Source organism: Phodopus roborovskii, unplaced genomic scaffold (assembly GCF_943737965.1).
Source record: "Phodopus roborovskii unplaced genomic scaffold, PHOROB, whole genome shotgun sequence".
In the NCBI taxonomy this organism is placed as follows: domain Eukaryota; kingdom Metazoa; phylum Chordata; class Mammalia; order Rodentia; family Cricetidae; genus Phodopus; species Phodopus roborovskii.
Window position 1 is genome coordinate 5,003,297 of NW_026126482.1, and position 110,517 is coordinate 5,113,813.

At 46.3% G+C, this 110,517-nt stretch overlaps 5 protein-coding genes across 6 annotated transcripts in view; 4 read left to right on the forward strand and 1 right to left on the reverse strand.

Annotated features, from left to right (window-relative positions):
* Positions 1 to 7,269, forward strand: part of Gkap1 (G kinase anchoring protein 1) — a 23,594-nt gene extending 16,325 nt beyond the window's left edge. Inside the window, exons 7-11 of the mRNA XM_051194184.1 lie at positions 1,884 to 1,985; positions 3,249 to 3,312; positions 4,394 to 4,464; positions 4,748 to 4,825; positions 6,963 to 7,269. Coding sequence (XP_051050141.1) covers positions 1,884 to 1,985; positions 3,249 to 3,312; positions 4,394 to 4,464; positions 4,748 to 4,825; positions 6,963 to 7,010 — 363 coding nt within the window. The 3' untranslated portion in view covers positions 7,011 to 7,269. The remainder of the gene's footprint in view (positions 1 to 1,883; positions 1,986 to 3,248; positions 3,313 to 4,393; positions 4,465 to 4,747; positions 4,826 to 6,962) is intronic.
* Positions 7,270 to 30,922: 23,653 nt separating this feature from the next.
* Positions 30,923 to 63,892, forward strand: Ubqln1 (ubiquilin 1). The gene is made up of 11 exons (XM_051194183.1): positions 30,923 to 31,148; positions 46,653 to 46,804; positions 49,217 to 49,332; positions 51,689 to 51,942; positions 52,961 to 53,119; positions 53,208 to 53,442; positions 58,114 to 58,256; positions 60,397 to 60,480; positions 61,665 to 61,780; positions 61,948 to 62,116; positions 63,381 to 63,892. The coding sequence occupies exons 1-11, from the start codon at positions 30,996 to 30,998 to the stop codon at positions 63,531 to 63,533; spliced, it is 1,734 nt and encodes a 577-aa protein (XP_051050140.1). The 5' UTR covers positions 30,923 to 30,995; the 3' UTR covers positions 63,534 to 63,892.
* Positions 63,893 to 78,019: 14,127 nt separating this feature from the next.
* On the reverse strand, positions 78,020 to 84,795 carry Idnk (IDNK gluconokinase). 2 transcript variants are annotated; one of them, XM_051194177.1, is made up of 5 exons: positions 84,616 to 84,795; positions 81,377 to 81,407; positions 81,136 to 81,222; positions 79,241 to 79,284; positions 78,020 to 78,645 (listed from the first exon to the last, which is right to left on the reverse strand). In XM_051194177.1, the coding sequence occupies exons 1-5, from the start codon at positions 84,663 to 84,665 to the stop codon at positions 78,294 to 78,296; spliced, it is 564 nt and encodes a 187-aa protein (XP_051050134.1). In that variant the 5' UTR covers positions 84,666 to 84,795; the 3' UTR covers positions 78,020 to 78,293. The 2 variants fall into 2 exon arrangements, 1 of the variants encoding a protein (XP_051050134.1); XR_007835117.1 differs by lacking the exons at positions 79,241 to 79,284; positions 81,377 to 81,407; positions 84,616 to 84,795 and having other exon boundaries at positions 78,583 to 78,645; positions 81,136 to 81,245.
* Positions 84,735 to 97,182, forward strand: LOC127229411 (putative protein TPRXL). The gene is made up of 3 exons (XM_051194541.1): positions 84,735 to 84,846; positions 84,966 to 85,133; positions 96,602 to 97,182. Exons 1-3 carry the CDS (start codon positions 84,735 to 84,737, stop codon positions 97,180 to 97,182), a joined length of 861 nt encoding a protein of 286 aa, XP_051050498.1.
* Positions 97,183 to 99,191: 2,009 nt separating this feature from the next.
* On the forward strand, positions 99,192 to 100,188 carry Hnrnpa0 (heterogeneous nuclear ribonucleoprotein A0). Its single transcript, XM_051194176.1, has one exon. It carries the CDS (start codon positions 99,256 to 99,258, stop codon positions 100,171 to 100,173), a length of 918 nt encoding a protein of 305 aa, XP_051050133.1. The 5' UTR covers positions 99,192 to 99,255; the 3' UTR covers positions 100,174 to 100,188.
* Positions 100,189 to 110,517: the final 10,329 nt, after the last annotated feature.

Genomic DNA, 110,517 nt, shown 5'->3' on the forward strand with positions numbered 1-110,517 from the left:
ATTTGAAATACTTAACAGTATATGTACACTATATATTTAATAGTTAATTGTTTTATATAGAAAAGAGTTGTGAGTATAAAAAAATAGGTCCATTATTTTAATAGGAATGGATGTTATTATGGGTTTCTGGAGAGAAGTTAACATTTGAGTTGGAAGATAACGGGAGAGGGATCTGAACATGCAAAGATGAGAATGAAGAAACAGAATTCTTCAGTCAAGATATGGACAGAATGAAATAGAAACCAGTATAAATTAAATGTTGTGTAAGTCTAATGAGGTAGATTAGAAAGGATTGTGGGATACACAAAGCCTATTTTGTAATTTAGTCAATAGTCAGGAAAGAATTTTAGGAAAGTTTTGAGTAGAATAAATGCTTATTTAGTAATAATTTTATTGTAGAGTCTAAAACAGTGAAGGCACATGAAGAGTGTGCATGGGGCTGGGCACAGTTAATTGCAAGGAGACAGGATAGTGACGCATGCTAGGCAGGGTGAGGATTGGTATAGCCATTTGAAAAACAGTGTCAGTATCTTACACCTGAAGCTAGCTGATGGACATGACTTATGCTATAGTAAATACTTCCCATGTTTTTCGAGACAGGGTTTTCTGTGTAATAGCTCTCGCTGTCCTGGAACTCTCTCTGTAGACCCTGCTTCCTAAGCACTGGGATTCAAGGCATGTACCACCATGCCTGTGTGTACAAGTCAGTTTATAGTAGCAAAGTCAGTCAAAACGAATGACTTGTTCCTATAGATAACAACATGGGTTATCACCGTGAATTTTAAAAATACACCATGTATTGAGAAAAGTCACTAAGTAGTAGTTCAATGAGATTACTATATATATTAAAAATAAGCCAGATGTGACTCAGGTCTGTGACCCTAATGTGTGGAAGGCTGAGATGTATCGTCTGACCTCCACGTGTTCCCGTATGCATAGGCATGTGTGAACACACACAATCAGTAAGTATTACCATCAGATTTACATACAGAATGGTAGACTTGAGAATGCATCTGTGTAAGTCAGTGAAGCTTTTAAGAAAAGCAGAGTAAGGAAAGTAGATTCTATTCCAGAGGGAGATGGGGAGATGGGGAGGAACAGCTTTGAAGCCCACAAAAGGAACAAAGGAGCCCAGAAGGTACGGGAACCCAGACAGGCAGCACAGGGAGCCGAAGCCCGCCGAGGAGGAGAGCTGCACAAGCCACTTTGTTAGGTGTACCAGGGTCAAGCCTTCAAGAGAAGGCTGGGCAAGAAACGGACCCACCACCCACCCAAGATGGGAAGATGCTGAACCAACAGATGGGAAAAAACCCCAGGACAAAAGCATAAGACCCTTCCAACGGAGAGCGCCCAAGCTACTGACCTCCTAAACAGTCCGATGTTTTCAGAAAAGGAAGCGTGTGCCCTTTGTCTAGCTTGGCTTTAACTCACGGGCTCTGGTGGTCCTCTGGTGCTAGCCTGCTAGGCACCAGAACCCCAGCACGCCACCACACTCAGCTCAAGGTCTTCATCTTCATGTGCCATCTCCCTCATGACCCTGCAGTTTACATGCATCAAAATAGAGCCGTGTCTGATGTCTACAGAGTGAGTTCCAGGACAGCCAGGGCTGTGCAGAGACCCAGTGAGGGGCACCTCTGCATGTGTTTATTTTAGGATAGACCTGCTGTTTTTTACATACTGTTCTAGAGTATACTTACAGCTTGTCATAAAAATCTTACTTGCTGTCACTATATATAACTAGGATCATGTAATTGAATGAAGGTAGAAATGAAGTAATTCAAAGTTGCCCAAGAAGTAAAGTGTACTTTTACTCTTTACTCAAAAGAATACTGTGAACAACGGTAGGCGCGGCCTGTGTCAGAAGCAGTGTTTTTCTTTTTCAGGAAGTGGGTCTGAAAGACGGGAGAATTGAGAGACTGAAGCTAGAGCTTGAAAGGAAGGACGCTGAGATTCAGAAGCTCAAAACTGCGATCACCCAGTGGGAGGTATGTGTCCATCACTTTTACAGACGAGTTAGGGACTCCACTCTCTGGGGCTGTGTATGTGTTTGTTACTCAGTTACCAGAGATCACCGTTGTTATTCACTCTTTCAAACTGACTACTCACCTGCAGTCTAAACAGTGCTACAAATTTTGTTATAAATATATATTGTAAAATTCAGTGAGCCAGCCGGTGGTGAGCCACCTTTAATCCCAGCACTCGGGATGCAGAGGCAGGCAGGTCTCTGTGAGTTCAAGGTCAGCCTGGCCTACAGACAGCCAGGCTATTACACAGAGAAACCCCTGTCCCTCCTCCCCCCCAAATAAAATATATTTAAATCCCCTGGGCTCTGGAATCATCAGTGGTAGCTCCTTGCTTTGTGCATTTGCTGGGGCTGTAGAAATAAAAATGAAACTGGTAAATTCTGCACAGACCTGGTATACACTGAGAGGGGAAATGACAGCTTTCTTGTACTGATATTTTTAGGCTTTTATCTTTTGGCAGCATTCAATATATATATTGTTTTCACTAATTGCTTATTGGTGTTTGAAAGTATTTGAGAGTACTAAGTGAAATGTTCAGTGAAGAGTGTTTGGGGAAATAATTATCAAAAATACACAGCTCCTCTTACTCATGAGTGTGTGGTGTATTGTTGATTAGGGTTAGAAGAACCAAGGCTTTGGGAAAAGAAAGCGAAAAGCCCAGCATTGGCCCTAGTTCTGTGTGTAACCGTATGGCTTGTAGAACAGACCCTGGGAGTTCAGTAAAACATGCAGGCCAGTCCGGTAAAACACTGGGAGCCATTTTCTTTTTCTTTTTTCTTTTCTTTTAATTGAGATTAGTTGGAATTAAAGTTTTTATTTGGGAAGAAAGAAAAATCTGTCAGGAAATTTTAATATTTTTCTGACTTTTATCCAACCACTACTTTTTTAATATTTAGTTTTATTATTTGTGTGTGTGCACACACGTACAAATACCACAACACATGTAGATTTCAGCTCTGTGGGGTCAATTCTGTCCTCCTACCTTTGTGTGGATTCCAGGAATTAAACTCGTATTAACAGCCTTTACCGAATTACCATCTTGTTGACTCCCCTTTAAGATTTCAAGGTTTAATTAAGTAGTCCTGATTACATCTTCCTCTATTCTGTTTATCTCATAAGTGATTTAAATTTTTAAGCAAGCGTAGAATGCACAACCCAATAAATTAAAAGTAGACCATAATTTATCAGTTACTTTAAAAAAGTTAAAATCTCTTTTATTATTAGGCAAAGTATAAAGAAGTAAAAGCAAGAAATGGACAGTTACTGAAAATGCTTCAGGAAGGAGAAAGTAAGTGTTCATGTGTTCTTAGGGTTGTTTTTAATCATGTTATGTGTATGGGTGTTTTGCCTGTGTGTATGTATGTGGGTTGCGAGTGTGTGTGGTGACTAAAGACACCAGAAGGGGGGATGGACTCTCTGGAACTGGAATCCTGCTTGTGAACCTTGTGGGTGCTGGAAGCTGAACCCGGGTGCCCCATAACAGCAGCCACTGCTACCTAGTTCTGTTTCTTTGAGATGGGGTCTTGCTGTGTAGCTCTAGCTGGCCTGAAACTTGTGTCTACCAGCCTCTGCTTCTCAAGTGCTTGGGTTAGAGGGGTGTGCACCACACTCAGCCTTTGTGTGTGTTTTAGAATTAAAGGCAGTCTTAATATCTGAAGAGAAGTGATCACGTTACATGTATTATCCACACACACACACACACTTTCCCAGAGTGATATAAGTTGGATAGTTTCTTGTAATATTATCGGTGTAAGGCCTCTTACAACACCTGGCTTTATGCTTTTTAAGATTAGCCAAGAAGCCAGGTGTAATGGTTTGTGTCTATAATCAGAACCTTGGAAACTGAGGCAAGAGGATCAGAAGGCCAGGGACCAAATATGCTAACCTGAGCTTGAGCCCTGGAATTTATATGATGGAACGAAACAGCTGACTTTCACACGTTATCATGACACATGGAGAATGTGGTGTGTGTGTGTAATGTGTGTGTAAGTAAGTGTAACAAAAAATAAAAGAAGTAACATGACCTAATAAAAAGATAAATATTCAAGGTATTTAGTTTTTTTTTCCTTGTAATTTTTTTCAGTTTTCTTAATATGCCTATCCTAGTTATTGTAAATTAAATAATTAATCTATTATCTATGCAGCTAGTATTTCAACACCACAGAAAAGCTCAAGTTACTAAAAAACAAAACCTGTTGCTGTAATAATGACCAGAATTTACTAGTGAGAAATAAGGCAGTCAGCTCCAAAAGAGCATGCATTTATTCAGACAGAGGAAGAAATGATTGCTGTGACTGCCCTGTCCTGAAGTCTGTCTTGCTCAGCACTGGAGTGACTGCAACAGTAACTCTGCTGTCTTCCTCCCCCAGTGAAAGACAAGGCAGAGATTCTTCTGCAAGTGGATGAGTCACAGAGCATCAAGAATGAGCTGACCGTGCAGGTACTCAAAGAAAGTTTGTGCTTGTCTTAGTAAACGTAGTGGGTGTGTCCTAAGGAGTTTGAAACGCTGAGGTTGGAGGTGATGGACGTGGACGCCATAGCAGGCATGGTCCCCTCTTCACAGTGAGCAGGAACACCTGTGTAACGTCCGAGGGCAGAGTCTCATGGGAACCACACGAAGGGCATCTCTGGTGCTGACAGTTGTCAAACTTTATCACACTGGATGTGTTCAGAATGAATGCGCATTCCCAAAAAGAGTTCTCTTACTGGGCATTTGGTTATAGGTGACTTCACTTCATGCCGCGTTGGAACAAGAGAGATCCAAAGTGAAAGTATTACAGGCAGAACTAGCCAAATACCAGGTATGTTTTATAATTTTGAAGTTGTCTTTATAGCTATATTTGGATTAGATAGAATGTAAGTATTCACCAGATATGTTAATGATTTTGTTAAAAAAAAAAACAATAAACTTCTTTTTTTTTTTTTTTTTCTGTGTTTGAGTTTGTGTGTGTATGGGGGACAGGTACCTGTAGAGGCCAGAGAGTGTGTTGGATCCCCTGAAGCTGGAGTTAGCAACACTTGTGAGCCTCCTGACCTGAGCTGGGAACTGAACCCAGGTCCTCTGGAAGAGCAGCAAGTGCTCTTAACCACTGAGCTGTCTCTACAGCTCTACGTTAATGTTTCTGTTATTGGCCAGATAATGTACATTCTCAAAAACATAAAAGTAATTCTAGGTATTGCTATGCACAACAGTAACCAAAGTGATTCGGGAAATGCATTAGAGCCATGCAAATGATGTGAACTGAATTATGTAACAGGAAGGCACACATAACAACACACCACAGCACCATGCATTTGATGACTTGGATGTGCAAATTGACATTTGAGATTATGTGACCTTTCACCCAGTGATTTGTCTATCCACTGGTGTTCTTTGCATTCATTATTATTTTGATGATATTTTGGATTCTTCGAGGTTTAGGAAATTAATGTAGCTCTTTTCCTGTATGAAGCAATTCAGAGTAGTCAGAATTTTCCATTAATCAGTGTGTCAGATTCTTTTCCATATGTTCTTACACCTTATACATATAAATCATCAATGTGAAATCATGGTTTTAAAAAAAAAAAAAAGACTTAAAATGCAGTGGTAACATAGAGAATACAAAAAGTTATTTATTCCAGCTTGGCATGGTGGCACACACCTTTAATCCCAGCATTTGGGAGATAGAGACATGTTTCTCTGAGTTCAAGGCCAGCCTGATCATGATGAGATGTTGAAAGCAGTCCTTGTATATCTGTTATTTGGATTTTTTTAAAAAATCTCATTGAATGTTTCACATTGACAGTATCATAGCCAATGATGCTTATCCCAGCTGTTGGTGGTAATTCTTATCATTGAGAAGCATGAGAACACAATAGTAGGGCCTAAGCATAGTGGCTGTTTGCCTTAAAGGAATGTTTTCTAAAAATAATTTTATTTTTCTACTTACAGGAAGTAAATCACTCTTTAAATATATGCTATTACACATTTCATTTCCCACTAAATCAGTACTTTTTTCCCCTAAATGAATAAATCTTTTTGGCCCTTCTGTGTGATCAGGAGTAAAGAACAGTGTTCATATATTTAAGAGTTTTGGGGTTTTCTTTTAATTTAAAAGATTAATGTATTTGACTTCAAAGGGAAGCTGTAAGCCCAAAGGGTAAAAGAGATGGAGAAGCCACTGGCTTTTCAGATGAGCCTGGCCTGACATGCCCCTAATGAAGCTGAGAAATATACCTTTAGCATATTCTTAAACTTTTAAGTATTTATTTTTATTTTATTTTATGTGTGTGGAAGTTTTGTCCTTAGTACCAGCCTAAAAATGAAATTTCTAATGTTGGGCCTGAAGAATTGGCTCAGCAGTTAAGAGCACTGACTGTTCTCCCAGAAGACCTGGGTTTAATTCCCAGCACCCACATGGCAGCTCACAACCTTCTGTAACTTCATCTCTAGGAGATCTAACACCGTCCTCTGTCCTCCCTGAGGACCATAGGAGATCTAACACCATCCTCTGTCCTCCCTGGGAACCAGGCCTTAAAGTAGAACACATATATATGTGCAGGCAAAACACCCATATACAGAAAATGAAAATAAATTTTAAAAATTTAAATTCTAAAACAATAATAATAAAACTATGCATAAAGTATAAATTAAGCTACCAACAAAATAACTAACTGAATTACCAAATTTGCTGATTATATGAAATGAATGAACTTCGTTTTTTACTTTTTAAAGTATTTAAGACAAAGTGAACTCTGAAAAGTGAGATATATTTGTGATCTTATTTAATCAGTCTAAACAGATCTATATAGAAATACTATTACTTTATATAGCATTTGTAAAAGTAAATTGTACAAGCAGCTTGGTAGAATACCTACCTAAGTTTTTGATTTTGTGTACTCCTAAACTAAAGATGCCGGGCTGGTGCGTCTAAAGTAATGTGCTGTTTTTCCTTGCAGGGCGGCAGAAAAGGGAAAAGGAACCCTGAGTCCGACCAGTATAGGTGATTACAGCAGCCTTTGAGATCAGCACACAGTACTTTCAGAATTTTGCAGAAATGTGTATATTTAATGCTGTGCAGCTGCTAAACTGTGCAGTTTTTGTTGAAGGAACTAAAAGCAACTAGCTCACTCATAGTCTACAATGTTATGTTCTTTTGGCTTAAAAGAAAATATAGAATACCAGCAGAGCTTGATCGTTGTTTTTTGTCCAAACTTCTTACGATTTTAGTTTTTCATCAGTCAATAAAATTAATTTACTCTTCCACTGATGTGCCTGGTCTTTAGAGGCTCGAAAGTGTGGTATTGTTATTGCTCGGTTTTCAGCACCTTTGCGTGCAGAGCCTTCCAGGGTGGCACCTTGAGGCTGGTGTCCTCAGGTGGTGGTGAGCAAAGTGAGCAGAAAACAGTCCCACACGTTCCCAAGGGTGCCCACAGTGTACACATGGTCCTCAGTGTTAGCTGAGGAAGCTTACAAGGGATGCTGTTTAGAGAGAATTTTTCCTGTGTATTTGATGAGAAGCATTCTGGTTGAAGGAATAAAAGCTGGACTAGATTTGCTTAAGTAGCAGGCTGGCCTAACACAGTGAGAATCAGACACAGCAACCCTGAGGGTCTTGATGAGGGGAGAGCAACAAATGACTCTTTATTGCTATAAAATTGCTAGAATAATTAGCTGCAAATGGGAACTTGTTTTCTTTAGTATATTCAATGATGCACAATTAGGGTTCATCAAAATATTGCCTTTAACTTTGAAATAGACTGCTGTATGGCAGAAGCAGTGTTTAATATCAGAAGTAACACATGAACACTGATACTAGCCTCTTGAGTCAATGTTACTGAAATACTACATATGTACGCGTGCATGTGCACACGTGTGCATGCGTGCGTGTATGTGTGCATATGTTTGTGCACACGCATGCCTGAAACCCATGGAGGCCAGAGGGGGCATTGGAAGCCCTGAAACTGGATTTAGGGATGTGTGTGAGCCACCATATGGGTCCTGGGAACAGAATCAGGTTCTCTGTAAGAGCCACAAGTGGAGTCATCTCCAGCCTCCAAGGCTCCTTTTGTGACTGTCTGTCTGTCTGCCTTGTTTTTCTCATGTACTGAAGTGGTACATGCTATAGCACATGTGAAAACGTCAGAGGACACAGGCAATAATTCTTCCCTCCTCCTACCATCCGGGTCTTGACTCAGACTTGGGGGTGTTGAGCTTGAGGGCTGGCCTCAACCCGGAACCACTCACTGGCTCTGATTCTTGACAGTGTCTGAGAAACAAACAACAGAAAGCGGTGTTATCGGGAAAGCGGTGTTATCGGGAAAGCGGTGTTAGCGGGAAAGCGGTGTTAGCGGGAAAGCGGTGTTAGCGGGAATGTGACGCGCTGCCACTGTTGCTTGTCTCTGGCCTCTTCCATCGGGTTACATGCGCCTTGCAAAGAGCTGTGGTCTACCATTCCCTGGATTCCTGGTGCTGGTCTGTCAGGAGGCACAGAGTAGATGCTAAAGCAGTGTTTAATTGATAAAGAGGATATCCGGGGGGAAAGGAAAATAAAGCCAAGGATAAAAGAAGAAACCATAAAGCATGATAAAGCAACAGAACCCTTAGAAGAGAGTCTAGCCCAGGGTCTCTTACACACACACACACACACACACACACACACACACACACGGTAAACAGCAAACACTTCTGAGTTATACGCGCCCAGATGACCTTAATTTTGACTAAAGCACGGATGTTTACACAGGATAGCAATTAGAAAGGCAGAAAGATCGTGTGCAGATAGCTGGCAATCCATCTTGAGCTTCACATTAAGAAATAATTTGATAAGTGAAGGGAAATGTGGTGAGATCTTGTTTACACTCGTCTGTGCAGGCAGACAAGTGATCCAGCTGGGAGGGAGGGCGTGGTAAGGTTGGACCCACGTGTAGCCACTGGCTGCACCTCTTTTCATCAATTTGTGGTTCACGCTGGGCGCCAAAATGTAGCATGAGTTCTAATAGGTCTTAATATAAATCCAGAGTCAGCCTGGTTTACATAGCTAGTTCCAAGACAGCCAGATCTATGTAATAGAGATCCTGTCTGGGGGGGGGGTAGCTAATGAATAGTGAGAAAGAAAAAAGAATGTTTCAGAGACAAAAATAAGATCTCCACCCTAAGTGAGAAGGAGCTGACCCTTTGATAAATACTCATCTTCAGAGTGGGAGAAAACAGTTGTGGGCCGATGGCTCCGCAGGTAAAGGGACTTGCTGCCAAATCTGCTGGCCAGAGCTCAATCCCCAGAATACATATAGGAGAAAAAAGACACAAACTAACAAAAATCAGCAGCCCTCCTATACACCAGTAACAACCATGCTCAGAAAGAAATCAGGGAGGGGATCTCTTCACAACTGGAAAAAAACAAACACCTAGAATAAACCAAGAATATGAAAGACTTGAAGGTCCTCCCGTGTTCAAGAATTCCAATATGAATAGTGTGAAAAGGCTAAGCTAAAAGGCAACCCACAGATTCAGTGTGATCCCACGAAAATTACAGTGCCGTTCTTCACAAAAAACAAAAGAACCATGTTAAATTCACATGGTCGCACAAAAGACCCTGATTCTCCAGGCCTTCTCTTACTTGACTCCTTATTATACCATACAGCTGCAGTAGCAACAGCATGTTACTACCAAAACAGTCAGATCTGTAGAGTAAAATGGGAGGCAGATATCAACCCAACACAGCTACAGTCGCCTGATTTTTGAGAAAGATGCTAAAATAGAAAAAAGACTTTTCAACAAACATTGTTGAGAAAACTAGATACCCACATATGAAAAAACTAGATTCCTACCTCTTACCCCATTTAAAAAAATCAACTCCAAATGCTTCAGAAACCTTAATGTAAGTCCTTAAGCTGAAAATGTTACAGGAAAAAAACAACACTTCAAGATGGAATCATAGGCAAGCACTTTCTGAACTATATTTCAATGGTTCAGGAAACGAGAGACCAAATACTGGCAAACAGGACCTCATGCATTAAAGTCTGTACAGAAGACGAAGCCACTATGGAGAGACAGCCAACTGAGTGAGAATATGTTTGTTTGTTTGACAAGATTACTATCTAGAATATTCACAGAACTCAAAAATCTAAATTAATACAACCACTCAAAAGAAATGGGCTAGTGAATAGTTCTTCAAAGAAATTCAAATGACCAGATGTAGACACGCAAATACACATAATTTAAAAAATAATTTTTAAAAAGTTAAAAAAATACCTTGAGGCAAATTAAGCTACACTGAATTTTCATTTGGCCCCAGCCATTATGGCCATCATTAAGAAAACAAAAGGACTGAAGAGAAGCTTTGTCTAGTTCAGCGGCCCTTGTGTCAGGTGTTTCTACACTCCTGGGGGTTTGTGGTTTCATCACACGCATTAACAGATCAAAACGCAAACCTTCATGAGGACCCTGACCAGCAAGACCATCGCCCGAGAGGTGGAACCGGGTGGCACCACATGAAGGACAAGAGCCAGGGTAAAGAGGGCACCTCCCACCCCCACCCCCCACCCCAGCCCCCAGCCAGCAGCCACTCAGCTCTGCAGGCAACACGCAGAAAGAGTCACCCTGCACCTGGGGGTGGCTAGTCTTCATTCTGCGTTATTCCACACTATAGCCCTTCACCCCAATTTAACTTTACAAATTGCAGGTTTCAGTAATAGCTGAATCTCTGTTGGAAAAGTTAAGGTTTTGTTGCATGATTTTTAAAAAGGAAAGAAAGAAAATAACAAGAGGACAGAACTTTGGGACAGGATGGGAGGGGGGCGGTTAAATGATGTTAATGTAATACTCATTATCCAAAAGTGAAAGCTAAACCAAAAAAAGAAAACTTAATGCGGGTGACGATGTGGAGCAAAGAGACACTTAGACGATCCTGGTGGAAATGGGAACTAGTACAGCCACCATGGAAATGATTATGGAGGCTCCCAGAAACCTGAGGATGGTCGTCTACTATATGACCCAGCTGACAGCATCCCTGGGGCCCCAAGTCAGGATGTCAGGAGGGTGAGAATCAATGCCTAGTGCAGCATCATTCACAGGGTCTCATGAGAAACTAGCCTAGGTGCCCAACAGCACAGGAGTGTGAGACAGACCAGTGTGTTCGTCCACAAAGCAGAATGAAGTCTCATTTTCAGCAAAATGGTTGTAACCCAAAATGAATTAAGCCAGTCTCAGAATGGCAAAAGTGTATATCTTCGTCATTTGTTCTTAGATTTTTGATGTCTAAAACCATGTGTGTATGGCATGAATATAGAGTAAAAAAAGTCTAGAGCAAAAGGGGCTTCCAGGAAGACAAGGGAAACAGGAAGATGAAAACTAAGGTCAGGTAAGCTCAAATTTATTATATAATTGTTTGAAAATGTTCTTTTTTAATACCATGAACAATTCATTTCTACAATGAAAATTTTTAAATAAAAACTACAAGAAAGAAAAGAAAGAAAGAAAGAAAGAAAGAAAGAAAGAAAGAAAGAAGAAAAGCTTAATTAAGTCAGGCGGTGGTGGCACATACCTTTAATTCCAGCACCAGGGAGGCAGAGGCAGGTGGATCTTTGCGTTCAAAGCCAGCTTGGTCTACAAATTGAGTTCTAGAACAAACAGAGAAACCCTGTATCTGAAAACCAAAGCAGCAAAAGGGGGTTATTGTCCTCTGATGGGAGTGTCCTTCTGTATGTATGTTTCTCTTACTGGTTGATGAATAAAACACTGATTGGCCAGTAGCCAGGCAGAAAATGTAGGCAGGGCTATGAGACAAGGAGGATTCTGGGTAGAGAAGAGAGAAAAGCCTCAGGGAGACACCATGTAGTACCTGGAAGACAGCTCTCTGGACATTCTCTGGTAAGATGAGACAAAGTGGAAATACATAGTTTAATAGAAATGGGTTAATAATTAAGAAAGAGCTAGCCAATAAGAAACTTAAGCTATTGGCCAAATACTTTATATTTAATATACTATATATTTAATATAAGTCTCTATGTGTTTATTTGGGGCTGAAGGGCGGTAGAACTGGGCAGAACAGGAGCCTCTGTGTACAGTCCTCTGTTCGTGTGCAGTGTGGTGCACTCACCACCCCCACAATAGTTTCCAATGAAATAGTGCACTACTGTTAGGATGGTAACCAGCAGCTTTCTGCTCTCTGATTAGATTTGAGATTGTAAACCTAGTCAAAAATCCATGGTGGAAGAATTTATAGGCCCTAGGAGGTAATGAATACCATAGTGACATAGCAGTAAGTTGTCTTCTAAATATTTATGCTTACACCCTTAATTAGAAACATTCTTTCCAGTGACTGGCTGTGAATGCAAAGACTCAAGGGCTTAAGAGGAAGTGGAAGGCAGCCAGCCCTGGACAACATTTATATAATCCTCTCCTAAGGCTCAGAGGACGTTGGAGAAGAGTGGGTGGAAAGAGAGAGAGAAAAGATAGGGAAAGGACTGCAAAACGTTATGTTCTAGGCAAGACACAAGAGAGGCCCCACTCCTTACAGCGGAAGCAGTCTCCGGAAGATTCAGGGAGAGGAAGAGCCATTGCCTGTGCACGTCCGTGACCACACAAGGGTTCAGTTATCACACAGGTGGCCCTGGTTAACGTGCGCAGGCCACTAACAGCCAAGTGAAGAATGCAGGACTGTAGTGCCAGGACAAGATGGACGGATGGAGTAAGGGTATCAGGTAGAAGCAAGACAGGAGAGAATGGAAGGAGAGAATAACCGGGACATATTACATATATGGAACTGTCAAATAATTAAAAGTTGCATTTCCCATTCCACAAACAAAGCTCCCAGTCCTGAGTATGAGATACCTCTCCAGGAATTATTGGTCAGGAAGGTCCCAAATACCTCCCAAATTATACAAGCTATGGCCATTGCGCCTGCTTGCCCACCAGAACTGGATGGTAAGACACCACTTTTGTTGATGACAACCGCACATCTTGGTCTCAGGATGTAGACAAGCCATGTTGGAACGAACCAGGAAGCTTCCTCACTTCTGGGAGGCCTTTAAGGTACCAGAAGTTGCTATGTAGACAGTTTGGGGAGTAGGGGAAGTTAAAAATGGTATTTCCAAGCTTTGGACCTTGCAAGCTACAATATCGAGTTGCCAGGCAAGGGAAGCGTACTGAAATAATAGTGGCACAACTGTTAACGGCGTAACCAGTTAGTTTCTGATCAGCTCTTGAGACCCTCTCCATTTGAGGGAGCTCATGCCTAGGACTGTGGATCTTGCCAAAGCCCGTTGCTAGGGAGGTCAGAAGCACATTTATGTTGCTCAATGTCTATGTTGTCAAACCAGTCCTGGGCTGTGACCAAAGGCGCTTTTAGCAGCAAACAGCAGTTAAAGCAGACACTGAGAACAAGTGACTTCTGAGTGTTTGGCCTTAAGTGGGGTAGATATATCGTGCCTTCTCACATCAGGGCTCAGGGAACCCTGAAGATGCAAGATCAGTGCAATGTAAGAGCCCGGCGGTAAGGATCACGGCTATGGAAGGAGGTCCTGTCCACATGACATGCCTGTGGCATGCATGAACCCACAACAGCTGTGGGTTGTCTGAATAAGGGCTTGCACAAGACTGAGCCCCTAAACATTCAATCCTAGAAGGGCAGGGGCTCCTGGGATCCCATCCAGGAGCTGTAATGGCAATCACAGGTGGCTGGGGAAGAGGAATTCATTGTCTTCAGTGATGCAATTGTTGGGAATTACCCATGTACCCATGGCTAACCTTATACCAATGCCCATGCAAGTGACACTAGTTAAAGTTATGGGTCACAAAGCAAAAGCTAAGATGTCAAAGTGGAATGAGGACTTGGAGCAGGGAGGAGTGTGAAGTCACAGACAAAAATTGATTTTATAATTAAACATTATAATTATAAGTTATCATTATAGCTTATCATTAATAAGCCTCCCTCCTCCCTGTTCTTTTGGATCTTCTACCTGAAGAAAAGCTGTTTGTTCAACGGGAGCCTCAGTCAACAGCTCCCATGTGTCCTTGGGCCTCACTTGGAGGGCTCAGCTTAGTTGAAGCCTTATTCTGCTGATCTGATCTGCTGATCCAGTTCACTCTCAGAGCTGACACACAGAACCAAAAATGTCCACCATTACACTTATGGGCGGGATTTAAGGCTTACCTATTGTCTCCAGCTGTTGGGAAGTTCAAGACTAGTCCCTTACAGCTCTCTTCCTCCACACCCAGCTGTGGAACTTCCCTGCAAACAAGGTTGAGCAAACAAGGTTGTTTTCAGAACTTTCCGGTGTGCAGTGCCCGTGCCTTGACCCCAGGTGTGGGCGGTGCATGATTTCCTCCTATGCTTAGCCCATCCGCTGGTGTGGGTATATAAGCCCATTACTCTCTAATAAACGGCAGCAGCTTCCTCTTCAATTCTCATGGTGGTCTGTTAATGAAAGGATGGAAAAATACAGCCTACCTCTCCAATGCCCACAGGAAGCTAGAAGTTTAGAAAAGCCCTAAATACCTTAAATTCCAAATCCATTCCCAGGCATTAAGTAGGCAAAAGGTCACATTCTTTGCTGTTTACGACAGGACCTGTGAGTACATGAACTCTGTCACCCCACCCAGGAGCCCGCACAAATGCAGACCTCCAGGGCTATAGAAAGCTGATTGGTCTATAAAGCTCGGGCTTGGAGGGTTTAAATTGATTGGTCCACACTGCGTGGGCTCTGGATGCTATGAGATGACTGGTTTAAAATGTGTGGGCTTTGTTGTAATCCTGTAAAAGCTGTCTCAATTCTGTACTCAGAGTCCTCAGTCCTCTACCCCTGTGTGGCACATGACCGTGGACCCCAGTGCACTTGGAATATAAAGACCTCATGCTTTTACATCAAGACCGCTTCTCATGATTTGGGGGGTCGCCTTTCCTGAGTGGGAGCGTGAAGGTCCACGCTCTACGGGTCTTTCATTTGGTGCATTGGCTGGAAAACTGAGACCACCCCTCTCACCTGAGAACTGACTTGGAGGTATGGGGATCCCCTCTGATGTGTGTGTGGTGACCGGCATCTCTGTTCTGAGTATCTGTTTTCTGGTATCTGTATTCTGGAACGAGTGTTTTTGGTTTCAGTTTGCAGCTGTCCTCTTGGGCCCTAAGGACCAGGGGACAGTGATCAGCAGACGTGCTAGGAGGGTCACAAGCTGTTGCCCTGGAGGAATCTCCAGGGGGGTATAGTGTTGAGCGCTATCGCCTTGCCTGCAAGAACGACGCTCAACAACAGGATTCTTCTGCAGCTATGTTTATTGCGCGGCTCATTACAGCAAGTTGAGGGAAGACCCCGAGGAGGAAAAAGGGCTCTGCTTATATAGAGGAGCTGTGTCTGTTACTGACAGTTGCAGAGGAGCTGTGTCCGTTACTGACAGTTGCAGAGGAGCTGTGTCCGTTACTGACAGTTGCAGAGGAGCTGTGTCTGTTACTGACAGTTGCAGAGGAGAGGAGCTGTGTCTGTTACTGACAGTTGCAGAGGAGAGGAGCTGTGTCTGTTACTGACAGTTGCAGAGGAGAGGAGCTGTGTCCGTTACTGACAGTTGCAGAGGAGCTGTGTCTGTTACTGACAGTTGCAGAGGAGAGGAGCTGTGTCCGTTGCTGACAGTTGCAGAGGAGCTGTGTCCGTTACTGACAGTTGCAGAGGAGCTGTGTCTGTTACTGACAGTTGCAGAGGAGAGGAGCTGTGTCCGTTGCTGACAGTTGCAGAGGAGAGGAGCTGTGTCTGTTACTGACAGTTGCAGAGGAGCTGTGTCCGTTACTGACAGTTGCAGAGGAGAGGAGCTGTGTCCGTTGCTGACAGTTGCAGCCTGCAACGGTCGTAACGGTCACCCCATGACGTGGATCGCACACCCGCGCCTTGCTGGCTTATGGACAGGAAACCGGTGCCATCTTCGGGAATGGCACCGGTGGCTCTCTACACTATAGGAGGCCTGGGGATGCCCAGTTGTTAGGACCAAGCTCTGTTGTTGAAGTGGAAACGTCCTCCACGGCCGATGAGTCTTTACCTGTTTGCGGGAGACGTGGATGGGTCACATGTGTCTGAATCTGTTTGTGCCACTGTGGAGGACACCCCTGGAGGTGAGGAGGCCATTGGCTTCTTCTGTCTGTCGGTTGGTCGGAGGACCAAGTCTGTTGTTGAGGCGGAAGCTTCCTCCGCGGCCATTTGATTCTTTTGCCTGATGGTGGCTTGCCTGTGTCTGGATTTGTGCGATTTCGTTCTGTGTGTCTTTGGTGTCTTTGTCTGTAGTTTTATCCTAGGACTGACTGTGACGGATGACTCCCTTAATTTCACTCTTGACCACTGGACTAAAGTTAAGTCTCAAGCCCATAATTTGTCAGTTGAGATTAGGGAGATTCTGGCAGACTTTTTGTGCCTGAGTTGGCGGACATTCGGTATTGGATGGCGTTTCATTCTGAGATTATCCAAGCTGTTAAGGCAACTGTTTTTTAGTACCTGGCTCTCATCCTGACCTGCCACCAGAGAGCACTTCTGGGGGTCCATCTCTGGATGAGACTGTGAGCATGCCGCTGCCACCGCCAGGGCTGCCAGGGCTGAGCTGCAGCGGAGCAGCCATGGGCAGAGCCACACCGGAATGGACGGACGGGTTATTACCCTGCCCCTGTGCACGTTTGGCCCCCGTGTCAGGTGGCCAGATTGCAGCCTCCAGTGCTGGCCCTTCTCAGATCTTTGTAATTGGAAAACCAATCACCCCCCCCTTTCTCAGAGGATCCCCAATGCCTCACAGGGTTGGTGCAGTCTCTTACGTTTTCTCAACAGTCAACAGCTGCTGCAGATGCTCTTCACTACTGAGGAGCAGCAGAGAATACTATTGTCTTGGGATTACCCTTGACTCACCCTAGTTGGGACTTCAACACCACTGAAGGTAGGGAGAGCTTAAAACTCTATCGCCAGGCTCTGGTGGCAGGTCTCCGAGGTACCACAAGACGGCCCACCAATTTGGCTAAGGTAAAGAGAGCACTCCCTTGTACCCTACCTCAGAAGCCCAGAGAGCTTCGGTGGCTCTGGCCTTCATAGGGCAATCGGCCCCAGATATTAGAAAGAAACTCCAGAGACTAGAAGGGTGACAGGAAGCTGAATTATATGATTTAGTGAAAGAGGCAGAAAATGTGTATTACAAAAGGGAGACAGAGAAAAGAGAAGGAAAAAGGAGAGAGAACAGGTGTGACAGAAGACAGGGAAAAAAATTTACTAAAATCTTGGCCGCAGCAGTTAAAAAAAGAAATGGGAGAGAGAGAGAGTAAAAAATTTAGAGCAGGCCCTAGACAGTCTGAAAACCTGGGCAACAGGACCCCGCTCGACAAGGACCAGTGCGCATATTGTAAAGAAAGAGGGCACTGGGCAAAGGACTGCCCCAAGAAGAGAAACAAGGGATCGAAGGTGCTAGCCCTGGGGGAAGATGAAGATTAGGAAAGACGGGGATCGGACCCCATCCCCGAGGCCAGGGTAACTTTGAAAGTGGAGGGGAGACCACAGGGCAATGGCAGTACTCATGGACTACCCGAAGAGTGGACCTTGGCGTGGGCCGGGTATCCCACTTGTCCAAGGTTACATCCCACCAGCCAACAGTATTTGCCTTTGAATGGAGGCACCCTGACACGTGCAGAACTGGGCAGCTCACCTGGACCCGACTGCCCCAAGGGTTTAAAATTCCCCGACCATCTTTGATGAGACCCTTCATAAAGATCTGGCTAGCTTCAGGATCCAACACCCCCAGGTGAACCTCCTCCAGCGTGTGGGTGACCTACTTCTAGCGGGAGCCACCCAACACGATTGCTTGGAAGGAACAAAAACACTGCTGCTGGAACTGTCTGACCTAGGCTATCGAGCCTCTGCCAAAAAGGCCCAGACTTGCTGAAGAGAGACCCCAGACAGATGACCAACACCCGCATGACTCACTACCAAAGCCTGCTTCTCATCGGGAGGATTGTGTTCGCTCCACCAGCCACCCTCATCCCACCACCCTTCTGCCTGAGGAAACTGATGAACCAGTGACTCCCAACTGCCATCAACTGTTGGTTAAAGAGACTGGAGTTTGCAAAGATCTTACAGACATCCGTCTGGCTGGGGAGGCGCTGACCTGGTTCACTGATGGGAGCAGTTACCTTGTAAAAGGTAAAGGAAGGGCGGGGGCAGGGGTGGTGGACAGGACCTGCATGGTCTGGGCCAGCAGCACGCTGGAAGGAACCTCAGCACAAAAAACTGAGCTCGTGGCCCTTACGCAAGCCTTGCAGCTAGCCAAAGAGAAGTCCGTAAACATTACACGAGCAGCAGGTATGCTTTTGCAACTGTACATGTGCATGGGGCTATCTGTACATTAAAGGGGCTGCCTCAACCATGGTGGCTAAAAATTACTGAAGAAAAATTTCCAAAGATTTAAAATACCTAAGGTAGTAAGATCAGACAATGGTCCAGTTTTTGTTGCCCAGGTAAGTCAGTAACTGGCCAACATATTGGGGATTGATTGAAATTATATTGTGCATGTAGACCCCCAAAGCTCAGGGCAGGTAGAATGGATGAATAGAACCATTAAAGAGACCATCACTAAATTGACCACGGAGACTGGTGTTAATGATTGGATAGCTCTCCTACCCCTTGTGCTTTTTAGGGTTAGAAACACCCCTGGACCGTTTGGGCTGACCACCTATAAATGGCTCTATGAGGGGGCCCTCCACTGGTGGAAATTGCCTCTGTACATAGTGCTGATGTGCTGTTTTCCAGCCTCTATTTGCTAGGCTCTATAGGTGCTCAGACAGCGAGCATGGAAGCAGCTCTGGGAGACTTATTCGGCTAAAGGAGACTTAGTTCCACATCACTTCCAAGTTGGAGATTAAGTCTACATTAGATGCCACCACACAGGAAACCTTGAGACTCGGTGAAAAGGCCCACTTTGTGGCCGTTCCAGAATATGTCCTCTTCCCCTGGACCCACCCCCACACCACTCAGTTATAGGACCCAGGAACAGCCTCTTACAGCTGCTCATTTTTATCCCTATCTTGTTGCTTACTGTTAGAAAAATTGTTACTGTTAGAAAACTGGTGAGTGGGTCCAGATCATGGTACTTTGACATCAGTACAAGAGCCTTCCGAGCAAAGAGGAGGCTGCCCTTTAGTTAATCCTCCAAGTTCTAAGATCAGAACTACTAACAGGAGAAGAAGTGGGGAATGAAAGGATGGAAAAATACAGCCTACCTCTCCAATGCCCACAGGAAGCTAGAAGTTTAGAAAAGCCCTAAATACCTTAAATTCCAAACCCCATCCCCAGGCATTAAGTAGGCAAAGGTCACATTCTTTGCTGTTTACGACAGGACCTGTGAGTACATGAACTCTGTCACCCCACCCAGGAGCCCGCACAAATGCAGACCTCCAGGGCTATAGAAAGCTGATTGGTCTATAAAGCTCGGGCTTGGAGGGTTTAAATTGATTGGTCCACACTGCGTGGGCTCTGGATGCTATGAGATGACTGGTTTAAGATGTGTGGGCTTTGTTGTAACCCTATAAAAGCTGTCTCAATTCTGTACTCAGAGTCCTCAGTCCTCTACCCCTGTGTGGCACATGACCGTGGACCACAGTGCACTTGGAATATAAAGACCTCATGCTTTTACATCAAGACCGCTTCTCGTGATTTGGGGGGGTTGCCTTTCCTGAGTGGGAGCGTGAAGGTCCACGCTCTGTAGGTCTTTCATTGTTTCAATCCCGCCACCCTCCACCAAGGGCACGGCATCTAACCAATTGTGATGGTTCCATTTGACAAAATGCCCCGCCAGGTTGGCGTATGGTACATTTTCTTTATTGATGATTGATGTGGGAGCATTGGAACCTGCCTCTGAAATGGGGTGTGAGGATTAAAGGAAAAACAGAAGCAAGACAAAGAGTTGCACAAGGGAGGGTTGTCAGTGAATACTGCCGCTCCAAGTATATTTCCCTCGGTGCTTATATACAGCTCAGAAATAGGCAACATTGTTACAGACTTCTTTATCTGAAGGTAAGCAGTTCAAAACATCCTGTTTTCAAGGAGGTAACTTTTTCTTGGCAAAACATCCTGCTTGTCCTATTTCAGCAAAGCCTGAGCAAAACAAGTATGTACTTTTGTTCCATCAGACCATGATGGAGTCAATAAGACTCCCACAGGGGAAGACACAGCTCACTGTGGACAGTGCCGCCATTGTGCTGGAGGTTCTGGGTACTATAAGAAAGTAGGCTGCCTAAGCCAGGAGGAGCAAGCCGGTGAGCAGTGTTCTCTCATGGCCTCTGCTTCGTTTCCTGCCTCCAGGTTCCTGCTATGCTGGACTTGGTGCCGGATTTCCTTCAGGGATGGATTGTAACGTGGGGCTGTGAGATGAAATTAACCATTTCCTCTACAAGTTACTTTTGGTCACAGTGTGTTATTACAGCAACAGAAACCCTGAGACACCAATCGCCATCTTTATGAAACTGTATTTGTTCTCACTCCTGAATTATTACCAGTGGCCTAACTGACTTGGCATACTAAAGACTACAATATTGAAAATAGTTTTGTGACTATGAATTATGAAAATGAATCATAGCTGCTGACCCAACCACATTTCAACACATGTTTATGGTAAGGGACAATTCTCCTATTGTGGAATATTTCTTTACACTGTGTGGAGATATGCCACTGTAACTGGATTAATAAAAAGCTAAATGGCCAATAGCTAGGCAGAATTTTCAGGTCAGAGAGAGCGCTGGGAAGAAGATGGCAGAGTTAACAGCTGGATGAGGAATAAGCAGGATGGGAAATACTGAGATGAAGTAATAAAGCCACAAGGCAGAAAACAAATGAACAGATATGTGTTATGAGCTGGTTATAAATAAGCCTAAGCCATCTACCAAGCTTTCATAATAAATAGTAAGTCTCCATGTGGTTATTTGGGAACTGGCGGGCAGGACAGAGAAAGACTCACTACATTCCTTGATGAACTTATGGCCAGATGAAAATGCTGCCTGTGTGTATTGATGTGCTAGGTACAATACCATCCATCAGCTGCAGCGGCTGTCACATAGGCCATTCTGTGACTCCTAATGCAAACTCATACATCTGCTTCACAAAAGGAACCATGCCCTTAGTGTATTGCTCACTGGAGATCTCTGGTATCCTCCAGGGATACAGGTGGTGCCGTCTGTGGTTGACATTTGTTCAGTCTATTGTGTTTCTAATCCACCACATCAGTTTATTTTAGCCACATGGTTACATGGCTGTGGCTCTTAATGCTAATGTGTCTTTTACAAAAAATCCTTTGTGTTTTTTACAGCTTTCATTGCAAAGGTCACTCTCAAGAGTACCAATGGTCAAGGTTCTGTGGCTCCCATCAGTCACTGGATGTTCCATTGTTGAGTACTGGAATATTTGTCAAAATCATCTCAGCCAAAATCATTTCACATTCCATCTTCATTACTTTTAGTTCACCCTCTTTCGAACTAGATATTTTAATCCCTAAATATGGCTTTCCCCAGAAAAGGATAACCTCTTCTTGGCCATTTCCTAGAAGGTAATGAATGATAAGGACAAAAGAGGTAGGATAGCAAGCTTGGAGATTTACTTTGAAAATCCAGAGTTGCTTGGTGTGGTAGTCTGAATGTAATTGGCCCCCACAATGTCATGGAGAGTGGCACTATGAGGAGGCGTGGCTTTGTTGGAGGAAGTGCGTCACTGTGTGGGGAGTGAGAGGGCTTTGAGGTCTGATGCCCCAGACACACCCAGTGCCTCAGTCTACTTTCTGCTGTCTGTATGTGAGCATGCAGCAGGCTCTTGTCCAGCACCAGGTCTGCCTGCATGCTGCTGTTTGCCATGAAGCTCTTCAGGTGACGCCTGGATTGCCTTCTAGACCACAAGTTGTTGGAGATGCCAGGGCCATGGGAACCCTGCGAAGGAGAGCTGCTTACAGGGAGTGGAGACAGCCCAAGAGAGAGAGGTGTGTTCCAGGCCAAAAAAAAAAAAAAAAAAATAATTAGAAAGAGTTGGAGGTTTGGAGTCTGCCCAGCCGGGTTCCGTCCTGCTCTGGTCCAGGATCTCACCACGCTCCCTCCCCTGTGTTTTGGAATAGTAATGTATGTCCTGTGCGATATGTTAGAAGCATGTGATCTGCTTTTCTATTTTGATTTTACTGGAGATTACAGTTAAAAGATTCCATGAATCTCGGAAGACACTTTGAACCTTAGACTTTTAAATACATTTGAGACTTTTATGGATTATGAGGACTTTTGAAGTTCAACTGAATGCATTTTTACATAATGATTCAGCTGCAAGCCTTTGGTGGCCAGGAGGTGGAATGTGGTGGTTTGAAAGAAAATGGCCTGCAGCATGAATTTAATTGTCCTAATCATAAAAACCCAGGGTCAGATATAATGGGGTGAAAGATGAAAGATCAGAGAAGTAAATTTAGCAGCCAGCCACTAAAGTTCTTACCCCTACGAAATCCTCAGACCGAAAAGAGACTGAGTTCCTGTCCCCTCCCACCTTATAGTCCCTTCTCTGCCCAGCCATACCATTTCCTGTCTCCACCTCCCTAGTGCTGGGGTTGAAGGTGTGGCCGCTACTGCCTAGTGTCTATGGTTAACTAGTGGCTGGCCCTACACTCTGATCTCCAGGCAAGCTTTATTATCACCACAATGGCCCCCAAAGGTAGCTGCACTATTAGGAGGTGTGGCATTGCTGAAGTAGATGTGGCCTCAGTGAGGAAAGTGTGTCACTGGGGTGGGTGATTCTGACCAGTGGCTCACAACACTTCCTGTTGTTTGTGAGTCAAGACATGAGGGCTCCTTCTCCAGCACCATGTCTGCCTGCACACAGCCTTCTTTCCTGACATGGTGTTAAGGGACTGAACCTCTGAAAATGTAAGCCCCCTGTGTGGTGGCCAAGCCCTAATGGCTTAGTAAATACTTCCTGAAAGCCAACCTGAGTCTCCCTGGGGCCTTGACAACAGCTGAGCTGCGGCAGGAGATGACAAGGAGAGTGGCCAGGGTACATCAGCAGACGCCAGCACAGCAGTATGTAAGGCTTACAGATACACACACACACATACACACTGCGGTGTGTAAGGCTTACAGATACACACACACACATGCACACTGCGGTGTGTAAGGCTTACAGATCCACACACACACACACACACACACACACACACACCCTGCAGTGTGTAAGGCTTGCCCCTTCCTTAATAGACTTGGCTTGTTGCTTTGACCTACTCCAGGTGTCTGTGCTGTTGACTCCACACATACTTGCCCCCTCCCCAGTGGTAGACCTGTGGGACCCTGCAACACCTCCCCAATTAAATGCTTTTTCCTTTATAAGAGTTGCTGTGGGACTGGAGAGATGGTTCAGTGATTAAGAGCACTGGGTGTTCTTCCAGAGGACCCAGGTTCAATTCCTGGCACCCATATGGCACCTCACAGATGTCTAACTCCAGTTCCAGCTCACACAGACAAACATGCAGGCAAAACACCAATGCACATTAAAAAAAAAAAAAAAAAAAAAAAAAAAAAAAAAGCCAGATGGTGTTGGCACATGCCTTTAATCCCAGCACTTGGGAGACAGAGGCAGGAGGATCTCTGAGTTCAAGGCCAGCCTGGTCTACAGAGTGAGTTTCAGGACAGCTAAGGCTACACAGAGAAACCCTGTTTGGGATAGGGTAGAGGGTTGCATGGTCATGGTGTCTGTTCACACAATAAAAAAACCTAAGTGGAACAGTGAAGCTTCCGGAGGTTCTCCTGAACTGGCTGGGTCTGCTGTATGCATCAGACAGCTCCTGCCACAGTCAATAATCAGTCTTCTCAGGCTGCTCTTAAGAGCGAGAACAGGGCCAGCGTTGGTGGCTCACGCCTTTAGTCCCAGCACTCGGGAGGCAGAGGCAGGCGGACCTCTGTGAAGTCGAGGCCAGCAATACAGAGGAACCCTGTCTCAAAAAACAAAAAAACAAAAACAAACAAACAAAAAAAAGTGAGATGGTTTGGCAAGATGGCCCAGTAGTTAAGAGCACTAGCTGTTCACCCAGAGGTTCTGAGTTCAATTCCAGCAACCACATGGTGGCTTACACCCATCTGTAATGAGATCTGCTGCCCTCTTCTGGCCTACAGGCAGACACACATGTCGGCAGAACATTGTATACATAATAAACAAAGGAGGGAGAGAGGAGGAGAGAGAGAGAACAGATTGCAGCAAGTTTCACGAGGATGACTGTCTCTCAGAGATAAGGGACAGGCCTTGCATCCTGCCCACTAAGTAAGACAGCAGGGAATGAGCTAACTCCTGCCCCTCTATGCAAAACATATGTTCATACTTCTGAATGTCTTTGCTATTCGCATCCCTGTTTACCCTTTGCCAGCCATTCTGTTGGATACATGAATGCTATTGCCACACCCACATGACCACAGTACCAAGAGTACCCCGAGCTTGGCAAAGAGTGTTGGGATTGAAACACTTAACAGACCACCATAAGAAGTGAAGAAGAAGCTGCTGCCGTTTATTACAGAGAGTAATGGGCTTATATACCCAAGCCAGCGGATGGGCTAAGCATAGAAGGAAGTCATGCACTGCCCACACCTGAGGTCAAGTCACCGGATGGGAAAGTTCTGAGAACAACCTTGTTTGCTCAACCTTGTTTGCACCGAAGTTCTACAGCTGGTGGGGAGGAAGAGAGCTGTGAGGGACAAGTACTTACATTTCCCAACATGCTACTTACTGGGTAACATAGACAACATATTTTGAATTGATTACTTACACAGTTTCTCCATAAAAAACCTAGACAGAATATACAAACTAAGGTGCAGTTACCAACCATCTTGGAGATCCTGCATTTCCCAAGTGATACAGGTCACAATTCTGGCTCTACTACTCACTACCATTTTCTTTCCAGGTGCACCATGTGAGTCACCAGCACTGTATTATACAAAAGTCATCAGTGATATCCTACTCTGGAAACACAGTGATTGAGGGCTAGTCATAAGAGCGCAGAGTTCAACAGATCTCTGGTAACTTAGAAAACTATCTAAAAAGGAGACAGGTTGGGATCATTTCAGGAAGTATCCCAGAGGGGTGATCAGTTGGTATTTATGAGATTCTTGTGTTAGGTCCTCAATATGAACATCCAACTGTAAGAGATGGGACAAACTGTGACCTTATTTTAACAGGAACCATCAATGATGTCATATTATCCTAGGAGAATATTCCAGTTGACTGCAACTCGTTGTTGTTGTGTGTAGGTCCTGCATGGACCCTGAGGCACCTTGAGCAAGTCTGAAGCTGCTGGTCAGAACTCCTTGCCCCAAAGCTGTTGTTGGCACTCTTCCTGTTTTGATAACACACACCTTGTGGGGAGGAGCTAAGCCTGACAATCCTGTTATTTTCCACTGTGCTGTCAGTATTTAAGCCTGTTCCATCCCCTCAATAAATGGCATTTGGCGTTCCGAAATTGCCATTGAACGAATGGCCCGCTGTCTTGTCTCTTTATTTCAATCTCTAGGCCTTTACCGGATTCGAGATCGTAGCGCAGGCACTACAGTTGTGACCAAGAGGATTGCCCTAGATTTCTTCCTTGCAGGCCATGACAAAGGGTACTGGATGCAGTACATGGACTAATGCTTTGAGTCAAGTAGAAAGTCAACACAGATATCCAACATGAAAAATAAAAGACTCTGACACTGATATTGGAGTTCAAACTTCAAGCTGAAGTTTAGAAGAGCAAAGCAGCCTTCTGAGTGCTAGAGGGCCACTAGCTCTCACCTCTAGCTCAGGCTGAAAAGGCTGATCCACGAGCTCTTCACCAAGCCTCAAATTGCTGCCTCTCCTCGGTGTGGCTGGAGAATGAATGTCTCCTATTGAATACTGAAGACCCTGCTTCTATATTTTATAATCTCTAGTACTGGGATTAAAAGTGTGTGATGTGTTACTCTTTTAGACTGATTCAATTTCATGTATTCCAGGGTGGCTTTGGACTCACAGAGATCTGTCTACTTCTTAATCCCGAGTCCTAGGATTAAAGGTGTGTAGCACCACCTTCTAGCTTCTGGCATTAAAGGTATGTGCTTGGCTTCTATGACTTGTGGATGATTTTGCTTTCTGAATCCCCAGGCAAGCTTTAATAAATCATAACGTATCACCACAAAGATACAATTAGGAAGCGCTAGAGTAGATTCTGATGGTTTATGGTTCTTGCTCAGATAGCACGGGTCTGGAGCACTAGAGAATACGGTAATTTTGCAGGATGCTCTTGTCTAATAATGTGGACAGTAGCCTTATTATTGCAGAGTAAAACAAATTGAATGGGTTTGTTCCAAAATTTAGAGTTCAGATTGATCAGTGACCAGAGGACTGTCATCCGCATGAGAAAGCTTACTAGCAGTCAAGGCTGCTGAAACAATGAACAGATACTTGAAATACAATTCTTCATGGGGTCCTCCTGCTTGCATGTTGTTACGTGACAAAACTTTCCTAGGGAGACACAACACACACACCTACTCACTCCAGATAGGGATCCCAAGACAGACCAAAGCCAATGAGTTTTATGGGGTTACTTACAGGAATATGTGTGGTATTACTTACAGTAGCAGACATGACTCAAAGCCAGCTGCATCAGCACCCACTCCGGCATGGGTGACAGCTCACAAAGCTGGGGACCTGAAGCTCACTGCACTGACTACAGGCAAGTCAACATGTTGGAGTGTTAGTTCTTGGTGCCTCCCCTGGCATAACTGTTGTCTTTTCTGCAGCGTGGCTTTCCGAGAATCTTCTTTGCAACTTTGTTCCTATTGCTTACTCTGGCAGGGAGGGGACCTAGACAATCTGGTAGGTTTCAGGAACTTCCTAAAGCTATTTTGAATTGTTTACTTTCCTAATTAAGGAGTTTCCCTGAGGGGTGGAATGTTTCAATCTCAGAGGAAACTGTTTCACATCTGTCCAAACCTACAGAATTCTTGGCTACATTGTTGCATGGGAAGGCAAATACAGAGCAGAAAGTGGCAACTGAAGTAGAAATTAAATAATGTAGCCAACAAGTCACAGAACGTGGGTACCCTCCTCCCCAGTGCTGCAGAGAGAGGTAAGGCCTTCCTTTCCTTACAGACCTGATTTCTGTCCTGAAGACCTTTCTCCCTAAGCTCCTTGTTATCATATTTACTTCATCAAACATTTTGAAAATTTGTTACTGTGGAGCATCCACCATTTCCAGATTATCTGATTATGGTTTCCACAATATATAGCAGCAAAATCTTTACATAGAGGAGCTCAGGAAACACATCTTAAATCCAATTGTTTGGGATAAAGCTGTCATCGGCAAAGAAATTACTAGGCTTGCAATTTTGAAAACCAATCAGACTGGAGACAGAGCATATCTACCAGAGCAGTTACACTGCGTTCCTAGTTTCCAGGAGAACCAGTCTGACAACTTCTATGAGAAGGGCAGCACCTACAGGTGTGTCCCCATAATCAGCAGCACCGTGTGCAAGAGAAGATGTCACTGGGGTGTTCTTAGGCCTCTTCCCAAATCCCAAGTAAATCCCAGCCGGATTTAAAAAAAAAAAAAAAAAAAAAAAAAAAAAAAAAGATGACCATGACATACACCTGAAATTAAATGTAAGTTTATAATGGGACCTTGACAACACTACAGACTGGGAAAACCACACTAAGATTTATTCTGAGTGTTACACAGATATGAAACTAAAGGAGCTTTCATAAAATGTCGTTTTTCTGTTTTACTTTTTTTCTTTTAAAGTGGGCCTCAAACTGTGTATCTGAAGATGATCTGAACTTCAGATCCTCCTGCCTCTACTAAAGTTCTTGGGCTTTATTTTATGCAGACTGTATGATAGGGAAGTGTCCTCGTTAGTGGTACTATTGCTGTGATGAAATATGACTAAAAGTAACTTGGGGAGGGAAGGGATTATTTGGGTTACACACACACCACTGTTCATCATCAAAGGAAGTCAAGACAGGAACTCAAAGAGGCAGCTGCTGATGCAGAGGCCATGGAGGGGCGCTGCTTACTGGCTTGCTCCTCATGGCTTGCTCAACCTGCTTTCTTACAGAACCCAGGAGCACCAGCTTTGGGTGGCCCCACCCACAGTGGACTGGGCCCTCCCACATCAGTCACTAATTAAGAAAATGTACAGCCTGATCTTATGGAGGCGTTTCCTCAATGGAGGCTCCCTCCTCACTGATGACTAGTGTGTCAAGGTGACACACAGCTAGCATAGGGAATAACATGGAGAGTGCATGTTACTTCTGCCTCCCATCTGACCTATGCATGATACTGTATTTCAGTTACATTAATTCTTATACACAGGCTTAGAATAAACTTGCTCAATAAGTTCCTGTTGATTAACTCATGTTGTCAAGGAATACTCCCCCACAACACAAGGTTTTTCTGTGTAGCCCTAGCTGCCTTAGAACTTGTTCTGTAGACCAGATTACCTTTGACATCAGAGATCTGCCTGCTCCTGCCTCTGCCTCTCACGTGCTGGGACTAAAGCTATGAGCCATCATCTAGCTGGGGCTACTCAAACTAGGTTGTGAGAACTAAATGGGCCAATTCCAGGTGTTTTATGACCTAAGTGTCCTCAAGTTGGTAGTTTAAATTGTACATCTGCACAAAATTGGGAAATGCTCTCTACTAATCCTTGATTCAGCAAATGTACAACTGAAATATGTTCTAATTACCTTCAGACCAACAACTTAATAAAAGCCCCCCCACCAAAAAAAAAAAAAAAAAAAAAAAAAGGTCAGCAATGTGTCCTCAAAAGGTATTTTGTACCGAGACTGTATGGCCCACTGGACCCCTATCCTTGGAGAAAGTTTACAGATCTCTTATCTCGAAACTCCCTGTCCACACTGCCAATGGTCCTTTATATTCATTATTCTGTCAGGTTAACACCGTGAGGATGGGTAATTAATGATGCCCTACCTTGCCTGAGATGGTTAACTTTGACTGTCAGCCTGATTATATACACCCAAGGCATCAGTGAGGCCCATTCTTGGCTGTACCTACGTTTTGATTAAAGCAATGAAGAAAGCAACTGACATACTAAATACTTCATACACTACGCCACATATGTCTCCTTCTCAGGGACAACATAAGAGCAATGGCTCTAAGGTCTCAAAACAAACTGAGGGAAGGAAGGTGATCCTGGAAAGCCTTATGTAGCAGCCATGAGCCCTCCCCTAAGTGTCTCCAGAGCCTGTTTACCCTAGCTCTTCTTTGGGGCCCGCGTGCATTGAGGGCAGCACAATAAACACTGGTGGTAGGGAATGGCTAGAGGCTCACTGAGGACTCTCCCCACCACTCCAGATGGGGCGTGGCAGTCAAGGCCAGCTAGGGCCAACCTTTCCCAAGAGAAAGCAGCTGAACTCCCCAGGGTGGTGGTTGCTTACCTGATGGGGAGAACAGCCACTCACAACATGCTATTTTAAAGACGTTTAGAAATCAACTTAGGCTGGGTGGTGCTGGTGCACGCCTTTGATCCCAGCACTCAGGAGGCAGGCAGATCTCTGTGAGTTTGAAGCCAGCCTGGTAGTCAGAGCGAGTTCCAGGACAGCCAGGGCTGCAGAGAGAAACCTTCCCCCAAAAACGAAAGAAAAAGAAGAAAGAAAAATCAATATAGACAATTATAAGGCTATCCCATATGTACACAGCTAGAGGTTAGGCCCTAAAGTCAGGGGAATGTAACGTGAGGATAAACAAACGTTGGCAGGCTAAGGTAAGGGAGGTCACTGTAGGCATGAGACAGCCCAGGGAAAAAACACTGGGAAAATAATGCACGAAGGAAAACCTGACCGCAGCAGTGAGCTAATGAAGTTGGGAAGAGGTTTTACTTAAATGTGCACGAGAAAAGTCCAAAATACTTGCTTGCCCGATGGTGGAACTTCCTACCCCAAAAGTAACAATCTTCTCAACACCTAGACATAAGCCTCGTAACCTCTTCCTGTTGCTGAACAATACTGGCAGACATTAAAGTGATACCATGTGATACCTGTATTGCAATTTATACCTTCCAAACTCTGACCCAGATTTCAAAGGGCTCTGCTGAGGAGTGTTTATGCAACAGTAGGTAATCACAGAACAGGGTTCCATGGCCTGAGAGCAAAAAATATGGAATGTGTCTGCACATTTGGGTCACAGTACGCGGTCGGAGCTCACGTTTGTGCAATACCGATTAATACAAAGTGTCGGAATGTATCACAAGTTATCTTTACGAACAAATGGCGCGGGATTCACACCTTGGACCTACACTATGCTGAGAATCGCTTTCGCAGCGATTATCCCTCAAGCCTGGGCGCACGGTGCGGCACAGAACTGTAAAGGCGCACGGCAGCCAGGCCGCACCCCGGGCCACCCCGCGTCTGCCGCACACAGCTCGGCAGGCACACGAGGGATGCCCTAGCTCCCGACCAGACCGGGGAGGACACGGGGGGAGGGGGGCCGCCAGCGGGCCAGGCCGGTTCTAGCAAGTTCGCAGGCCGTGACGTCATCTCCGTGCAGCCCGGCGGGGCCTGGCGGGCGCCGCGGCTGAGCTCTCCCAACGAAGAGCGGGCTGAGTTCCGCTGCCCCGCCGGGCCCAGCGCTGCTGCCTCCGGGCCTCGTCGTCCGCCAGGCGGCCGGCCACGAGAGGAGCGAGCCGGGCGGGCGGGCGGGCGGGCGATGACTCGGCTCCCTCGCCGACGCGCTACCCGGCGTGCCTCGCGCAGCCGGCCGCCATGAGCCTGCGCGGCGGCCAGCGCGTTACCCAGCGTGCCCCGCGCGGCGCCGGCGACGGACGTGGGGGAGGTGCGGGAGGAGGAAGCGGCGGCGACGCCGACAGTGCCCGCGTCCGCCGCGTCCGCACGGCAGCCGGTCGATCGCCCGCCCGCCCCGGCCCGCAGCCGCGCCCCCGCCCCGCCCCGCCCCGCCGCGCCGCCCCGGCCGCAGCCCCCAGGGTCCCGGCCGCAGCCGCCTGAGTCACCGCCATGGCCGAGAGCGCGGAGAGCGGCGGCCCCCCGGGCGCGCAGGGCGGTGCGGCCGACGGCGGCCCCGCGGAGCCCAAGATCATGAAGGTCACGGTGAAGACGCCGAAGGAGAAGGAGGAGTTCGCTGTGCCCGAGGACAGCTCGGTCCAGCAGGTGAGGCCGCGCAGGGCCGGGCCGGGCCGGGCGCTCGGCGCGGTGGGGAGGCCAGGGCCGGGCGGCAGCGGGGCCGGGCGGCAGCGGGGCCGGGCCGGGGTCTGGGCGGCCTGTGCCGCCTGTGCCGCCGAGCTCCGGGCCTCGGGGCCCCGCTCCTGACAAAGGAGCGGCCGGCGGGCGGGCGGGCGGGCGGGCGGGCGGGCGGCTCTCGGCCGGCCTTTGGCCCGGCTGGCTTGGGGGTGGGGTGGGTGGTGTCATTGTTTTACCTGCCTGCCAGTCTGAGAGGTTTGGGGGTGAGGAGCACGTGCAGGCGCAGATCTGGGATTTGAACGCCGAAGTCTTTCCCACCTGGCAGCCTTTTATGCGAAGCGTTATGACGCGGAGGTCGTTTTCAGTCACATTGTTAATAGCTCACGCCTGATGGAGGAGGAGAGTAACCGGCTTGGGTTCACAGGCGACTTGATGTTTGTGTTTGGGTGCACTCGCCATCGCTCAGCTGCCTGTCGCTGGACAGGCTATTGTTTGGTTTTGGGGTGGGGGGACCCGGCTGGGTGTTTAGTGGTCGCAGCCGAACGCCATGGGACAACATTGGTGTTAATGGGAAATCTTACTGGACAAACAGTTGCTTTAAACAACGTTCAGGCAAAACAGATTTTGCAACTCATTAAGAGTCCCGGTAGAATGTATCGCGTTTATCTGTTCAGCACATTCTAGAGCACTCGAATTGTTGACAGTCTGAAACATTGTGAACAGTTTTATGCTAGGACGCAATTAGCAAGCTCTGGAATGTGCGTCTAGGTTCTCTGAACGTTTATCCAGTTCCAAAGGTGAAGTCGGTTTTTGTGAAACAGGAGGGTGTGTGGCGTCAGCTGAAAGTACTGTTGACCCAATCATCATCCTTCGTTGTTAACGCGGCTATAAAAAGTGTGTTTTCCATCATGTGTGTACATCGTGCACAATTGACATTTTCCTGCACTCGCCCTATTATGTGTCTCTTATTCTAAAATACACCTTTAAGTTGTAAATATACCAGTATTGCCTTATAAGGCACATAAGCCCTGTGTTTGTGTGTTAACTTGGGAATATAGATTTGAGGTGCAGTGAGATGCACATGGTTGCCTTAATCAGTTTTCACAAATCCATCTACACCTGTATCAGCCAAGTGCACAACTAGGTGTAGCCTGTTACAGTTGATCTGAAAGCTTTGGAAAGTCTCACCTTTTAAGTCACTCGTTTTGTCTCCCCCACCAGAGACTGAGTTTTCCTGTCCGGAAGATCACATAAGCAGGGTCGTCGCATATAATGCAGTCTTTTGGGGAAGACCTTTTCCCCCCTCAGTCACTCAGCATATTTTTTTTGAGATTCATCCTTGTGAATGTTGCCCCCCCCATATTTGCGCAGTAGGCGCAGGCTCCAGTCTGCCACTGAATCATGTCCCCAGCTGAGGGCCTAACTGCTGCGTGGTTTTCCATAGCACGGATATGCCACAATCACTGCCCAGGGTCTTTTTTTCAGCTGCTTGTAGTTCCTGTTAATAGTCTCATAGAAGTCAGACTATGTGCCTTTATCTGCATTAGAGTAGTTCTGTTTACTTTTGAGGTTTGGTTTTTTTTTTTTTTTTTTTCTTGGTTTTGGGAGACAAGAAGAGCTTCTCTGTGACACAGCCCTGGCTGTCCTGGAACTCTCTCTTAGGCCAGCTGGCCTCCAGCTCATAGAGATCCACCTGCCTCTGCCTCCCTAGTGCTGGGATTAAAGGGCTGTGCCAAGGTGTCCTGCTTTTTTGTTTTTGTTTTATTTTGAGACAGTGTTTCATCATGTAGCCGCAGATGTCCTGGGACTTGCTTCATTGTCCAGGTTGGCTTCAAACTCAACAGATTGATCTGCTTCTGCCTCCCAAGTGCTGGGATTAAGAGCCTGCACCACCTGGTCCAGCCAGTTCTGTGTCTGTTTAGTTTTATAAGAAACAACCAACAGCATATGGATGTGTTTCTCATGTTCTGTGTTTTTGTTAATATTTGCTATGAACAGGTTTTTTATTGTAGCCATTTAATTAATGTGTAGCACTATTAAATTATGAAGCTCTTGAGTCTTATAAGACTTCCCAGTTTCCATCATCCTGACAACTTCCACATTTTATTTCAGGACATTAGAAATAATACAAATGAAAAAAAGTATGTGAAGATCTGTAAGATTTTTTTTTCTTTTTTGTAAGAGTGACACTAAAATTTTAAATTCCATGGAAGTTTATATTTTACTATGCTGTAACTAAAAATGATTTAACAGGTAAAAGTAAAGCTTTCCTAGAGTAACTTATTCTGATATTGCTTAATGTTTAAAGTTTTGTCTGTTTTCTGTGGAAACAGAAAATGTGATAAAAGTTAAAAGCTTACACCTGCACTACAAATTTGAAAGCACATCAAATTGCCGAGTGGGTAAGGGGTACACTTAGAAATGTACAAGAAAAAGATAAAGCGTAGATAGGGGCTGTATTTGTAAAATTCTATTTGTAGCATAAGACAAGGTCTACCATTTTGTAACTCAAAATTTTCTTCCAGAACTTAGTAGGTTTGATGTTTGCTGTAGACTAGAGTTTGTTCATGAGTAGTATTTGGTGGCAGTAGGATTTCCTTTAAAAATGCTTAGTGATTGTGAATGGAGCTGGGGTCATGTTCGGTGTTGGAGCGTGTGGTTCAGATATGGGAGGCCCTGGCTGAGCCCCCAGTGCCCCTGACATCTCAGATGGCAGCTGATGTTGGGAAATACTTTATTCTGAAAACTCTTAACCTGTGAGGGTGGGGAGGAAAAGAATAGTAGTGCAAGCTTACGCTGTTCGGCAAATCATATTTGTTTGTTTGGGGTTTTTTGGTTTGTTTGTTTCTGTTTCTCTATGTAGCCTGGCTATCCTGATTGGAACTCACTCTGTAGACCAGGCTGGCCTCAAATTGAGGCCTTCTGCCTCTGCTCCAGAGTGCTTGGATTACAGGTGTGTGACACCACCCACCCTGCTGGCAAATCACACTTAAAACGCCACCCACATGTGGCTCCTAGCATCAGGATGAGCATGGGACATGGGAGTTCTATACCCTCATGACTTAATGCCAGGGTTCTTTGTGACCTACAAGTACTGTAACCTACCTCATCAAAAAGGGCCCACCTTCAACAGTTATGCTCAAGTTCCCCTCCATTCCCTACACCCTCCTTTCTCTGAGAATCTTGGAATTCTCAAAGCTGCCTGTAAGAACTCATAAGTAGCAGGAAAAGGTCTCATACATAAAGCCACTACAAACATTCATGGGCTTATATAATCCCCACCCCCACAAAGAAACCCTATACTCTTCCTTGTTTTAGGTTGGGACTTTTTAAGGGTTTTTTTGTTTTTGTTTTTCAAGACAGGGTTTCTCTGTTAACAGTCCTGACTGTCCTGGAACTCATTCTGTAGACCAGGTTGGCCTCTAATTCACTGAGATCTGCCTGCCTCTGCCTCTGGAGCACTGGGATTAAAAGCTTAAAAGCTTGCACCACCATCGCCGCAGCCACCAGCATCCTTGTTTAGTTTTTGAAGCAAGTTTTCCCTGTAGAGCCCAGGCTGGCCTTCAACAAAGCATTTGTTTACTTTCCATATGTGTAATTTGTGTGTATGGCAATCAGAAAGGTAATGTGTGGGTCCTAGGGATTGAAGTCATGGTACCAGGTGTGAAATCAAATACCTTCTGAACTATCTCAAAATTGCTCCAAGTATTTCCTATATATTATTGTTAGTAATATGCCACTGTATGGATGTGTATCGCATTTTATTTCTTCATCACCTATTGGACGTGTAAATTTGGTTTTTTGGGGTTTTTTTGTGAATAATGTCTCTGTGAACACTCATTCTACATGTGCTTTTATTGTAGCCATAAGATTTCGTTTTTCTTGGGTATAGACCTGGAAGTGGAGTTGCTGGGTCACACAGTGACTGTATGTTTGGCTCTCTGGGAAATTGCCAAAGTATTTTCTGAACAGGCTGTTTCAATTACTACTTTCTCATTGACACTTGCTATTGTCCGTCTTTGATTATAACTGTCCTAGAGGCTGTTGAGTGCCACTAAGATGTTGTTAATTATTACTAATACCCTTTTAGGATGGCTATGTCATAGTAATTTTGAGATGTTGTGGTTTGTTTTTGTTTGGGTTTTGTTTTGTTTTTTGAGACAGGGTCTCTCTGGGTAGCCCTGCCTGTCCTCAAACTCACAGAGATCTGCCTGCCTCTACTTCCCAAGTACCAGGATTAAAGGTGTGCACCACCACCGATGGGCTAGAGATGTGGGGTTTTTTTGTTTTGTTTTGTTTTGTTTTGTTTTTGTTTTAAATGTCACAAATTATTTTTGGCAGGTTTTGAGATTATGGATTAGTTGCAACACACTGGAAAAACCAGCTGTCACTTGTTGAAGTGATTTTCAACATTGACTGGCTCGATGGTCCGGTGGTTAAGGACTTGTCAGTCCTGGCAGCCACAGTTTTGAGTTCCAGCTTTGTGTGGTGGAAGGAGAGAGCTGACTCAGGTTGTTCTCTGATCTCCACTGTGCATCTTGTCCTGTGTGTTCTCCTCCCCACAGCCTTGTGAGTATAGAAACAATTTAAAACAGTGCCAAAAAAAAAAAAAAAAACAAAAAAAAAACAGCTTTAATGTGTGGATGTTTTGTGCATGTACGTCGATGTACTACATGTGCCTGGTGGCTGTGGGGGCCAGAAAAGGGTGTTGGATACTCTAGGACTGGAGTTGGGATGGTTGTGAACAGCTATATGGGTCCTGAGAACCCAGATCCCCGTAAAACAGCCCTTGCTCTCAACACTGAGCTCTCTTGGTCACCTGGGTACAACTTTCTCTACTAGAAAATTGCAGCCTTTTCTGAAGACTAGTAATATGGAAAGAGTTTTTGAATTGACATTTTAGATTTTAGTTTCAATTTCCAGTATAATACCAGTAGATGAGATGTGCATAAACAGCTCTTGGGTGAAATGGTGTGTCCATAACAAATTGCTGGAGCAGTGTAATTAAATGACAGGTAATCGCTTAAGACATAAGAGCCTGGCCCACTAAGTTACCATGGCTTCTTGCCTGGGAATTACATTGTAGCTTACTGGCAGTCTCTGACTTCTCTTTATTTCTCCCCTCCCATTTATTCCAGAGTACAATTTGAAAATCCCTCACCAAAATTAAACTTCCATTTATCTTAAAATCTAAGCTAGTGGCAGGGCTCCTTGATCTTTTTGGTTAGCCCTGCTGTCTCTGTACCCTTGACCTGCTATTCCATTTACTCCCTCCCTGTCTTGGGACGAGTACAGCTTGCTCTAGCCTGCTTCCTACTCTTTATCGGCTCCCACCAATCCCTTGAATTGCAGAACAGAGGTCAGTTTCCCAGAGTATCCCTGATTGCCTAGGCTAGATGCCATTAACACACGCATGTGTGTCATAATTTACTGCAGTTCAAAATTACATAGTTATGATTACTTAATGCTTCTCTGCTAGGAAAGGGCTGTGATTATTTGTTTTGTTCCTAGAACCTGGTGCATAGTATCGACGCCATCCATAAACATTGTGTTTATGGATGAATTTGGAACATTTTGCACAGTAATATGTAGTTAATATTACATACCCATTGTAGAACTTGTACTGAGTGAAGCATATACAAATGGAAGCCTCATCTTAAGCTTTTCTTCCTTAATTAATTAACCAATTCTCCTAGCTCAGAACTCTTTATGAAATGTGGTATCTCTAAGTAGCCCTAGCTGTCCTGTAACTCTCTGTATAGACCAGGCTGATCCTAAACTCACAAAAGATCCTCTGCCTCTACCTCAGGTGCTGGGATTTTAAGGTGTGAAACACCATACCGGGCCCAGCTCAACTTTTTGACTTAGTTTACATGTGAGCTGGGCGGCGGTGGTGGTGGTGCATGTCTTTAATTCAAGCATTCAGGAAGCAAAGGCAGCTGTATCTTTGTGAGTTGGAGGCCAGCCTGGTCTACAGCGTTCCAGAACAGTTAGGGCTATTACACAGAGAAATCCTGTCTTGAAAAAACCAACAAAAATCGTATTTGTGTGCTGATCAGGACAGCCCTCAGGACTTGGCTCTTTGGCTGTGGAATCACTCATGAACTTGGATAACAGGTGTTCTCACCTCTAACCATGTCCCCTGCTCCTCATTTCTCAGCTGGAGAAACCCTTGGGCTCATAGATAATTTCAGTGTTCACCATTTTATATCAGAGATGGTTTGTAAATGATGATTTTTACATTTCTTTTGTATGTGTGGGCGTGTGTACCAGGCCAGGGCACAGATGGAAATCAGAAGACAACCTGTGGGAATAGCTTCTGTCTCTTCTCTGCTGCCGGTCCTGTTGTTCCAATTCAGGTCATCCGGCATGGCTGCAAAGAGCTGCTGAGCCATCTCACTGACCCTGGTAAATTTTTAGATGTGTAGGGAAATCAAGTTTTTGCTGAGTCTGTGTTAAGCAGGTAAATAATTGTCTGTCAGTTCTCCAGGGGAAAAAAGCTCAGATTTGGAATGTTTACTTGATTGTATGCAGTAAATATTCTCACAGTGTAGATTTCAAGCCACCGTATTAAACTGCTTCAAAAATTACTAAAAAATTAAGAAGCTGTCACCTACTGGGTTTCATAGGCAGAGGCCTGCAACTATGGCAGGCCAATTCCTGCCTGCCTCTGTACCTTGTGTGGCTGGCTCCTTTCACAGCAGAGCCATCTGGCTTCTAGAATCAAGATAGACTTCCTGTAGCCCTTTACAGAAACTGCAAGCTCCTGCAGCTTGTTACAATGTCCACTGGAAATCCTTTACTATGTAACAAGAGTGGCCTATTAGAAAGGATGTTAGGGAATTAGAAGGGGGTTTAGCCGGGAAGAGCTCTGTGGGCTGCTTTTGCAGAGGTCTGGGATTAGGTCCCTAGCAGCCACATGGTGGCTTACAACTCCCTCTTCTGGTCCCTACAGGCACCAGGTACACATGTGATACACAGACATACATGCAGACAAAACACCATACACATAAAATAAACAGTTCTTTAAAAGAATGGTGTAAGGAACAAATGTAATTTTCTTAGCAAGCAATAAAGCTGAACTTTTAACATTTGTTAAGGTTAAAAAATTTTGGATTTAGTTCTTCAAATTTTACATTGTGCAAATATATGCTTGCATGTGGGTAGGTATGTAGTGTGTGCACATGAGTGAAGGGCCAGAGATATGGGAGCCTTTAGAGCTGGAATTACAGGTAGTTGTGAGCTACCCAATGGGGTCCTTCACAAGAGCACTGCCCTCAGCCAGTTAGCATCTCAGAGCCCCCTTTTAACTCTTCACTGTGAGTGTGGAGTTGAGTGGCAGTAAATGCAAAAGTTGTGCGGCTGACAGTATTGTCCCTTTCGGGACCCATGCCCTCTTTCTTGCAGAGTTGAAGCTTGTAGCCATTGAGCACTTCTTTCCTCCATCCCAACAGCTGGCAGCCACCCAGGCACTGTCTTGTCCTCTGACACCAGCTTTTATGACTGTTGCCAGTAACAGTCATATCCTCTGTGCTTGTTGCAGGCATCCAAAGCATAATACCTTCCTCTCAAGACTTCCTAAGTCACCTTGACATTTTTCTGAGTGCTGTGATTTAAGAAGAAGAAGAAATAAGGGGGGAGTTGACAATGGTGCCTTGGGAAGGAAGGGTTCGTTTTGGCTCTCCTTTTCACACCCGTCGTGGAGGGAAGGGCACAGGGAAGTATCTGCACATTGTATGGGATCTGCTTGCTTCCTCCTCTTTATTCAGCCGAGGACATCACTGTGGAATGCTGGGATAGGTTTTCCACCTTAATTAGCTAGTGTAGAAACTTCTTCAGAGTCATGCAGAAGTTTGTATCTTAGTCTGTTGTACTGTCAGGGTGATAGTATTAACTATCATATTAACCTTTTAAGGATGAAGGGTTAGGGCTGCAGAGATGGCTCAGCCAATAAAGGCTAGGCTCACAACCAAAAATATAAGAATGAAGGCACAGTTTGCAAATTCCTTATCTGGAATGGTTGAGATCAGAAGTGTTTCAGATTTTGCATGGGTTTTGTTTGCTTTTTTGTTTCTGTTTTTTTTGGGGGGGTTCCTTCAGAGGGAGGTGTGTGTAAGGAGTACGGTTTTTCCGCCCACCGCCAGTCTTGACCCGCCGATGCGCCAGCCCCAATTAACACACAGAGACTCTGTATTTGATATAATTTTGTTGGCCAGGTACTAGTTTTTTATCGGTTAGTTTTGTCTTAAGTATTAACCCGTTTCTATATATTTTCACGTGGTCTTTTTACCGGGCAGTGGGGCCGGTGTCTGGTCTTCCAGGTCTCTCCATCTTGGCTCCTCCTTACTACTTTCTCTTTCCTCCTCATCTCCTAGTCCCGCCTATCTAGCTTTCCTATTGGCCAACAGTGCTTTATTCATTAACCAGTATGAGAAACATATTTACATAATGGCATCTCCTATCAGGTGTGTGTATGCGAACCTACACATACATGCATGCCAAGGTCAAGGAACACTTCAGAGACAGTTCTCTCCTTCCACCGTGACTTCCAGGAATTGAACTCAGGTCTTTAGGCTTGCATGACAAGTGTTTATACCTCCTGAACCCTGTCTGTCACCAGCCACGGAAATAGTTTTGATACTACCTCAATTAGTTGGAATTGGTTGTTTTACTTTCCTTCATTCTCTTTGGTTCAGTATCCAGAGGTTTTAAAGCCAAGTTTACAAATAGAGATTTTCCTCCCCTTTCCCCTCCAGTCCTGAGATGGCACTTCTCTGTATGGCCCTGGCTGTCCTAGAACTTGCTCTCTAGAGCACCCAGCCCCAAACACAGAGATCCACCTACCTCCTAGGTGCTGGGATTAGAGACATGCTACACTGTAGCCTGGCAGTGTGATTTTTTTTTCCTTAAAGATGTGTTTTTAGTGTGTGTGTGTGGGGGGGTGTCCACAGGACATGTCTGATTCCCTTGGAGCTGGTCCTCTGCAAGAGCAACAAGTGCTTTTTGACCACTGTGAATCTTTTCAGCCCCATACTTAAGCTTTTTCTGAGAGCTAAATCATAGGAGTCAGCCCTTTGAGAAGTTTCCCTTTGAGAAGAATGCAAACAATGTTCTTAGCAGGTGCCTCTGCCCCCCCCCCATTTCTGAATCAGCATGAGGCGTCATGAGCCCATACTTCACACCTGAGGGGCCTCAAAACCAAGAGGCCCAGTGAGGTGGGACCCTGTTGTCCGACACTAATTGTTAACAGCCCTTCTTGAGAAAAGGTGACTTCATATGTGTTTGTCAGGGTTCTGCTTTTTGTTGTTGTTTTCAAGATTCTGTTACAAACACTGAATGAGGTAATATGGTACCAGAAAATAATAGTAGCTGTGCAATAACATGATGGTTAACATAAAGGATTGTGTGTGTTTGTGCAGGCACACATACATGTGTGTACAAGCATGTGGAGGCTTGAGACAGGTTCTTTGTTGCTCTGGGTCTTAACTGCCTTTAGACGCGGTCTCTTACCAAAGCAGGAGCTCATGATTGGTCTAGACTGTCTGGCCTCGAACTCTTGAGTAGCCAAGGATGACTGGTCCTCCTGCTTTGACCTCCTGAGTGCTGGGATTGCAAGTAGTTTGCCTAGTTTGTGTGGCGCTAAGTTCTGAATGTAGGGCCTAGTGCATGCAGGTGTTAGGCAAGCTTGCTGCTGAACCACATCCCCAGACCCACACACTCTTTAGAAAACAGATTTAGTCTCCTTCACTATTTGGTTAATGTAAGTGTTTGGAACTGCCTTGAATGTGACTTGGTAAAATCATGAACCTGGAGTAAGTAAAAGTAAGGTCTTGGAAATCAAATCCAGTATGCACCATGAAACTCGTTCATAAAGCCAACTGACTTCCACTTCAGCCTGAGGTTTATGTGTATCTAGTTACTTCACGCTCTCTGCAAGCCCTGCACATTTAGTGATGGTTTCTGGTTGTAATTTACAGTTTTCTAACCGTGGACAGGGAAGAGCACCTTCCGCCATGGAGGGATCCCCTTCACCATTCTTCATTTGGGTTGTGTTTCTTGCTGATTTGTAGGACACGTTTATCAAATCCTTGTTTGTGCTCTCTATTGTTATTTTTTAAAAGATTTACTGTTATTAATGTATGTGGATGAATGTTTTGCGTGCATGTGTGCGATGGAAGCCAGGCAGAGTGCTGGACCCTCTGGACCAGAGTTAGATAGAGATGGTTGTAGGCTGCCCTGTTGCTTATGATGAACCAAACTCAGATCCTTTATCAAGCATGGGGGCACATCACGGCCAAGCCGTCTCTCCAGCCCCCTCTGCTGTTGGTTATCTGCGTGGCAACTGTTTTATCTATGACTTCTTCCCTCTTTATGATGATGGCTTATTGTGGTGTGTGTGTGTGTGTGTGTGTGTGTGTGTGTGTGTGTGTGTGTGTGTGTGTGTTTGAGAGAGATTGTTAGCTCTTTTTGTTACATTTAGGAGGTAGTATCTTTCTTGTATTGTTTAATTGAATGTCATTGAAGTACATACTTGATAAGATTCAATTTTTGAAATGTGTCAACAAGATGTGACCTGGTGTCTGGCCTGTTTTGTTAAATGTGCTTCAAAAGATGCTTATTGTGGAAGTGGGTAAGTCACTTGTATTGTTTTTGAGACAGGGTCTTACTATGTAGATCAGACTGGCTATTACTGATATGCTACATATATCTGTTCACCTCCACTTCCCAAGTGTTGAGCTTAAAGGGGTGTGTCCCCACACCTGCTGGCCATATCCATATTATCAGCTCCTTCCCTCCAACCCCTGCTGAGTGATGCTGAGGCTCTCCTCTAGGAACACCTGTGTGTTAGACAAATGCACTGCCAACTGGTGAGCTGCATCCGAAGCCCTAAATTTCTCTCTTTGGCAATATAAGATGTTGGATTTTAACACCCAGTCTGGTGGTCAGTGTTTGTATACAGTATACCCTGTGGTCCCAGGCACATTTGGCTCTTTTTTTATTCTGCCTCTTTTGTGCACTCCATTTTTTGCTTGTTGCTTGTTTTTTCATTCAGATCAAGTATTTTGCATTATTCCATTTGTCTCCTTTATTAGGTTGATAGATGTATACTGTTTTTATATCCTTTGGAGGTCTGTCTATGAATTTTATAAATTGTTCAAATCAGGAAGTCCTTGCTACTTCTAAAATAATGAATGCATAGAATCTTGAACGCTGTGTACCCTGGATTTCCCATTCCTTTTCTTGGACCCTGTCAAGTGACCCAAGATTTATAATGGCTTTGTAAAATTGGCTTTAAGCATTGTCTGTAGTTTTTCATTTTTATTCTTTTATCCAGGGTCATTTTCTTGTGCTTGAAGGAACCTATTACATTTCCTAACCTGTTTGCCTGCCAGGTGTCACATTCTTTGTTTATGTGAGTATAGAAAAGATCCTGTGAGCTATTTTGCTTGTCTTTATATTTCAGTTTAATTTGAGGAACCTTTTACTGAATGTAAAACTCTAGGTAACTAGTTCTCTTTGACAACAAAGTTTGTAATTCCATAGGAGACAGGCTAGGAGGTGATGCTACTCAGTGGTAGAGAACGTAGAACTTGCCGAGCTTGCAGAGGGCCCTTGGCTTCATCAGTGAGCGCGAGTCACATAGTAGTCAGCTTAGTAACATACATGTAAAGTTTCTCCTTACCCTTTCATGACCTGAGAGCTCTAGTGCTGACCGCTTCATTACCTGAACGCAGCACATTTTATCAAAAGAACACCTTGGATGCCTCCAGGTTTTGTCGACTGAATGCCGCCTTTGTAGATCCACATGAAGGTTTTATTGTGAACAGCTTTCAGTTCTTTGCAGTAGACATAAAGGGGTAGTTGCTGAGTCTCGTGCTGAGCGTGTGCTTTTTCCTAAGAAACAGCCAGTCTGCTTGCTGCACTGGCTCTTCGTCCGGCCTTCTCACTGCAGCGAAGGCCGTTTGCTGGTCCTGGCCTTGCCGGCACTGGGTAGTGTTGGTACTCTGTGTTTTGACTGTTTTAATGCGGGTCTATTGCTGGTCTCCTTGCTATAGTTTTACATCTTCCAGGTGTGATGGGAGAGCGTCTTTTATGTTAATTTGTCATCTGTATCTCTGGTGAAGTGTCTGCTTTGGCCCATTTAAAATTGGGTTGTTACTGTCAAATTTTATGAGTGCTTTCTATATTTGGGCAATATCTGTTTATCAAAATATGCCTTTTGTCTGTTGTTCATCTTCTAATCCCCCCACCTCCCAAGACAGGGTTTCTCTGTGTAACCCAGGCTGTCCAGCAACTCTGTAGATAAGGCTGGCCTCGAACTCACAACTCAAGAGATCCGCCTACCTATGCCTCCTGAGTGCTGGGGTTAAAGGTGTGCCACTGCCACCACCTCCACTACCCAAAAGATAAGCTGTTTTTAAGTTGCGTCCAGTTGTGTTCTTAAATGGCCAGAGACTGGTAGGAGCTTCTTGCTCTTTTCTTTCTCTCCTTCCAACTTCTTGAATCGGCAAGGACTCTGAAGACCGGTGTCCCCAGGTTGACACATTCCACTTTGTTACTGATCTTAGGGTTCATAGTTAACATATGCACTTGTCATTATTCTGTAGGGACACTTCTATATAGTCTAAGATGCTTTTTTTAAAAAATTCTTAATGTGCTGCCTTTTGCTATGAAGTGATGCTGTCAACATGCCTTTGCAGTGTTGACGATGTAGCTTGTGTGTTTATGCATTTGATCATGTTACTAGCCTCACCCCCAGCCCCTTGTGCTCTCACAGCTGAATTAGATCTGATGGTGTTAGTCTATTCTGGAGAAATGCTGGTTTTCTTCACTAACTTTACTAGTTTTTGTCTCTGGTGATAAGGACCTTGTGAAATGAGTTGAAATGTTTCTCCTGTTTCTATTAAGAGATTGACTGTTTTGCTAGTTTTATCTTTCAGGAAATTGCTGTAGGTTTCAGATACTGTATAATGCTTTCTTAGTTTTTTGATTGGATAAGCTAGTAGCTCATTAATACTTTTTAAAGATTTTGATTTAAGGATATTAGGTCAGACAGGAACAGAAGTGAACAGTGAATAGCTTTCAAAGAAACTAAAACCTAAAGATAATTATCTACAGTGGAATACAGGTATGCTTTTCTTTCTGGGACCCTCGTGTGCAGTACCTTAAATACAGTGTCAAGTGTAAGATGTCAGTACCCAGGGCCGTGTACTGTGTGAGTGAGTGGGTTACCCGTAGGAATGATGTCAGTACCCAGGGCCGTGTACTGTGTGAGTGAGTGGGTTACCCGTAGGAATGAATGATCCCAAATAGGCAAGTCTATGGATACTGGGAGTAAAGTAGTGGTGCTTCCTAGGAAACGGTGTGGAAGTGATGAGTTTATAAAGAAGGGACAGCTTGAAGGTACAGGTCCCTCTGTGACTTAATGAGATGCTCTGAAATCGCAGTCATTGCAGTCTGTCTCTGATTATACACTAAAGATCTTTGGAGTGTACACCTAAGTGGCCAAATTATGTGGGATGTGAGAGATACATATTTGGAGACAGGATCTCACTGTGTAGTCTTGGCTGTTCTGGAATTCCCTATGTAGACCATGCTGGCTCCAAAAGCTCATTAGTTATAACTCAGTAAAGCTTAAAGACATCATTTTCTGTTAATGGGAGTGTAGAGGCAGGCAAGCATAGGAACACACCTTAGACCTAGCATCTTAGCTTCAAGTCACCAAACACTGTAAAATGCCATATGACTGTATTAATTGTGTGCGTGTGCGTGCGTGCACGCGCGCGTGTGCATACACAAGCATGCACGTCGAAGCACACATGTGAAAGTCACAGGCCAGTTCTCTCCTTCCCCCATGTAGGTCCCACGGGTAGATCTCAGGTTGTTAGGCTTGCAGTGAGCGTGTTTACTTGATGAGCCATTTTGCCAGCTCAGTGGTTTGATTTTATTTATTTGTTTTTTTTATTTTAGACGATTTACTTCAGAATGTGAGGGAGATAAAACTAAAAGGACTTTCTGAACTTAAGATTAAAACAGTTGATTTTGAGACAACAATGACAAAAAAAGATTATGCATGTCATATAGTTTCAAATGGAAGGAGGGGGACTCAGAGGAGAAAGTTCTAGAATATTTACTGTAGTACAGTTCTATCTTCATGCTTTGTTGGACTTTCTCAGAAGGCTGGCTGTGTTCTTGAGTTGAGAAAGCAGGTTGTAATCTCCAGGTTGTTGGGTGAGGAGGTACTTGAGCCTGTGATGCCAGGACTGAGTTTGTCGTCACTCACCATGTGCTACAGAGAGACAGATGCAGTGTCAGAACAAAGCCAACCAAAGAAAACACGACAGCTCTGTATACAGTGTCAGGGCTGGGCGGGGAGCGCCATCTGTAGATGACTGTGGAACCCTGGGAATTGTATGCTTCTCTGGTTGATAGTGTGTGGCTGTGTTGTGTTGTCTGTAGCCCTGACTTTCATTCCCTGCTCCTGGAGGATCTAAGCCTCGGGCACACGGATGGCTGCTGGGCTTTCCTGTCTGAAATGGTCTGAGATCAGAGACCTTTTGAGTGATAATAAACGGGACACTCAAAGTTTCTGATTGTTTTGGAGCAGTTTTAGATTCGGGGTGTTTGGGGTTGGGGCCACTTGCAGGTGTTACAGATGAGCTGGCTGCTTCCAGAATTTCAGATAAGCCGGGGCACTCATCCTTGTTGGTTACAAAACGCCCTGCTTCTTTGTCATCGTGCGCGTCCACCTACTGCTGCATAGAGTGGGGAGTCGGGGTTCTCTTCTCTAGAGTGGGCCTGTGCTGCTCTAGGTAGTCAGCGTGGGTCCAGGACACTGCCAGGGTCTCTGACTTGCACAGAGCCTGTGTGCTGTGGGTATTTTCATAGAGACTGAAGACATGGTCCATGTGAGTAAGCTTTTCCTGCGCTGCTGCCATCTTTAACTGCATTTGCAGGCTGTCCTGTTCTCTGGCAAACAGTTCTCCGTGTTTCCCTGATTCTTTCTCAATCTTTCTTTTGATTTTTAGTTCTGGGAAGCCTTCGCCAGCTCTTCTTTGAGCTTTCTCTGTGTATAGTTTGATTCTCTCCAGAAAAAAAATTGATTTTTGTCTTTTCGTAGTACTGCTTGGTTGTTAATGCATGTTGACTGAAAGAAGTGGTAGCTAGTGAGGAAAGGTGGCCGAGAGCATTGAACTGAAAAGACGGGCTGCAGGTGGGGCCCAGGGCACGGTGAGTTTAACCAGAGCCGAGTGTGGCCCCCAACGTGGTCCTGCTGGCATAAGGAGGGAACACACACCATGTGTCCGTCTTGGGCACAGTGCGCTCATCTCTAACACACGTGAAGTAAGGCCGTGCGTTGGATGCCTCAGTGGGGCGCTGAGATGGAGATGCAGTGCTTGTACTGTCAGGGTGGTAGGGCCTGTCTGTCCAGACCTATTACTAAACACACGTATGTCACTTTATCTCACTCAGTTCAAAGAAGAAATCTCTAAACGTTTCAAATCTCATACTGACCAACTTGTGTTGATATTTGCTGGAAAAATTCTAAAAGATCAAGATACTTTGAGTCAGCATGGAATTCATGACGGACTTACTGTTCACCTCGTCATCAAAACACAGAACAGGTATGTCTTCCTAAAATAACCAGTGTCAGCTTTAAGGGGCTTTCCTTATCATTAGTATTTAAATGGTTAAAGTATTTTCCTCTGTTTATGTTGATAGCAGAGTGTTTAGGTGGAAAATAGCAGTGTGGCTTTAAGCCAGTACTGGTTCTGGCATGTTTGTTTGTTAGGTAAATGTTCCTGTGGAGAGGCTTGGGGTGCAAATCTAGGGCAGTTGCTCATTTAATACTTTAGATAATTTAACTGGCATTATGGAAAAAATATTTTGAGTTAGGTAACAATTTTTTTTAGCTGTTCTCTTTGCTTTACGAAAGTTTTAGACATGATTTTGGTAACATTAGTAGACACAGACACAGTCAATCATAATTTATTGTGTGATCATTTTTTGAGAGAAACTTTTATTTAACAGATATTTTCATTTCACATACCATCCCAGTTCCTCCTCCCTTCCCTTCTGCTTCCTCCCCTCCCGTCCGTCCTAACCCTAACCCACAACCACTCCTCAGAGGGGATAGGCCTTCCTTGGGGAGTCAGTGAAGTCTGGCATACCAAGTTGAGACAGGACCAAGCCTCTCCCCCAGCGTAGGGAATGGACTCCAAAGACAGTTCATGCTGGGTTAGGTCCTGGTGCCACTGATGGGGGTGTGGGTGGGGGATTTTCTTTTTTTCTATCACTGTCTGAATATCATTTAAATTTTTGTTTCATCATTTGCTTCATCGGACTTACTTGAATATGGAGTTTTATTATATCATTCTGCTATGCAAATACCTGAGCTAATGTAATGGAGTAAATGACTAAAGCCTTCTAAGGCTAGCCATGGCTTGCTGTGCTGCACACCCGAGTCAGCCTGAGTCTATTGCCATGCTGCTTTGGCATCCCAAGGCCTGGACTTGCATACATTTGTTGCCATGCTCGCTTTCTTTTTGAGATAGGCATTAGTCTGGTCCAAGCTGGCTATGAACATGCTCCTCCTGCCTTAGCCTCCTGAATGCTGGGATTACAGGTTTGCTCTAGGAGCTTTAAGCCATTTGTACTCATCTTAGGCAGGCTTTTGTGCTGGTGTTCCCCAGAGAGCTGATAAGGAAATGTGTTCTTCCTGTGCTTTTCTGTGTCCTTGATAACTTCTCACATGACTATGCTGCAGCTTTACTGAGGACACATGTAGATAACTGTGCTGCACAGCATACAAAGGCATACATGATGATCGGTGCCGGGTTTCCAAGCAGGTGTCAGGCAGGTTACGATTTCTAAGGTGTTCAAGTGAATGGAGTGGTGAGACCCAGTCTCACCTGGTGTCAGTCGAGAGAGGTTCTCTAGTGAAGTCCTGCAGTTCTCTAAGTGATGCTGACACCCAAACTTAGTGTCGCAGCCGCAGCCTGGCCTCCTTAGCAAGCTGGCTCCACCTTGTCCTCAGCCGTTGTGTTAAACAGGCAAGTAATGCTGAAGACCAAGACCACCTCCCCACCCCCTTCTCCAGGGTCCTGAGGAAACGCCGGGTTTAAATAGAGGACTGGAGGCATTATCTAAGCAGTCCCGGTGAAAAGTGAGGTCCCGCCTGTGGGCCACCCTTGTCTCAGCTTCAGCCTCTCCTACAAGGGTTCTATCCAGTTGTCACATTCCAGGAGACAGGGTCTCCCTCTAGCTGATAGCAGGTCTCCAGCCTTTCCGTCTCCTAGCATGGGTTCCTGGGGACACTCCAGCACCTTGGACCATTGTGTCAGTATCCTGAGAGCCGAAGGGACATGGGACATGGCCTCCATCCACTCTTGGCTGGTTGCAGAGTAATGGCAGAACCAGCCCCTCACAAACTCTTCTTTGTCACAGCCAATGCCTTAGCAGCCTGCCAGCTTTTAAAATAATTAAAGTGTTGTCTTTTTGAGATTTTATTTTTATCTTTACGCGTGTGTGTGTGTGTGTGTGTGTGTGTGTGTACACATGGGTATGTGCATGAGTGCACTGCCTTTAGAGGCATCAGATCCTCTGGAACTGGAGTTTCAGTTGTGGGTGCTGGGACTTGAACTCGGACCTCTGGAATTGCAGCCAGTGCTCTCTACCACTGAGCCATCTCTCCAGCCCTTAAAGTGTCTTCAGTTTTGTTTTACTTTTAACAGTGCCATGGGCTGAAGTTAAATTGCCCCAACCCTGTGGAACTTGAAAATGGTCTAAGTGTTTGAGCTCTGTGGGGGTTGTGGTGAAAGTAACGGAGCGCTCACCTTAAAGAGGATGGGCGGAAGTAATTCTACACAGTTTATTGCTTCCAGTATTGTTCCTAATGCTCATCCATTTCAGACAGTGTGTCCATGACAGTTCTATTTATGAGAGCTTACCCTGTGTTTCTGGCTATGGAATTTTAGAAATGCTTTCAAAAATAATGAGTTGTACATCTTACATTGTGATTTGATTATTTTCACTAGGCCTCAAGATAATTCAGCTCAGCAAACAAACACCACTGAAAGCAATGTGACCAATACATCATCTCCTAATAGTAACCCCACATCTGGTCCTGCTGCTAACGGCCCTTTTGGCTTAGGTGAGTGTTGTTTTGGTGGTGGTAGTGTTGGTGGTGTGGGGTTGAAAGATTCTCTTCAGGGGTAGTTTTAGATAAAATGACAGGATAAAGCATAACTCACTTAAACAGTTTTTAAATTTTTTCATAGTTTACTTCTGTAATTGTGTTTGAGATACAATATGTTTGATTGGCTTACATTTGTATTTAGTAAATGACATACTTCTGTTTTATATGAAAGAAATGTAGGCTATGTGTACCTAGAAATCTGACTATCACATAATTGCCTATGAGATATAGTTAGTTGACGATAAGGTGTGATCAAGTGAGTGATCATTTTTCATTTGTACAAGAAAGGCTTGAGTGGACTACACTAGTTACTTGTTAACTTTTTGTATTGCCTTGAACTCTGGTCTTTGTGCTTGGCTTTCCTGGTATGGAGATTGTAGGCAAACAAAATCACTGTGGAACTACATTAGTTACTTTGAAACTATCCTAGGGGCTGGAGAGATAGCTCAGTAGTTAAGAGATGACTCACTGCTCTTGTAGAGGACCTGGGTTTGGTTCCCAGCACCCACACTGTAGCTCACAACCATCTATAACTCCAGTTCCAAAGGATCTGACACCCTCTTCTGACCCTATGGACACAGTGCAAGCATGTGATGCACATACATACATGAAAGCAAAACACTCATACACATGAAATAAAAAACAGTTAACTCCAGTACTTCCCTCCCCTCGCCCTCACCTCAGTCCCTTTGCCCTTGCCTTGTCCCCCTGTGTGCTCCACAAGCACCTTACCCGAACTTCTCCAGCTCCACACTGCTAGTCATTAACTCATTTGCATATGTTGAGATGTTGTTGAGGAAAAATCTTCTGAAGCTAGCAAAAGTTGGGCTAAATAAAAGAATTGCTTAATGTTGGTATCAATCCCCAAAGGCCATAGCTAGTATAGTGCTTTGGAGTTTTTCTTAGGGTCATTTTCACGTGTTAGGAACCATACATCCTACCCTTTACCCTTTTCCTGAGAATTTTTGGGTAGCCCATTATAGTATGCCAATATATGGCACACAGGTTTTAGATCATGGCATAGATCGCTTTACAACACACAATACTAACAACAAATGGAAGCGTTTCAGGTTTGCACAGGAGGCGTCTCCAGCTGCTGCTCTCCTCCCGCCATGACGGTTGGCGGGACTGAAAATGCCACCTTAACCCCTCGGGCTCTCTGATGGCGCTGGCCATCACCCTGTTTTGTTAGCCTCCACCAGCGGAGCGGTCTTCAGGCCCTGCTGTCATAACAAAAGCATTCAAAATGCCTGTGTTTTTAGGAACCTGTGAGGGGATCAAGAAGAAGCACATATGTTGTCTAATACCTGGCAGGTTAAAAATAACACGTCTAGTTGGTTCTGTTACGTATCAAAGTTGAAAATGTGGCTAAGTTTGATTGTAGGGTGTATTTGGCGTGGGAGGTGGGGTCCGTTGTGGCAAACACTGGGAAGGCACAGTTTAAACGAGGAAAAGTTGTTGGCACATGGTTCAACTGATGGACAGTTGCTGCATTAAGGCCTGTGGTGTGGCAAGGAGGGTGTACAGATAGCTGCTTCCCTCACAGTGTAATGCAGTCCCGGAGCTCGAGCCTGTCACCACAGAGGCGAATGAGAAGAGGCAGGTTGAGTTTGTAAGCTGTGATCGGAGGAGGCCCATCTTATCTTCTGCCAGCAGATGATATGGGGTGGGGGGGACAGAAACTAGGTAGTTGATCACTTCAGAGCTTAGGTTTGCCTCTCTGGTCAGATGGTCAGCCACGAGGCCGGTAGGTCTGTGTCTCCCGTGTTACGCCTTTCATTTGTCCCCATTCCACTTCTTGAAACCCTGAGAATAATTAGTGTCTGCTTGATGTCAGTGCTGTAATGGCAGGGCCATCTGGTCTGCTGTGGGTGAGCTTAGGTTGGGACAAACCATTAGCAGCGTGTGCTGTACGGTCTTATTGAGTATTCTGCAGAGTTTTGTCCCCAGTGTGGAGTACAAGTATGTGTTTGTAATTCAGATATAGAAGTCGTCTGTCCATAGCAGCAGGAAGTCCCTTCAAATGTACTGCACTGCATAGTCCATTGAGCCACAAGCCATTAATTAGCACTACAGTCACCTTCATCAGTGTCACCAGCTGAGGGTCAAGGCTTGGGGGCAGCACTTCATACCTAAGCCATAGCATAGGAATGAAAGCTGGAGTATAATAGTAAGTATATCCTAATAGCATAAAAATGAATGAGAGAAGTTGTTTTGTTTTAAATGGTTTGTGTATTGTTGAGTTAATAATTATTCATGTTTACCACAAGCTTTTGATTTTCATTTTTGTTTTTCTCTCTTATCCTGTAAGGAGGACTTGCAGGTCTGAGTAGTTTGGGTTTAAATACCACCAACTTCTCTGAACTCCAGAGCCAGATGCAACGGCAGCTTTTGTCGAACCCTGAGATGATGGTGCAGATCATGGAAAACCCCTTCGTTCAGAGCATGCTTTCCAACCCTGACCTGATGCGACAGTTGATTATGGCCAATCCACAGATGCAGCAGTTGATACAGAGAAACCCGGAGATCAGCCACATGCTCAACAATCCAGACATAATGAGACAGGCATGTAGAGAAGTATTTCCTGTATGTTACTTTCTGTGCTTCCAGAGATTGCCTATGTATGTACTGCAAAGTTAAAGAGAATTCCAACCATTGTTTAAGGAAAGTCAGCAAAACACTAATATGAGTTTGGTCTATTTGAACTGTGACCTTTCTGCTGTGCTTGGAAATTATTTACGGAGCACTCATTAGATGTGGCCCCCATGCCCGTCCCTCCTCTGTGCTGTGGGTCTAAGAAGGGTCTTAGAGTGCAGAGTGGAAAGGCGCCATGAGCGGCCTGCCTCTGCCTCACACGTTACAAAAACAGTTTGGGGGCGGGGAAACACTGTCAATACAGTGTATGAAAAAAAAATTTCAGTCAAAACATTTAGAATTGGGCATGTTGGTTCACAGCTTTATATCAGTACTTGGGAGGCAGAGGCAGGAGGATCTCTTGTGAGTTTGAGGCCAGCAGGGACTACATAGAGAAATCCTGTCTCAAAAAACATGGGGGTGGGGGTTTAAGAAATAAAAAAAGTCCATTTTTAGAGAGGTACCATTCACTCAAACTGTTTTGTGATATCCCATGGATATGTATTGTTTTTAGAGATGAAATCCACCAGGAATTTTAAGAAGTACTTTCCTAATTTAGATATTATAACAGATTTGGTTTAAAACTCTTAATTGGTTTTTATGGTTCTAAAGTTGGATGGCACCTCATGCTGTAAGATAGAATTAGTGTTTGCATGAACTGAGTGAGTGAGTCCAGCTTCCTAGCGGGCAGAGAGTTGGTGAGGACAGCAAAGATAGGCAGAGTGACACAGTCACTTTCCTGGTAGAGTTAGGACGCTGACTCAGCTAGACTGGAATCCTCTGTTTTATAAAGTTAGTTTGACTACCTGGCCCTTAGCACAAGTGACTGGGGCCTGGTACAGGAGCTAGTCCAAGTCAGTGGCTTCTCATAAAGTTTTGTTAAACACTGAAGGGATGGATTCCTTGCTATTTCAGTGCTCTTTTTTAAAAATGGAGATTTCTTTCTTAGACGTTGGAACTTGCCAGAAATCCAGCAATGATGCAGGAAATGATGAGGAACCAGGACCGAGCCTTGAGCAACCTAGAGAGTATCCCAGGCGGCTACAATGCCTTACGACGCATGTACACAGACATCCAGGAGCCCATGCTGAACGCTGCACAGGAGCAGGTGACTGACCACTCCAAGGCACAGGCCGAAAAGTTGTTTCCCTGAAAAGTAGCGCTGTATCTCTTAATATGTTTTTCTTTTCTTTCAGTTTGGTGGTAATCCATTTGCTTCCTTAGTGAGCAGTACTTCCTCAGGTGAAGGAAGTCAGCCTTCTCGAACAGAAAATAGGGATCCACTACCCAACCCGTGGGCTCCGCAGACTTCCCAGAGTTCACCAGCCTCTGGTAGCACCACTAGCACTGTGAGCGGCTCTGCTGGAGGCGCCGCCAGTACCCCGGCTGGGCAGAGTACCTCAGGACCCGGCTTGGTGCCTGGAGCAGGAGGTGTGTGTGTGCGCCTTGCACTGACAGTGAAACTGTTGCTGACGCCGCCTATTCCTTTCGCTGGCATCTCTTTTATGAACACTCTTTGTTGCAGGCTTTGGGATTGTGTGAGGGATAGAATTTTTAAACTGTATATATCTATGGGGTATAACATACTTGCCTTAAATATCTGTTTAGAGTGAGTGTGTACAGGAGCCCGTGGAAATCAGAAAAGGATGTTGGATCCTTCTAGAACTGGAGTTCTAGAAGATTGCAAGCCATCATGTGGGTGCTGAGATTAAGCTCAGGTTCTCTGTAGGGGCAATAAGCTCTTCCTTTTACTTGCTGCTCTATGTCTAGCCCCTACAGCATGTTCTGATGTACATATTTGTTTGAAATATGGTTAAATGTATGTAGTTACCATGTCATACAGAAGATCTCCAGAGCTCATTCCTGGGAAAATTAAACAGAGGCATACTGTTTTAAGGTGATAATGAAGTCATCCTGGGTGCTTTTCACAGAACATGCGCTGGGTTTTATGACTGGAACAGAGTGCCCTCACAGCTGGCACTGCTTTGGAAGGTATTGGAAGCTTTAGGAGAGGGGTAGGCCACTAGAGGTGGATCCTAGGACGCTCCTTCCCTGCTTCTTGGCTGCCATGATAATGAACTGTCCTGCTTTGCCACAGACTCACTCCATGCTGTTGTGGACTGTCTTCAGAACCATGAGCCATAATGAACCCTTCTTCTAAATTGTCTTCTGTCCCAACATTTTGTCACAGTTACGGAGGAGTTGTTGGAAGAGTCAGAATTAATGAAAGGAATTTGATTATGAGGTTATTTGAGTGACCCAGGACATGGAATATGGCTGAGTGACTAAAAAATAGGAAAATATGCCACGTACCTACTAACTGATGGAATAGTAAAACAGATGGCCCTAATTATTACCACGAGTATACCATTACACTGTTAAATGCAGATTCAGATGTCTAACATAAGTTGTTGCCACACTAATTCAAACATTTCCATGTCTTGCTTCTTTCATTGAGGCAGTCAGCAAGCGATCTTTAGGTATTCATAGACTACACACTGTGTACTTCTGTCGTGTCTGCCTGTGTATTTCTGTTTGGCTGAGAAGTATTTCCTCTGGGGATGTAAGCTTCATCATCACGTGTGTGTCATCCCATCCCCCCTTCAGCCTAGGTTCCAGTACTTTGTAGATAAGGTGTAGTGCGTGAGGATTAGGCATGGAGCGTGGAAAAGAGAATTGAGATTCAGGAAAGGTAAAAGCACTGTGAGTTGGATCTGAGCAGAGGCCAGAAGGGACTTGAAGATTATGACTGCTGCTGAGGTGAGGTGAGTGTGATGTGTGAACCACCCCGCTCCAGCGTTAGCATAGTCGGGGGATGAGGAAATGTCCATCTTACTCCGAAAAGATTGGTCTTGACTTTACACCTTCAGGTAACTGCTGCTGGTGGGATCCTTTCTTCCGTGCTTTTTGAAACAATTTTTTCAGTTCTATTGGTGTGTGTTTCTGCTTTTGTGGCTAGCTGTATTCCATGAAGGCTGGAATCTGGGGATTGAGGTGTTCAGATTTCTCGTTGCTTCTCACTTAACATTTTGTAAGTCTCTTTAATTACCTGCTTTCTTCCTGAGTTCATTCCCATTGTTATGTGAGAGGTTTTGGTTTTTTTGTTTTTTTTTTTTTTCCCTGAAGGAAATTTTTCTGATGGTTAATTGTACATCGTCAGTAAGAGTGTTATTGATTTCTAAAGCAGTTTTGTAATCGCACATCCTACTATGATAGTGTGAAGAGAAATTGTTTTTATCTTCTGGGTTTTAGTTGGTCTTATGAGTTATACCTATGGATTCTCAAATATCAGTCCAAAGGCCAGGTCCAACATAGCTGGCGTAGAACAGCTGCCAGATGTGTTAACTGGCAGATTTTTGCAGCCAAGCTCAGGTCCATAGTCCAGCTACTTGGGAGACTGAGGTGGGGAAGACTACTTGAATGTGGAAGACCACAGCCAGGCTAGGCAACAGTGACCAGTTCCCACCCCAAAAAGCCAAGTTTTGGGATCTTGATGTCAGACATCATGAACCAGAATCTTCGATGGAGAGGTATGAGATCTGTGTGTGGCAGAAGGAGGTTAAGTTATTTTTAGATTAGCATAAAAAGCATTACGTGGCTGGGTGAGGTGGTGCACACCTTTAATCCCAGCACTCGGGAGGCTGGCACAGGCAGACTTCTATGAGTTCCGAACAGCCAAGGCTTCACAGATAAAGTGTCTCATTGGGTTTCACAGTGACAGTTTTGTGCATATGATGAATCTTTATACATTTTTTCTTATTCCTCTTCCCTTCTGTCTTCCTTCATGTCCATTTCCCAGACTGATTTCCTTCCATCTCCCAATTAATTCCAACTTCTGCTTATTTATTGCATGTATTCAACTATTTACACCTCTGTTAAGACCTCTTTCTCCCCTCTCTGATACCCTTTTCATGGGTTAAGCAGCCTTATAGCTAGTTCCCATGTGAGAGAAAGTGATTCTCAGTTTGCTCCTTTCACTCAGCATAAGGGTTTCTAGTTGCCTTTATACTTGTCCCTGCACATTGTAATTCTTTACAGTTGTGTGAACTTGCATTGCATGAATGGTTCACTTCCTCTGTCTGTTGGTGGACATCTGGGTGGCTCTTTAGCTTAGCCTGGCTGTTGTGAATAACACAACAGTATGCCACTTAAGAGTCTTTCGGGTTTGTGCCCAGGAATGGGGCATAGCTGGGTCATGTGGTTCTGTTTTCAAGTTTTTTTAGGGTACTTTATACTGATTTCCGTAGGGGCTGCAGAGGGTTATATGGCACGTGCAGTGACCAAGGTCTCTTGCCCTGTCCTTTTTGCCAGTGTTTTCTGAACATTCTAGTTGGAATGAGATGGAATCCCAAAACAGTTTTAATTTGCATTTCCCTGATGCCCAAGGTTGATGAACTTTTCAAGTATTTGTATGTCTTTTGAGAACTGTCTGCTCAGCTTTTTATTGGATGGACTTACTGAGTTGGTGATTTGAGGTTGGTTGGTTTGTTTGCTTGCTTGCTTGCTTGCTTGAGGCCAGCCTGGTCTACAGAACTAGTTACACAGTATGTGTAAGTTGGCATGCTAAGTCCATGGAGAAACTTCAGTTTCTGGTAAAATCTAATTTCTAATGTTCAATGTCACCCATAACATTGACTGGGTGTTCTCATTTAACAGAAGACTAATCTCATCCATGAGCCAGTGTGTGTGGGTGTTTTACCTGCATGTGTCTGCAGAGGCCAGAAGAGGGCTCTGCATCTAGCACGGGAGTTATAGACCGTTGTGAGCTGTCATGTGGGTCCTGGGACTTGAGTCTGGGTCCTCTGAAATAGAGACCGACTCTAACTGCTGAGTCATCTTCTCGACCCTGTTTTTTTGAGACTAAGTCTCATATACAACAGACCAGCTTGGAACTTAACATTCTACCTGGGCCTCCTGAGTGCTCTCCTGCCTGGCTGGAATGTACTGATACATGGTTAGTCTGATAATGTCTGTGTATGTTTTATTCTTTGATACATAGCAGCCATTTTGTTTGGTAAAGTAATCCATACTCCACTGTGCCTCAAACCCATGGTATTAACAGTTTGCTTCTCTTATTTTACTTATATGATTAATCTGCACTTATGATTAAGAAAAACAGGGTGCTAGAGAGGTTTCTTGTGGCACACTATAAAGCCATATGGAGCATTGTGACACACAGTCCCTTTAGATGTCCCCTGCCTTTCTAGTGTAAAAGCACCCAGCGATAGTCAGCATAATTTGTTCGAAAATCCTGCAAAATGACACTTAAATCGCTGAGCGTGGATTTCAGTGGCTTCCAGTTTCTACCATGTTGATTTTGTGGGATAGATAAAAAACAGGTTATGAAAGCCAGATTGGTCGGTCTTGTAGGCTGTAGTTTGCCAAACTCTTAACAATATTTTTGAACTTTGGAGTGTGGAAGAAGCTACTTGAAACTTGATAATATAGGTACACCACAAACACAAGACTTGGAGCAAATTAGAAAGATAGTAAAATGCTTTAAAGGGGCATTAGTTCAAAACCTAGAGTGGAGGTGAAGAATTAAATAGTTCCGTCAATGTTAAACTCTCCTCCTCTGGGTGCGTCAGGGCTGGTCTTCACTTGAAGGAGGCACACTCACTTCTTTCTGTTCTCTGGTGTCTTTGAAGTGCCATGTCAGGGTTCCTCCAGTCTCTCTGAGAAACAGTCCAGGCTGTCCCGGAACTCACTCTGTCTACTAGGCTGGCCTCGAAAGTGTCAGAATTCTTGTGCCTTGGAGACATCACTGAGTAAAATAAGGGTTGATCTGAAAGCTGAGCTAAGTGATCTTATCAGGTTCTGACCCCTTTAGGTCAGGGTTTGCCGGTGGGAGGGGTAGCGTAGGATGCACATGCTTCACAAAAACTGCAATTTGAAACTTAGCTGTTTACCTACTTGTAAAGTTTGTCATTCTATATTTGGGGGCTGTGGCTGACCATGGTTAACCAAACTGTATAAAGTGAACCTATTGCTAAGGGAAAATAGCTATATGCCACTTTAAGTAGCTAAAATTAAGTACAATATACACTGTATTTAAATATTAATGTCTTAATCTGTTTTTTTTTTTTGTAAATAAAATTTTAGCTAGTATGTTCAACACACCAGGAATGCAAAGCTTGTTGCAGCAAATAACTGAGAACCCACAACTTATGCAGAACATGCTGTCTGCCCCGTACATGAGGAGCATGATGCAGTCACTAAGCCAGAACCCTGACCTTGCTGCGCAGGTGAGCTTGTAATTGTGTTTGTGAGCGCGTGTGAACTGAACAGTCCATGGTTCTGTTCCTGGCACATTGGTCTCGTGAGCTCTCAGCATCTTAGAGATGTAGACAGACTGCACCTCCAGCTTTGGGACGGTTTTACTTTGTAATACACTTGGAACGACCTCATTTCTGCCGTTTGATGATGAGATGGGCTTTAAAAAGGAAAACACACTAAAGCCTTTAGAGAATTCACTCTGATCTTACTCCTCCTGCTTGTCTGTTGTTTGGGTGTCAGCTCCCTGGGTGGTAGTCATATACTACCTAGAGCATCACCCACTTCTGGGCCTGAGCAACTGGAGGGTGTGCAGTAGGCTGTGATCGTCCTGTGGTTCCTGCTGTGTTAGGAGTTAGAATGCTTTCCTTTGTGTCCTCTCATTACCTTTAAAGGCTTCTTGTTTCACTCTGCTGCATGAAGTGGTTTTTATTTTCAAAATCCTGAAACCACATTGGCACAAGGATGCGCCCATGAGGCAGGGTCCTCAGTGATGCTTACATAATGACTATAATTAAAGACTGATGCTCTTGGGTAACTTTATCTTAAAATACATGTGCAAGGGTGTATTTTTATGAAAGCTGGTCTTGTGAATTTATGAATTAAGTGCTTGATGTTAATGTGTCCTGAGCTACTTTTGTCACTTGGGTAGTTAAGATGTATTTCCATGTATATTTTAGTTATAACACCAAATGTGTGTGTCATTCTTAAAATTCATCCTCAGCAGACATATTCCATGTATGACTGTTTTCTAACTGCAAAGCAGGAACCCTGACAATGCTGGGTGGTGTCTCTTACGAAAGAAAGAATGTTTAAAACTTTTACAGTGTGCTTCAACATCAAGTGGCTTATAGTTTATCTTCCAAAGATTCAATATTTAAAATATTTTAAATGTAAATGCTTAATTGTGGTATGAAGGTTCAGGTAAGTTAGGAGAAATTGTAAGTAAAAAGCCCCCCCCTTTTTTTTTGAATAATTTAAAATGAAAAGTGAATGTGATAAGCGGTTAATAACCAGCAAAGCAGTGTTTGTCTGGAAGAATGAAGAGGCCACCCTGGCCTGTAGCAGCCCCCGCTCTACTGACTGCTCCCCTGAAACACTCACTCTGTGTCCATAAACATTACCCATCTCCTGCTTTGGTGCTGTTGGAGGAGGGCGGAGAAGACTCTTTTTTTTTTACAGCATTTTCGTAACAGTTGCTCTTCAGTGTGGTTACCCGATTGAGGGCAAAGATCATTTCCTCCCCAGACTTTGGACAGGTAAACAGGCTGTCAGCCCGGCCGGCGTTGGAGAGTGATACACAGTCTGTCTCTTGAATGTATCAGTGTCTGGTTTGCTGACTGTGTGACGGTCTTACCTTCAGGCAGTCACGCCATCGTTTGAAGGTTAGGTGATCCCCACCTTGTTCCTGCGGTGCTCGTGAGGTGGGGTGCAGACATTACTCTTGGTGATCTCATTACATCTCTGGGTCTTGGGTATTTTAGCACTACCCCAGAGGACTGTTGGTGCTAGTTTGGGCTGGTTTCATCTAGCAGCTCCATTTCTCTGGCCAGTTGGTGGCTGTTTTGTGGTTATTCTGGACCTAATATCAACTGTTAGTAGTGGGCAGGTAGATAATAGTGGCTCCAGATCTGCGCTCTCTGTGTGTTGAGGTTTCTAAGCAAGCCATCCATATTTCAGCTTTTACGTATTGATGGTTCTTTTATTCTGTGGCGTAGCCACAATCGTTATCTTCCTGAGAGCCTGGCACTCCCAGTTTCCCCCTCTAAGGCAGAGGTTCGCATTCTTTCCAGAAAAAGGCGACAAAACAATTGCTTTTATTTTTTAGGGCCTAGTATGGCATCCATCATCCACCACTCTCGGTGAAAGAGAAGCTGCCCTCCCTGCCTCCCTCCTTCCTTCCTCCTCTCCTCCCTTTCTCCTCTCCTCCTTTCTTCTCCCCTGAGCTCCTTCCTTGTGGATAGAACTTCCCTGCCCCCTTTTTATTTATGTTCTCCCTTTCTCCCTTTTAAGTGCCAATTTAGGCACTTGGAGGAAGGTAGAATATTAAACCAGGTACATTACTTGTTTCAGATATTTCCAGTTAAAATTGTTTGAACACTTGCCCCATAGATGATGCTGAATAATCCCCTATTTGCTGGAAATCCTCAGCTTCAAGAACAAATGAGACAACAGCTCCCAACTTTCCTCCAACAAGTGAGTAAGAAGACGCTGCTGTCCTTGTAATGATCGGCTTGAAGGGTTGATGGTGGGCGTGTCCTCCCTCCTGGCTGGTAGCACAGTGTGGAGGAGCCTGTGACTGCCCACTTGCAGACACTGAGCCTGACCCTTTCCGGCCCGTGTCACTCCTGACTGCTTACGTGTGAGCAAAGAGAACCGGTTTGTCTTTGCTCCTGAGGATTTAGGGTTTGGACACCTTGTTGATGTGGCGGGCCGCTCCCTTCTCTTTCTCCTTGTAGCACACACTAGATTTTGGACTAGTTCTGAGTGACGGGAAAGAGCTTCCCTCTCTTACTTCATGAGTTGGGTTTTGTTGTGATGCCTCAGTTTCTTCCAAGTTAGGCGAATGCTTGTTCTCCAAGGAGTAGACCTCATTTCCTCAGAACAAGAGACAGTAAGTTAAAGTTGTCAGTGCTGTCACATCAGGGAGGTTTCTGTTTCTGTTTTGTTTTTGTTTTGTTTTTAAAAAAAAAAAAAAAAAAAAAAAGGTAGTGCCACGGTGTTGTTTATGTAAAAACAGGAGAGTGGTGTTGGTGCTTTGGAAACTGGTAGTTTCTTTTCAGGGTTCACATCTGAGAGGGTTGTTAGCCCAGCCGTTACCCACAGTCCCCGCTCGTCCTTGGTCTGCCGCACTGGTCCGAACTCCCTCTTGTCAGGTGGGAGTGGGGATTTGAAAGTAACAAATCTAAAGTTGGGACACTATTGATTCAACTTTGGAACAGTTGTTTGAGGTGGTCGACGGGTAACGCTGTTAGATTAGCAACAGATAGTGCATGGTCAGGAGATGCACACAGCTTTCGCCAGATTCCACCGCCCACTAAACAGTGCTTTTGGACTTGCTCAGAAATGCTTTTATTTATCTGTTTGTTGTTTGTTTGTTCCTTTTGTTGGAGAAGAGAAAAATGGTTCTGGTGTTGCTCTTAATTGTCTTTATTCTGAAAACAGCTTTTATGGTAGTCTTGCAACTGAGTCAAATAATGATTTCTATATGGAATTTACTATCAAAGAGGAGGGTGTGTGTGTATTTTAGGAAGAAATAATGGAGTACTGCTGTCTGAAAGTAAAGTTTTAGATTTTCTTCAAACATGTGGCAGAAGTTGGAAAAAGTCTGCCTGGGTGGCTTCTAGCCTTTGTGAGCACTGCTGTTCCTTCTTCCTTAGATGCAGAGCCCTGACACCCTGTCAGCAATGTCCAACCCCAGAGCTATGCAGGCGCTGTTACAGATCCAGCAGGGCCTGCAGACATTGGCGACAGAAGCCCCCAGCCTCATCCCAGGGTAGGCTCATTTGGAAAAGATTTGATTGTTCTGCCTTTTATTTGGGTTGTTGAGTTATTTTTTGGTCAGTTTTCAGAAGTTACACCTGCTTACTTTTAAGAAAATAACTTAGTATCATGTTAAAATGTAACTTTTGTCAGCTGATGGGTTGTATGTGCTTTCTCTAGGTTTACTCCTGGCGTGGGGGCAGCAGGCAATTCTGGAGGCTCCTCAGCAAACAGTGCAGCCAACACTGCCCCCAGTGAAAACCCAAGCCCCACCGGGGGCACTCCTGAGCCAGGCCAGCAGCAGTTTATCCAGCAAATGCTGCAAGCCCTTGCTGGGGTGAATCCTCAGGTGACAGTGCTCTTCTTTACCGATTTTGCATTCCTAACTTAAATGTAGAATTTTCAAAGAAGGCGGTAGCCATTTAGTGTTCGGGTAATGAAAAGTAGTATTCAAGGATATTAAATCTAAAAAACGGGTGTGACACGGGATGTTAATTTTGCTGCTATATCAGATAGCAAAGAAAAGAATGCTTCAATCTGATGCCATAGTATTTAGACATAGCCTTATAAGATGTGAGTTTTTATGTCCTTTCTTCAAAGTCATTTGAAATAATTTTTATTTTCTAAGGGTTTATCAGGGAAAAACCTAAAAACATTGTCAGTGTTTCAGAACAGCTGCATCTAGGCTTCTAATTGTGGCCTGTCCTTCCCTAGCACATCCTGTAGTAACCGAACACATAAGGGCTCCTTAGTGATGGTCTTGCAGCTGTGAGCATTTATTGTCTTTACCAAGAATTTACCACTAAGGGGGCCTGGAGAAATTACTTGCTCAGTGTTTAAGAGTGTTGGCTGTGCTCCCAAAGGACCCCGATCTAATTCTCAGCACCCACATGGCAGCTCACAACTGTCTATAACTCTAATCTCCAGGCTCTTCTAACTTCTGTGGGTATCAGGCATGCATCTGGTGCATATACAAGCAAACACATAAGATGAGGTTAAAAAAATTCTGCATCAGGCTAGTTAGTGTATTGTAATTGAAGTACACTCAGTGTCAACACAAGAGAAAGCACCAGCTCTCCTTACATGGGCTTTAAAAAAAAAAAGCTTGGTCACAAGCCTCTAAAGTAATGGAATTTACTAAGCATGTTTTACCCTTTGTGGGAGAAGGTGAGAGGGAAGGCCTCAGGGAATCAAATCCAAGGCCCCGAGCACTCACCCCCATCCTATAAAGCAGAGTTATGTAGACTGCCTTTCATGGTTGTTTAAGAATAAACTATCCTAAAATAAAATATTAAGCAACTTTTAAATATGATATTTATAAATTATAACTAAACTATTTTAAATCATATTTTGCTCATTTGAAGTAAATATCCATATATATCTGTAAGGATAAATTGTAAAGTAAATAACACCTGGAAAGGTCCACTTCATAAAATAATTATAAGTGATCTTATATATTTTAGTTGAGTAAGTTTATGGTGGATATATCTCAAGGAACAGGTAGCAATTTAAAGAAAGCTCGGCCGACCAGCATACACCATTTAAACAGCAGTTGAGGTGTTTGAAGAGTGACTGTCTCTCCTTAGAATGTGCTTCTTTGTTCTTCTCAACAGCTGCAGAGCCCAGAAGTCAGGTTCCAGCAACAACTGGAACAGCTCAGTGCTATGGGATTTTTGAACCGTGAAGCAAACTTGCAAGCACTGATAGCAACAGGGGGTGATATCAACGCAGCGATTGAAAGGTTGCTGGGCTCCCAGCCATCATAGCAGCATCTCTGTACCCTGAAAAAAATGTAATTTATTTTTGATAACGGCTCTTAAATCTTTAAAATAACCTGCTTTATTTCATTGGAATTCTGTGCTGTTATAAAGGAGACCGATGGGAAGCGCCTGAGATGGAGTGCCGTACGACGTGCAGGTTTCTGTATCTCTTTGGAACAGTGGGAATCAATGTTTTCAGTTAAGGCTGCTGCATGCATCAAACACTTGGCATTTATTGTAATTTTTTTTAAATATCACCTTTTCTAATTGGGTGAACAAATTTTTGTCCTGCATCTGTCCAACTAACTTGCTTTTAAACATACCCCATGGTAGTAATTTATGTAGAATAAAGGCATTAAAGCAGATCACTTGCACTCCATGATTTGTGGTACAGTATTGCTTCCTGTGACTTTGGCATGTATTTTTGCAAATAATGCTGTAAGGTTTATACTACTGACAATTTTGCTTATTTGTATACAGTACAAATTACTGCACATTTCTAGGTCATCTAAGCAAAATTCCTGTAACCAAAAAAGTAAAATAAGGATTCCTAATTGTGTAGAATCTTACAGCATCTTTGATAAACACCTCTCAGCAGAAGTGCCATTTAGTCAAGTTTGTTGAAAATAAAGAAAAACTGATTCTGGCTATCTCTTTAGGGACATTTAATTGTACAGACAGTATAATGTAACAATATCTCAACATTTACATAATGGCTATAAATTACCTATATGTTGTTCAGGTTGAAGGAGCGCTGTAGTGGTCCCCGCTCCCTCCCCATGGCTGTCAAGTGACACTGAGTGGGATTGAAAAGTTGCTTTCCCTGAAAGTGCTGGTGTTTCCATCTTAATCGCCATATAAAAGTAGAGCTATCTCTTGGGTTTATCAGCTTTCTCATTCATAGGCAATACCTGGATTTAAAATGATTAGTGAGCCACTTGTTTCTGAAGTGTTTGCCTAGTTCTGTTAAGAAATAGTTGAATGTCGTGCTGTTCAGAGCCTCGGAAGGGGGTGGGGGAGGGTGAGACAGAATCTATTGTGGTTTGGGCCAGCCTGAACTAAGTGATACTGGCAACCAAGGTCTGAAGATTCTATGCATATAGTAGTGTCAGTCTGGTGAAAACGAAGAGCCGTTTTACAGTTTCGAGTAAGTTTGGTTATCCTATAGCCTCTTTGTTCCTTCCCAGAGAAGTTCTGTTTGCCTAACTCTCACACTGTTGGGGTGATACATTCCTTCGGGACCAATTAAAATATAACTTTAGGGTCAGTGAGGTATGCTGCTGACTCTGGTTCAGTATTCTCTTAGGTCATTGTATTCTCTCTTGTACAGTTAACCCAAAATTATAATGTTAAAATAATCTAAAATGAGTTCAGACAAATAAAATCAAGGGAAATAGATGGTGAGTTCGGTAACTTCTTTAAGTTGCTTGCTATGGAAAGGTTGAGAGGCCAGGTTGACCCCAGACTGCACTGTTGTGACACTTCCCCAAGACAGCAGCATGCATGGGGGCGGGGGCGGGGGCGTGGCTGGCGGAGCTTGGTGAGGGCAGCGTGGGTGTGTCTGCTCTCTGCCTATGCCTCAGTCTGCCTGCTTTAGAGACGTTTGTACTGGTGAATGGCACTGCAGTTGGGGCTGTGTCGTAACCGGTGTGGTTTATTAATCACAATAACAATAAACCTCCAGCTTTTACACTGCTTGTCTTGCCTCTTTTGTAGAAAGACGTCTTTGTTTTTTCTCAACACATCTTAAAGGCTGTTTGGCTTGATTTATCTTGTTTTCATTTATTTGGGGGGGGGAGTTGGATATTTCTTTTGGGGGTGGTGGAGGGGTACAGCAGTGGTTTGCACAACACTGTCTTACTCTGTAGATCTGGCTATTCTGAAATTCATTATCTAAGTATCCCCAGACTTAGTCTGTACTGGTCCTCCTGGGTATTGTGATGACAGGTGTGATGACCCATCCCGATGGTACAGAGTTGTGACAGGGAGCCATCTGATAGGTTAGGCCCACTAAGTGCCCTTTGAGTTGATGCTTTCAGCCCCTAGTAGGTTTGTTGGGGAATGACCCTATGTAAGAACAGCAGAGCCTGCGGTTGGAAAACAGTGAATGCAGGCGTAGATGGTTCTTAACGTCAAGAACCATTGGGTAAAGGAGGATGAGATTGAAACTCTCAACAAAAGTTACCAGATGGCAAACAGTCAGGGACATGACAGCTAGGCCTCTCTCTGTGCCCACGATTTCGGCTTTCAAGCCAGGTGGGGTGGTGAGTGCCTGTAACTGGGGGAGATCCAAAGCTTGAGGCCAGTCTGGATACACAGTGAGATCCTGTATATCAGGAAAGAAAGCAATTGCAAGTTTGGTTTAACTGTAGTAATGAAGGTGATTGTTAATTAGACAGGGCTTTGTATCCCTGGCTATCCTCGAACTCACAAAGATCCAGTGGCCTCTGGTTTCCGTATTGTTTTAACAAATAGCATTTCCTTTTATTATGGGGCAGCAGCTGTGAGTAGTCTAAACAAAGACAACCTAAGGAAATAGATTGAAGTTGTTGCAGGGTAATGTGACAGGAGGTAGAAGGCATTATAGGGAGCTGAAACATCCTCAGGATAGTTTATCATCTGCACTTTGTGTCATAAAAGTGTGCCAGGAACTTAGCCCACTCCTGAAGTCGTGTGTGTGTGTGTGTGTGTGTGTGTGTGTGTGTGTGTGTGTGTGTGGTGCGAGCGCGCGTGTGCAAACATTCACTACAGTCAGCAGAAACTTCATTATGTTAGAAGTGTCTCTTCCCTGAAATGTTCTGGATCAAAAGTTTCAGTTTTGGGTTTTGGAGTAGTTGTGTCTAATGAGGTATTTAAGGAGTACACCCCAAGTCAGCCACGAAACTCATTAATGTTTCACGCACACTTTAGGCATGGTGTATTTTAAATCACTGTGGGTAAAGCTCTTTGTGTCCACTGACTCCTCCCTGTGTGGACAGTCTGGCTCTTTGACAGCATGCTCCCAGTGAGCAGTCATTCCATTACACCTGCTCACCACACACGTACAAGTAGGGAAAAGTGTGGTGTACTGATAACAGGGAGAAAATTGCACGGTCAGGCCACACTTCCCGGATCAGCCGCCTAACAGCAACCCGCAGTCCAGCTGCAGTACCGTTTATCATTAAAATGTTGCTAGGCCTGGTGTTATTATTTGGGTGAGAAACGTCAAAAACAGCCAAGGACCTGGGAAATGGGTCTTCTAGAGATGTGTGAGGATATGTTGCTGACAGGCTTTTTCAAATCTTGTCTCAGAAGTCTCGTGTGTGATAACCGCCCTGCCTTCTAGTAGGACTGCACACGGCCTACCCTCCTGTAAGCCCCTCGCACGGTTGCACCATGTTGTACGGAGACACTGTTTGGCAATGTTGTCGACGGCGTCGTCTTCATCACTGTTACGGTCATCATGGTGCAGGACCAGGCCCTGTGTTTTACCGTGGCCTGGTGAATGAAATGCGTCAACACCTGGCGCATTGCTGATGTCTAGAGTATCTTCAGTACTCACGTTGTCCATGAATCTCTCTGCTGCAGATAACCTTTAAAATGTTAATCCATTCCTTCTTTTCAGCTGCTGCAGTCGGCATGTGATTGTTGACGGTGCCTTTCAGCCTTGAGTTCTCTGTGGCAGACGGACCGTTGGCCGTTTCACAAGCAGCACACCATCCAGCAGCGTGTGTCCACCGCTGACACTCGGTCAGGGAGCTTCATTCATTCTTAGAGCTTTCTGCCGTGTTTTTTCTGCTTCCGTTAATTTTGGCTCACTGTCAGCACAGACCTTCAACGGTTTCTGTGTCGCCAGGTCACGTCTGGTAGTGTCCACGTACCGCACGCACTCTTTAGTAAGATGGGTTGCACTGGCGCTGCCGTCCAGTTTTTCCAGCAGGCTGACTTTCTGTGCCATGCTTCCTTGACTGTCAAGGTTCCAGACCTGGTTTTCACATTAGGAATTCCCAGCCATCCAGCCTCTGTGCTTCTCTGGGGATTTTTAATTAAAAGAGACATTATAGCTATTTGAATTTAATAGGCAAAACAAATAGCAAAGTGTGGCACAGTTGACTAAAAAATTTGTGGCAAAAGTGTGCATGACCAAAAATGTGGTTATAAGGCAGAGAAATAGCTGTGTATTGTATATTCCTTCGTGGAATAATGTTAAATGTGTTAAGCCCCGTAATAAGACTGTTGTTTAACACCCCTTTACTGGTGTTTAACGCCCCTTTACTGGTATTTAACGCCCCTTTACTGGTATTTAACGCCCCTTTACTGGTATTTAACGCCCCTTTACTGGTGTTAGGCTTCCCTTTACTGGTGTTAGGCGCACCTTTACTGGTGTTAGGCGCACCTTTCCTTGACTGTTTCTAATGCACTGCCCAGTGAGCATGCTTGGAAAGCTGCTGCAACCCTCTGGGCCCCCTGCATGCTCTCCTCCTGCCTTCTGGGCTCCGTCTGTACCACTCCAGTGGTTGGTTTAATTACTTAGCTTTTCTCATCAACTATTTTATTCTTTTCCTCTGGGTCCTGACATTTTTGCTTCGTTTTGTATTTTCTTCACCTTCCTGCTCTGAAATTACCCTGGCAGGTACAGAAGTGACATCATGTGCTATATTATTCCTTCTTTTCATTTTTCAAATTAATTTTTTCTTTACATGCCAATCCCAGTTCCCTCTCCTTCCTCTCCTTCTATCCCCCCACCCCCACCCCCGTCCCATCTGCTACCCAAAGAGGGTAAGGCCTCCCTAGGAAGTCTACTAAGTCTGTCCTATCATCTCTTTGAGGCAAAGGCAAACGCACCTCTCCACCCCACACCCCTGTGCCTAGGCTGAGCAAGGTGTCTTTCCATACAGAACGGGCTCCACTAAGTCAGTTTGTACGTTAGTGTTAGATCTTGGACTCCCTGCCAGTGGCCTCATACATTGTCCCAGTCACACCATTGTCACCTATATTAAGGGAGTCTAGTTCAGTCTTATGCAGGTTCCCCATTTGTCAGACCTGAGTCAGTGATCTCTCACTAGCTGGGGTCAGCTGGTTCTGTGGGTTTCCCCATCATGGTCTTGACTCCTTTGTTCATGTTATCACTCCTCCCTCACTTCGATTGTACTCCATGAGTTTGGCCCAATGGTTAGTTGTGGGTTTCTGCATCTGCTTCCATCTGTTTCTGGAAGAGGGTTCTAGCTTCTCTGGGCTTGTGGATTGTAGGCTGGGTATTGTTTGCTTTATGTCTGGTATCCACTTAAAAGTAAGTACGTACTATATTGTCTTTCTGGTTCTGGGTTACCTCACTCAGAGTGGTTTTCTCCTAGTTCTGTCCATTTGTCTGCGGATTTTAGGATGCCATTGTTTCTTACCACTGAGTAGTACTCCATTGTGTAAATGTACCACATTTTCTTTATCCATTCTTCAGTTGAGGGGCATCTAGGTTTCCAAGTTTTGGCTATGACAAATAATGTTGCTGTGAACATAGTTCAGCAAATGTCCTTGTGGTGTGAGTGTGCATTCTTTGGGTATATTCCCAACAGTGGTATTGCAGGGTCTTGAGGTAGATTGATCCTTAATTTTCTGAGAAATGCCCATGCTGATTCCCACAGTGGCTGTACAAGTTTACACTCCCACCAGCAGTGGAGGAGTGTTCCCCTTTCTCCACATCCCCTCCAGCATAAGCTGTCATTGGTGTTTTTGATCTTCGCCATTCTAATCTGTTTAAGATGGAATCTGAGAGTTGTTTGGATTTACATTTCCCTGTAGGATGTTGAGCATTTCCTTAAGTGTCTTTCAGCCATTTGAGATTGTTCTGTTGAGAATTCTCTGTTTAGATCTGTGCCTCATTTTTTTAATTGTATTTTTTGGTAGTTTGATGTCTACTTTCTTGAGTTTCTTTGCATATTTTGGAGATCAGCCTTCTGTCAGATGTGGGGTTGGTGAATATCTTTTCCCATTCTGTAGGGAACCATTTTGTCTTGTTGACAGTGTTCTTTGCTTTACAGAAGCTTCTCAGTTTCACGAGGTCTCATTTGTTAATTGTGGCTCTCAGTGTGTGTGCTACTGGTGTTCTCTTAGGAAGTGTGGTCTCCTGTGCCTATGCATTTACGTGTATTTTCCACTTCTTCTCTGAGGTTCAGTGTGGGTGGGTTTATGTTGAGGGCTTTGAGTTTTGTGCGTGGCAATAGATAAGGATCTACCTACAGTCTTCTACAAGTCAGCATCCAGTTATGCCAGCACCTTTTGTTGAAGATACTTTCTTTCTTCCATTTTATATTTTCAGGGGTTTTGTCAAAAATTAGGTGTTTATAGGTGTATGGGCTTGATATTAGGGTCTCCGATTCAATTCCGTTGGTCCACCTGTCTGTTTTTATGCCAATACCAAGGTGTTTTCATTACTATAGCTCTATAATAGAGCTTGGAGTCCAGGATGGGGATGCCCCCAGATGACCTTTTATTGTACAGGATTGTTTTGGCTATCCTGGGTTTTTTGTTTTTCTATATGAAAGTTGAGTATTGTTCTTTCAAGATCTGTGAAGAATTGTGCTGGAATTTTGATGGGGATTGCATTGAACCTGTAGATTGCTTTTGGTAGGAGTGCTATTTTTACTATGTAGATCATACCTATCCAGGAGCATGGGAGATCTTTACATTTTCTGATATCTTCTTTAATTTCTTTCTTTAAAGACTTGAAGTTCTTGTCATATAGGTCTTTCACTTGTTTGGTTAGAGTTACCTCAAGATATTTTATGTTGTTTGTGGCTATTGTAAAGGGTGATGCTTCTCTGATTTCCTTCTCAGCCCATTTGTCATCTGTATATAGGAGGGCTGCTGATTCCTTCCTTCCTTCCTTTCTTCCTTTCTTCCTTCCTTCCTTCCTTCCTTCCTTCCTTCCTTCCTTCCTTCCTTCCTTCCTTTCTTTTTTTGAGTTAATCTTGTATCCTGCTACTTTGCTGAAGGTGTTTATCAGCTATAAGAGTTATGAGTTCCCTGGTAGAGCTGGTAGAGTTTTTTAGGTCCCTTATGTAAACTGTTCTGGAATAGTAATAGTTTGTAGTTTGACTTCTTCCTTTCCCATTTGTACCCCCTTGATCTCCTTTTGTTGTCTTATTGCTCTAGCTAGAATTTCGAGTACTATGTTGAATAGATAAGGAGAGAGTTGACAGCCTTGTCTTGTTCCTGATTTCAGTGGGATCACTTTGAATTTCTTTCCATTCAGTTTGATGTTGGCTTTTGGGTTACTGTATATTGCCTTTATTATATTATGTTTAGGTATGTTCCTTGTATCCCTGCTTTCTCCAAGACCTTTATCTTGAACTGCTTAAATTTTGTCTAAGGCTTTTTCAGCATCTGGTGAGATGATCATCTGTTTTGTTTTTTATAGTGGATTACATTGGTGGATTTCCGTATGAATCCCACTTGGTCGAGGCGGATGGTTTCTCTGACGTGTTCTTGGATGCGGTTTGCCTGTGTTTTATTGAGTATTTTGCACCATGTTCATGAGGGACATGCCCTGCTACGTTTTATTGTCACCGTCTTTCCTAGAGCAGCGTTCTCGACCTTCCGGATGCCGCGGCCCCTTAGCACAGTTCCTTATGTTGTGCAAGATATTTGATTTCTGTAAAAGCGTTTGACTCCCAAAGGGGTCGTAACACACAAGTAACTGCTGTCCTAGCAGACTCTGTTGACTTGGAGTCGGTACTTGTTGAACAATTCAGTAGGAAGTTCTATGTGCCCTCTTACTCAGGTATAGTAGGAAAATACAATTCTGTCTCCAAGACAAGACCTGGAGCCAGGCTGTGCAGGGGGAAAGTTCACAAAACCTACTGTGTTCTGTGTTAGCCTTGTGTTAGCTGTTAGCGTTGGGCGGGAAGTGGCATTCTCATACAAGGTCGTAAGTTTGAGCAGAGACTCAACCTGTCGTGTGTCCTGCTGAGAGTTTGAGCTTTTTCCCCCGGTGTGTTATGTGTGGTACACATGCTTGTCAGAGTGGACACTGTGGTGACATATTTATGATTCCATTGGAGATTAAAATGCAAAGCTAGCCACAGCCATAGAGGTCAGGCAGTGGCGGCATACACCTTTAGTCCCAGGACGTCAGAGACAGAGCTGTTAGTTCAAGGCTACACTGAGCTACATGAAATTGATCCACTTTAAAAGAGAAACAGCTCACACAAAGGTGATCTCACGCCGTTAGTCCCAGCACTTGAGGTATATAAGAAAGAAGCAAAGTCAGTCTGAAAGAATTAGTCTCCCGCCATGTGGAGGAGAGGCAGCCGCCTGGAATTTCAGTCTCAGGCTTGGAGAGCAGAGCAGTCTGCTCTGTACCCTGAAGATTCGTGGAGACAGGATCACCCTATTTGTCTGAGGCAAAGTAGCCGGCTGCTTTGCTTCTCTGATCTTCAGCTTGAACCCCAATGTCTGTCTCAGGGTTTATATGATTCATGTTACAGGGCATGTATATCTATGGGCTTGTGTGTAGAATCAGAGACCAAGGTCAGTTTGTTTCCCTGGTCACTCTCTTGCCTTGTGGAGACGGTCTCACGTGGATTACAGGCCGGGTAGCCATACCAGGCCTTTCTCGGGGCGCTACACTCGGGCCCCCATGCTTGTGTGGCAGGTATGATAGCAGCTGAGCCACCTCCTCAGCCCGGCTGCCATTCATAATTGAGAGCCAAGGGTCTAGAGAAAGTGGGTAGACGCAGGAGGGTGTCAGTGGCAGTCTAGGCTGAGGGCGCGGGGCAGGGCCTGGCTAGGACACGCTGCAGTGTCATTCTTGAGGCTGTGAAACACACCATGATGACCGCCTCAGGGCAGAGAGTGGCTGTACGCTGACAGGTGCCAGGCCAGGGTCCATCAGTGAGGGGTGTTTCCTCAGAGCGAGGAACTCAGAGCCGAGCAAGCCCAGCGCATACCATGAGGAAGCCCTGCTGGCTCGGCTCACTTGGGCTGCTTTGTACTTGGGGCCACCTGCCTAAGAGTGGTATTGTCACAGTGGGCATGGGTTTAGTGACAGAAGGGGACCCCATGATGATGAGGGGTGATCCGGCAAACACACTGGGAATGACACCGGAGTGGCAAGTGAGATCTGCACACTTCCATTTCCCCTTCCTTCTGCAGTGCATAACTTCCTTCTGTAATGTCTGAGGTGTTTCAGAGGCCGCTCACAACGTCTGCAATCCCAGCACGCCCCACGGGGAGACTGACGGCATCGTATAATAGCCCATTGTAGTCAGGGCATCAACGATTTATATTTTGAGGGCTAGGCAAAGTCACACGAGGTAAGTTCAGCTGTGTGCGTCACAAAGACGACCCATTCTTGGAAATGTCATTTGTAGCGCAAGCAGCAATGAGTAACCTGAAGCAAACCCTGGGAGGCGGACTCGAAAGCACATTCCAGGGACAACCCGCCTTACGGAGGAACAGGGTATAAGTCTTGTATGTGTGGAGTTTTCTCAGCTAGCATTCAGTCTCTGGATTCAACGGCCGCCTTGAGGAGAGCATAGCAGTTTGACGTAGAGTGAGAGCTAGTGGCCGCCTGCTTTCCTTCCTTGGTCTTAGCTTGAAATTTGAATCCCGGTCTCTGGGTCTTTTATTATTCATGCTACACCTGCTCAATGTGCACCCCGGGCCCTCCAGTCCTCCCTCGTGTGTAGAAGAAGCTGGTCTGATGGTGATTGAGTTGTTTTATTGAACTTTGTTCCAATATATATATATATATATATATATATATATATATATATATATATATTTGTAGAACCCTTTTTGCTGAATTTCTCATTAAAGTTGAATTTTTCATCCGAATTATAAATTGGCTTCATCTGAATAAATACCCCTGAGGTTATTCATCATTAAAGCAAAATAATTTGGTGTGTGTGTGTGTGTGTGTTTCTGAAAGTATGTTCATGTACCACATGTATGCTGAGGTGGAAGAGGAAAGGGATTTTCTGGGGCTTGAGGCAGATGTTCGTGAGCTGCTGGGTGCTGGGAACCAAATGCAGGGCCTCTTCAATAGCAGCAGCACTCTGAGCTCCTGACCATCGGCCCAGACTTGTGGTTTCCTTTTGTGGAGTCAGGTCTCAACTAGGTAGCTCTGACTGAGTGATCTAGAACTTTCAGAGTAGAGCAAGCTGGCCTCAGACTCACAAAGATGCGCCTGCCTCTGCCTCCCAAGTGCTGGGATTAAAGGTGTGCGCCACCAACGCCCAGCCTGACTTTCCAGTTTTTTTTTATGTAGCATTTCAATCATTTTAATATCATTGAAATGGTAATATAGAGTAAAAAGGTTAAGTGTTGGTGTGTGTGTGTGTGAGGGAGAGTTGAATGTGCAGCTTCTTTCCTGGGCCTCTGAAACGTGTCTGCTAGCCTCTGGGAAGACGTCACCCGTCTGTAGATGGTTTTTACTGCATGCAGCTGCTCCTGGCCTCCACTGGGCTGAGGCCTGGGATGGTCAGTGTGAAGCTGTCGGCATCAAAGCTGATTGAACCTTTCTAGGCTCCGTGCTTTGGGAGCTGCTGCTGGTCCCAGTGGGCTTTGCAGCCTGTATCCCATCCGGGTTCCTGTTCCCTCCAGAGTACCCCCTCCACCCTCTGCACCCAGAGGTCATAAATGCCCCAGCTGAAGTGTCAGAGGCTGGGGTCAGCAAGCTGAACTGAGTTCTGCACGCAGGAAGAGGGAGGGGGAACTTTAAGAGACTCACCCAGCATCCCACTGTCCTGTGGGAGAGGAGGCTGGAGATGTGCTAGACCCACGCTCAGAGCTTTCTGTTTCCATGGTAATGTGCAGTGAAAGGCTTGCCCCTCGACACAGAACCCAGGCTCCTCTGCAGTGCATCCCAGCCTCTTGCTGTGTCTACTTATGGTCCTCCCCCTTTTTGTGCCTTTGTGGCTGTCTCCATGGCAACCCAATGTCAGGGAGTCCCCAGGATCCCTGATATTGATTGCTGCTTGCTTTCTGTACCTCAGAGTGCCTGAGCCTCAAACTGTGAGTAACTCCTTCTAAATGTGGTGGCTGACTACATTGCACTCTGACATAGAGGGCTGACAAGACTAAGTTTCTGCTTGCCTGCCAGAGGTTTAAGGCCGGTAGCAAATGTGGTCTTGCCTGGTGGTGATGGCACACAACTTTAATCCCAGCATTCGGGAGCCAGAGGCAGGCAGATCTCTGTGAATTCAAGGCCAGCCTGGTCTTGAGAGCAAGTTCCAGGACGGCCAGGGCTACACAGAAAAACCCTGTCTGGGAAAAGTGTGGTCTTTGACTAGGACAACCTCCATCCTGGACGGCTCAGGTTCTACCACCACTGCCTGGTTTCCAGGCTCGCTCTCTTGGGATGCAATCTCACCTGTGTTACCCAGATGCTCAGCCTCACTGTTTCTAGGATAGAGTGCCCATTTCAAGGCCTCTTGAAATGGCATTAAAGAGTGTCCTTTCCATGTGGGAAGACTGTCTTAGCAAGCCCAGCCTACCCTGTGTGCTCCGTTCTACCTGTTCATGGAGTTACTCTCCAGACCCCACTGATCCCAGCCAGAAGCACCGTGGCAGAGGTGGCTTCTCACCCAGTCCTCGAGTTTTGTGTGACCTGTCCAGTGGGGTTTTTTCCTGGTCTGAACCCTGCCAGTTTCTGGCCTTACTTCACCCTTATGCACCCTTCCAAGTAGTGTGCTACATAAACCGCATATCCAAATGGGGTCTGATTGGCCTGGGTGGTAGGTTCTGGGCCAGGCTGCCTATCACTGGCCGCTCATCACACTTGTAAGGCTGTCGGTCAGCCGCTGAAGGCCCCAACTGAGATGGTTTAGCATGCTTGCTAGGAAGCTGTCTGCCACTGTGTGTGGGCTGGGGATCAGACTTGGGTCCTTGACACTCCAAGCAACTGCTCTACACTGAGCTGTCTGCTGCCCTGAGACACTGGAGGTTGGGAGCCCCCGCCTTCCTCTTCATTTTCTTGTCACATGACAGGGTCTGAGGTCCAGCTGTGACACATCTCTGGTGGTGCACATCTTACCTGGGATGTGCTTTCAGTTTTCAGCTTTGTCACGGGAAGGGAGCTGGCCTCGGGAACAGTCTACCAAGGACTGTCACGCAGCAGATCTAGTCCAAGTCCCAAGGTTCCTGCAAGGCCTTCCTTCCTCGTGAGGACTCCAGCCTGAGAGCATGAGCTGTCCGTCTTTCCCTCTTCCTCTGAATGGAGCCACCCCAGAACCACACTTGGTATCATTCTCCAACCTTTCAGAGGACACACCATAGATGCGGCTCAGCGAATATATAGTTGCAAAGAGAAAGAGTAAAAAGGCTTCGTGTGTACACAGGGGTGCCAGCCGTGCGGTCGCTCTAGTGACCAAGCACCTGGCCAGCAGCAGTTTGAGCAAGCCAGGGGGCTCCTGTGGCTTCCTGATTACACTGAGCACAGCCCAGCACGGTCAGGACTGTCCGGTCAGGATGCACAGCAGTGAAGCCTGCTGCTCAGTCACACCCTGTTTATTCAGGGTGGGACCCAAGCCCGGGGTAACGCCGCCCACACTGGGGTGGGCCGTCCACATCCATCAGACTCATCTAAAAACAGTCCCTCGCTGACTATGGTAGCATGAACACACCTTTAATCTCAGCACTCTGATTTTGAAGTCAGCCTGGTGGATGTGGGTAGCTCCAGGACACCCAGGGCTACATAGAGAAACTGTCTCAAAAAATAAAAATGTGATTAAAAAAAGGGGGGATGATGGGAGATGCCATTCTGTATATGTTTCTCATACTGGTTAATGAATAAAGCACTGTTGGCCAATAGGAAAGCAAGATAGGAGGGACTAGGAGACAAGGAGGAAAGAGGAAGTAGATAGGAGGAGTCAAGATGGAGACACCGGGGAGACCAGATGCTGGCCCCACTCCCCGGTAAGGAAACCACGTGGAAATACATAGAAATGGGTTAATAATTAAGACAGAGCTAGCCGATAAGAAACTAGTAACGGGCCAACAGAATACATTGAATAGAGTCTCTGCGTTAATTGGGGGTGGCGCGGCGTCGGGACCAGACCGGCAGGTGGAAAAACCTTACACCTTATGGGGGAGGGGGAGTAAAATCTGTAATTGGACATTTCTCTCCTAATCTCCCAGTCCCAAACAACCAACTCAGAGGTGAGTATTACCTATAAGTGCTCCGTCGATAACTCAGACTTGTTACTAGCAACTCTTACACTTAAATTAATCTGTATTTCCATCTACACACTGCTACATGGCATGGAATCTTCTCAGTACCACATTCTCATCCAGCTTCTCTCTCTTGACTCTGACTCTGCCCTTCTTCCCAGATTTTGTGTTTGTTTGTTTTCTTTTTAGAGACAGGGTTTCTCTGTATTGTTTTGGAGCCTGTCCTGGAACCAGCTCTGTAGACCAGGCTGGCCTCAAACTCACAGATATTCTCCTGCCTCTGCCTCCCGAGTGCCGGGATTAAAGGTGTGCACCACCAACGCCCGGCCTTTTCCCAGAATTCTTGTACTCTGGTTCTTGCACTCAATCTCTTCCTGCCCAGCTATCGGCAAATCAGCTTTTTATTAGCAAATTAGAGCAATACACATTCACAGTGTACAAAAAGATGGTTCCACAGCAAAAGTCCCTCATAGCCTTCCCCCATGCTGATTCTAAGTCCCATCCATTTAACAGTCATGGTGGCCCAGCACACTATTCTCAACCAAAGGGAAATGGGGCCAGCCTAAGATGTCCACCATTAAAGAAAATGTGTGTCCGTGGTGGTGGTGCACGCCTTTATTCCAGCACTCAGGAGGCAGAGGCAGGTGGATCTCGGTAAGCTCGGGGATGGTCTACAGAGTGAGTGCCAGGTCAGACAGCCAGAGCTGTCACAGAGAAACCAAAGTCAGTAGGGTATGCAATGACTTGCAGTGGGTGGCTTCGGTTTTTGTTCAGGTTTCTATTGCTGAGAGCGGTTTCCCGCCGATTTCCAGGATAGCGTGTTTCATTCTTTTAAACTAGTAATTTCTAGCTGTGATTACAGAATGTTCACTGATCATCTGGTGCATCAGGGACTCTTTTTGGTCTTAGTAATAAAAACTTGGAGTCAGCTAACAGAGTGTGAAAGTTGAAGGATCAGAGAAGCAGAGCCGCCAACCACTAGAGAGTTCTTACTTTACCAATGCTCAGACCACAGGCCAACCCTGTCATCAGACTGCATGCCCACACTGCCTGCCTGCCTGGACTGCCTCTTTCCTGTCTCCTCCCGCCTTATACTCCTCTCTCCACTCAGCCATGTCTCTCCTGTCTCCACCTCCCTAGTGCTGGGATTAAAGGCATGTGATCACTGCTAGGATCGCCTTTTTATGAGTTGTTTCTCTTTTAGACAGATTCAATCTCAGGTAGCCCGGGGTGGCCTTGAACCCACAGAAATCTGTCTGCCTCTGCCTCTAGAGTGCTGAAATTAAAGGTGTGACCACCACTGCCTGTCCTCTGTGGCTGACTAGTGACTTAGCTCTGCCCTCTGATCTTCAGGCAAGCTTTATTTAGCATAAACAAATATCCCCACAATCTGGTTGCATTACACACGAATTTAAACTTAACTTTCAGCTTAATTTTTAACATCTTTCCCCCTTTTCCTGGCACACCTGGAAGATGCCGATCGCACCACAAACTCCTACCAATACAGTCAAACCGTGATCTCCAGGAACTGTGGTTTGTTCCCAATTAGGGATTTAGACTGGGCCACTGATGAGGAGCTTAGGACCAGAGCGCGATGTAAACCGCAAATGTGAATGATTACTTCATCAGCAGGGTTTCAGTTACGGCATCAGCGATCTCTGAGGGACTCTGGTGCACGCTGACTTGGATGAAGTTTTCAGGAGGTGCCGGGGGCTCCAGAACACTGAGCTGGGACTGCAGTAACTCCGGAGGCATAAAATGTCCTTTTCGTTGGAATAAGCGTCTGGAAATGATCTCAGCCGACCCACAGAGGTAGACCACCAAGAGCTGTTTGCCAGCCAGCCTTTGCTTTGCCGACTCATCATCGCCTTTCACGGGCACATCGCTTCCTCCTCCTATCAAGATGTCTCTGTACATTTTCTTCAGGGCTGAACAGGCTAGAACGACACGCTGTCCCGAGGTCACATCTCTGTTTCCAAAATATAAGAAACACCCCACGCCCCTTAATAAAAAGGATGAGGGCCGCAGAATGGGGGTACTGTGTGTCAGTCTTAGGTGGGTGGACTAGTCTCTGCCAATGTAAAGTGTTGCTTGAAAATGGAGATTAAGCCCTGGGTGCTCTCAGCCTTAAACAGTGTCTTTTTTTTTTTTTTAAGATTTATTTATTATGTATACAGTGTCTGCCTCCATGTGGGCTAGAAGAGGGCAGCAGATCTTATTATAGATGGTTGTGCGCCACCATGTGGTTGCTGAGAATTGAACTCAGGACCTCTGGAAGAGCAGCCTTTGAGCCAGCTCTCCAGCCCTCTAAACAGTGTCTTTTGTTAGTGAACTGAGTAATTAATCTTGGGCTCACTTGTTCAATGGCCCCTCAGAGCTGTCCAGAGGAGAGAGCTGGCATGTACCTGGTATGTACAGGTGTTGGGCAGAGCTGGCATGTACCTGGTATGTACAGGTGTTTAGCTCTACCTCAGTGGGTGCAGCTAGCTGTAATGTCACATGTGTTTGTTTTGTTTTGTTTTTTTTAGCTTACTGGATTACACCAGGGCCAGATGACTTCTTACCTTAGTAAAATGTCATGCAAGCTGCAGAGCCATGGAACCCTGTCCTGAGATTAGAACAGGAATTAGGAGCTATCCCAGGTATCGCTTGAACAGAAACAGTGGTACCATAGTCCCAAACATTAGCTCCAGAGACATCTTAGTGGTTGTGGGAGCTGGGCATAGGCAAGCCAAGGGCCACGCCCAATGCCCTTAAACTGTTACTTTACATCCCCTGCAACCTCCCCACTGTGTAAATGTCTCCCTGGCTTTGATGCTCACACACCTCGCACTATAGCTGACGTGTTCTGCCTGCATCTGACCAGAACCTACAGCCAAGCACGTGCTGTGCGTCTGAGCGCATTTCAGCCCTTGACTTACCCCACTGCCCAGCTCTGACAGTTTCTCCCTATAGCCCTGGCTGCCTTAGAACTCACTCTGCAGATCAGGCTGGCCTGGAACTTAAGAAATCCGCCTGCCTCTGCCTCCAGAGTGCTGGGATTAACAGCGAGTGCCTCCACCGCCCCACCGAGTTAATTTCTTAATCTAACACTTGAAGTTGCCTTTCAAAATGACTCCTGAAATGCCTTGTGGTTAGCCAAGGTTTCCTGTCACATTCAAGCACTAAGGGGATGGAAAGGTTGATATTTATGCTTTTAAATTGTGACCTTTGATATATTTTCCTTTTTTTAAGCATTGGTTACTTTATGTGGGTGTTCTGCCTATGTGTGTAAGTGCACTGAGTGCATGCAGTGCCCGCAGAAGCCAGAAGAGAGCGATGGATCCCCTGGAACTGCTGTGAGCTGCCATGTGGGCGCTGGGAATAGAACCCCAGACCTCTGCAAGAGCAGCAGGTGATCCCAACCACTGAGCCACCTCTCCAGCCTCTCAGATATATTCTCTGAAGCAGACTCTTGGCCTGTGTAGCAGAAGGTGACTCAGCCTGGAAGTCCCAATGCCACCCAAGAAAGTTCTACCTCCTTCCCTAGAATTCTAAACAGGGTTGTCACCCACCCACCCCCACCACATCTCTCCCCCCCCTTTTTTTTTTTTTTTTTTTTTTTTTTGCATTTAAGCAGCCCAGATTTACTTCTGGGGAAGCCTTTCTTTGGTGGATTATCAAGACCTTCAGCTCAGCTGGGAACGTAGGTACGGCCTTTGAGTAGACTTCCCCAAGGAGTGGCCTAGGAGCAGAGATATTAAAGATGAACCCGGTGGAGGAGGAGACATCCACACAGCAGTGGACACAAAAGCCCTATGAGGGGGAGCATGGCCACAGGAGGGGCTAAGGAGCTGAGAGGCTCCTGTGACAATGGAGGAGAACCCAATCCTCTAAAGAGACTCAAACTTGAGGTCAGTTAAAAGCTAAAGGGCCTCACACATGGTACCAGGTGCGGTCGTTTGAGTGAGAACTTGGGGGGGGATTAAAAGGTGTCGCCTCCTGGAGGTGTGCCACCGCCACCGGGGGCAGGCTTTGAAGTTTCAAACGGTTTGTGTATTCCCAGAGTGCTCTCTGCCTGCTGTTCCTGAGGGCTCGCCTTTGCCCCACCACCATGGGCTCTAACCCTCTGAAACCGTAAGCCCGTTTAAACGCTTTCTTTTACAAGATGCCTTGGCCATGCTGTTTTAGCACAGCAATGGAAAGCAATTAAGACACATGGCCACATCTGAGTTTGCATCATGGCTGTGGCCTTGGAGCTCACCAGAACTTGATGGTGTGGGGGCAGGGAGAGGACCTGGGAGGCACTAACTTCCCAGGGTTAGCACAAAGGAACCTCGGCCCACGTGGGGAGTAGACATTAAAACCCTGCAACAAGCTGTGGCTGGCTGTGCACGGGACGGGGCGGAAGGCAGCTCTCTCCTGGGGCTGAGTAAGGAGGCCCGATACAGAGATATTGGACGCCGACAGCCAACGATACCTGGTCGCTCAGTGGTATCCCTTCCCCCATCTTCTTCCGATTCTCTTCAGAGTGGTAATCGTCGGCGTCATAGAATTTCCATCCCAGCTTAGGAATGAAGGGAAGGCATAGGTAGAGTCAGCAAGGCCATGGGCGGAGCTTACCGCAGGCAGATATAGAAATCACTGGTCTGAGGCTGCCCCTCCCTCTCACCATTACCACAAACATAGAAAGGGAGGACACACTGGACAAGGGAGGTTACCTTGGAGGCCAGCAGCGCGCCCACGGTAGATCTGGAGAAAGAATACAGACATAAGTGCCAGGCGTTTTGAGAGGATGCCTGTGGTCCCTCTGCGGTCCCAAAGCAGAGAAGCCCTTAACCCTGGAGTCTGCAGGCAGCTTTCATTGTCCTAAGACATGCTATCCAGAAAGCAATGCATCAGACCTAATTAGACCACTGAGCCGCGTGGTCTGCATGACATGCCTGTACATTACGTGTACACTGCAGGTACATGCCTGTAATCCCAACACTTGGAGGCCCACAAAACAACAACAGAGTTGTTTTTGTTTTCTCTCACTAGTCAGTACTTCGCAGGTGGCACATATCTATAATCCCAGGATATGAGGAGGCAGGAAGATGGTTGGTTCGAGGCCAGTTTGAATGACAGGCACACTGAGGTGCTGACTCAAAAAAAAAAAAAAAAAAAAAAAAAAAAAAAAAAACCAAACCAAACAAACAAAAAACCAACAACAGAATCATTTAGTTCCTATTGTGTAGACAGATGTTCACCTTTTGAGAGAGAATACCAAATGAATAAAATGGTAGTTTTATCAAGGATTCAAGAAAGGGTTGGTTTTGTTTTTAAAAAATAGTATTTTGGGGGCTGGAGAGATGGGTCAGAGGTTAAGAGCACTGGCTGCTCTTCCAAAGGTCCTGAGTTCAGTTCCCAGCACCCACATGGTGGCTCACAAATACCTGTAATGAGATCCAATGCCCTCTCTTCTGGCCTGCAGGGATACAAAACACTGTATACATAATAAATAAATTTTTAAAAAATACTATTTTGTTTTGTGTTGGCCAACTACTAAAGCGTGGTTGACATACCCAGTAAGAGAGGAGTTTAGCCGGGCCTTTAATCCCAGCACTGGAGAGGCAGAGGCAGGCGGATCTCTGTGAGTTCGAGACCAGCCTGGTCTACAAGAGCGAGTTCCAGGACAGACTCCAGAGCCACAGAGAAACCCTGTCTCGAAAAACCAAAAAAAAAAAAAAAAAAAAAAAAAACCGAGAGGAGTTTATTAAGACACTTAATCCCCAGCAGCACCGTGTAAATAAAGTTCAGGGCACATAAAGACATCTAAGAGTTCTTAGTTTCCTAGATACACGAGAGGGGCTGGAGAGGAGGCTCAGCAGTTAGAGCACTGGCTGCTCTTCTGGGGACGCTGGGTTCTGTTCCCAAAACCCTCATGGCAGCTTGCAACCATCTGTAACTCCAGTTGCAGATCTGATGCCCTCTGCTGGCTTCCTTGTGAACAACAAAAAACCCCACACTTAAAGACACACCTGAAAGACCCGGTCAGTGACTGGAGAATGGCCAACCCCTGTTAGGACAGGGTGTCTCACCGAGTGTGCTAGTGAGGCTGGGGCCTCACAGTGGGGTCTGGGTCCCAGTCATCATTCTGTCACTAAATGAGCTTGAAGCCCTCAGTTTACACAGGGGAACCGAGCCCCCTGAGTTTTCTGTCCACTAACCTGTAGTTTATCCAGACAATTAAAATAACTTTGTTTTTATGTATATGGATGTTTTGTTTGCATGTAAGTTAGTGTCCCACGTGTGTGCAGTGCCCATGGACGCCAGAAGAGTGTCTGGAACTTGGGTTACAGACCGTTGTGAGTCACCATGTGAATGCTGGGAATTGAACCCAGGTCTTCTGCAAGAGCAGCACTGAGCTATCTCTCCAGTCCCAATTCAGTCAGTTTTTATTGAATATGTACTACTACTAGCTCCCAGAAGACAAAGAGGAGACCACTATGATATACCGGGATTTAAGGTGAGTGCCACCAGACCTGGCCCAAACCTGGCACGCACGCACACACACACACACAATCACTTTTAGATTAACTATGAATACACATATAGCCACCAGCTGTAGTCTAAAATACGAGCTGAGCTGTGTGTCAAATGGAGAAAGGTAGGCAGGACAGGAAAAACCCACTATCCCTGCTCCATCCAGATCTAGACTAGAGGACGTGGTTCCAGGGCACGGGACCACAGCAGGGACAAGGCATCGTGTGGGGCTCGCAGGCAATGGCTGGATCTAAGCTTAGGAGCCAAACTTCAGGACCCAGGTGTCTCTCTCCCAGCAGGTTGGACTAAAGGCAATTCAGAAGACAGTAGGCCAGTGGGGGGCAGGGAAGGAATGGAGAGAACCAGATTTGAAAGGTTCCCCCCAGCACAAGCTGAGGTGGCTTCACTATGGTGTTAAAATGTAAGAAAACAAACTCAGCATACCCCACACACAGGACGATCCCTGAGTGTGAAAGGCCAGCCTCAGCTGCAAATCAAAACTCCTATCTCAACTTAAAGACTACTTAGACACCCTGCACGGAGGCTAAGACAGGAATTTGGGGAACATAAAGCTACCTTCTGAGGCTGGGGAGACGGCTCACTGGTTAAGCGTGCATCCTGTTCTTGCAGAAGGCTTGAGATCAGTTCCCTGAACTGACATGATTGGCTCACTGCCAATCACTGTAGCCCAGCTCCAGAGGACAAAACCTCTGAAGGCACCTGCACTTGCCTGTGCGGGAGCGGGCACACACACACACTTAAAAAATAATGAAAATAAATCTTTCGAAGGACACAGTTACACTTAAAAAGGCTCTGGTTCATAAGTCAGCATCTACTTCGGTGCCTGTGGCTGTGTATTGCAGTTTGGTGTCTTTGGGGGGTTATATCGGTGCGGTCTGGCAGCGTCCCATCAACCAAATGCCTACTGCTCGCTTAGTTCTAAACGGGCTGCTGCACTGGGCTAGGAAGAAACTTTCCAGTGTAAGCAGGAACACGATCAAGGAAGACGATACCTTGCAGCGTGATCTTCACTTTTCAAAGTCTATTTAGAAAAATCCAGAAACTCCCCAAGGACAGAGGGAGACAATCTGCCCAACCAGGACAAGGTTCGCCTCTGGGTTTGGGACTTTGCACCCTCCCATCGTGCTTTGCAAGATGCCGCCAGGCCCGGGTTTGTAAGGCTGAGCTGCAAGGTGTTACAACTTCCCGCTCTGGACTCCAGCTGCCTCGCTGTGCCCGACCGTCGTTCCGGGAATGCTAGCCACCATCATCAGAACCTAGGCGTGGTGACCCTGGGGAGCGGCCAGCGGGACCGGAGAGCAGGGGACCTCGGCAGGGGCGGCAAAGGCATGGCTCCCGGGGCTCAGGCCGCCCCACCGCCTCCGGGTTGCAGCTCGCCCGCCCGCCCGCCCGCGGCCTCCGCTCCGAGACCTACTTGCCGGAGCCGCTCACGCCCATCACCAGCAGCACCGCGGGTGCCTCCATCTCCCAGCGGCTTGGTCCTCAGCGCCCTCTTCCGGGACAGGTCCCGCCCGGTCCCTGACGTCACAGGCCATGCCCTGGCCGAGTCCGCTGCAGACCCGACCGCTGGGCGGTGCAGCCGGGGAGCAGCAGCTGGCGTCTCCTGGTGCTCTGCAACGCGGAACCCACCCGGGGCGCGTGGACAGTGACAGAAACGTTTTACTAAGAAAGACAACAATCGGACAAGGGCGTGGGGCCAGGGACGTCTCCCCGTGTCTCTGTCTCCCTCTCCTCCCCCCCCCCCATCACGCTCTCAGCCCGCAGCTCTCTGTCCCCACCGGTGCGTGCAGACAGCGAATCTGCTGCGTCAGTGTCTTCTGCAGGAAGTGACAGAACACAACGCTGCAGGCGTCCTCGCTAAATCCGTGGGGCCCACGCTGGCTGCGGGCTCAGCAAGGACCCCCACCCCCACCCAGGAGGCGGCTCTTCCCGGTAGGGCCTCGTGTCAATGACGTGCAAGCAACACGGGCTTCACCCACAGCGCCCACCAGCCACAGCTGTTTGCTCTAAGGACAAACGTAAACACATGGGTGTGTCACCAGAAGCAAAGCCTTGTCACTGAGTCCCAGAGGCAAACTCACAAGCAAGTCTCTTCTTTTTAAAAATGTTACATGTGCCCGGCAGTGGTGGCGCACGCCTTTAGTCCCAGCACTAGAGGCAGACGGATGGATATCTGTGTGTTCCAGGCCAGCCTGGTCTACAGAGTGAGTTCCAGGACAGCCAGATCTACACAGAAACCCCACCTCAAACAAAAGAAAACAAAAAGGTGTGTGTGTGTGCCTGGTGCCTGCGGAAGTCAGAAGACGCCACTGTATCTTAGGTCACCTCTAGATTTGAGAAAATACCAAAATGTTTTACAAAGCACTCTGGCCATCTTGATCTTTGCTTTAAAAAAGGATTTCTTTATTTGTGTATATAGGTGTGCATGCAGTGTTTGCAGAGGCCATACAGGGGCATTGGGGCCTGGGAAACTGGAGTTACAAATGGTTGTGAGCTGCCATTCGAATCCTGGGAACCAAATCCTGGTTCCCTGGTCCTCTGCAAGAGCAACCGATGTTCCTAACCACTGAGCGTCTCTCCAGCCACACCCCCATCCTTCCTCCTTGAGACACTGCCTTGTGCTGGTTCTAAGACACGACACTCTTGTAGCGTGTCTGCTACCTCAGTTGCTGCTCTTTCTTAGCCCCTGTTGTGTTTTTAACCTCCTCCTGGTCCTCCTCACCCTCCTCTTCCTCTTTCTATTCCTCCTCTGTTTTTGTTTGTTTGTGTTTTTGTTTTTTTCCCTCAGGTTCCAAATGTTGGAACGACCCTGGGCTTTGTCTTGAGACAGCTTCTCTGTTACAGGGTCTTGCTGTCTCGTGTGTTTGAATACTGTGTGCAAATCACTTCGAAATAGATCTTTATTCCTGATCTCCATACATCCATTTGCTCACTTAACTCTTAGATTGCCTAATTCAAGACTTAATGTTAACAAAACAAAATCCATAAGAACGCCTATCTCCTCTCTCCAAAAGTTAGACAGTGAATCTGGTTTCCACGTGAGAGGTCAACTGATCCTCCCCAGTGCTGGGATTAAAAGTGTGTAAGCCTTGAGAGTTCCATGGTGACATGCTGTATGTAGATGGACTTTGACTACACAGTGAGCACGGGTCATGCTGAGGGCTGGAGGGTGGCTCAGAGCAGAGCATTTATCTAGTACACGCAAGGATCTGGGCTCAGGGAACAGCAAAGGGAGGAAGAGGGAGTATGGTGGCCTTTTTCTAAGTGGATCAATGGACAAATGTACTCAGTGACATCTTTAATCCCAGGACTCGAGGCAGAGACAGGCAATTCTCTTCAAATTCTAGACCAGCCTGGGCTACACAGTAAGACCCTGTTATATATTTTTTAATATTTTTAAAATAAATTTTAAAATTTAAAATAATTTTGTAAAAATCGTTTGTTTTTTATTTTCATGTGTGTTGGCATTTGCCAGCATGTCTATCTGAAGGTGTCCCCTGGGGCTGGATTTACAGACAGATGTGAGCTGCCATGTGGGTGATGAGACTTAAACACCCAGCCATATCTTCAACCTTTGCTTTTGTTCTTTAAAGAGGATACAATAGAGACTTGACTCGCAGTCACAGGAATTGGGCAAAAGGACATGAACTGACCTTTTTCCTAGTTTTAACTACAGCATAGTGGATTTTTTTTTGTTGTTGTTTGTGGTTACTGAAAAATTTCTATACCCCATAAGCCTCTCTGCCTATACAACAATCCAAATCACACCAAATCAAACCAAATTAGAAAAAGCCCACATTTAATGGATACAACACTTCCCGATGACCTTCCAGTCCCCCAGAGAAAGGGAGACCAGAAAAACCACAGGTCTAGTTTCTGGGAGGAGGGGAGGCAGTTTCAATTCCATGTGGGCGTGGTTTTGAGCATCTCTGGGGGAGGGGTCATCCTTTGGCAGCTTTCTGAGATGCAGCAGGATTTGGAAGAAAATGTGGGTGGGGACTTGGGGGGAATTTCCACCATAACATCCAAGACTCTTTGGGTCTATGGATGCCAGGGACTGGGGCGAAGCCTCCACCTTAACAGTCACTATGTGAATTCAAATTTTGGATATTGAAGTAACAAGAACAGTTTCTGCGTTCCAAATGAATCCAACACGTGCCTTTCCTGTGAGGCAGTGAGTGTGGAAGCTGGGTGTTCTCTTTTTGCAACAAGGTTTCTCTGTGGAGCCCGGCTGTGGTGGAACTAGCCCTGGAGACCAAGCTGGCCTTGAACTCGTCTATTGAGTGCTTATGCCTAAGTGCTGGGATTAAAGCCATGTGCCACCTTAGCTCTGGGCATTCTTTTTAATTCCACGAACCATCAATGTGGTAAGAATTAAACACCACTGATCACTGAAGACATCTGTTCATTGACCCCCTTAGCAAAAGTGATTTAAAAAATAATTTGTTTTAGAAGGAGGGATTTCATAACCTAAAACTTCTAATTTTTCTTCGGTTTAAAACTGTATCTGTCAGGGCTGGATGGATATCTCCCTGGTTAACAGTAAGTACTGACTGCTCTTATATAGGATCCAGGTTCAGTTCCCAGCAACCCCATGATGGTTCACAGCCATCTGTAACTCCAGTTCCACGGGCTCTGACGACCTCTGCTGACCTGGGCAGGCACCAGGCACACACACAGCACACAGACACACATTTGGACAAGACACATATGCATAAAATAATTTTTTAGAAAAGACTATAGTATTGAGATAAAAATAGAGTTTACATCTTAAGAAAATCAATGAGCTATTTATAATTTTAAAAAGAGGAATCTTTGAGCGCCAAAGATATCAGGGGTTGTTGAATGAACAACAAGTGATGGAAATTAACAAGTTATTAGAAATGCACCTGACGTAACTTTTGTCACGGGGAGAGGAAGTGCGGGGGATACCGAGCAGTAGGACGGTAGATTCAGCTGCGTGTGAGACGCAGCCAACTGTGGACTGCTTTGGGCGCACTGGGCTGGGTGGTTGTGACAGGTCTCACGCTTCATTTTAGAATGAACAGAGAGAGTGTCACAGAGAAGGGGTAGAAGTAGGATTATTTTAAATAGAAAATTTGCATGTGTGCTTCAATGAAAATGGCATGCCAGGCATTGGCGGCGCACTTGGGGGGCAGAGGCAGGTGGATCTCTGAGCTTGAGGCCAGTGAGGGCTTCATAGAGAGACTCTGTCTTGAAAACAAAAATAAACAATGAAGACATGACTGCTCCCAGGTATGACTGAGGAGAAGGGTTTTATTGTAGATATGAGGGAGAGCATGGCCAGAGGCATCTGGAAGAGTCCAGACGGAACATGGCCAGGAGAGACCGGGCCGTGGGAGGGGAGAGTGAGGTGTAGCAAGAGAGGAAGAGAAGAGAGAGATGGAGACCAGAGGACCGGGAGGGTCATAGGAGCCAAGAGAGCATGAAGCCAAAATGGCTGGGTTACATAGGGAAGAGAAGCTGGGGGCAGGGTAGGGAAGCCCAGCCCCTGGGTTGGAGAGGTTTGGGGTAGGGCCTGGGTAAGAAGTGCAGGAGGGGACACAGGTACAGAGGGAGACTTGTCACAGGTTTCTTTGAGACTTAACAGCAGCGAGATTAACCCAACAGAACCTTGAGCTACAGCTTAGCTGCACTACTACAAATTTTGGTCAAGCGCCAAAGATACCCAAGTCCTTGGATGAACAACAAACGGTGGAAATTAGCACATTATCGGAAACGGAAATGAATTTGATGTGAAATTTTAGTCATTGAAAGGAGATCCAGTTATTGATAATGACAGTGCTTCCTACACCATTCAGAATTGTAATTAGAGCCCTGGGCAGAAAGGAGCGTGGACTTCAGGGAGCTGGGCTGTCCGATGTTTGGGGAGGTGGCCAGTGTCACCGCAGGGACTCACTCCTTGGGGAGCATGTGGCATGAGTGACTCCGTTTCACGTCCGTCCGTACACTGTTGTTCTGGAAATGTTGGCCATTTTCACTTTCTCTACCGCTCTACCTTTAGTTGGAGGAGATGCATGTGCTCCTCTGCCTCTCTTATTAATATACTGCAAGTATGATGTTAGTACATGCCATTTAACTAAGAATGTGTAGACCCTGGAGTGGCTCCAAAAGACTTTACATCCACGTGGTCTGACTGGAACAGAGGGTCCCGCTCCGGGTCAGCTCCCCGCCTCCCTTCCCGTTCAGTCTCTGCTCATTTATTTCTGTGGTGCTGGGAAACAGAGCCTCCCACACCGTAGGAGGGGGCTGTACCACCCAGCCATCCCCACCCTCACGCACCTCTTCTGTGGGTTCGTGGTAGTTAGTTCCCCCAGAATACTCTCACGGGCTCGGGGACCTCAACAATGGAATTGTACTTTCTCACCAGTTCTGAGATCAGAAGTCTGAGACCCAGTGTGCGCATGGCTGATGTCACCGCCTTCCTTGGCTTGCAGGTGGCTGGCTTCTTCTCATGCCTTCCCACTGTCTCGCCGCTGTAAGCATGTGCTCCAGTGCCTTCTTCTTGTGTGGGCATTGCAATACTGAAACAGCCCTTCCTGATGGCCGCACGTTACTTTAATTGCTGCTTTAATGACTATTGCATTGACAAAGAGACAGACGGCTGGGTCAGTAAAGTGCTTGCTTTGCAAGCACAAGGACCTGAGTTCAAGCCCTGGACCTGGGTGGAAACGTCATGTGGGATGGCACCGGCTGTGACCCTGGTGTTCTCAAGCAGAGACTAGCAGCTCTCTACGGCCTGCTGGCCACCCAGCCTAACCCACTTAAGGAGCTTCCGGCCAGTGAGAGCCCCTGTTTCAAAAACACCCAGAATGTCCTCTGTACTCCACATGCAAATGCCCTCTGTAAATGCATGTGCACACTCACGCGTACAGACACACACACACACAGGCACGCACACACGCGTGAAATAAATAAAAAGTGCGAAAGGAGGAGGTAGAGGGGACAGCAAACTATCAGAGTTAAAATGCGAAGCCAGGCTGTGCTTCAGGGAGTTAAAGGTCCTTTCATTCCACGGCGGATGCTCCTTCCTCTTGCCCTGATTGATTAAATCCATTTCCCCGTCTTTCTTGGACGGACCCAGGGCCTCCTTGCTCACTCTGGGACCCACTGTATTTTGGCAGCTTCTTTGTCCTCCAGTCAAACCTGGCTGCAGCCTCGCATCTAGCTCCCCGCCTCCCACCTTCTTCTTGAACCCTTGTGAAGTTTTACAGAACCCAGGGGCCAGCAGGAGGTGCTCAAGGTGCCAGAGCCCGGAGCCCCGACTCTGCACCTGCCGTCAACCACAGCTCTGAAGCTCCATGCTGTCCTCTTCTCTGGGCCTCTGCTTCCGTATTGGTTCTGGCAGGGCAACACCAGCCCGCAGAGGACTCTAGAATTACATTCAGTGTGTCACAGTGCTCAGACACACAATGGCTACTCAGCCCCCAGAAGTTGTTACTATAGTAACCAGAAAGAGAGTTCCGATGGGGTTGGGCTGTGTGAAAAGCTGTGACCTCACAGGCCCTCCGTTCTCTGAGGGTGCTGGCTCAGTTTGCTCCCTGTAAGTTTCCCTCAGCTCCATCCCAGGGACCTCCACTTGCTCTTGTTTCATCCCGCAATTCTCACCTCCAAAACTGTGAGAAAATTAGGTTCAGTTTAAGCCCCAGTCTGTGGGACTTAAAGCAGTGCATGAGCTAGGCGGTGGTGACACACACCGTTAATCCCAGCACTTGGGAGGCAGAGGCAGGCTGCGTCTGTGAGCTGAAGGCCAGCCTGGTCTACAGAGTGAGTTCCAGGACAGCCAGGGCTACACAGAGAAACCCTGTTTTGTGAACCAAATCAAAACAAAATAAAAAAGCAAGTGTGTTGGGCAGGGTTCTAGTGCTTCTGAACCGACAGCTCTCAGCAGCGTCAGAGGAACCGGAGGGAAACTGGACTAAGCTAGCTGCTGGAACAGACACACGGACACACCTAGGAACAGGATCTGAGGACCGCGGCTCAAGCCCTCATCTTACCGAAGACCCGGGCTCAAGCCCTCATCTTATTTTTCTTTCCGTCTGTTGTTCATTTCTCTTTCTGTTTTGTTCTCCTACCCGGATGCTCCTTTCTTTTTCTTCCCAGTTGTTTTCTTGTTACATCTTTTCTGATCTTGTCTTTTTACTTCTCCCCTGACGTTTCCCTTTACATCTTCTCTATCTCTTATCCCCTTTGGACCTTCTATTACAAAGATTTCTACCCAAGGAAAGATTACCTCACGACTACAAGTTACATATTTTCCAAAAAAAAAAAAAAAAAAAAAAAAAAAAAAAACAAAAAAAATTAAGATCTTTACATAAGGAGAATTCACAGTAAGATCATGAGTTACATGTTTTCCTTAGGAGCCCACAAGTGCTTAAACCGTTTCGGTTTCTTCTTTTCTTTGCTCTGAAGCAGACATTCTTTTGTTATGGATTAACTCAGTTTCAAGCAAGCCAAGTGTATCTCAATCAGTTCCTTTGTACTGGCAAGTAACTTTGCCCTTTCAGGGTAGCAGATTCCTAGCCTGTGTGTACTCTACAAAACCTCAAGTAATTGGCCAGTTTGCTATCTAGTTTCCTTTATACACAGTGGGGTCATTTCATTTCTTTACAACTTTGTTTTTTCAAGGCGAATTCCCTGGGGCCTGTGATTAATTCTGTAAGTTACATGACCAAGGAACCTGGGGTGTAGGGACATAATTGTTTTCTTTATTACAGGTCTATTTTTTCATAAGCAGACTTCATGGGTCTGTAATGCATGAAACTTCGTTGTTCTTATTTTTCATTTTCTACAAATCTCACATCTGACAAATGGAAGGTGACTTTTAGCCTTTTTTGTTTGTTTTTTGAGATACGGTTTCTCTGTGTAGCTTTGGCTGTCCTGGAACTCTTTAGACCAGGCTGTCTCGAAGTCTAGAGATCTGCCAGCCTCTGACTCCCGAGTGCTGGGATTAGAGGTGTTTGCCACCACTTCCAGTGACTTTTAGCCTATTTTTGCCTTTTTTTTTTTTTTATAAATCTCTTATTGGAACAACTGGAAAAATAGCCCAAACCAGTCCTTAATCATCTTTACTAACTGTCCTAATCACCTGTGTCTATTAGACTAACTCAGAAAGTCCAATTAATGAAATCATAGAGCTAACTAATCCTCATTGCTCTTACAAAAATCATCTCCATTGTGATTTGCCAGTAAGTTGCCCATTGAGGAGTGGGATTGTCCCAAGAAACAATCACACTGTACTAGATACAGTAGGATCCTTTCACATAGTAATCACCCCACGCCAAATACAGGAACATGGCGGCAGCAAGCAGGGGGAATTCTGTAGACACCCCCTCCCTCTCCCTGGGGCTTTGCCTCTCCGGGGTTTGGCTACTTTGACTTGGCCACTGACACTTAAAGACTGTATATTTATTAGAGTTGCTTACAGGCTGTGGCCCACCTAGTCCAACAATGGCTGAATACCAATAGAAAATTCAGGAATCTGGTAGTGGCTCAGTCCGTGAGGCTGGATGTCTCAGCTGGCCTTCAGTACACAACGGAGTCTCGAAGAAGCAGGCTCTGGTGCCAGTGGAGGAAAGAACTCACCAGCAAGAGCGAGAGCGGGCAGGCAAAGGGAGGGAGCTTCCTTCTTCCATGTCCTTTGTACAGGCTGCCAGCGGAGGTGTGGCCCAGATTTAAAAAACTCTAATGGCCATGTAGATGACTCTCATCAAGCCTGTCATTCTAATTTCCCAGAAATCTAATTATATCAAGTATGTTTTCATGTGCCAGTGGACATTCTTCTATCATCTTGTGTATTCTATGGTCTTTGTCCATTTTTAAATGTTTTATTTCTGCCTTCTCATCATTAAATTGTGAGAATCATTTCCATATTCTCACCACAAGACTTTCATCATGCATGGGTTACAAGTGCCTTCTCTACTTGGTGACTTTGCCTCTGTGTTTTCTCGACAATGCCCTTTGAGGAATACTGGTTTGTATTTTGTGCAACAGATCTGGATAAAAAGTGGGTCCCCCCATTTCGAATGACTTAAGGGAAAAAAAATCCCTCACAGATGTGCCCAGCTGCTTGGCAGATGTAGTCAAGTTGACAACCAAGAATAGCCATTAGCTTTGGCAGAGTGATTATGTTTCTCTTCTGGACAGGGAACAGTACAGCAGACTGTGAACACAGTTTTGGAATCTGATAAGCAGGAAGGAACTGGAAATTAACAAACCAGAGAAACCCCAAGTCCTGAGGTGGCTAGTTGGGTCTGCAAAACTTCAGGTGACTTTAGAAGCTGGTGGCATCAGATAGCTCTGAAGGTAGGGGTACAGATGACATTCAAAGCAGGAAGGCTAACAAAACATTTACAATTTTAGCACATAGATTCCCCAAATTCCCACAATACCCTGGTCACAAACTTCCAACAGGCATTTGATTAAAGTCTTATTCTTCATTGTTAGGTGTGGTAGCTCAACCTGTAATCCCAACACTCAGGTGGCAGAGGCTGGTAGATCTCTGTAAGTTCAAGGCCAGCCTGGTCTATGTAGAGAATTCCAGGATAGCTAGAGCTGTGTAAAGAGACCCTGTCTGAAAAATAAATAAGATTGATCACCATCTCATGATCTCTTTATGACCCTTGGGCAAAGCTGACCATTTCTAGGGCACCATCTGATTCTGGGGACGCCACGAAACAACAGAGATGGCACAGGCAAACCTTGCTGGGTTTGACAGGAGCTTGGGTGTTGGCTTTGACTGTCTGGGAATGTAGGGATAGGGGAGAGGGCTGGGATGGACTCTAGCTTCTGCCTCTTATAAACAAGACGCTGAGGTTGATACTCTGTATTTTGATTTTTCCTTTATCAAATATTCAGATTCAAACTGGGGTCAAACAGTAAATGTTTTCTCTGATCAAGTGATGTTTTGACCTACAGTCATGCATCACTAAGCCCCAGGGATGTGTCACTTTCTAAGAAGGGCTTCATTAGGTGATTTCAGTGTGCAAACACATAGAATTACTCACACTAATTAACACTAAACAGCCCCAGTGTCACTAGGGGGTAAAACCTATGGCACTGCTGTTTATGCTAATGATTGACAAACTCTACCATTACCCTCGGATGCAGTTAGCTAGGCACATTCCTAGCGTGGTAAATAAGAATTTGGGAAACGACAGGCTGACGGATGCTTATTCGGGGAGAAATCACTTACACTAGAAACAGATGACCGCAGGTTCCTGTCCCAAGGATGCCTCTGGATGCTCTCTGTCTGTGACCAGAAAGCAAGAGAGCGAGCTGTGGTCTGGGACCCCGGACCTAGTCCCCCCAGGTCACGCCCACACCCAGTGGGCGTGGTCAGTGCAACAGGAGCAGGTGGAGTGGATCTCTCACCACAAACATTAATGATACCAAAGTGACAATCTGTTCACTGGATTCTTAACTCTTCTAAATTTAAGAAGCAAAGGGATTCATAGAGATGTGAGCATGATTTATTCCACTGCCAATCTAGTGTATGTCTTTGGTTTAACCCTTTATGTATAGGAAAGCAGGTATAGGAAATACAGATAATAGAACTTGGGCAGCTTAAGGTGGTGATAGCCTTGGTTTCTTCAATTGAAAGATTGCCATATGATATACCTGCTCTGTGATGATATTCCTGAGAAAACTACACACTCTGCACAGGGAAGCAACAATCAAAGCCATCACCCAGGTCCAACTTAGTGAACCAATGAGTTTTATTGGGCTTACATTTAGAAGCAGACTTGCCTCAAAGACACCGGCACCACCAAGTACCCACACAAGAACGGGTGATGGCTAGGGAAGCCGGGAACCGGGAGCTCACAGCACAACTTGCGGCAGCTCAGGAGACCATCTTCCAGGTGGTTCCACTGGTCTGAGAGTCCCCTCTCAGCAGCTCTTACTGCTTATATTTCCTCAGGGGAGGCAGAGCCTGCTGATGGGGTAACTTCAGGCACTTCCTGGAGTTACTGAGTTGTCCCTGCAGGACAGAAAGCTTCACTTACATCTTACGGCCTTCCTTTAAAGGTGGGAGGCTCTGTCTCAGAGAAAATTTGTACCCAGCAAAACTTTCCTGATCCTTGTAGGGATTCAGAAAGTTCTGTTTAACATGAGGCAGGGTTCCCATCCTCCCTGATGCTGTAACCCTTGCTGTGGTAACCAGAAAACCATTTTCATTGCTACTCCATAGCTATAATTCGCTACAGTTATGAATCGTAGTGTGATAGTTGTGTTTTCCGATGGTCTTAGGCAATCCCAGAGGGGTTGCCACCCACAGGTTGAGAACCGCTGGTCTGAGGCATTAAGATTCCAGTGGACAACTGTCTAGACACAAGTAGAGACCAGGCAATTGTGTCCTGTCCATTAGGGTCCCAATGCTAGACAATCTGCTCAGTATGACAGCTCCCTGGTACTGAATTTGTTTCCTTGCATTCAGCTCTAGTTTTGACCACTGGGCTGTGGAGCCCGGATTGTTGCTGGTGGACCCTATACCACCTTTGACCAGTTAGCTGGCTGAAGGGTTATTTTGCACCACACGGTATAGGGATTGTGGGAAGTGGAGGAGAAGCCTGGGCAGCATGCAGGTGGGAAGAGCTGCAGCGTGTGGCACCCTCTAGCGTCAGTCCCCTTGCAGGCCTCAGCTGCTGGGCCAAGGAGGATGTGTCTCTCCGTCTTTGACAGCAGCTAGAGTTGTAGCTGTTGGCCTGGGTGTCGCAGACCCTTGTCCCTAAAGGCTGGACAGCGCTATAGAGTTCTCCGGGTGACCAGAGCCTGTCCTTTCTGGTCTGCTGCTCCTTATAGCTCTTCTTCATTCTCAACCTCCTCTCCTTCAGCCCCGCCCCTGGGGTGTCCCTGACTTTGGGGGAGCAGCTGGCGGGCTTGCTTTCCAAGACCAGCCTCTAACTGCTCACGTGACACTGCTGCCTGCCATCCCTCTTGTCCTCTGGCCAGGCCAGCTGCACCACTAAAACTGGGTAAGAGAAGAGCACCAGAGACAAACTTCACTGGGGCGGATGTTGCAGCACCAGGGGAGGCAGCTCAGGGCGTGTGTCTCAGCTGACTCACCACGCCAACCTGAGCACAGTGCTAAGTCACCCTCTCTAGACCACAGCGGGAAGTCACCCCCTCTAGACCACAGCGGGAAGTCACCCTCTCTAGACCACAGCGGGAAGTCACCCTCTCTAGACCACAGTGGGAAGTCACCGGTCTCTAGACCACAGCAGGAAGTCACCCTCTCTAGACCACAGCGCGCGAAGTCACCCCCTCTAGACCACAGCGGGAAGTCACCCTCTCTAGAGCACAGCGGGAAGTCACCCTCTCTAGACCACAGCGCGCGAAGTCACCCCCTCTAGACCACAGTGGGAAGTCACCCTCTCTAGACCACAGCGGGAAGTCACCCTCTCTAGACCACAGCGGGAAGTCACCCTCTCTAGACCACAGCGGGAAGTCACCCTCTCTAGACCACAGCGGGAAGTCACCCTCTCTAGAGCACAGCGGGAAGTCACCCTCTCTAGAGCACAGCGGGAAGTCACCCTCTCTAGACCACAGCGGGAAGTCACCCTCTCTAGACCACAGTGCGAAGTCACCCTCTCTAGACCACAGCAGGAAGTCACCCTCTCTAGAGCACAGTGGGAAGTCACCCTCTCTAGAGTACAGCGGGAAGTCACCCTCTCTAGACCACAGTGCGAAGTCACCCTCTCTAGACCACAGCAGGAAGTCACCCTCTCTAGACCACAGTGCGAAGTCACCCTCTCTAGACCACAGTGGGAAGTCACCCTCTCTAGAGCACAGCGGGAAGTCACCCTCTCCAGAGCACAGCGGGAAGTCACCCTCTCCAGATCACAGTGGGAAGTCACCCTCTCCAGAGCACAGCAGGAAGTCACCCTCTCTAGAGCACAGCGGGAAGTACCGCTCTTGTGGCCTAGGAGGGCATAGCTGCAGGTCTTGTGGAGTTTACTGAGGCCCATGATAGAATCTGATGTAATGCCCTCTACGGCCCAGGGAATGGGGACCTAGGAGCCAGACCTAGCCATGTAATCACAACTTACACAGCTGCGGGTGCCTCTAAGAGGTCTGCACACGAATGGACCCATCCGCACGAGCCATGGATGGCATGGGACCACAGGGTTCCTGCTCTCACTTTCCACCTATTTGCTACTGACAGAGTCAAGAAGTGAGGGTTGTTGCCTTTGTGAACCCATCCGTGACCCCTCCAGGCTCTATGGGATAGTTCCAGTCCAGTAGTCAAAAGACAGACCTGGCTAGCCAGGCGTGGAGGTGCAGGCCTTTATCCCCAGCACTCAGGAGGCAGAGGCAGATGGATCTCTGTGAGTTCGAGGCCAGCTTGGTCTACACAGTGAGTTCCAGGGCTACACAGAAAACACACCCCGTCTTGAAAACCGAAAATGTGATGGTGGTGGTGATGAGAGATGGGTTGACAGGCATGGGAGAGAGTAATCAGAACAGAATTTTGGTCCTCTGGAAGCAAGTGGTCGCACTCACTGGGTCATGTCCTCAGCCTCCTAGTTCTATTACCTTAAAATGGAGGGGGGGAACAAACAAACAAACAAACAAAAACAAAGCGCATTCCCTTGTTGTGGAAACCGAGGTCTTGTCTGTGGACACCAAACACAGTAAGGGACAGTTGTTTATGTGCGGGTAAGACGCTGGAAGCAGGCAAAATGGCAGCGCGCCCACCTGTACGGAGCTGGCCGTTAGTTCAGGGGGTGGAAGCGGGGAGCAAACTGCTGCAGGCCACGAGGGTCCCGCGGGAGGGAAGGGGCGAAGGCGAGGGGGCCGGGGACACAGCCCAGGGGCTGGTGGCGAGCACGCGGTAGGATAAGAGTGTGAACGCCTTCACACCACATGCTCGCGGTGCAGCACTGGGGAGGCTAACATCCCGCGAGTTCGAGGCCAGCCTCAAAAACTCAGAGCAGCGCCTAGATGGCGCCGCGCGTGCGCGGGGGGCGGGGGCGGGCGTGGCTGCGGCCAGCGCGGGCCGGGCGCGGGCCGCCCCGGCGTTGTCCCTTCACCCGGGCTCGGCCTCGGGGCACGGAGGCCCAGCGGCTCAGGCGGGCCCGCAGCGCACCCTAAACGGCCAGCAACCGCCTTCGGGCCAGGCCGGGCCTCCCTCTTTGTGCCCAGGTCGGGCCGGCGCCAACAGTCACGTTTTCAAAGAGCCCGCGCGGGGTCCGGGGCGGGCGGGTCCGTTGGGAACGGCCGGGAGAGGCGCGAGGGCGCGCGAGGGCGGCGCGTGCGGGCGGCGCGGGGCCGGCGCGTAAGCGGAGCGCGCCCGCCCCGCGGCCGCGGAGAGCGGAAGTGGGCCCGAGCCCCCGGCGGTGATTGGCTGGCCGGGCACGTCCGTCAAGGGGCTGGCGCGAACGCCCCTGCGGAGCTGGGCCGGGGGCATCCGGCGCGGGGAGGGCGGGCAGGCTGCGGGAGGGAACAGCCGCGCGGCGGGCAGGAAACGCTCCGCGGGCGCGCGCCGACGGCTCGGGGCGGGGGGCGGTGGTGGGGCGGGGGGCTTCTCCCGGGCGGGGCGGGCGGGGCCGCGCCGAGGGCGAGCGCGGAGGCGGAAGGGCGGGCGGGCGCGGAGGGCGGGCGGGCGCGGAGGGCGGGGAGGCCGCGGCCCGGAGCCGCCGGCGCTGCGGCGCGGGGCGGGGCCGGGGGGCGGGGCCGAGGCGAGCGCGGCGCCGATTGGCCGGCGTGCCGACGTCGCCCGTGACGCACGGCGCGGGGAGGGTGCGCGCGCCTTCAGCGGCCTCTTTGTGTGGTGCCCTGATAGGGGAGCGGAGGTGGCGGCCGCGGCTGCCCTGGTGGGGTTCCAGCGTCCTCGGCTCGCCCTCGGGCCGGCAGCGCGCCCCTTGCCCGCCCCTCCCGCCCCTTCCCCGCCGGCAGCGGCGGCAGCGGCAGCGGCGGCGGCGGCGGCCGGGCCCGGGCTCGGACGAGGCCTCGGCGGCCGCTAACGGCGGCGGCGGCGGCGGCGGCGGCGGCGCGGAGCGCGCAGGGCGGGGGCAGGGCCCGGGCGTCCGACATGGAGAACTCGCAGCTGTGCAAGCTGTTCATCGGCGGCCTGAACGTGCAGACGAGCGAGTCGGGGCTGCGCGGCCACTTCGAGGCGTTCGGCACGCTGACGGACTGCGTGGTGGTGGTGAACCCCCAGACGAAGCGCTCCCGCTGCTTCGGCTTCGTGACCTACTCGAACGTGGAGGAGGCGGACGCCGCCATGGCCGCGTCCCCGCACGCGGTGGACGGCAACACGGTGGAGCTGAAGCGCGCCGTGTCGCGCGAGGACTCGGCGCGGCCCGGCGCGCACGCCAAGGTGAAGAAGCTGTTCGTGGGCGGCCTCAAGGGCGACGTGGCGGAGGGCGACCTGGTGGAGCACTTCTCGCAGTTCGGCGCCGTGGAGAAGGCGGAGATCATCGCCGACAAGCAGTCGGGCAAGAAGCGCGGCTTCGGCTTCGTGTACTTCCAGAGCCACGACGCGGCCGACAAGGCGGCCGTGGTCAAGTTCCACCCGATCCAGGGCCACCGCGTGGAGGTGAAGAAGGCGGTGCCCAAGGAGGATATCCACGCGGGCGGCGGGGGCGCGCGGGCGGCGCGGGGCGGGCGCGGCGGCGGCGGCCGGGGCCGCGGGGGCGGCGGCGGCGGCGGCCGAGACCAGAACGGGCTGGCCAAGGGCGGCGGCGGCGGCGGCGGCTACAACAGCTACGGCGGCTACGGGGGCTACGGCGCCTACGGGGGCGGCGGCGGCGGCGGCTCGTACGGCGGCGGCGGCGGCAGCGACTACGGCAACGGCTTCGGCGGCTTCGGCAGCTACAGCCAGCACCAGTCCTCGTACGGCCCGATGAAGGGCGGCGGCGGCGGCGGCGGCTGGGGCGGCCGCAGCAACAGTGGACCGTACAGGGGCGGCTACGGCGGCGGCGGCGGCTACGGGGGAGGCTCGTTCTAGAAGCCGAGCCCGGATGCCCGGCGGCGGCGGCGGCCTCGCTTCTCCACCCCCACCCCAACCTCCCGCGCCCGGGCGCCCTCGGGCGAGCCGCTTTCCCGGGGGGCGCCCCCCGTTTGCCTGCCCGCCCGCCCGCTCTCCCGTCCCCCCCCCCGGAAGGTGGACTCGGCCACACACACACACACTTTTGTGTTACAGTCATTGATGGACTCTATTTTTTTATTATTACTTGGACCTTGGTCGTTTTTATACTAGCAAAATGTCTTGTTTTAATTTGTGTTTTTTTTTTCGGAGGGGGGGCGGTGGGAGGGCGGGGTGGGAGGGCGGGAGTGAACTTGCTGATTCTGTAGCAAAAAGCTGGGTGGGGGTTGGGCGGGAGGGGTAGTTTACTTTGTTGTAAGGACTTGATACCTGGCTACAGCGTTTTCTATGAAACCTACTTGGATCCCATGCCTGAAATTTGGAAGCATATGTACAAAAATCATTTTTACGTTTTATTTTTAATAAATCATTGTGTTTGACCGTACATGTCTAACATTTTTTTTCCTAGGATCCACTCCTTACCGTTTTAAAGGATATTTTTGTTAGTTTGTGACGTGTACTTTGAAAACTTAAAAACGAGGTCTTGTGGGTTCCTTTTTTCCTTCCTGTTGCCCAGCTAGCGATGTGTTGGATTTACCCCTTACAGTCAAACTTTGAAGTGGTAGGTGTGCCTGTTAAAGTTTCCGTGCATCCATCTCCTTGTAATAAGCGATTTGCTTATGTTCTTGACATGGTTGGTCACTTCTAAGTATGTACTGTGTAGTTTTAAAAGAAATAGTTTGTGTTTAAGCATGTGTTCTCATTCATATAAAACTGTTGAAAACTTTTTTAGATGACATAGTTTCATCCTTATTGGTTTGTCTGTAATGGTTACAAATAAGGGTTATGCTTACCCTAACACCAAGTGATTTTTTTTTTTTTTTTTTTTTTTTTTTTGGTATTTTCAGAGCAGGTTTAAAACCGTTTCTTTCCTAAATCTGAACTTTGTCCTTTGAAGTCCAACCTATGTAGCACCATCTACTGGCAGACTGGCAGTATAGCTGCAAGACCGCTGGGTAAAAGGAATTTGTTGAGGACAATTCATCAGATTTAGCAGTTTGCCGTCAGAAGTCTGTGCAGACTTGAAAGTCCCACATTGTAACTGAGATGGGCTTCACGGGAATGTAGTTAACAGCCCTTATCAGTCTTTTTTCTACATGAGATTTGTAAGAACTGCAATGCATAGCTTGAGCAGTAGCTCCAAACTGCTCTGATAGCCACTGAAGCATCTGTGTGCGCTGGGGTTTTAGGTGCAAGTTGTAAAACAAACTATATGTATTCTGCTTGGTTAACGTGTATTTGTAGCCCTTCATGCAATAGAATTCAAGTTGTTGTTTATAAAAAAGCAAAAACAAAAAAAAAAAAAACCTGATAATAGGAGAAAATTGCCTTCCTGGATAGAAACATAGAATAGCAACGTTTATGGATATCACAAATAAAGAATTCAATTCTTTACATGATTGAGTGAGAGTATGTATAATCTGGCGGGCGGGTTAATAGTATCAGTTAACTGTGTTTAATAGTAAAGTATTTAGACTTGGATTTTGGAAGCCCAAAGCCTTATGGTAATAATTTAATATTGAAGTCCCTACTTTTTTAAGTTGTCATTGTATGAGTTCTAAGATCTGATTCTTGCCAAAATGTCATAACAACAAGGCTCTTAAAGAGGTAAGAAAGGACGTGGGTGTTAGGCTAGTTTCTCAAGTTACTTTAATGAGTGATGGCTGATGCTCGGTGCAACTCTAACGGGTGAGTGTCTGGGGTGAGTGCTCGTGGGTGTAAGACTGAAATTCTTTGCTCACTTAGCTGAACTGCTCTGAATTTGAGCTTTTTACTCACAAGGCTACTTGAAGATTTCCTGTAGCCTTTTTGGGGGGGTTCCCCTCAAGGATACAGGAAATGATTTAAAGCTATGGTTAACTTGCTACCCCCGATGTTTGCTTATGTTTGGTGAGAAGATTGAGTTAGCTGGTAGGGATTGTGGGAGATTGTCACACTTGAGGTTGTCATCCTTTACTTTGAAAATGGTGGCTTGTAAAAAGGTAGCGGGTGACTTCACCTGTCCTGTTAGAAAAGAACCCACCTTTGATGGTCACTAAAGACAGCGTCTTCTGTGTTGTCACCCTTAGAAGTCTGATTGAATAGTAGCACAGGGAAATAATATTTTTAAGCACTTGCTGTGTTCCCCTGGCCGGCATGGGGAGCTTTTAAGATGGGTGAACAGCTGTTTAAGTAAGGTGTTGACTCACTGAGAATCTGAACAGTACTTGAAGCTTAGTTGACAGGGCGTGATGATTTTTCATGCTTAAATATAATCTGATTTTCAAGATGAAATTGCTCTAATGTAAAGGTTCTTGCATTTGGAATACTTTTCAGTTTAAATTCTGAAGTAATCATTAGAAGACAGTTTGGAAGATCTATTTACATTTATTTATGTGTGTTAGCCTGTGCCTTTCACAGAGTGCTTCCTGTGGAGGTCAAGTCTGCCCTACTACCCTCTGGGTGCTAGGGATCAAACTCCTGGCTGTAAGTGCATTTACCAACTGAGCCATCCTGATGGACCTGGAAGATTTTTATAGATGGTAATAGTTTAAAATGTGCGTGTGTGTGTGTGTGTGTGTGTGTGTGTGTGTGTGTGTGCGTGCGTGCGTGCGTGTGTGTGTGTGTGTAGGTTGTGAGTGCAGGTTCCTGCAGAGTCCAGAAGGTCTTGAATCTGTTGAAGTTGGATTATAGGTGATTGTGAGATGACAGGTGTGGGGTCTTCTTCCAAAGCTGAGGCATCTCCAGGCTCCAGAGTTCCAAAGCTTAAAAGCGGTTGAGGCTAAGTGCTGTTGGCTCTGAATGAATGTATGTATTCCTTACACCCTAGTGTGGAGTCTCGTTTGTTTTTTTGTTTTTAAGGAAAGAGATTAAAGGATGAAGGAAGGCTGAGAATGGGATTAGGGTTCCTTACCTCAAGACCCCAAGTGAGAGTCAGTCGGTTTGTAGACTTGGTTGTTTACACTCTAAATCGGATCTCTTCATTTTAGATTGTTTTCTGTGTGTCTGGTAATTGAAAATGTACTCTGGGGTGTGGGTGGGTTTGCACATTACCTGCCTTTAGCCGGTGTGTAAGTGTTAACCTGTGGAGCATTCACATTTGAAAGTTGCTTCCACTTCAGTCAGTGTGACAGGTATGAGCCCCCGTCAGCCTGATTTTGGCTTCCTTGTCCCCTCCCCCCACTTCCCTTATTGTTTGTTCCTAGCTGGCTTGAAACGTGCTGTGTACACCAGGCTGGCCTCAAACTCAGCAGAGACCCACCTGCCTCTGCCTCTCAAGTGCTGAGATAAGAGCTGTGTGCCACCACTGCCTGGCTTTTCCTGCCTCTTACAAATGAATGAATTATTTATTTTTTGCCGATAAGAAGTTCCTTGAGAGCTTAAGAAGTAATAAGTGCTCATGTGTGTTGTTGATTTCTGTCCTCAGTCACTCCATGAAGACAGCCTGTTACCTCTGTCCTGCCTCCTGGCTACAGGCTTTTAAGCAGTTTGCCTAATATGAAGGATTGAATATAGGAGATGGGAATTTTGCAGCTTAAATTTTTTTTTTTTTTTTGGATTGGGACAGGCTCTCACTTATGTGGGCCTAGCTGGCCTCAAGCTCAGAGATCCACCTGCTTTTGCCGAAATGCTAGATTGCTCCAGCTGCTCTTCTGAAGAATTACACAGTGAGATCTGAGGTCACAGCAGCAAACATCACTGTTTTATCCTACTTAAAATTAAGGGCATAGAATTCCAGTTGTATGTTAATAGATGTTAGTAGCAGCTTTTGCTTGAATCAAATGATTTGCTGAGTACTTTTATGAAGCTTTCTCAAGAAGTTGGAGAAAAAGAATTGGAAAGTGCTGGGTGAGGTTTGCTCTGTGTCAGAGAGGCCAATTATCACCAAAAATGTGAATTTCTAGATTGAGATATAAATTCAGTTTGCTATTTAACCTTCTAAGTCAGCTTATTTCCTAGAATATGCATTTGTTTAGATACTGTATAATTTAATATGGTTTTCAAATCTTATTAAGTCTTTGAGAGAAACCCTGGGATTCATTCTTACAATACACTCAGCCAGAAATTAGACGGGTACTGAGCTGAAAGGGGCCACCTTTAAAGGTACCCACAGTTCTGCCTGGATGAGAATTTCAACAATTATAATGGTACCAGCGCCTGAGTTGGACCTATAAGTAGATGTGACGGTATCACAGGAAAATGTGACAGGTGTTTGCACTGGTTTTAACATTTGGATTAGGAAGACAAGCCACAAAGGACATTCGCAATGCTTAGCTGAAGAAAGGACATTCGCAATGCTTAGCTGAAAGGCAAAGCCTGGTGTACTGGGTTTCTTATGTCATTAACCCTTTTGAGTATGAGGGCGCAAAGGCCTTTTAAAAAAGGCCTTTAAATGTTGTTATTTTGTCAAGTACTAAATATAGCAAAACCAGCTGTGGGACAGACTATTCAGTTTTGGAAATAGCAGCCACCTGAGTTTTTAGTGAACATGACAGAGGGCCTGGAGAATTGACTTAGCAGCTGAGAACACTTGTTGCTGGGAGCGAGGTTCCCAGCAATCCTGCGCAGTTCCTAGCTGTAATTCTATCCTAGCTCCCTTCTGACCTCTGAAGGGCACAGGCCCACACATGGTGCACACACATACAAACAGGCAAAATACTCATACACACAAATTAGTAAGTCTTAAAAAGAGGTCAATCGCCATAGATTAAGCATCCCACACAGGGTAATTGGAAGTTAAGGTACCCCGTGAAGCTACAGTCTCCGTGATTGACAGTTTGTCCTCGGTCTGTATGTTTGGCATTTCCTTTGTTGACGAAGTTAGGTCTCGAAGTTAGGAGCATCGAGATAGTTTGGAAGGAAGTAAATGAGCTGGAATCACTGGCTTCAGGTTGGAGTGGAGTACACCATGGGTGTTGACTCTTCAATCTGGTTCCTTACCTAATATGATTATAGAAGGTTTTAATTTGGACATTTACTGGGGTGGCTATAGTTGAGGGAGAAGGCAACGGAGTGCCAGTTGCTTGAGAGCACTGGGCCATGTTTTGGGATTTGTAGGCCATCTTGTCTCTGGGGGTGGGGGGTGGGGGGTGGGGGTTACTTCGGTTGTCAACTGGCCACACCTGGGGAGAGTGTGCCTCAGGTCGGGGACTCCATCATGTCAGCCTTTGAGCAGATGTGTGTGGGAAAGGTCCAGCCCACTGTGGGTGGTGCCCTGGACAGGTGAGCCTGAGTCATATTAGAGAGACAGAGCAAACGGAGTTTGAAGGGAGAAGCTAGCCAGTAAGCGCGCTCCTTGGGCCTCAATCGATTCTGTTCCTGCCCGGGGTCCCTGCTTTGGTCTCCCTTGATGATGGACTGAACCTGTAGGCCAAGTAAGCTCTTCATTCCCCCAAGTTGCTATGGTTTTTATCACAGCAACAGCCAAACGACCTAAAACGCTTCTGAATAAATGAGTAGAAAGTCACTTGTTTTTGTTTTTTTTTTTTTTTTTTTTGAGACACTTGGTGTGAAGCCTGGCTGGTTGGGTACTGGCTATGTAACCTAGGTGGCTTTGAATCTATGATAGATCTCCTCCCTCCACCTCCTGAGAGCTGAGATTGCAGGCATGCTGAGTAGCAATTTGAGGGTTTTGAGGAGAGGAACGGCATGATCTGAATTTTAAAAGCTGCTTTCTGGCTTGGTCAAAGATTTCTATTCTTTTGATGTAACTTTTTGATGATAGTTTATGAGGAGAGCATTTGGAAGTAGTTGAATTAAAGTATAACAGACAGTCTCTTCCATAGATAACAGTTTTAGCCAAAATGAGCCTTCATTTGGTGGCAGTCAGTAAAATGTTAGCATCTCGCCTGACAATGCTATCCTTTCAGACGGCTTGTTTGTGATCTTGATTTTTGTCCAGGCATTTGAACTTAGGGAGTATCCTCACCATTTTCTAACTTACAAAGGTGTTTACTGAATGTGGGCTGTGTAGCAATTTGAATAATGCTAAACCCTTGCTCTCCTTGTGGGAACATATACTAAACAGTGAACTTTAACTATGAGTTCAGCAATTCCTAATAAGTATCTGAACATAAGAGTTGGGCTTGGGGATCTCTGACACAGGTGTGTGTGTGTGTGTGTGTGTGTGTGTGTGTGTACTGGAAAGAAATCAGGCTATGAGATTGACAACTTGGCAAGTACTCACAAATCAGCCAGCCTTGTCCAGGGCAGAACTTTCTCCAAACATTGACTCTGGGTTTGGTGCCTCGACTGTCCTCCTGTTGCTTAAACTGCCAATACTAGCTTCCCTACCAAGCAGCAAGAAGCATCAAATGGGGGGGGGTGGAATACAGTTGGAATTTGTTTAGTAAAAAATGCCGAAGTGTCTGGTCCTTTGCTCCTGTAGTGTAAGAGTTCAATGAAAGGGAAACTAACTTTGCCTAAAGGTGATCAATATATTATAGCAAAAGCCTGGCCACCATCCAAGTGTAGGAACTAGAGTTTGCTCTACCGTAAGGTGAAATGCTAGCCCAGTGCCCATTAACAAGCAGATGGATAAGCAAAATGGAATGTTGCCAAGCCATGAGAAATAAATTCGGGTACGTGCCACAACATGAACGAACCTGGGAAATAAGGTTAGCTAAGTGAACAAGGCTAGATGAAGAAGGACTAGACAGATTTTATTGATTGATGCCTACACTTCTTACATGAGATACACTAGAATTAAAATGTGGCTAAGTCTGAGGTAGAGCATCATGGTAGGGATGTACCTGTGAGCCCTTCTGCTTAATCCCAGTACAATAAGATAAAAACACCAGCTAGCTGATGAAGGGGGTGGGGTGCAACAGCAGCTCACTGTTTAAGGGCACACAGGCAGTAGGGGAAGTGTTCTAGAAGTGGATAGAGGTGTACTGGGTGTATTCAATACCATGGAATGGTACATTACATAAAATGACAAATTTTACTTTTTAATATAAAACTAACATTTAATACACGTGTAAGTATATTAAAATCACATCTTAAAATTATACATGTAAATTACGGGAAGTTGAAATTACTTGGTGGCAAACATTTGGCTTTTGGAGACAGCACCTCACTACATAGACCTGGCTGACCTGGAACTCCATGTAGACCAGACTGACCTCAGACCCACAGAGACCCTATCACCTCTGCTTCCTGAGTAATGGCAGTAGAGGCATGGCCACCTTGATAAATTCCCTGTTTGAACTGTCACAGACCCAGTATTCCGCGAGCAGGAGTACCATGCATTAGAGTGTCACCTGGGCTACACAAATGGAGACCTGGGTCTTGGATTCGAGGCTCAGCAGTGAAGAGTACACTCTGCCGGTGCAGAGGACCAGAGAGTCTGTTTCCCAACATTCAACAGTGTGTCTCACAACCACCTATAACTCCAGAGGGTCTGATGCCTTCTGACCTCATATGCACACATATGAGTAGCTAAAACTAAAATAACCAAAATAAAACACTAAAGACTAGTAGATTTTGGCTTTTTTAGGGTTTTATGTGTATGAATTTTTGCCTGTATTGCTGTGCACCATCGGTGAGCGTGCCTGTCGGGGTCAGAAGAGAGCGTTGGGCCCCCTGGAACTGGAGTTACAGAAGTTTGAGCTGTCGTGGGTGCTGGGAATTGAACTCTGGTCCTCTATAAAAGCAGCCACTGCTCATACCCACCGAGCCATAAGAGCAAACCATGACACAAATTTTATAAGACCTGAATGTTATTTCTATTTCTTGTTTCCACTTTCTCCAAACTGGAGGCTCCCTTCCACTGAGCTCTGATGGGCATTTCTCTTGAGTCTTCCGTTATTATCTACGGGTGGAACCCTTTATGCCAGCCTGCCTGTCAATTCTTGGGCTTTCTAGTCAGACCCAGTTTATAGAACTTTGTTGTAGCCCGTGGCAGAGTTCAGTGAGCCTTGGCCACGTTATAAACTACCAAGTGACTGTAGACATTTGCGGATTCTTTAGCTCCCCACCCCTCCATACTAGGGACTGAATTGTGGGCAGCACTCATCTGCAGAGTTACAATATCCCCAGGCCCGCTTTGTGCTTCCTGTTTTGACACAAAGTTTTACCAAGTTTTTCAGGTTGGCCTTGAACTCTGCAGCTGAGGTAGGCCTTGAAATCAGGATCCTCCTGCCTCAGGCCCCAGCCTCCTCCACACCTTCAAGTACCTGACAGCTTAGGCCTCTGCCACCATGCTCAGCCGCGGGTGGGCTTCACGTTGTTTTAAAGGTGTGCATGCTCTGTGCCTAGCTAGGCTTGTGGCATATACCTGCACTGCAATCCTAGTGCTCTGTGAGGTCGGTCAAACCATCACGAGCTTGAGCCCAAGTGCTGCTCACGAGATCCCGTCACAAACAGCCTTGGTCCATGTGGATAGCTGGTTGGTGTCTGTCCACCCTATGCAGAGCCTGGGTTGGTTTCACCATTACTACTGTAGAAAAAATAGTCTCTATCTTCTGGATGTGAGGACATACATAGATTACTGTTTGCCTCATTGGTGGGGGGCGGAAATGTGTCACCTGTATTTAACCTTTCTATGCAAACTTTTTATGCCCAGAAAAGAACTGAGGGGTGAGGCGAAGAGAGGCAGATAGACAATGTCATCAAAACTGAATTGGAGCCGACATGCCTCTTCTTTCTGGGCTGCTGATGTGAAAAGCGGTCTCCCTTTTGCTATGAGAGATACACAGGTTCACCAGCAGAGGGCAGCGGTTGTGGACTGCTGCGCTGGGAAAGGAAAGCGCTCTTGGCAGCCCTTAGGTGTGGAGGCTGCTTCCTGGGGCTGCAGTCAGTCAGCTTTGCTTTGGCTCCTGGGGGCCGTGATGCCCCCTGCTTCCCTGACTGGCTAACCTGATTGGTGACCAGGGGGCCTTCCTAAGGGAGGTGTTTGGAAGCTTTGGGTGCCAGCTCTATGTAACATCTTTAGGGGTTCCTAAATGGGAAGCGAGGTTGGAAGTTTCTGGGCCAGGCTCCCTTGGTCAGGCCTTGGTTATTTAACCCTCAGAGCCTCGAGCCTCTCATGTTTACAACCCTCAGCCCAGTGGCTCTCAAACCTTTCTAACGCTGCGACCCTTTAATACAGGTCCCCATGCTGTGGTGACCCCCACCATAAAATCATTTTTGTTGTCACTTCATAGCTGTGATCTTGCTACTGTCTCGAGTCGCAATGTAAATATCTGATGTTCAGGGTATCTGACATGTGCCCCCCCCAGAGGGGTTGACTCCCCAGGGCTGACAACCACTGCCTTAGAGGGAGGTGACAGTAAACAAGGGACATAAGTGGGTCCACAGCTGTGGCGAGTGTCACCTGAGTGATGACCGGGACCCGGAGCCGTCGTGGTTACTGGAGTCCGTGGAGATGAGAACACTGATCGCATGAATGATGGTGCTTGAGGAGGCTTCTCCAAGACCAGGGCTCTTCTGTCCTCAGAGCAGGGGTGAAGGAAGCAGGGGTCCCTGTGGGCCAGGGCACTTTGAGTAGCTAGAGTCCATTCAGCAAGTGGACCAGAGTCTGGTGGGGACGTTTGGTGGTAGAGACGAGGGTCGGTCGGACCCCAGCTCCAGTCTTGTCCGGCCATTGTCGACTTGTTGGCGATAATGGTTACTGGGGTGCATGACGGCCCCACAAACGCCCTCTCTCCCGGACTAACTTTCCCCTTGGGTCCAAGGGTTAATAGCCTGGAAGAGAACCGAGGGAGTAAGCCTTTACAAGATGCTTGTCATAGGCCAAGTCCCTGCTGAGTGCTTCACACCCAGATTTAAACCTAAGCGTTAGCTACTGACATTAGCTTCCTTTTATAGAAAGGAAAATCTGTGCTCCCAAAGAAGTGTGCACAGGGCTGTTGTCTGTCTGGTAAGCTCATTCGCGTCATGCTCCATTCGGATACCCAAGTCTATTCGAGCTTCTCTCTAGCTGTGCATTCCAGTCGCCTATGGGGTTCATTACCATTCCTCATCCTGGGCTCTGATGTCACAGGTGTGAGGTAGAGTCTAACTGTCCAGTATTCTTTTTGTAATATATACATTTATGTAGAATTTCCCTTTCTAAGAGTACAATTTTTTAAAACAGTAGTTTCCTTTAAAACAGATTTTACTTTTAATTCTATAAATATGTGTAGGAGTGTGTTTGCATGTATTTGTTTCCTCCGAGCTGGAGCCCCAGGTGGGTTGTGAGCCACCTGCCGTGGGTGCTGGAAACCAAATCCAGGTCCTTGGCAA

Excerpts from the sequence above, each read along its gene's own strand:
- LOC127229411 (XM_051194541.1), top strand. The coding sequence starts at position 84,735 with ATGCCCTGGCCGAGTCCGCTGCAGACCCGACCGCTGGGCGGTGCAGCC. Across the intron at positions 84,847-84,965 it reads CCACCCGGGGCGCGTGGACA|CTCTCTGTCCCCACCGGTGC; the intron begins GTGACAGAAACG and ends CTCAGCCCGCAG. Across the intron at positions 85,134-96,601 it reads CCAGGAGGCGGCTCTTCCCG|ACCACAGCGGGAAGTCACCC; the intron begins GTAGGGCCTCGT and ends CACCCTCTCTAG.
- Ubqln1 (XM_051194183.1), top strand. The coding sequence starts at position 30,996 with ATGGCCGAGAGCGCGGAGAGCGGCGGCCCCCCGGGCGCGCAGGGCGGT. Across the intron at positions 53,443-58,113 it reads CTTGGTGCCTGGAGCAGGAG|CTAGTATGTTCAACACACCA; the intron begins GTGTGTGTGTGC and ends ATAAAATTTTAG. Across the intron at positions 62,117-63,380 it reads TTGCTGGGGTGAATCCTCAG|CTGCAGAGCCCAGAAGTCAG; the intron begins GTGACAGTGCTC and ends TCTTCTCAACAG.
- Idnk (XM_051194177.1), bottom strand. The coding sequence starts at position 84,665 with ATGGAGGCACCCGCGGTGCTGCTGGTGATGGGCGTGAGCGGCTCCGGC. Across the intron at positions 81,408-84,615 it reads GGCGTGAGCGGCTCCGGCAA|ATCTACCGTGGGCGCGCTGC; the intron begins GTAGGTCTCGGA and ends TTCTTTCTCCAG. Across the intron at positions 78,646-79,240 it reads TTGCATGACATTTTACTAAG|AGATGTGACCTCGGGACAGC; the intron begins GTAAGAAGTCAT and ends TTTTGGAAACAG.
- Hnrnpa0 (XM_051194176.1), top strand. The coding sequence starts at position 99,256 with ATGGAGAACTCGCAGCTGTGCAAGCTGTTCATCGGCGGCCTGAACGTG.